The sequence below is a fragment of the Dendropsophus ebraccatus genome, chromosome 9 (genome assembly GCF_027789765.1).
Source record: "Dendropsophus ebraccatus isolate aDenEbr1 chromosome 9, aDenEbr1.pat, whole genome shotgun sequence".
NCBI classification, from domain to species: Eukaryota; Metazoa; Chordata; class Amphibia; order Anura; family Hylidae; genus Dendropsophus; species Dendropsophus ebraccatus.
In genome coordinates, this window is record NC_091462.1 from 100,608,150 (window position 1) to 100,752,328 (window position 144,179).

Below are 144,179 nucleotides of genomic sequence, written 5' to 3' on the forward strand. Positions count from 1 at the left end.
CGCACTGCCCCCCCTCCTATTCCCTCTTGTGACCACAAGCAGTGTTTTGCTTGCAATCACAAGAGGGAGGCTAGGACGGCTCCCGGCTCTATCCCGGCCCCGGCCTTTATTACACCAAAGGGTTACTGGCCGTACTCTGCCGATAATCGTTTGGTGTAATAGGACATGTTAAAAGAGCATGATCAGCCGACATGCAGGATTTGGGCAGCGAGGGTCTATTTCTCGTCGCTCCTTGCAACCTCAATGGGCAACCTGAGCAACCTAAGGATCGTCCGGGCAGCCCCTCCCGCTCGCTGTCTGTGTAATAGAACAAGTAGTGAGCAGAGAACGAAGGGGAAGTGAACGCTGACTTGACAGGTTGGTGCTCGCTTCTCTGACAGGCCATGTATCTCCACAGAGATCTGCACCCATCTGATCGGCCATGTATCTCCACAGAGATCTATATTCATCTGACCGGCCATGTTTCTCCACAGAGATCTGGACCCATCTGATCGGCCATGTATCTCCACAGAGATCTGGACCCATCTGACCGGCCATGTATCTCCACAGAGATCTATATTCATCTGACCAGCCATGTATCTCCACAGAGATCTGGACCCATCTGACCGGCCATGTATCTTCACAGAGATCTATATTCATCTGACCGGCCATGTTTCTCCACAGAGATCTGGATCCATCTGCCGGCCATGTTTCTCCACAGAGATCTGGACCCATCTGCCGGCCATGTATCTTCACAGAGATCTGGATCCATCTGACCGGTCATGTATCTCCACAGAGATCTGGATCCATCTGCCGGCCATGTATCTCCACAGAGATCTATATTCATCTGACCGGCCATGTATCTCCACAGAGATCTATATTCATCTGACCGGCCATGTATCTTCACAGAGATCTGGATCCATCTGACCGGTCATGTATCTCCACAGAGATCTGGATCCATCTGCCGGCCATGTATCTCCACAGAGATCTATATTCATCTGACCGGCCATGTATCTCCACAGAGATCTATATTCATCTGACCGGCCATGTATCTTCACAGAGATCTGGATCCATCTGACCGGTCATGTATCTCCACAGAGATCTGGATCCATCTGCCGGCCATGTATCTTCACAGAGATCTATATTCATCTGATCGGCCATGTATCTCCACAGAGATCTGGATCCATCTGACCGGTCATGTATCTCCACAGAGCTCTGGATCCATCTGACCGGCCATGTTTCTCCACAGAGATCTGGATCAATCTGACCGGCCATGTATCTCCACAGAGATCTGGATCCATCTAGGATTGTATCCAACATCCCATGATTTTGTATAGGATCTATATAAGGATTCTTCACGTTATACCAAAAACTTGACCACTCACTAGAATGTTCCTGTGGGATGACCTACGGGTCCAGACTAACTGAGGTATCCAATGAATAACAGGTCCAGCATTAGAAAATGTAGAGAACAAAAAAACAGAATGCAAGACATGAGAGTACAGAACATAGTAACAGAAAAGATACAAGAACACATAGAGGTCAAGGACCATGACGGGGAGCACGGGAAACCTGCTTCTGGATAATGAGATTGGAGACATTGATCCTCTAGGGGTTCAACTAAGCACAAAGCATCATAGTCTTCTGATCATCACTTTACATCTGTATATACAGCAATGTTATCTCATACCAGGAGTAATAATATGTGCACACACACTATATATATTGTTCTATTGTGTAATTAGTTATAGGATTATTACTATGTAAGTGATCCCACCAGCAGAATAGTGAGTGCAGCTCTGGAGTATAATACAGGATGTAACTCAGGATCAGTACAGGATCAGTAATGTAATGTATGTACACAGTGACCCCACCAGCAGAATAGTGAGTGCAGCTCTGGAGTATAATACATAATATAACGCAGGGTCGGTACAGGATAAGTAATGTATATACATAGAGACTCTATAACTATATAATACCAGTATTTCAATGACTTTCAGTGTTTCAAATCAAGCTAATGTACAGCAACTATCATAGTCTGACACCTAGTGGTAAAATACTGGTAGTACCGGCCATAAAGAGTCATTTTAAATCATGTTTCTACTTTTAAAGAAATTTCCACAAATTTATTATGAAGTAAAATAACATTATTGTGCAGATGACTGATGAGATGTGGGGGTAGACTGGACAGTCCTTCCTCTAGCGCCATCTCCTGGATGAGGCAGCAGAGTCTGGTCATGGTTCTAGTTGCTGTATCAGGGCCCCCACATCACTGCGGCTCTGCCTTTATATTTCTCATTGTGGATGGATTTGTGTTTCTTCATGAAGATGGGGATTTTCCAGTGATCTCTGTGTCCTCCAGCTACAGGCGAGACGATGAGCTCTGGAAATCATACATTACATTATACATTATAAAAAGTGAGATCTGCTGGTATATGATGAATGGAGATTGGTCGGTCATTGGCGGTCGTGGTGTACAGATAGTTTTACACCAGTGCCAGGTAGTCAGGCCATAGTATGTATACAGGAATGCTATATATCACGCTGGGGTAAGACTAGCCAAGAAGCAGACTCCAGAAGGATTACATGAAGCATTACCAAAGGAGTTATCCAGGATTACAAGAACATGGCTGCTCTCCTACAGAAACAGCGCCACTATTGTCCTCAGGTAAAAACAGGAAAGGTTAGAAACTGCTGCTTAGCATACAGTATCACACAGGATAACCTTAGATACAGTGGCTACAGTGACAGTATCACACAGGATAACCTTAGATACAGTGGCTACAGTGACAGTATCACACAGGATAACCTTAGATACAGTGGCTAAACTGACAGTATCGCACAGGGTAAGCTTAGACACGGTGAATCAGACAGTATCAACCATGATAGGCTTTGTTACAGCAACTTAGTGTATAACAGGTGATACGCTTAGATACACTGCAGTATCACACGCGATAGGCTTAGGTACACTGCACAACAACACAGTTTTCTTGAAAAAGACTGTATAGCATTGTCATTCATGTCAACGTCCCAGGGGGAACGTCCATAGTCGATATCCTCATCTGATGCTTCCCAGTCACACATTGTGAGAAGAAGGACACGGCGGCCACACAACATGTCACTGTGATGTGTAATTTATTGCAGGACGTACATTCACAATGTGATTACACAGTGTCATCGTCTTCAGAACACAACCACAATGAACGCGCACCACAGATTAACTCTTATTATGCTGGATGTAAATAAAGTGTCATGACATCGAGCAGCTGACAGACTTCTTACCGCGAACGCGAACAAGTCCTCTAACTAAACTTTGTTTCGACATGACAGGGATCATAGAAAGTTGACCTAGTCTTACATGTCTTTAGATAGGAGACCCTTATATCCCCCCCCAAAGGGATTTTTATTGCAATTAATTGTTTTAATAAAGTTGTATTACTTTGTAATATAACATCATTGAAATAAATGTCTATATATATATATATATATATATATATATATATATATATATATATATATATATATATATACACATACAATATATACACACATCTATCTATCTATATAGACATTTGTTGAGTGTCAGCAGTAAGAGACGACACAGGCCCTGCAGAGCGAGTGGTGACAGCAATCGCTGTAGAGAGGCTGCCGTAAGGGGCTGTAGTGACGGGCAGCCTCACCCTTCGTACTGCATATAAGAATATACACTACACAGGTTACCCTCCTCTGTATAGTGCTGTGTGGAAGCGCTTGATCAGAGCAGGGGGCCCTGCAGTTCCTGACACAAACATTGTTGGCAGCAGAGGGGGCCATGTCGCCACTTACTGCTGCAATTCAATAAAAATATATATAAAGTACAATACAATGTAATAAAACTTTATTAGAGCAACGGATTAGGCAACAAAAAAAGAAAAATCAAGGGTTCGGAATATCCCATGAACCAACTCAACTTTTTAATGGTCCTTAAATAGGACCCAACAGCAATAAAAAAAAATAAAAATGAAAGGGTTAAAAGTCTTAATAAAACTACTCTAACTCTTGATCAGCTGTGATTGTCAGGACAAGCTCTGTGCATCCCTTGATAGCGCTCCCTGCGGGTGAACTACAGTATTTCATTGTGTCCATTCAGATGGGCACAGGACAAGCTCTCCCCAGTTGAGGGTGGGCGGTCCCTGTAATACCCATGTGTCCTAATGTATAGACAGGGTATATAGACAGGGTTTGTTATCATGAAACAACCCCTTTGAAACTGGGACAGTTTCTAGCTGTATTGGCTACTTTTCAATTGTCAAGACTGACGACAATAGTGAAAAGGAAGCACGTCTGCCATTCATGTAGCCCCCTTTATAGACTAATGATTACTGTAGTAGGGACCTGAGGGTGGGCGTGGGGGGTGTCACTCAAAGATAGTTGGACTAACATTTCATAATTCTAATCTATGTAAACCATAAAGTGATTTTGTAGATTATTTCCTTCATGTCTCCTGTCCTGGTGTCCAGCTATAAATTGAGGAGAAAATGAATGATGTTTGTTACAAGGAAACACTACCTCTTTAGAGTAGAGATTGCGGCGGCCCAGAGACGGGTGCAACTGATAAATCATCACCGGATGCTTGACCATAACATCTCTGTGATGGTAGATAGAGGCATCGCTATACGGGGTGTAGATGATGCAGTTGCACCAGGGCTTGGTACCTAAAGACTTTACTGCCACATCAGAAGACAGCTGTCCTAAATGCCCTGGTGGACATAATGCATTGGAGACCCCCGGAGATTTGAGCTACACCCCTAGTGGTATAATTGTTAGTTTACTAGTGGCTTGTAGTGTGTGGTGCATCCTAAATTTAAAAAAAGCCACTTTGCAAATAATATTGATTAAGTCTTTGTGAGTTCAATGCATACCTATGTGTTTCCGTGGTAACAGACTACAAACAAACCCTGTGTAGTCTGATCTGGTAGCCATGTGTTATAGCCCTGACTTCTGATAAGCTGCAGCCTGTAGAAAATAAATTAACACGTGGCTGCAGGAACAGACTACACAGAGTTTGTAGTCTGTTACCACGGAGACAAATAGATCTGCTTAAGATCTGTAAACAAAAAAAAAAGAGTAGGCATTGCAAAAATCTTTTTTTTTTTTTATGTGCACCGTAGTAATAAAAAATGGTTTCAAAAGTGTACATACCCTTACTATTACCTATGAGCCCTATAGAGGTTGTCCTGGGTGCTAAGAACTGTTACCTTTCTTGTTCCCTGGTGCTGCACTTCCCAGTGTGTGCTGATGCTGTCCGACAGCTTTTGAAGAAGACGGGCAGTGTCGGCAGAGCCTGTAAGTTGACTGTTGCATGTATGTAAAACCTCTAACAACTTACATGCTCTGCCGACATGATGGGGATTGAAACCTTGCTCAAATCCATGTTCATGCCTAAGTGACGCAGCCTGACCCCTTTAAAGGGGAAGGGGGGAACTATCGGACAGTGTCAGTATACTCCTGAGAGTGAGGAATATAATAGCAGGGCAACCCCTTTAAGTATTTTTTATGGAATATGAGCCATTTTAGCCTGTAATGCCACACTTCCCTGAATCCCTCGCTGGTGCAGGCTGGCACACAGACAGCGATAAATATATATATAATTCTGTCTATAATGTTATATACATAAGTCATTATTATTATTGCAACAATTAGAAACTTTAGGAAAACATTCTGCATTTGGGAAGCGCACACGATCCATAGAGAGGGCTAAGAGTGATTATCCAGGCTGGGTGGTGGGGATGTGGTTTGTAGCCACCTTCCTCGGGGGCCGTTGTATATTCAAGTAAAGAAAATCAGACGCTAAAGCCCCGGTGTGAGCCGCTGCTGGTGAGTGTGGGGGACCAAAAATAAGGGAAAGTCAGGAGTCAGGAACAAGGCTACAAAAACCATTTGGCAAGTCATAGAGACATGTCAAAATATTTGATCGGTCTGGGTCTGAGTGTTCAGGCCTATACTGATCGGGAGAACGAGCGGGAGAAGACGACACTGCAGCGCATCCTCTCTCCGCTCTGTGTTAGACTCATAATAAAAGTCTATGGAGCTTGATTCTATTTTCTTACAGAGAGCGGAAGAGGATGCGCTGCAATGTGGTCTTCTCCCGATCGGTACAGATCTGAATAATCAGACCAGGACTGATCAAAAGTTTTTTCAAATGACAGATAAAACAGCAAAGTGTTGCCAAATATGTGGCTCTCCAGCAGTTGGTTAAACATATCTAAATTTCCTGACTGAACATGTATGACCAAAACAAAAGTTCAGTAGTGTCCTGGGACCAGTAACCCAAGGCCCCCAGGAGATGGATCGTTGAACGTTGTACAAATTAGCGCCTCCCAGCCCCTCCTCTCAGATCTAAATGGCGGTTCTAGCGTCCAATCAGGAGACCACTAGAGCTATCACAAAGGTGAGAGGAGGGGAAGGTGTTTAGTGGGCACGTATTATGAAGGGACATAACGGTAATTTAGGTATGTGCTCCCCATTCTGTATATGGTATTGGTGACAAGTTGGAGGGCTCACAACTGCTGTCACTTTAATAAACTTTTGGCATGTGAAAAGTTTTAGATCAGTAATGTTCAATCCCCCACCGATCACTAGAGAAATGGGGGAGAGAAGTATGCGGCTGAGTGCTTCTCTCCCTCCTCTCTGTGGCTGTGACTGAAACAGTCCCATTAACTTACATTGGGATTACTGGTACTGTCTCGTGGCACAGAGCAGGGCGAGAACGTTCTTAGTCATGTGCTTGTCCCAGCTAGGTTTTTAAACATTTTTAAAGTGACAGTGCCCCTTTAAGGGAGTACACAAATGTATATGTATATGAGGCCATGCTATGTTCCTGACTTTTTACGTATTTTGTAGTTCACCTTCTGCTGTTGCAAAACTACAACTCTCATCATGCCCTGATCGTGGGAGTTGGAGTTTTGCAACTGCTGGAAGGCCACAGGAAACACTGTACATCATACAACCCTAGAGATAACCTTTGACCCTCCTCCCGTATGTACACAGCACATAATATATATTAATAATTAAATAAAACATGCCTTTTCTTGTAATAGACTCTGATCACATTGGCGGCATAAATAACGCCGCACCCAACAATGACCATTTATAAAGCCAATTGCATTGGTCCGCAGGTCAATGCGTCATGGCGTCTGTTGTGAGCCCAGTGTGAACAGAGTCTTATTATTTGCAGAAAGAAATCTAACATTAGAACTGACAGACACACTCGCTGACTTTTTTTTTTCTGCACTCTTACATACTTTTGCACATACTTTTGCACATTCGCGTTATCTCTTACACTCAAAAAGTTCATTTTTGGAGAAAGCCGAAACGTGGGAGACGGATGAACAGGAAAAGGTGAAGCGATTGGGTCTCCCTCCCGTGAGAATCAAACGTAACAATCATCTGGAAGCAAAGATTGGGCTGGAGAGGAGGATTCAGTCTTTCGGCACCTTAAAATTGTCTTTCTCTTTGCGGATTGCAGCCATTGTAGAGATGGGGTTGTCTTCTCCTGCGTGCTGCTGCACAGACTTCTCTCTGCGAGGGCAAAAAGAACTGTGTAAAGGATATGGCAAAAACATTGCAGGTGTAATGAGCGAGAAGACAACAAGCTCCAACATTGTCACTGGCGGCGCAAGTGTGCCGAGTCATAGCAGACGCTGCTTGAAGTGCCCCCCATGTACTATGTAGGAAATATCGCTAGGACTTGCAGAGCCCTGGCTGTCAATCATAGGAGGAGAGGATGGAGAGCAAAGAGAAGGTGGAGGAAACAATCAGGTAGAGGCCATGCCGTTTTTTAATAGAATGCTGATACGCAAACGATACATAGAGGAACCAATACTCTTATTACTTACAAAGCTATACTACCCTGTCAGCCATTACATATGGTATTTCTAAGGACTCTTTACACAGGCTGATGGCTGCGGCAAGCTAGCGCCAAACTTACTAGACATGATTAATTGTAAACCACACAAAACAATTTGTGCGGCCCATTCAAGGCATCATTCTGCCTGCACATCGCCTGTTTACCTAGGCCAATGTGCGGCCGACAACCATGCACTTAAGAAGTTAAAGAGTCCCTGTCGTATATGTATATATATATATATATATATATATATATATATATATATATATATATATATATATTTTTTTTTTTTTTTTTATTTATATATATTTTTTTTTTTTGCAGAAATCAATAGTCCAGGCGATTTTAAGAAACTTTGTAATTGGGTTTATTAGCCAAATATGCCATTATCTGCATTTAAAAAGCCTTTTCCCAGGTCCTCCCTCCTCTTTTCCATCCACTGCAAAAAATCAGGAAATTGTGACTTGTTGCATCAGACACAACCCAGTCTGTTCTAGGGAGAGGGGAGGGGGGAGGAGGGAGTTAGCCGACAGCAGAAAGCAGATAACAGAGGATTACAGGCACAGAGCTGGGTGACAGCTGTAATCAGAGCTCAGAGAGGTCAGTGGTGACTGTCAGAGGAGATAAACGGTGAGCGGGTTTGTAGATTAACTCTTTGTTGTCCTGTTTTGGTCTTTTATTTAGCTCTCTCCATAGGAGAACAATGAAGACAGGGGGGAGAGCTTCAAACTGCTTTTTCATGATAAAAATGTATTTTTCGGCTAATAAACCCAATTACAACGTTTCTTAAAATCGCCTGGACTATTGATTTCTGCAAAAAAAAACGACATTGACACTAAGTCCAATCCGCTGCCAATAAGCATTTGCTTATTGATGGCAATAAGTGTTCCTAACAATCATTTGCCCAATGATCGGTCTGTGTAAGAGCCCTAGGTGACAGCTTCCCTTTACAATAACTCTGCTGGGCCTAAAGGGGGTGAAGCAGGACACAGGGATTACAGAACCCCAATGCTAAATCCCCAATTAACAGGATTTAATAGCTATGGGTCCAACCAGCTGAGGATCTCCCCCCCCCCCCCCCCCCCCCCCCACAAGATCCCTTCTCTGGTCTGGCTGCGGGAAGTGGTCAGAAAAACCAAAACACCCGAACTTACAAAGTTGTGTATGGGAGTAAACGGCATAGCATTGGGAATGTAATGTAAATGCGAAATATGTAACGTAACCTTGGCTCTTTTTGGCTTTTCAGCCACATCCAGCAGCAGAAACCAAGCAGGAGGGGACCAGGTGGGTGACCCAGGGGCGGGACCTTCATCTACTAGACATTTATAGCATATCCACTAAATGGGAATAACCCATTAGTACAGTGTATCAGCTCTTTAGTTCAGGATTATTCACGTACCTGACTCTCATAAAAGGATTAAAAGTAAATTCTTCAGCCAATGTGGAGGGGATGGTGGGTTCTCCGTTATTGTATGTTTCCTGAAGGGTAAAAAAATATAGACCAAATAAGATATGGCTGACTACGACTACATACCTGATGGCCAGTAACAGAATAGTGCTTAGATGCAGAACAGAAAAAAACATATTACTAAAGCTCTGAACTGAGACCTGTCTGACACTGGTTACTAGGAAGCACTGGCTAACAACCGCTGATATTTATATGAGGTTTTCACGAACTGTCTCTACAGCAACCAGTCCGTCAAGCTATCACAGAACAAAAAGTTATAGCAGAGCTTAGACCGAACTTTTCGCTATCTTTCTTCCTGCCACATGGACAGGTACTGGACAACCCCTTTAATTCTAGTACTACATGTGAGAAACGCAATGCCGTATTGTCTCAGTAGAAGTTTAGGATGGAATAGCAAGAAGTCTCAGTCCTTACTTTAGCCCAGGCCAGCTTCTGTTTGATGGCCTCATTGCTGGGCTCCACGTGACGGGCAAACTTCAGGTTGTTGATTGTATATTCGTGTCCACAGAAGACTCTCTATAAGAGAGAGGTAGAATATAGAGTGGAGTCAAGATACAATAATATACAACCACTACCATAAAGATAATATAATAGCGAGGTATTACTGTCTCTGGGGGAAGTTTCCCCAATATCTCGATCAGAGCCTGGTACATTTCCTCTGCTGTCCCTTCAAAGAATTTGCCACAACCAGCCACAAAGAGGGTGTCACCTACGAGAGAGTAATGAAGACGTCACCACCCGGCAGTTTAGTTGTAGAGAAGTCGGATATAACAAGCAGATACACAAAATACCATGGATACGTTTGTTGTATAGGCCAAGGGCTTAAAGGGGTTATCCAATGTTTGAAAAACTTGTCTCCAGTTTAGGTGCCATTTGCAATTAAGCTCCATTCACTTTTATGGAACTGAGTTGTAAAACCTGCACCCAAACTGGAGACAAGAGTGGTGCTGTCTCTGGAAGAAAGTGGCCATGTTTTTCCTAATGCTGGATAATCCCTTTAAACACCGGATATAAACCATTAAGGCAATGTAAACATGGTGTGAACATGAACTATGATGGCTGCCGTCTCACCTGTAAACACGGCCGGAGGCTCGGAGCTGTTGGGCTTTGTCACATAGTAGCAGATATGACCAGAGGTGTGACACGGGGTGAAGAGACACTTGACATGAAGGGACCCCACCTGATAACATGCAACAAGGACACAACTCAAAATGGGACATAAAGAATAGAGGTATATTTCCACTAAAGCAGTAAAGATCTGCAGAGAATTCACTAACACTGTCCTGATGAATGGGACAATAAGAGGCTGACCTGAAATGTCGTCAGATGGGAGACCCTCTGGGTTAACGCTCCAACCCTGCTGTCTCCTCCATAGACTTTTAAACCAGAAACCATTTTAACGAGTTTCTCGTTGCCTCCTGCGTGATCCCTGTAGATAAATAATAATGATGTATGTGAATTAGAATCTGCTGGTACTACAACCTTTACTATATATTCAGGCCGTTCCCTCCTAACCCCTGTACACCCACCCTTATCTTTATATACACACACTGGTCCATATATATACGGTCATTGCTCCCCTCTATATCCATACCAGTCTTCTTTGATCACATTGGGCTATATATATCCAAATTACACCCTAAATTTTTACAGTATCCCTCTATATCCTTGCTGGTCCCTGTACATATGTATATCTAGACTGGCTCCTACATATACTGCTCCCTGTATATCCAGACTGGCATTTGATGTCCTCACTGGACACTATAGATCCAAACTAGACCTTATATAACCACACTGCTCTCTCTATACCCATTCTGGTTTCTGTATATACTCATTGTTCCCTGTATATCCACAATGGCTATTCATGACCACATTGGGCCCTGTATATCTTCACTACTCCTCTAGCTATACTGGTCCATATACTGTATATACATTCTAGGTACTGTATATCCACATTAGACCCTATACATACACTTGTTGCTCCCTGTATATCTAAACTGGACCTCTATGACCACATTGGATACTATGATGTTACTGGGCTCCAATGTAAAACATGTAATAGGGTCCATACCCATTATATGCTATTTATAATACTGTGCGTTTTATGCAGCACAGGTGTTATTTGGTCCCATGAGACATCAGGGTCAGGGTGCTACCCCTCTAAAACCCATAGCTACGTCCTGTGCTGATACAACCCAACCAGTACACTGAATCACACTCTACCAGTGATGGTGTGTGGTGAGGACAGACGTGAGGTTCACTCCATGTTTCTTCACCGCGTCAACAACCTATAAATAAACATAGATATCTGTATTATACTTTTTATTTCTTTGACTTAGAAGTTGATCCCATGTATATATATCAGAGAACCACATGGTAAATTCATAACTACAGACTATAGAAGAGCAAGAAACACATAACTACCAGACTACATAGGGTATCGACTGTAGTCTGTTACCATGGAGACTAACAGATCTGTATAGGAACTGTATAAAGACACACACACCAGTAGAAGTCTGTTAACCCTGACTATATGCAGACATTCACACTTCACACATAAGTTTTGTTTAAGTGTTCCATAATTGTTATCAACACATACATGTCTATAGTAAAACAAGGGTTCCATACTGCCTAAAAGAAAAAAATGTGTTACCCTTAGCAACCAATTACAGCCCTGCTTTCACTTTTCAAAAGCAGAATAAAAAAGGAAAGCCAACCCCCCCTCAAATTATGTAAACCCCTTCCACTAAAAGCGACACGCCTGTTCTGTCAGGTTGTGTGTGGTATTAGCTTACTTCCATTGGAGTGAATCGAGCTAAATAGTAATACCACATACAAACTAAGGGCAGTTGTGGCGCTGTTTTTGCATGTGTGGTGCCGTTTTGGATGTTTTGTGAGGTAGATAATAAAACTTTGCTCGGCAGAAATCCTATGGCTTTCCTTTCTTTTCATGGCCTAAGTTCTAGTTATATTTACTACGTTAAAGAAGTTGGCTACTTCTTTTCTCCCTTCGTTGCAGGCTACAGGTGCCCATACAGCTTAAGCTGGGTTCACATTACGTTTTTGCAATCCGTTTTCTCATCCTTTCTTGCAAAAAACTGATGCATTTGTGTGCATCCGTTTTGATCCGTTTTCCAATTGACTTCCATTATAAAGAAAAACAGATCAAAAGGCATCAGTTTTTTTTTAACGTACACAAAAAATTAGCTGACCTTACTTTTGTGTACATTAAAAAAAAAAAAAACAGATGTGTTTTTATCCTTTTTTTATAGTGGAAGTCAATGGAAAAATAGGTCAAAACAGATGCACACAAATGCATCCGTTTTTTCCATCCGTTTGAAAAAAAAAAAAAAAAAACGGATTGCAAAAACAGTGTGAACCCAGCCTTATGCTCTCGGCTGCTACCGCTGCCGCCCTTGGTATAAGGTGTATGAAAGATTTCCAAGGCCAAGAGGAAGGTCAGTTGGCAAAAATGTGGCACACCCAACCCCCCTATCCATCATTGGAGGGATAAGCCAGTGCTAGAGATGTCTGGTTGCGACTTACCACTCCTCACCCTATAGGAAAGACATGTTCACCAGACTGTTCACATGTTTACCATGAAGAATGTTCATGTGTATAGGAGGCCAGGAGACATGACTGTCAGTGAATGTAGGTGTACGGCCACCTCAGGCTGGTAAACCTATAACCTTACAATCAACAGAAGACATACCTTTTGCGGCTGTACCGGGTCCACAATGGCGGCCTCCTTGGTCTCCTCATCGATCAGGAGATACATGTAGTTGTCTGTGAGGGCAGGAAGCAGCTCGATCTTCATGTTGCGCTGAACAACCAGCTTGGCCTTTCGGAAATCAGACTCTAGCTCCTTTTTGATGGCGCTGGTCCCTAAATGAGAGAAGCCTGGATATAAAAAGAAAAAAAAAAAAAAGAATTAAATCTGATACTGATCCAATTCATGGGGAATAGCCAGAGACCTAATAGAATAATCCAGAGTGTGACCCTATGTGTGCCCCCTCCGCAGGGATCTGGATGGGACGGCGGCTTTCTTCTCCTATGCTGTCAGCACATTTTTCCTTTTCTGTCACTTGGCTGAAAGCAAATACAGGGGTCGGTAATATCCAACACAGACATTGGCCACAATACAGACGTGGCAGTAATATATACTTCTATATACCTATACCTTCTATGGATCCATGCAAAGCTGATCCCAGCCGAAGGGTACGGCACTCAGCTATGTACTTCTGCCCACAGTGAGGCCTGGCTACCCAATGAAAACCTCCAACATATCACTATGACGTATCAACATTTGTTTCCGAAAGATATTTACCTTTCTTATCATCACAAACTTAGCTCTGCTCCATCCATACATTTGTATGTGTGGGTAAGGGCAGGGATATAGTAAAGCTGAGCCGTCATCATGACGTGCCATTTTTTCTTACAAACAGCATAGCATTGGGCCCTGTCTTTCCTGTTGTTTCTTTTACATTGTGACTGGTTTTATATCATTAAAATTTTCATTGTGTAACAAAAAATTCTGCAATGTAAACATGTGTTTGCCTCCTCACCAACCTTTAAGGGGTACTCCAGTGTTTTTTTTCCACTTGGAAATCAACTGGTGTCAGAAATATACGTGTATATAGATTTGTCATTTACTTTTCCAGTACTTATCAGCTGCTGCATGTTCTGCAGGAAGTGGAGGATTCTTTCCAGTCTGACACAGTGCTCTCTGCTGCCACCTCTCTCCATATCAGAAACTGTCCAGAGCAGGAGAGGTTTTCGACTGAGGATTTGCTACTGCTGGACAGTTCCTGATATGGACAGAGGCGGCAGCAGAGAGCACTGTGTCAGACTGGAAAGAATACACCACTTCCTGCAGGACATACAGCAGCTGGTAAGTACTGGAAGTAAACAAAAGTAAATTATAAATTTATATAACTTGCTGACACCAGTTGATTTGAAAGAAAAACGTTTCACCGGCGTCCCCCTTTAAGATTTCCTCTAGCATGTTCTTAAATAAATCCCCGCACTTTTCATTATACAGTAAAGCGTGACTTATATAAAACCAGTCATGATCTACAGGAAGCCTTTATACAGCGAGTTACATGGGTATCAGGGTTGCTATGTTGTTTGTACCAAATATGCCATGTCATGATGACGACTGAGCCTCACCATATCCCTGCCCATACCCTGCTGCATGACCAAGCACATAGCTGTATAGTGATAATCCTGTCATCCAGAACCTGATTTCAACCCAAATTGCTTGATGGTCTGGCGTCAATTTTCAAGGATAGAATTTTTTTTATTTTTAATACTTTTGCATGACTATCTGATAATCCAGATGCCGGATTAAAGGAAGGCTACTATGTTAGATATGACTATATCTGGTGCTTGTTTACCCTGGACTGCAGGTTAGTCTATTACACTGTCAGCTACAGGTTTATGATTAATAGCAGGACACTGACACTGAGGTCATCAGTCGCATCATGCAGCCGCATGTAGGTTCTCAGGAGACATCATCATCATCATCATCATCATCAACAAATATGGCGGACAGATGCTTTGGAAAGTTTCTGGGATTTCTTGTGCTCCATGGAGGTCAAACTCCTTTGGCATTGCTCGGGGATTTCTGACAATTATATGACTATATTGTATTGTCCATCCTGTGGCACTCCAGCTGTTGGGAAACTACAACCCCCAGCATGCCAACAGCTGGAGTGCAACAGGTTAGAGACTCAAAACTACAATTCCCATCATGCCTGGACAGCTTTAGCTTTGGCTGTCCAGGCATGATGGGAAGTGTAGTTTTGCAGCAGCTTGAAGGCGGGATGTTCCCCATCCCTGACTTAGAATATATCAGAAATCTCTAAGCAGTGCCAAAGGGGCTTCTCATACAATACAGACAGTGATCTCATGAGAGCCCCAGACGACATCCTGACGCTACAGGACTCACCCACACACCAGTATTACTGGTGCCACCAGTTTGGTTTCTTCACTGTAAATGAGTATTTTGCAGTAATTACCAGCAATTCCATTAATCAGCAGTGAGAAATGACATCGCTGTTACTGGAAACAGTCAGCAAGCTTGTTCCCTAATAGCTGAGCCTCTATAGTGCAAAAGAGCAATCTGCTTCTCCTACCAGACTATTATACAGAACCAATTGTAATGATAATAATCTCCAGAATGTGAGGGTCCTTTCACACACACAGATTATCTGACAGGAACAGACTATAAACAGGGAACAGGTCATTAAGGAAATACTGAGATTTCACCTCTTTTCAAATCCACTCCTGGCTTTGTCTTCAAAAATCTGTCAGATAAATCTCTCACTTTAAAAAGACCCTTAAATTTTTATATGGGGGATTTCTGCTCTTGATCCTGTAGAACTGTGAAAGCAGCTCTGGAATGTATGTACACAGTGACCCCACCAGCAGAATAGTGAGTGCAGCTCTGGAGTATAATACAGGATGTAACTCAGGATCAGTACAGGATAAGTAATGTAATGTATGTACACAGTGACCCCACCAGCAGAATAGTGAGTGCAGCTCTGGAGTATAATACAGGATCAGTAATGTATGTATACAGTGACCTCACCAGCAGAATAGTGAGTACAGCTCTGGAGTATAATACAGGATGTAACTCAGGATCAGTACAGGATACGTAATGTAATGTATGTACACAGTGACCCCACCAGCAGAATAGTGAGTGCAGCTCTGGAGTATAATACAGGGTGTAACTCAGGATCAGTACAGGATAAGTAATGTAATGTATGTACACAGTGACCTCACCAGCAGAATGGTGAGTGCAGCCCTTGAGTATAATATAGGATGTAACTCAGGATCAGTAATGTATGTACACAGTGACCCCACCTGCAGAATAGTGAGTGCAGCTCTGGAGTATAATACAGGACCAGTAATTCAGACATCTATGCATATTCTGTGGGAATACACCTTCAATAACTATAATAAAAAAGTTCTGCAACATGGCACCTCCCCCCTCTATTATTAATCTATGGGAAGATTCCTATTTACATCTAGGGGCAGAAACCACCCAAAAACTTCTCACAGCTAAGGATTTGCTATAATGTGTCCAGTCTAAACAGTTCTCTGCAAACTAAACAGTCTAGACAACCAACCTGACTTGTTTGTTACAATGTGACAGTGCAATAAGACTGGAAAAAATATACATAATAGTAATAGTAATATGATGCATCTTTCTTATATGTTTGCCATGTATTTTTAGATTTGTCATCCCTTTTTGAACTATATTATTGTTTTTTTCCTTCCTCCACATTTCTGTTGTTTGCAACACTATGGAGTAAGAGACTTGTTTTCCTTTACACAGCACAGTAAAAATCAGTGGCTATATATATATATATATATATATATATATATATATATATATATATATATATATATATATATACGCATTTTACACACTTCTGATGCCCCTTGGAAAACACAGTGTGAACCCACCCCACCTGTGCATCAGCCAGCAGGGCATCACCTTTCACTGACAGCAAGCAGAGATCTTAGAGTTATGGAAACAACAAGTAGATGAGAAAGTTGCAGAAGTTTTCCTCTGTCTGCTGTGGGACCTGGATTGTATGACACAGCTGCCATGTCTCCCCAATCCCATCACCAGGCCCTGGACAGGAGCACAGCCCTGGGATAGAGCCAGACCTGGGTGATACCTGCCGCCCTGGCCGACTACTATGCACCTCTCCACACAGTGCCAGCTCAGCACGGATCTCCTGCCCCCTGTGCACACATACCCACTCTGCAGCCAGCCGCAGCTCCCAGGAAGGACAGTGCGCACCACAGCCTCCTGCTGCACCCAAACATCATCCTGCTGAGGGGGCTGGCTGCACAGTGCACTCACTGCAGGGGAGGGCCCCGCACACACAGCCTGCTTTACCTGCTGACAGCCAGCCAATCAGCGGCCGATATACCGCTACGCCAACCAGCCAACCAACGTCTGACGTCAACGCGTCCTACACAGAGCAGCCAATCCTGAAAGGAATCCGTCAGATGAGTGACCAATCGGAGAGCGTCAAACGCGTCCATTGGTGATGAGGGAAAAATACCCTCAAAGGAAGTTAAGTCGCTTTGTTTAAAATAGAAGCGCTGATAGTATTATAGAATATCGGACTCGTACGTAAGTTATGCCTATATCATTATAATGAAAAATCCGCTCAGGGTTTATAATAAGAGGGGAGAAAAGGGGGATTGCCCTTATTAAAGATGGCGGATAAGGAATTAATCAACGCCGAGAGGGCGTTTACTCATCAGCCAATCAGCTTTCTCCTGTCTAGAGCTGTCAAAGTGACGATATCCCTGGATGTAGCGCAGGGTAAAGCGTTCAAAGTCCAGGAGCTCCGCTTCCAGGAAAGGAAAAAGGGAGGAGAGACCAGCGGCCGCTTCCATCTACATAGTAACCGGTATATTAGGCGTCCAGTGACTGGGCGGGGGCGGGGCGGGTCACTGGTGACGTCACGGGGTGGCTGCAGACTGACAGGCACAGGGGCTCCATGGATAACTCACTGCAGGGTATCTCTACGCAGTGCAGACTATCACTCCCAGTATCCCGGCCGTCAGGGTATGCCGGGAGTGGTTGTTCTCCAACTGTAGATCCACAAGTTGCTGGGAGTTGTAGTTGTGCACCAGCTGCAGAGTCACCTGTTGTCAGGGCATGCTGGGAGTTGTAGTTGTGCACCAGTTGCAGAGTCACAGGCTGCCAGGGAATGATGGGAGTTGTAGTTGTGCACCAGCTGCAGAGTCACAGGCTGTCAGGGCATGCTGGGAGTTGTAGTTGTGCACCAGCTGCAGAGTCACAGGCTGTTAGGGCATGCTGGGAGTTGTAGTTGTGCACCAGTTGCAGAGTCACCTGTTGTCAGGGCATGCTGGGAGTTGTAGTTGTGCACCAGCTGCAGAGTCACCTGTTGTAAGTGCATGCTGGGAATTGAAGTTGTGCACCAGCTGCAGAGTCACCTGTTGTCAGGGCATGCTGGGAGTTGTAGTTGTGCACCAGTTGCAGAGTCACCTGTTGTCAGGGCATGCTGGGAGTTGTAGTTGTGCACCAGCTGCAGAGTCACCTGTTGTCAGTGCATGCTGGGAGTTGTAGTTGTGCACCAGTTGCAGAGTCACCTGTTGTCAGTGCATGCTGGGAATTGTAGTTGTGCACCAGCTGCAGAGTCACCTGTTGTCAGTGCATGCTGGGAGTTGTAGTTGTGCACCAGCTGTAGAGTCACAGGCTGTCAGGGCATGCTGGGAGTTGTAGTTGTGCACCAGTTGCAGAGTCACTGATAGATGCTGGGAGTTGTAGTTACCACAGTTGGAGGATGGGGATCGCTGTCTATGTGATGTTAAATTGTGGTTTATAGACTATACACAGGATAAGCTCCACCGACCTCCCAGCATGAATGTGATAACACAATGGAACTGACCCATCAGGTAACATCTCACTTTCAGGCTGAGATATGATATGTGCAGTGAGGCTGCACTACTGAGACCCCCCCCCCCCCCCCCCCCTCCTGATCTCTGCTCTGCTAATGGCAATGTTGCTCTGGGGACCTTGTATGAGGATGCATAGTAGCTCCCTGTGATAATACTGCCCTGTATGTGCTCCATATAATGTGATATGTTTTCTACTCCAGCTGGATGGACCATGAAGGTGAAGGTTATATCCGTCTTGGACGATAACTACATGTACCTGGTTATAGAGGAGCGCACGAGGGACGCTATTGCTGTCGACGCATCTGTGGCTAAAAAAGTAAGGAAAGTCTCATCTCTCCATGGTCACATGATCTTTACTGTATGCTGTCTGCTATATATGGTTGTATGCTGTCTGCTATATACAGTTGTATCCTGTTTGCTATATACAGTTGTATGCTGTCTGCGATATACAGTTGTATTCTGTTTGCTATATACGGTTGTATGCTGTCTGCGATATACAGTTGTATCCTGTTTGCTATATACGGTTGTATGCTGTCTGCTATGTACCGTTGTATCCTGTTTGCTATATACCGTTGTATCATGTTTGCTATATATGGTTGTATGCTGTCTGCTATGTACCGTTGTATCCTGTTTGCTATATACGGTTGTATGCTGTCTGCTATGTAACGTTGTATTCTGGTTTCTATATACGGTTGTATGCTGTCTGCTATGTAACGTTGTATCCTGTTTGCTATATACGGTTGTATGCTGTCTGCTATATATCGTTGTATCCTGTGTGCTATATACGGTTGTATGCTGTCTGCTATATATCGTTGTATCCTGTTTGCAATGTAGGGTCAGAAGGGTTTCCACCTCTATGTGAATTCATTATTGGATAATGTAAATGTTCAGTTCTTTATTATTGAAGGGGTATTCCACACAAACATAACTTTTGCTATGTTGCTGCCCATGGTGAAACATTTCCTTCCATACTTGTTATTATCTATTCAGTCTCCTTCCCCCTGTTCTCAGCTGCTGCTTTCTGTTGAAGACACAAAAATCTCCCCCCTCCCTTCTGAGACGGATGTAAACAAGTCCCTGGCAGGCTTTATCTGCAACGCTGTATCTTCTTTGTAATGCTAGGAGGATTAATCACAGTGAGTTCATCAACAACATGACCTCATAATAACCCTCCCAGCATTACAAAGAAGCTACAATGTTGCAGATAAAGCCTGCCAGGGACTTATTTACATTAGGGAGGGGGAGACAGAGAGAAATGCTCACACACAGATTTGTGTGTCTTCAGCAGAAAGGGGGAAGGAAACTGGATAATAACAAGTATGGAAGGAATTGTTGGTCTCACCATGGGCAGCAACATATGAAATGTTATGTTTGAGTGGAATACTCCTTTAACAAGATCTCTGCTTGCTGTCATTGAAAGGGAACCTTTTTAATACTTTGCATTTCGGGGCTTAAAGTGATACTGACACCACCTTACTCTATGTGCCGTTATGTAGGGTGGACAGTGTCACCTAGGCGAGGCTTCATGGCAATTGGGCCCCATGTCTCCTGGGAACTTGGGGCGTCACTGCTGTGAAGCTGCATCTAGGTAACACTGCCCACCGATGAAATGAAGAAAGAAGACCCAGACACGTTGTATACAGGTATATATCTAATGCAGCATCTAAGCTTGTGGATGGGGCGGAGAACGGCACATAAAGTAAGGAGGGGGGGGGGCAATATCACTTTAAAACCTGTATAGACCTGATACTTTAAGGGTGCGTTCACATGTACAGGATCTGCAGCAGATTTCATGGTCCAGATTGGATTTGTCTTGAATCTGCAACTTCAAATCTGCTGCAGATCCTGTACGTGTGAACGCACCAACCTCAGTGGTTGCTTATTGGAGGTAAAAGTCTGAAAGCAATGATCCCCAACTTGGGGCATTCCTGCTGTTGTAGAACTTCAAATCCCAGCATGCCCTGACAGCCCCCTGGGGATCATTAAATTGGAGACTAATGGTTTAGATAAGTGCTTCCCAACTGCTGCAGAACTACAAATCCCAGCATGGCTTAACATCCATCTGGTGACTTATGACTCTTGCTGTAGATCAGTGCTTTCCAGCTGCTGCAAAATGACAAATCCTGACATGTCCCGAAAGCCCTCTAAGGAGCTAAGAGACGTACCTTCCTCCTCAGCGCCCCATGCGTAATAGGGGGCTATCAGCAAGTTCAATTCAGCTAACCTGCTGATTGCCCCTTTAAGACTTATATAAACTTGTAGATTGTAGGATTGTGTGTGATGTTCATCTGTCTATAGGGAAGCATAAGGGATTTCCCGGATACTGATACCTTCTCGCTTTATCTGCAGCTACTGGACATTGTGCGGAAGGAGAATGTGAACCTGAAAGCCATACTAACCACACACCACCATCTGTAAGTATGAGCATATGCCATCACTTTATTATGGTGGGAGTCCGACCTCTAGAAGGGGCCGCGGGGCTATTTTAAGGGGCCTGACCACCCTCTGTGCAGGGAGCTGGAGCCGCCCCATAGAGCTCCACTCTACATACAGCAATACCATCTTGCTCTTCTTTATAGGGACCATTCCAGGGGAAACGCAGAGCTTGTACAGCAGTTCCCCGAGCTGCCGGTGTACGGCACCGATGAGCGCGTCGGAGGATTGACCCATAGAGTTGTTCACAACCAAATCTTAAAGGTAAGTCCAGTCCTGATACACTGTAACAAACTGCAGCCGTGTGAAAGAAGGACAAGATGAAGGGAGTTTCTGTCTTCTACAGTTCGGTGATATCAATGTCCGATGCCTTTTCACTCCATGTCACACGTCCGGTCACGTCTGCTTCTTCATGTGGGAGGATGGGTGTCCGGACGCCCCGGCGCTCTTCTCAGGTGATTTGGTGATGTCATCGGTATGGTTATTACCTATTATAAATCCCAGAGGTCTTATCTGCAGTCATGCCCCTATACTAGAGAGCACTGTGCTCCAGCTGATGCAGAACTACAATTCTCAGCATGCTCTGACAGCAACAAGGAACCCAGCCAGAGTGGCACAGTTATTGTTGTAAAGCTTGTTACATTGAGTCCTTTTCCTTCCTCCAGGTGACACCTTGTTTGTTGGAGGCTGTGGACAGTTCTTTGAAGGGACAGCAGAGCAGATGTACAAAAATCTAATAGAAATTCTGGGTTCACTGCCCCCCGAGACGGTACGTCACATAGGGTCGATGTATGTCTACCAGAGCTGAACTCTTCCAGCATTCCCCCTCGTTCTGTGTCTAAAGCCCTGATGTAAATTACAGGATATAACTCAGGATAAGTAATGTAATGTATGTACACAGTGACCCCACCAGCAGAATAGTGAGTGCAGCTCTGGAGTATAGTACAGGATGTAACTCAGGATCAGTACAGGATAAGTAATGTATGTACACAGTGACCCCACCAGCAGAATAGTGAGTGCAGCTCTGGAGTATAATACAGGATGTAACTCAGGATAAGTAATGTAATGTATGTACACAGTGACCCCACCAGCAGAATAGTGATTACAGCTCTGGAGTATAATACAGGATGTAACTCAGGATAAGTAATGTAATGTAAAGACTATACAAATAGGCCTCTTCTCAGGAGGCAGTGTTCCTTGTAAAGACGCGTCCCAGAGTGTCCATAGATTTTTCCTTTTTTCTCCATAGAAAGTGTTTTGTGGACACGAATACACAGTTAGGAACCTGAAATTTGCCTTGAAGGTGGAACCAGACAATGAACATGTAAAGGAGAAACTGGCCTGGGCCAAGGTGGGTAAATTACTGGGATGGGTACCTAATCTAACGTATAGTATATAACTAGGGCAGACGGGTGTTGGAGCCATTACAGTTAACCCCTATGGCCACTCATATCAGATACGTAGCTGATTATCCCAGGGAAGCTGCAGCCAGACGTTACTCTAGCTTTGGTTGCAGTACCTGGATTGCTCTTCACTTTGGATTGTTGATGGGGTCTTCCATCTATGATACCTATATTCCTTACCAGGTCATATAGGCAGGACTGTTGCTCATGATACAACCCCTTTAATGACTAATTACAGGGGAAACTCCGGTTCTGTTGAAGCTTCTCACTGCCAGACTATGACCACAATCTTTGACATGTTTATGGGACACTTTAACTAGGCACTTTATATCCATCTGTTGTTTTCCAGGCCCGAGATGATGATGACATTCCCACCGTCCCCTCCAGCCTGGAGGAAGAATTTCTCTATAACCCCTTCATGAGAGTAAGGTGAATAACTAGAAAAATTACCCTGCGCTGCCCGAATATATAAAATTCTGTTTATTTGTGTGTTTATTGGATTTGTTGCAAGGGTGGCCAGAAGGACAATCCGTAGCCTTGTTGTTTAAGGGAAAAATCGCTATTAACCCTCTATACCCCGGCACTTTCACACTGTTCATTCCATTGGAAACCTTATTAATACCTAATGGCCTAGCTGGTAGGAGGTGGAGTCCCGGGGGTGGTAGGAGGTGGAGTCCCGGGGGTGGTAGGAGGTGGAGTCCCGGGGGTGGTAGGAGGTGGAGTCCCGGGGGTGGTAGGAGGTGGAGTCCCGGGAGTGGTAGGAGGTGGAGTCACCTCACTCTATGGCAGAGCATGTTGTAAAATTGCCAGGTGTGCCTGAAACAGAAACATAAAGATTTTTACCTGATCCAGCTCTGGAGCAGGCAACATACAATCACCCTTATAATGGAAAAGAGCAGCAAATGAGTGAGTCCTGTATATGTCTAGTAAGGTTAGGATTTTTATGAAGACATTCCGAGACACATGATGTATTTATGTGTCATATTTGGGATTGTTTATGTTTTTGGATGACCATAGAGGACAGGCTAAGATAACAGAATAAAGCGGAGAACAACAGCTAGTGAGTGCTGTTTACCTCCAGCAAGGTCTGGACCCTTATGGAAACCATTCTGGACACCCAATGTACATAAGTGCCAAATATGGGATCAAACTCATGGTGTCCAGATAGTTGGATAGTAGTGAATCTGTCACTACTAGGGTTATGCTGCCTTAAATGGGGGCAGCATAAAATAGTGACAGAAATGCTAGTGAAATGCCAGATCAGTGTATTATTTCCATCATCTTGTTCACCCGTTCTCCTAATATGCAATATAATAAGATTCTTGCCACACCCCTCCCCCCACCCTCCAGCTGCTGATTGACAGGTGACTGCCTATACACAGCATGGATAGATAACTGCCAATCAGCAGCTGGTGGGCGGAGTTTTCTGCTTCTCATGAATATCCAGGATTACTAGGCTCATGCACATCTCAGCATCAGCTGCACAGAACAATGTAAGTGATACATCATTCTGTTCAGCTTCTCGGTCACTAGTTTATGCTACTGTGAGATAGTACAGCATAAATCTCTTACAGAGTCTGGATGTGACCTTCCATCTATGTGATGTTACCATGTACAGCTCCCATAGGGGCTGTCACTCAGCTTTCTTACAATCCTGAACGGTAAATCCGCATAGTAATGCATTCTCTTCTTTAAAAAGTTTTGATATTCAGGACCCTTGAAAAGATGGATGAAGTTGTACCTTTAAGCTATGAGCATAGTCCAGCGATTTGTGGGGTCTGACCAATGCTATATTCTGACATGTGTAGAAACTTTACAGGGAAGAATCTGTTCAGAAGTTCACAGGGAAAACAGACCCGGTTGAAGTCACAAGAGTTTTACGAAAAGAAAAAGATGAATTTAAGAAGCCAAAAGACCGGCTGCCAATCCCAGCGATCCTGGCCTATCAGTGGGGTCTCCTGAATCAGTCAGCGGCCAATCAGAAATAGACATTGCTTAGGAACCGAGCATCCTGGATGGGGGTACACCTCCAATATTATAAACGTCATAACTGGGATAGCACAAGTCGAGCATGTATGAGTCCGGTTGTTCGCTATCCACCAGTAATCAAATACCAAACGATCGGACTCAAGCATGCTTGAGTTGCGCTCATCTGTAGTCATGACCTTATATCATGTATATTTAAAGGGGAAATGCTGGATTAGAAAAACACAACTTCTTTCTTTCATAAACAGCACCACAATTTTTCTCATGGTTGTGTGTGGTATTACAACTCTGCTTCATTCGCTTCAATGGAACAGAGATGCAATATCACATAGCAACTGAAGGCAAGAGTGGCGCTGTTTCTGGGAACAAAACAGCTGTTTTTCTAATCCTACTACATTATCTTATTGTGATATATAAATGATGGTACCCCATCTATGATGAGACTCCTGCAGTAGGTTTTACCTGTAGTGCTAAAAGTGTAAATAGTAAACTCAACTATAAACATGCTGAAGCACTTAAAGGGAATGTCTTGTTTAGAAAAGATTTTCTTACGCACTGTGTGTTGATAGAGTAGAGACAATTACGTAGAGCGTGTCACACTCTGGAGGACCTGCCCTGTCCTGCATCGCACAGACAACACATTGATGTGAATGGAAACTGTGTAATGATCAGTTTCACCTGTGGCGGCGCTGTAGGGATATTGAACACTTACTTCCAGGCTTTGTCAACAGATGAAACACTATGGGGGAGTCTTAAAGGACAACTCTGGGCAGGGCAATTTAATTTTTTTTTTTGTAAAAGTGGTGAAGAGGGGGAGGCTAAAAGAAATAACGTGTTTTCAACTCCATGGCTTCAGTGCTGATGACATGTACCATCACTCCGGTTTCCTGGACAGTTCCTGGCTAGAGAGGGGACCTGGGTCCTGGCGGGTCCACTGACTGGCTGAGCGGCTTTGACACGACCCAGGTCCCCTCTCTAACCAGGAACCGTCCAGGGGACTGGAGGGGTGGTACGCAGCATCAGTGCTGGAACCGGGAGGTGAGGGCACGTTATCACTTTCAGCCTTCCCCTTTCCTCCACTTTTACAAAAAATCGTTGTCCTTTAAAGGAAAAATGACCTCCGTTGCGCATAACAACCAATCACAGGGCAGCTTTTAAATATTGATGAGCCCTGGTAAAATGAAAGCTGAGCTGTGATTGGTTTCTATGGGCAACAAAGGACATCATAACTGTAAGACAGCTGGAGAAATCCTCCTCTTAATTGGCTTCTTCCCAAGGGACTCTCTAAATTGTAGGGATTGTAGAAAATAGAGAGCCCCTTTAAGGAGAAACATGGATAATAGCTATTCCAATGGCATTTCTTTTCATAGATCTGAAAACCAACAGATAGTAACCAACTAAAATTGGTGCTTACTCTAAAAAAATTACCTCCCCCTCCTCAAAATGACTACGAGGGCAACATGGTGCAATTGTTAAAGTCACTGAATATACCATAAATGCCTGATGATGGAGGAAAGGTGTCTGGAGACATTCTGGATAAAGCAGGGCCCTATCCTGTGGCCCTCCAGTATAAAATTCTCACCTTCGGAGTTGTATTTTGCAGTAGCTGGAGAGCCCAAAAAACCTGCCGTAAAGGAACTCTAAGTAGCACTAGTGTACTTTATATGTTCTTGTAAATGGAGATTATACCAGTGATATGTAATGAATGTCCATACAGGAAGCACTTTATTCATAGGTAGATATATGTTTTAAGGGTAAATGACAGTAAGGCTGGGGCTACATGGCAACTTAGACAGCCAAAGATCTCTGTGCCACAGTTAAAGGGGTACTCCTAAGAAAATAAATAAAAAAATCTGTATAACTTTTTGACAACACTTCCCCCCCCCCCCGGAGTTCACCTTTAAAGTAAGTAAATGGGGTTACACTGCAACCCAAAAAGTGTCAGCAACCACAACTTTACTACAAGAAATCCACTTTCAGCTGTCACTCATAGCCACAATGTGACGCAGTGTGATCCCACCCGGTGTGACACAGCAATCTCTGGTTACATGACCTGTCACCATGTAGCCTTTTTTTTTTTTTTTTTTAAAGAAAAATCTGATTAATAAAGCTGAAGAGCTGAGTGGTGCCTGACATGCTATGGATGGATATACCACAAGGCTACAGGCTAAGGCTGGGTTCACACACAGTATATTTCAGTCAGTATTTTGCAACCTCAACCAGGAGTGGATTGAAAACACAGAAAGGATCTGTTCACATAATGTTGTAATTGAGTGGATGGCCGCCATATAACAGTAAATAACGGCCATTATTTCAATATAACAGCCGTTGTTTTAAAATAACAGCAAATATTTGCTATTAAATGGCGGCCATCCACTCAATTACAACAGTGTGTGAACAGAGCCTTTCTGTGTTTTCAATCCACTCCTGGTTTTGGTTGCAATATGAGGACCACAATACTGACTGAAATATACGTAGTGTTAACGCAGCCTTAAGGCTGCATGCACACTGTCCCTAGATTACAGATGCTACATAGCAGGAAGCTGTGAGCCGGCATGGGGAACTCCCACCTGCATGTATTATTATGGGGTCGGCAGCTCCAAACCCATTCAAATCTCCCCACTAATGTACTGACACAGTCGCAGGAAGATTTAAATAGGTTTGGCGCCAGGAGTTCCCGGTACTGGCCCGCACCTTCCCGCTTTAGCATCCAAGATCTATGGAGCAACCAAATGGTGCGTTTACATAGACAGATTTATCTGACAGATTTTTGAAGCCAAAGCCAGGAACAGGTCATAAAGGAAAGGACTGAGATTTCTCCTCTTTTCAAACCCATTCCTGGCTTTGGATTCAAAAATCTGTCAGATAAATCTGTCCCACTCTGTCTCAAACAACTCAGGTCTTTTGATGGCAGGACTAAAACTACAGCGGTGTGTGTGTTTGGGATTATGTACTAGTGATTTGTAGTGGGCGGGTGTCTGGTGAACAGGTGATTGTCCAGGTTGCATTGCCAATTGCATGACTTTTTAGCTGTGATCACACATTGCCCTTTTCGTTGCGGTTTTAGAAAATTGCACAAAAAAAACACATTACTGCAACACAACAGGAACGTGTGAACAGGGCCTTCATTGTACAATGATTAAGCTTTGTTTACATCAGGCATGGGGAACCTTTACATAAACCTTCCCCCCAGTATGTAACATGCATGTATAGTTAGTGTATGTATCCGTTCCTCTTCAGGGAGGATTTTACCGTTACAGGTGTGTAACCTGAGAACAATAATGTAAATAATGTTCATTTTCACAATAAAAGCCTTTAATTTTCCATCATTGCTTCATGTATTAATTCCTCCACTATAGGAACCATACTGTATGTATATTGTCGGGGAAAATGCCATATTTAGGGAAGTTATAAAGAGGAGGGGTCCTCCGCAATTAGCCAGAATAAAACGGGGCTACTAGCAGCATCTCTTGCCTTGGAGGACCCAACACTTCCATACTTTATATAGAAAGCCCAGTGTAATACTTCATTTTCCCCCTAGAGGCGCTGTGAGGAGAATTTACGCTCCTCAGAATACAAAGTGATCAGCTTACTATCAGGGACTCCTTCAGGCTCCTGTTCACACCATATTCAGGCTTTACATCTGACTCTTCTGTGGGGAAAAAAAACCCCCATTATTTACATGAGAATGGACGACCATTAAGGTGTTAGCCAGCGATCTTACATGTGTTGGAAAACATGGACACTGCCTGAAAGAATAAGATATGGAGGGGAATATACCATCACATGGACAACCAATAGATCTGTGTGTGGATTTGTAAATTATTGCTTAAACCGGTTTATGGGCTTGTTGATCCAGAAAAAGACGAAAACCCCCTGTGGGCCAATTGTCTCATCAGGGGGGAAAATTCCTTCTTAATCCTAAATATGGTGATCATAATAAATCCCTGGAAATCTAATGTCCCTATACTAAGGCATGGGCGCACACACACTAACACCTAGTGTTATGTGGATGCAGTGTGTATGTACAATATGCCGCTATTGTTTTTGAAGTCACCGGATGGAAATGACAACTCTTCAAGCCTTTGCATGCACAGGCTGGATCCTTCATTAGGGTATGTCCACACTACGGAATCCCAGTAGATCCCCTGCCGCACGCATCTCTGCTGGTCCCATAGGCTTCATCCTATGGTTTGGCAGAGTCCGCTCAAAGAATGAACCCGCTCGTTCATCGGGCAGACAGTGGAATCTGCCAAACCATAGAATGAAGCCTACGGGACCACCGGAGATGTGTGTGGCTGCGAGCTGCGAAATCTGCACATTGATGTCTATTGGGCTATTCACACGATCAGAAGATCACAAGGACGCAAACCAATCCTAAAGAAAACCCACATTTTTTTGGCACATTCTCTCGTAGAAATCGGATTGTAACCTTCTGGCATCCGTATTTCCGTAAAAAAAATAAGGACAAGTCATTAGCCACATGTTGAAAGGTTAGGTTTCTAAAAGAAACGGATTTATGGAAATACTGATTCCCAATCCGTAGCTTTTAGTGGATTGTATGGGTGGATAGCGGGAGGAATCTACGGACATGAAAAAACTACTGGACTTGTGCATAAGGCCTCAGACTACTAAAGGGTGCTGATAAAGTTGTGTTTTGGAGGTCGTTCTAACTGGTCTCAGGATGTGTGTGCAGCATTTGTGTACTGTGTCAGTATCTATCCGACGTATGGGTTGTGCTGGTCCGATATGTCGTACAGGACACAGTAATGTTCTATAGATGGAACAGTTGCACAAGGAAAGAAATTCAAATATTTTATTGTTTACAAACAACTCAGAAACAATAACAACAGACACGAGAAACAGATCGTTACACAATCGGAGGTAGTCAGGGAGCTGAAGAGCACTTGTTACACACACTATAGACATCCACCTGAAAACTATGATTTGGAAGGTTGGAGGTGTTGACTCCCAAAGTGCAATGATTGATAAAGAAAGGAGGCAGGAACAACATCTTGTATTAGCCAATAAGGGGTTAATTTCATTGTTATATAAGTACATTACTATAGTCGTGTTTAAAATAGAAGTAAAGCCAGAACAGACAAGTGATTAAAGTTTTAGATGGATTTGTAGAACTTCATAATAAAGGGCCCTATTACACGGGACGATTATCGTGCGAAAAATCGCTATATCGTTCAAATTTAAATGATAATCTTTCTGCGTAATTGCAGGCAACGATAAAAAATTGTTCGTATATTTCGTCGATTTACATCTTAACCTAAAATTATCGTTAATCGTTCGCTGTAATTCCACATTCGTTCAGTGTAATTGCACATTGTTCATTGCTTTGCTGGGATCAGAAGGAATAAACGATCATAGTAACGATCATATCTAACGACCATCATTCTGTGTGATATGGTGGATTTCAGGTTAACGATAAACAATCTCTATTGACAGACAGCCTTAGGGCTACATCCCATTTTTTCAGCCGCCGGTAATCCAATGCTGAGCGTTCGGGTTCAGACAAACCAGTGCGTGCTTGAGGTTCGCTCATCTCTAGTTAGAAACTTATTAGCTTAAAGGGAACCTGTCACCCCCCGTGCCGGGGTGACAGGCTCCCGACCCCCCGTTAATGCCCCCTATACTCACCTAATCCCGCTTCTGGAGGTGGTCGGGTGATGAGGATCTCAGCCGCTGCAGCCAGGCGCGCACGCTGAGAGATGAGTCCAACACCCATAGAGAATGACAGGAGAGTCCAGCGCTCCGTCATTCTCTATGAGCGTTAGACTCATCTCTCAGTGCGAGCGCCGGGCTGCAGCGGCTGAGATCTTCATCACCTGACCACCTCCAGAAGCGGGACCCAGCGGGATTAGGTAAGTATAGGGGGCTCTAACGGGGGTCGGGAGCCTGTCACCCCGGCACGGGGGGTGACAGGTTCCCTTTAAAAAAGTGAAATGAAGTTCAAGGTTACATTTACAATTAAAACCACATTTTGGACACAAAGTATTAGTAGAAAAGAAAAGAAAAAAAAATAATACAAACACAAATCACTCTATGCATTAAACAAGAACCAACTGCTGCCTAGAGGAGAAGCTGCTGGAACCAACTAAAAGGATAATCCAGGACTAAAAAAGTATAACTTTCTTCCAGAAACAGCACCACTTGTGTCTTCAGTTTGTGTGTGAGATATTGCATCTCAGTTCCAGTGAAGTGAATGGAGTCAGGCTGTAGTACCACACACTAAGGACAGGACAAGTTATTTTTTCACTTTATGTTGATAGCTGTCTGATACCCATTTCTTTTAAATACTTTATCAGGATTCAGGTGAGTAAAACCAGCAATAAGGGGCAGGCTGGCCAGGACAGACCAGCCCCCAGTGGACTAAACCACCTCATACATATCTAGTAAACTACAAAGGTCCCGCAAACTGCCGCAAGGATCAAGGTAAGAAACGTACCCTCATCCACAGCGCCCTGTGTGCTATAGGGACATATCAGCTTGTTAGATGCTTCTAACCTGCCGATAGTACGACTATTAGAGGCTTAAAGGGAAACTATGAAAGGAGACCAGTAGGCCTTCTTTAAGACCTTGAGTGCCATGTCAACCCATAATCACCCTGCAATCTTATCACAGGGTGTAAATGGGGTGACTGAGTAACCACTTAGAAACTGCAGCCACTACTGACAATGACATCTAAGTGGCTGCAAGCAGAGTTACCTCTGCTCCCAGCTGTTAAAAGAGAGTATCAGCTGTAATATACTGTGTATGGAGCAGAAACACCTCCTGAACCTATTTCACACACTTTATTGAGTCACTGCTGTAAATGTACAGCAGAGGGATTATGGAGTTGTATAAGATTAGACAAATATGGCTGATTCTTGCAGAATCTGGTACTGTAGTACTGACATGAATAACGATGAGCTGCAATGTTAGATACAAACCTAGGACAATGGTTGTATGGATTAGAGAAGAAAGCAGCTATGTTTTTCTATCCTGGTACAACTCCTTTAAAAATGGTTGTCCCAGATTAAAAAAACAAAAACAAAGCCAGTATCTTCAAAAAATAAAAACAGTGCCACCCTGTCTTATGGCTGTTTGTGGTATTACAACTTCGTTCCATTCACTGATTGGCAATACCACACAGAATCAGTGGACAATTGTGGTGCTATTTCTGAAGAAAGCAGCCATTATTCTAATCTTGGACAACAACCCCTTTAAGCATGAATACATTACCACGTAATACCTTCTTCCATCTACATGTGTCACTGTGGTCTACATCCAGTCTGTAAACACTAATGACTCGTTCGTAGTCGAGGAATTAGGTATATTAAGTATATAAATGTATACATTCTTGTTGCTATATCTAAGCCACCTTCACGACTTAAGCAGTTCCTACAATTGCTGCTTCTATTGTTTTAGAGAGAAAAGCCACAGCCAGAGGTGTCTGACAGCGGCTTACCCCTCCTCTCACCATGCAGAACACATGAACATATCTAACAGGATTGGGTGAGATAGAAGTCCACCGAATGAACATTTGGCCGACAGCTATTGAACATGTATGTGCTTCTTTAAAGAATAATACAGGTCTCTTCCCATCCTAAAATTAGTGATAATAGAGAACAATAGAATAAATAATCTACAATAGTAGGAACCAATGGGTATAGAATTCTTCATGGGTCCATCAGAAAATATACTGATTCTATCTGGATTTTCAAGGTAAAAAGTTTAATAAAATGCTGCCAGTACTGGGTCTAGTATCCCCCGGACACTGGAGACTGTAATATTCTTACATTTATGTGAGGAGAAAAAGAAAGGCTGTGGTTACAAGAGCATTGTGGTGGGATGAGGCGGCTGTACATACTCAACCACCTCCGACAATTCATTCCATTAAGGCAGTCCTGTCCCATGCGGTTACACGGGATAAATATGAATTCTAATATCATCCTGATTTTTAACTTGAAATGTCATTGATGTCTGTAAATCACCATTTTATACTGAGGCCAGAGGTGATCTTCTCTACGGCGTGGTACTGTGTGTGCAGCGCCCCCCTCACCCCGGGGCCGTCCTGCCCTCCCAGCCACCGCTCATACAGCTCCTTCACTATGGCATTCTGCTCCGGTGATTCCGTCCTGACAGACGTGTAGAGCTGCTCCACCCTTTGTAGTAAGTCCTTGCCGGCTTCTCCTTCTGCTCGGATTTGGCCTCCTCCATTCAGACAGCCTGAAATAGAAATAACCTCAGTTATCTGGAGGCAAATGTCTGTACCGCTCCTGCCAAGAACTGTGCCCTAGGTGCATATCCTTGCTGCAAAATAGCTGGATCATCCCAAAGAGTGAGGTATTACCAAGAAGCCAGGTGTGCCATACAGTGAAATGGCAGCTACCCCCCCCCCCCCCAAATGGCATAAAGCGAGGTAACAACTAGAACCCATCCATGTCATAAAGCGAAGTAGCAGCTAGAACCTGACACCTGCTATGAAGATTTAGTGGTGTCCAACCTGTGGTTCTCCAGCTGTTGCAACTCTACAATTCCCATCTTGCTTGGCCAGACAAAGATTTGATTTTTCAAGCAGGATTAGAATTTGCCACAGGCACAGGTTGGACAGCCATGATTTTGCGCCTATTATCTATAATAAACATTGCTTTGAGGCTGGTGGCCCTCTGAGATGGAGACGATACCTGAAGGACAGGCCATCACCTCCACATAGTGATAGGCACACCGTCCTCTTTTTAGCTTCTGCATCAGATTCTGAATATTCCGGAAGCCATAAGCCAGTGCGAACTGCAGCAGCACCTCCCCGTCTCTCTCCAGCGTCACCTCTTGAAAGTCTTTGTTCCTAGAAGGAGTAAAGCATCTCTATGGGTAAAAGTATTCAACAGCAACAACAGGGGTGGTCACCACTACCTGCCCCCACCAATAACACTTATAGACAGATGATACTAGAGGCTCTTACTTTAGAGGTTTGTACTTTATCTCATCCACATGGAGGCCAAAGAGTTCTTGTGCCGCGTATCTGAATATATGTTCTAGGTATCCACCAGATCCTCCACCTTCATGCCCCAATGGTTCATTGTCCACCGCACTGCTGAACCTGCAAGGATGTAATCCTTAATATCCAAGAAAATGGCTTATTCTTATCTCACCTATCTTGTCTATATACAATACATATACCATAATGTAACTGTGGTGGTAGAATACATAGCCCAAGGGATTCTGCTGGTGGGGTAACTATGTGTATACATTACTTATCCTGTACTGATCCTGAGTTACATCCTGTATTATACCAAAAAGCTGCACTCACTATTCTGCTGGTGGGGTCACTGTGTACATACATTACATTACTGATCCTGAGTTACATCCTGTATTATACTTCAGAGCTGCACTCACTATTCTGCTGGTGAGGTCACTGTGTACATACATTACATTACTTATCCTGTACTGATCCTGAGTTACATCCTGTATTATCCTCTAGAGCTGCACTCACTATTCTGCTGGTGAGGTCACCGTGTACATACATTACATTACTTATCCTGTACTGATCCTGAGTTACATCCTGTATTATACCAAAAAGCTGCACTCACTATTCTGCTGGTGGGGTCACTGTGTACATACATTACATTACTTATCCTGTACTCATCCTGAGTTACATCCTGTATTATACTCTAGAGCTGTACTCACTATTCTGCTGGTGGGGTCACTGTGTACATACATTACATTACTGATCCTGAGTTACATGCTGTAATTCTTTTTATTAGAAAAATATAAAACTTAACAAGTATAACTACATAAACATAAACGCGGCTCCATCAGCCATAACAAAAACAAACACAAAGCTTTCTGCTTATAACAAAAACAACAAATCAATAAATTCTGAAATAATAATATTTTCTATAAGGAAATCATCCCTCACACCTGCCTCACCCGGCCAGTCCAGCTTCATAATAAAACACTAACCCCCCCCCCCCCAACTTACCCATAGTAGTAGTATTACTACCCCACCACCGCTACTACCTACCCCACACTCACACCTCAGAGAAATAATATAATAAAGACACTCTGTCTAGACCAAAACCAAAAATCTATAACATGCTCTTCTGAGCCATTCTCGGCTGTAACCTAACACAGTCCTAATCTGGACTTTTTTTTATTTTATTTTTTCTATATATTTTTTATTTATTTATTTTAAATTATAAACACGGACACACACACACACACCTTACCCTGCAAACCCAACACACAAAGCCCCCTCCCACACACACACACACCAGCGTAATTCACCCACCAAGCTCCACAAGCCCCCCCCCTTTTTTCAGATACATAACTCCCGTCCAACCACCACACACACACTATACAACTTTAACAGTTGTAAAAAGATCCCAGTACCAACTTAAGAATATGAGGTCCGGCTGCCTTATAAGACACAAATAAATAAATAATAATAATAATAGTAATGCAAAAATAATATATAATAATAATAATAATAATAATAATAATACTACAATAAAAATAATAATACAAATCATAAAATTACAGCAACCATATTCTAAATATAAGCCCCACTTCCCACACCTCAAATCTGGACATGAGTCTGGGTCCTTGAGTTCAGTTCTTGTCTCTCAGTGACCCATGCCAGAACTCCAAGTACCCATCCAGGGAAAAAGCACACAACCCCCACCTCCCCCCATCACCCCACCCAACCTATCCTATACCCCAGAACTTATACAATAACTATAATTGTCCATAAGGCTTATCCAGCCCTCAACTTACCAAACTACCTAAAAATAAAATATGCACCATAACAATATCCCGTAACACCAACACATTATGACATAACAGCAAGGCTCAAGTTTGGTAGCCTGTAAGCCCTTTACAGTTTATTACTTGATAGAAAACAAAAAGCTAACGTGTCATGCTTAGCCCCCCACCGGGATCGGAGTATGGCAGACCGGGTACCATAATTTATAACCTTTCCCGATCCCGACCTGGGCAATCCCTGAGAGCCAGAGGCTTCTGGAAATGGGTCAACAGAACCCTTTGGTCAAGGAACTTCCTTGACTGAGTCCTGATCTCCCACATTCCCAGACCCCACCGACGTATCATCTTCAGAGTCGGGGTAGCGTAAGCCGGAAGATATCCATGGGGCGTACAAAGGTCCTTCACTCGCCCTCCTGTCTCCCATTCCTGGAAGAAAGGCCGAAACCATTCCCTACAGGAGAATACCCACGGAGGAGCCCTCTCCTTCGAGAGGTTTGCGATGTTAGCTTTCAAGAAGGTGTTCACTAACACCACCACTGGGTTCACCATAGACAAACCCCCAAGTCTCCTTGTGCGGTACGTAACCTCTCTCTTGACCAGGTTCGGCCTATTCCCCCATAACAGCTGGAAGAACAGGCTGTAGATCCTAGTATAGGAAGCCTCTGGCAAGATACATACACTGCCCAGGTAGATAAACAAAGAGAGCAGGCACGATTTGATCAGGTGTACCCTTTCCCTGAGAGTCAAAGACCAACCCTTCCACTGGTCCACCCTCTGAGTGGCATTCTGGAGCCTACCATCCCAGTTTTTAGTGGGGTAATCACCCTGGCCGAATGTAATGCCTAGGATTTTTGCCGAGTCTTGGGGCTCTGGAAGGGTGTCCAGGAGATCAAACTCGGGATCTCCCCCTCCCAGCCAGAGACTTTCGCACTTATCCTGGTTGATGCTGGACCCAGATTCCTCTGAGTAGCGGTCCACCTTCGACATCACCATATCGACCTCCTCTCTCGAGGACACGAAGATAGTGACATCATCAGCGTACGCTACCACTCTCAGGGTGGCTTCCGGCTCCTCCAGGCTCATCCCAACCCCTGCCAACGGTCCACAACCAACCCTCCTAAGGAAAGGGTCGATCGCGAACACATACAACAGTGGGCTCAAAGGACAGCCCTGGCGAACACCAGACCCAACCTCAAAAGAGCGGCCAGACCAACCGTTCACCAGCGGGAAAATCTTTGCCCCTGCATACAAGATCTTAAGCCAATTAACAAAGGTATCTGGCAGGCCATATCTCAGGACAGACCAGAGGTACTCGTGGTTCACCCGATCAAATGCTTTGGCCTGATCCAGGGACAGCAAGTACCCCTTCCAAAGACCCGCACTACTCCGCTCCACTGCCTCCCTGACACTAAGGACAGCACTTAAGGTGCTTCGGCCTGGAACAGAGCAGTGCTGAGCCTCCGAAAAGAGCCGGGGTGCAAACTTCACCAGCCGATTAAACAGTATCTTGGCCAGAATCTTCCTGTCCGCATTGAGAAGAGCTATGGGCCTCCAATTCTCAATGCGGCTCGAATCTTTACCCTTTGACAGAAGAATCAGGGCTGACCTCCTCATTGACCTCGGCAGAGTGCCCGAGGAAAGACACTCATTGAAGACCTCGGCCAAGAGGGGAACCAAGAGGTCCCTGAAGGTCTTATACCACTCAGATGTTAAGCCATCTGGACCTGGTGACTTCATCAGGGCAAGCCCTTCAATCGCCAGTCCAACTTTCTCTTCCCTGATCTCTTCTGCCAAAACATCAAGAGAGGGGTCTACCCCTGGCTCAGGAATGGTTTCAGCCAGGAAACCCGATATTACATCCCGATCTAGATCCTTCCTCCCCAAGAGGTGTGAGTAAAAGGATCTGACGACCTCCAGGATCCCTGATCTGGACCTGTTCAGGGATCCCGTACTATCAACCAGTCCAGTCACGATCTTACTATTCACTGACATCTTACAGTTTCTGTAGGGGTCGGGTGAGCGGTACCTCCCGAAATCCCTCTCAAAAACCAAAGATGCGTGCCTATCATACTGACACCTCATGAGCAAGGCTTTCACTCTGGAGATCTCCTCTCTACTACCTCCAGTCAAGACGAGATGCTCGAGTTTCCTCCTCAGGCCCTGATACACACGATACCTATTCAGGGACCTGAGGCTTGAGAGCTGGCGGAAGAACCTCGCAACCCGCTTCTTGAATATCTCCCACCACTCTGACTTACTACTACATAGGCCCAGTAGAGGTACCTGACTCTGAAGAAAATCCTCAAAGGACTGTCTTACCTCTGCTTCTTCCAGGAGGGACGAATTCAGCCTCCAGTAGCCTCTACCCATCCGGGGGGTCTCTGAAACATTCAGGGAAAACAAAATCAGACAGTGGTCGGAGAACTCCACCTCAACCACGGACACTGCGGAAGAGACGGCTTCCTCCTTTAAATAAAACCTGTCTAATCTAGACCTGCAGCTACCTCGATGATAGGTGAAACCTGTCTGGCCCGAGGGGGTCCGGATGTGGGCATCCTCTAGGCGAGCTTCCCTAATTATACTAATCAGGGCCATGCTATCATAAGCCAGCTTGTCTTTGGCGCCTCTCCTGTCCTGAGACCTCGTGATAGTATTGAAGTCTCCACCAAAGACCACCTGCCGACTCGTAAAAAGAAAGGGCTTAATCCTCATAACAAGGCTTTTACGGTCCCACTTAGTCTGTGGGGCATAGATGTTAATGAGCCTGAGCTCTTGCCCCTTCATGAGGACATTCAAGATCAGGCACCTCCCCATTTCTAACTCAATAACCCGTCTGCATTCTACAGGAGCGATAAAAAGGACCGCCACCCCACTATACGGCTCAGCCGCAAGAGACCAGTGTGAAGGCCCATGCCTCCACTCTCGCTTGGCTTTTACTAGCAAGGCTTGATTTGTCAACATGGTCTCCTGCAAAAACAAAATGTCGGCGTTAATACGACCGAGAAAATCAAAGGCTGCAAATCTAGCCGTATCCGACTTAATGCTGGCACAGTTAATGGATGCCAGAGTCAATGGGGTGAGTGCCGCCATCCTGAGTGATTGAGTTAAACAGCCTTACTTATTTACTTTTTCCCTTTCTTCTTACCCCCCTCCCCATCAGAGGATGACCCTTTAGACTTTTCTTTAATCCTTTTTAAGGATGTAGACAAATCCATCCCTGGATCCTCATCTCCAGACCCTGGGGCCACCTGACCTCCTGAGGAAACTGCCTCTAGAGGAGCAGGCTCGGCGCTCCCTGGAAGCTCCTCCAACTCCATACCCCCTTCTCCAAGGGTCTGGTACCTATTGGATAGAACGATCAGAGGGGGGTTAGTCGGGTCTTCCTTAGACACATGGCCCGTAACACCAGAGGAGGATTTAGAGGAAGCACCAGACTTCCCTTTACCCTGCCTCCTTTTGCCACACTAAGGTCTTTCATCTTGCCATTTCCCACCATCCTCATCCAAACTTTCATATTGGGAGGAACTTGAGGAAACGGCCCTCTTGGCTTCTTCCTTACGAAGTCTCCTCATCTTTTCGCCTAACTCGGTATCCCCCAGAGCCTCAGCTGTTCTCTCTGATCCAGCGCCAGGAGCAGGACCACTGACTACTCCTGCTACCAGTGAACTTCCAAGGTCCCTGCTCCTTCTGCGCTTCTCCTTTTGCCTGAGCTTAGAGGGGCTCTTGTTTTTCACCTTCTTCACTGGCCCTGGTGCCCCTTCTCCTCTGCTGGTTCCCTCCCCAGGTGAGGCAATCTCGAGGCTCTCCCCATCCTGAGCGGCCACAGCATTGGAAAATGAGCGGGGACACCGGCTAAACGGGTGACCAAGGTCACCACACAGGTTACAGCGAATCCGGCCACAGCTGGCAGCCAGATGACCCTCCGCACCGCATAGTGCGCAAATCAGCTTAGTACAATTTGCGCTAAAGTGGGTGGGATCACCACACTTGTGGCACAGCTTCGGCTGTCCCTGGTAAAAGACTTGGACTGTCGCGACCCAAGAAAGCAGCCGATGGTATGTGTGTGACAGTGTTTCCTGAACGTCGGAGACGGACGGAAAGCGTCCAGGCCCCAGACCATATGCCATGCTCATCCAGATTTTTCTTGGGGACATCCGTCACTTCCCCAAACCTGCCTAGCCAGGTCATGATGTCATAGCAAGAAAGTGACTCGTTACGCGTCAGAACGGTCACTTTCTTGACAGAACTCTGACGGGATTTCGCTGTAAAGGCGGTATCCCGCCACATGGGCTCATCCTTCACCAGCTCGTGGTTGGACCAGAAGAGCTCAAGTCCCTCTGGCTTCACAAAGCTGATGTCGAATTCAGAGGTACCGTAGGGATGGATCAGGCCAAAGATGTCATTTGCCCTTAATCTCATCTGGAAGAGAAGCTCCACCACCTTTGCCCTGGATGGGCACGCATCACTGCCTCTCCATACCAGACGGACCACGTTCCTGCGGCCTACCTCCTGCCCATTTGTAGGGAGGGACCAGGTTACCTCCCCATTTTGCTCTCGGAAAGCCCCAAGCCCATGTCTTTCTATATAGAAGGACAGGTCGACCTCCCGCCCCTCTACTTGAAACGTTCTATCCCCTTTACGCAAAGCCTCCAGGAGGCGTCGTTGTAAGTTACCTTCCCCAGGGTTTAGAGATGAGGATCCCCTAGGACCCCCAGCAGTGACATTTGCATAGCTCCTAGAAGGAGCGGACACCACTGGGGGGGCAGCCGGACCACTCCCACCCGACAGAAACATTAGCAGAAATAACATTTACATTTGCAGAATAGGAACCATCAGTGGACACAACACTGGAAGTAATCTCCTCCTGCCTAGCTGTACTGGACTGACCCGGGTGTAATCTGGCTGGTTTTAATATATTTCTGCTGCTGCTGGCTGTCACGCTGGCATCCTTGGGCTCATAGGACTTTGCAGCAGTCCTCCCTTTGAGAATTTGGGAGGAAGCTACATTGTCACTGTGTTTGCCCTCAGCCTCAGCCAATACCCCTGCTTCAATTTCTTTAACAGCCAGCAGCATTGCTAGGTTTGTATAATCCGCACTATTGTCATGTCCATGTTCCTGTTGTACCAGCCCGGTAGCTGCCAAGGTGTTTTCTTGTGAAACGCCAACAGTTTTTACTTTGTCTTTAGCTCCGCCCCCAACAGCCCCACCGCAGCGCTGCCACTGAGCAGGGACAGGCACCGCGAATGAAGCAGCCGAGAGCGTCGCACCAGACGCCTGGACACTCCCCCCTCCGCCTGCAGAGGAGCATCTCTCAGCGCCAGACCCGCTATGGGAGCCGCCTGCTCCCTTGTCTCCACTGCTGCCTGGCCGCCCGAGCTCCACATCTGCCCTTGGTGCCCGGGCACTCCCCCCCTCACCTGCAGAGGGTTGCCATCCACCACCAAAGCCCCCTGGTTGGAGGCATGCCACCTTGTCCGGCCCCTCGGCCGCCCCTACACTTGCACCAGCCTCACTACCTTGACAAGTGGGGCTGGTGCTCTCCGCCATCTTTACTGTTTTCTTCTCAGTGTTCTGGCCCCGCTCCACATTTGTAGAAGCAGAGACTGGCAGATTGCCGGGGGCTGCTTCCTGAACTGACTTTGCAGTCGGCTCAGAGGGCACAAAAGGAACATAAACAAGATTTACTTGCTGTGATGGTTTTTTTGGTCTTTTCTTCTTAGCAACTTTATCTTCACCCAAGTCCTCTCCAAAACTGAAATTATCCAGGTGCATCGGGGACTCCATGCTGACAATTTGGGCCATAAGCGCACCTCCGCCATCCTCCTCCTCACCAGCACTTTCATCGGATGATGGTAGCGCCACCTGTGCTGCAGGAATGCTGGCTTAGGATGTGTTCACACTCTGCACACTCTGTACTGGCTGTGATTCAGCTTCCCCGCTTGCTGCCACAGAGACCTCAGCTGATTCAGCTTCCATGTCTTGCTGGTCATCATCATCATAATCATCATCATCACCACTGCTCTCTTCATCTGCTGAGCAATCACTCTCATCCTCCTCTTTTTTGGGGGACTTCATTTTGGCAAATCTGTCCTCATTCAGCAGCTTTTCCCTGAAGACATCGCTGCCCTCCAGGATAACCATCCTCTGCAGCTCCAGCTCTCTCATCTCCTGTTGCAGAGACTTCACCTTGGCTGTGAGTCCAGGCTTCTGTTTCTTTGGGGCTGAGCTGGCTCTGTGTTTTGCAAACTTCAGGTCTTCTTTTAACCCCGTCAGCCTTTTTCCCAGCTGCTCATATTCTGCAAGCTTTGCAGCTATCCTAGAGCCATAGGTGGCTACAGACTCCCTGGGCCCCCTGAGACCCCACTGCTCCACCACCTGACTCTCCTGGGAGCCCCTCCATGCAGCTGCACCAGTACCCCATCTTCTGCTCACCTTGCTTGCAGGCTTTCCTTGCATACTTGGAACCCTGCAGCTCCCACCCGTCGCTGGAAGGGCTGGGTCCACATTGCTGCGAACCCTAATCTTCTTACCCCTCCAGCCGGAGCGCTGGCCGGTAGCTTACTCTCTACACCCCCCGCCGGCCTTGACCGGGAGGTGGAGGTCAGGGATCCATGCTGAAAACTCTCCCAGGAAGCTGCCACCTTCCTGGGGAAGCAGGTGGTAAATCAGCCTCTCTACTCCTCGAAGTCTGGATGTGTGGAGCTCAGGAGCAAACACAGACACACACAGTAACCACACCCTCCAGAGCTGCACTCACTATTCTGCTGGTGGGGTCACTGTGTACATACATTACATTACTGATCCTGTACTGATCCTGAGTTACATCCTGTATTAAACTCCAGAGCTGCACTCACTGTTCTGCTGGTGGGGTCACTGTGCACATACATTACATTACTGATCCTGTACTGATCCTGAGTTACATCCTGTATTAAACTCCAGAGCTGCACTCACTGTTCTGCTGGTGGGGTCACTGTGTACATAAATTATTTATCCCGAGTTATATCCTGAGCTGCAGTCACAATTCTGCAGGTATTAGAGCTGATAGACAAGAAAATATAAATCAGCTCACCAAATTTTGTTCAGATGGTGCGTATGGCTCTCCTGATTCCGAGCACGAGATACTTTAAATATTGCGGGCCGTATCCCGTATAGTCCAACATGAAAGAAGAAAATTCGTCTCCAGCTCTTCAGTAAAATCCAAAGCTTTATTTCAAGGCATCATTAAAAGTACAGGAATTTTTAAAAACACGCCAACGTGGCGTGTTTTTAAAAATTCCTGTACTTTTAATGATGCCTTGAAATAAAGCTTTGGATTTTACTGAAGAGCTGGAGACGAATTTTCTTCTTTCATATTAGAGCTGATACCCCAACTTGCAATACTCTGCAGCTCTTGGCTGGAGATTCTCTCTCTGAATAGTTCTGAATCAAGGGCCACAGAGTTTAGCAGAGGACAGCGTAGGTTTAGTATAGTTTCAAGGAGAATCTATTCTTAGAAAAAAAAAAAAGACTTACTGTGTGTCAAGGGGACAGGGATTCACATCCGGCAAAGACATTCCTTCCTGCTCCAGCATCCGCACCACCTCTCCTGTAATAAACATTAGCAGACGTCTTCATAGACCACAACACTGTAACCGTAGACAACGATGCCTGATGAGGACCGTGCACAGATCTTACCGGTGGTGATGACACAATCCACATCCCGGGTCTCATACTCCTGATTGAAGAAGTCCGGCCTTGATGCCTCCAGCTTCTTATCGTAACACGGCATCACAGTGACATGGTAGATCTGGTTTGGCTTTAGGTTCTGTGCCCATTAAAAATATGTGAGTGAGAGGAATTATAAGAGATAGATAGATAGATAGATAGATAGATAGGAGATAGATAGATAGATAGATAGATAGAAAAAAATCTGTATCTTTGAGCAGCACAACCAGCTGGTTCGATGTGGGTGACAGCGAGTAGCCGAGACCACGACTCCACCTTGATTATTTGTAGAAATTCCCACAGCACTCCAAGTTTGGCAAAAGCAAACGTGATTTATTGCATGGTGAAAACAGCACAACAATGACATTGTCTAGAGAGATAGATAGGAGAGAGAGAGAGAGAGAGAGAGAGAGAGAGAGGGGATAGATAGATAGATAGATAGATAGATAGATAGATAGATATCAAAACACAAATACCGCAGCACTCAGTGAAGATTTCTGGCCCGGTGCCGTAGCTCACACCCCGATCCACGGGTGTCTATATAAATATTCAAAAAGTAACCGCAGCACACAGGACTTTGGTGAAAAATAAATCTGTATTGGTGATTAATCCATACAAACACACGGAAAAAGTAAGCGACGTTTCGACGTCTCAATGACGTCTTTCTCAAGCCAGTGAATACATTTCCAAGCAAACATGTGATTTATATATCCTGTGCAAAGCAATTAATGACGTGTTCATTTCACACACATGATATTCAAATTAGCTAGCGTGAATAAATATATATAAATAATAAGGGAACAACAAGTTCCAAAGTGACAAAGTGAATATATCTTATATAAGAATTCATAATGGTCAACACAATTATATACAAATATACAAAATGAAAAACATATCGGAGCAGTTGTGATTCCCTCATACGTCGTGATCAGCAGCATCAACCTGGAAATGGATACTTGAACCGCACGCCGTAGGTGGAACGCACGGCCATCTTAGATTGCACCACCAGAGATGTAGCGTCCTGTTGCTAGAGTAACCAGTGACGTCAGGGGTAAACATGATTGGAGTGTATAGTAGCTTATAATGTACCGTGAGACCGACCTATTAACACATTCATCCGTTCTCCCGTGTTGTACGGTGGACAGCGCCCACTAAGACAGTATCCACCGTCTCTGATGATCCATTCGTGGGATGTCCGCGGATGTCTGTGGGGGCTCAACGGTATAGGTGATTGTTCAGACCATAGATATCTCGTAAGTACTAGCCAGGATCCATAATGTCTCGGGGTGTTAATAGATGTTGATGCTGCCGTTTCACTACTTCTGAGTTGTCACTTATTCTGCTCCGAGTGATAGGCTTTCCAATAGTTCAATCTGAAGTAATGAAATAATGAAAATTTGTATTAGTATCATTATAACTCATAACAAATATATCAAAATTAATATTATTGTTCTCTGTTAAAATGTATTCATCATACTAAGATGTGTCAGCAACTGCGCTAATGGACAGAACTGCATAGTTCAAGTAGCATTTCAGGCATGATATTATATGGCATAATTTATTTAATGTAACAATATTTAGGTAGGATTTTAAACTCCACATTCAATCCATGGGGTTTTAAAGAATTAAGCCGGAATATCCATTCCAATTCTCTACGTTTTAACATAGATATGCGATCACCCCCCCTCCATGGTTGGGGGATGTGATCAATGTACATCAATTTTAAATCGCTCTCTCTATGTCGTGCCTCTATAAAATGTTTGGAGACTGGGAGATCAAGTTTTCCTTTTCGTATGGTGTATCTGTGTTGTGTTATTCTGGTTTTGGCATCATAAGTGGTTTCCCCCACATATATCAGATTACAAGGGCACCATAGGACATAGATAATGTATTCAGTATTGCAATTAATGAATTTGTTGATTCTGTATGTCTTTCCAGTGCCCGGATGTACGAACACCTGTCCTCTCTGGACATATCTGCAGTTGACGCAACTACCACACGGGAAACTGCCCACGGTGCGAGGACCTAAAAAGGTAAGTACAGTGCTGTTTATCTTTACATCGGTCTTAACCACTATATCTCTAATATTCCTAGCTCTCTTATAGGACATCAACGGTCTGTTACTCAGAGTGGAAATATGAGGGTAGCTTTGTTCTATGATGTGCCAATGTTTATTGATGATTTGAGAGATTTGTGGGCTAAGTGAATTGTATGTAGATACATAAGGAATCCGTTGTTCACTATGCCTCCGTGTTTGTGTAGTTAATAGTGTGTTTCTATCCATGGGTTTAACTGTCTCAATGTGCTGCTGTATCAAGTTTCTAGGGTATCCCCTTGTTTGAAAATTATGAGCCAGTAACTCCACTGATTGGTCCAATTTGGTATCCTCTGATACAATGCGCTTTGCTCTCAGAAACTGGCTTTTGGGTAGACCACGAATCATCCTAGGAGGATGATTCGACTCATACCTCAACAGTGTATTCTTATCTGTATTCTTCACAAATAAATCAGTTCCTAGTTTGTTCCCTATTTTGTACACTCGTGTGTCCAAAAAGGAAACCTCAGATGATGAATGTGACATGGTGAATTGTATGTCTCTGTCAATGGTGTTAAGGTATTCCCAAAAATCCATCAGTTGTGATTCAGTGCCATTCCAGATGATGAAGACGTCATCTATGAATCTGAACCATCCCAGCAAATACTGGGCATGGTCAGATCCATAGATGTACGTCTCCTCTAACTGCGCTACAAACAGATTTGCGTAAGTAGGTGCCACCGGACTACCCATCGCGGTACCTCTTTGTTGTAAATAGTACTGTTTGTTAAAGAGAAAAAAATTATTAGTCAGAATCAAATGTAAAAGCTCTAATAAAAAATTTTTTGACAAGGAGGTGTGAAAGTAGTGTTGTTTTTGGACACACGAGTGTACAAAATAGGGAACAAACTAGGAACTGATTTATTTGTGAAGAATACAGATAAGAATACACTGTTGAGGTATGAGTCGAATCATCCTCCTAGGATGATTCGTGGTCTACCCAAAAGCCAGTTTCTGAGAGCAAAGCGCATTGTATCAGAGGATACCAAATTGGACCAATCAGTGGAGTTACTGGCTCATAATTTTCAAACAAGGGGATACCCTAGAAACTTGATACAGCAGCACATTGAGACAGTTAAACCCATGGATAGAAACACACTATTAACTACACAAACACGGAGGCATAGTGAACAACGGATTCCTTATGTATCTACATACAATTCACTTAGCCCACAAATCTCTCAAATCATCAATAAACATTGGCACATCATAGAACAAAGCTACCCTCATATTTCCACTCTGAGTAACAGACCGTTGATGTCCTATAAGAGAGCTAGGAATATTAGAGATATAGTGGTTAAGACCGATGTAAAGATAAACAGCACTGTACTTACCTTTTTAGGTCCTCGCACCGTGGGCAGTTTCCCGTGTGGTAGTTGCGTCAACTGCAGATATGTCCAGAGAGGACAGGTGTTCGTACATCCGGGCACTGGAAAGACATACAGAATCAACAAATTCATTAATTGCAATACTGAATACATTATCTATGTCCTATGGTGCCCTTGTAATCTGATAGATGTGGGGGAAACCACTTATGATGCCAAAACCAGAATAACACAACACAGATACACCATACGAAAAGGAAAACTTGATCTCCCAGTCTCCAAACATTTTATAGAGGCACGACATAGAGAGAGCGATTTAAAATTGATGTACATTGATCACATCCCCCAACCATGGAGGGGGGGTGATCGCATATCTATGTTAAAACGTAGAGAATTGGAATGGATATTCCGGCTTAATTCTTTAAAACCCCATGGATTGAATGTGGAGTTTAAAATCCTACCTAAATATTGTTACATTAAATAAATTATGCCATATAATATCATGCCTGAAATGCTACTTGAACTATGCAGTTCTGTCCATTAGCGCAGTTGCTGACACATCTTAGTATGATGAATACATTTTAACAGAGAACAATAATATTAATTTTGATATATTTGTTATGAGTTATAATGATACTAATACAAATTTTCATTATTTCATTACTTCAGATTGAACTATTGGAAAGCCTATCACTCGGAGCAGAATAAGTGACAACTCAGAAGTAGTGAAACGGCAGCATCAACATCTATTAACACCCCGAGACATTATGGATCCTGGCTAGTACTTACGAGATATCTATGGTCTGAACAATCACCTATACCGTTGAGCCCCCACAGACATCCGCGGACATCCCACGAATGGATCATCAGAGACGGTGGATACTGTCTTAGTGGGCGCTGTCCACCGTACAACACGGGAGAACGGATGAATGTGTTAATAGGTCGGTCTCACGGTACATTATAAGCTACTATACACTCCAATCATGTTTACCCCTGACGTCACTGGTTACTCTAGCAACAGGACGCTACATCTCTGGTGGTGCAATCTAAGATGGCCGTGCGTTCCACCTACGGCGTGCGGTTCAAGTATCCATTTCCAGGTTGATGCTGCTGATCACGACGTATGAGGGAATCACAACTGCTCCGATATGTTTTTCATTTTGTATATTTGTATATAATTGTGTTGACCATTATGAATTCTTATATAAGATATATTCACTTTGTCACTTTGGAACTTGTTGTTCCCTTATTATTTATATATATTTATTCACGCTAGCTAATTTGAATATCATGTGTGTGAAATGAACACGTCATTAATTGCTTTGCACAGGATATATAAATCACATGTTTGCTTGGAAATGTATTCACTGGCTTGAGAAAGACGTCATTGAGACGTCGAAACGTCGCTTACTTTTTCCGTGTGTTTGTATGGATTAATCACCAATACAGATTTATTTTTCACCAAAGTCCTGTGTGCTGCGGTTACTTTTTGAATATTTAGATAGATAGATAGATAGATAGATAGATAGAAGGGGGGGAGAGAGAGAGATAGATAGATAAAGATAGTAGAGATAGATAGATAATAGATATGAGAGATAGATAGGAGATAGATAAATAGTTATAGATAGATAATAGATAGATATATGAGAGAGAGAGAGAGAGAGAGAGAGAGAGAGAGAGAGAGAGAGAGAGAGAGAGAGAGAGAGGGGGGGGGGGGAATAGATAGATTTTCACTTTTTACCTTTTCCTTTGTGAAGTAGTTCTTCACCAGCGATCCCATCACTTGTTGCGGAGACTTGATGACACTGATATATGGGATAATAAAGGAGCCATGAGTTTTCTCGGCATAACAAATCCAACCTAGAAGAAGTAGAAGTCAGTGACAGCTCCTCTGATCTTTGCATACTGGGGGCAGGTTTACTAAGGGTTCTTTTAAACAGCCCCTGCAAGGACGCAAATGAGCGCTGATCAGCCACATCGGTGCTTGTTCGTAATGCCTTTACATGGCACAACAAATTGAGCAGCCAGGCTGCGGCCATGGAACCTGACAACACAGATATGTATATATCCATGCTGTCAGTTTCCAGATCCCACAACACTGCATACTTAACATCCGCAGTGCTGTGTCATCCGGCATCCCACTCTTTGGCTCTTCTGTCCTGCTCTCTGGCCCCACCTCCTGCTGTCCTGCTCTCCAGCCCCGCCTCCTATGGCTGTCAATCATTATGCAGGAGGCAGTGTCCTAAAAAGGGAGCAGAATGCCAGATCACACAGCAGTGCACTAGGTATGCAATTACTGCTTATTTGATCTGTAAACTGATTTCCCTTTGCTATCAGCCGCACATACCCTGTTGACACAGGAAGATATGAGGCTTATAGTGATAAATTTTTACCACAATCCAAAAAATGTGATCAGCCGGGGATGAGCATTCTCCTTGTCCTCAGCTGATCGCAGTCACTTTTAGACAGGCCAATTATCGTCCTAAGGGTCAGCAACACTCCTGGCTGATAATTATCCGGTGTATAAAGCCCTTAACACTGTTTCATCCTTTGTGAAATCTGGGGCATCTTTAGACACGTCAGTCCAGTTACACCACCCCCTGGCTGATAATCCTCCTGCGTGAAAGGCCTTTAACACTGTGAAATTCTCAGTGTTTCATCTTAAGACGCGACAGTCTAGTTACACCACCTCCAGGCTGGTTTCCATATGCAGCAAATTTTTAAAGGAGAAGTCTGGCAAAAAATTTTATTAAAGTGTTGTATCGCCCCCCAAAAGTTAAACAAATCACCAATATACACTTATTACGGGAAATGCTTACTTATGCACTTACTTACTACACTTACTACTGCATCGAGGCTTCACTGCCTGGATAACATGGTGATGTCACTTCCTGGATAACATGGTGATGTCACTTTCTGTATAACAACGTGATGTCACTTCCTGGATAACAGCGTGATGTCACTTCCTGGATAAAAACGTGATGTCACTTCCTGGATAAAAACGTGATGTCACGACCCGACTGTGGCTGTGTGGGCTGTGGCTGCTGGAGAGGATGATGGCAGGGGGATGCTCAGTGTCCCTCCAGTGCCCTGTGTCCCTCAGTGTCCCCCTGCCATCATCCTCTCCAGCAGCCACAGCCCGCACAGCTCTGGGAGTCGGGTTGTGACATCACCATGTTATCCAGGAAGTGACATCACCATGTTATCCAGGAAGTGACATCACCATGTTATCCAGGAAGTGAAGCCTTGATGCAGCAGTAAGTGCCGAGAAAAAAGCACTTTATAAGCATTTCCCATAATAAGTGTATATTGGTGATTTATATAACTTTTGGGGGACAATACAATACTTTAATAAAAATTTTCACCAGACTTTTCCTTTAAGGGAAGCCATGCCGCTTTTAGACGAGTTGCACTTAGTGTCTACAACGTATAATATGTGGGGTGCACAGTATGTCAGTTTTTAGCTCATCCACAGTAAATCTGCTGTATTGTCTGATTATAATACACCGCCAATGTACATGGACTTAAGCCGAACCTGAGCTACAGCAGGTGGCGCTATGGGGTGGGGTTGGGGGGGGTACTTTCTTCCTCATCATACAGGTATAATTGAGGGAATTGTATGGTCAGACTTGATCTTCTATATTAGTTTGTAGGGTCCAGTAGTGTAATGCAGATACGGGCAGACTGTAGAACAACCTTGTTGCAGGGTCCTTACTGCAGTAAAAGGGGACATGGAGCCCCTAACAGAAGGAAATTCCGGGCATCACCAATGTCAGCTGCATCAGGAATAAAACAATGGAGGATATTTCCTTTTTGTCTCCTGGATTCTCCAGTCACAGTATATAATAAATCCATCTCCACGTACCTGGGCAGGCTGAGGCCAGCATGGGCAGGGCCTTCTTATCCTCCTGCTGTCTCTTGTAGCGCTCTATAAACTCTCGCTGACTTTCCAACAGGCTAAAGTTCCTGGAGAAACTGGTGTCAAAGACATAATGGACCCCTGCAGAGTGAAGGAGACATAGATAGATGCCATGCAGGATGGTGGGAAGCTCAATGACAGGCGCTGCTGTAGCAGGGGCCACAATGGCTGCCACTCCAGGTCATAGTACTTTATAGGTAACGGTCTACAAACCCCTGTGAGGACTTATCTGGCTTCTTACCCAATTGTTTGAAGAACGCAGTCATCTTCTGTGCGGCTTCCTGGATATTGAGGTTAAACTTAGTGGCCAACGAGGCTCGTGACTGTGGAGAGATGGAAACCACCACCAGCTTGTGCTGCATGGGATCCCCAACCTGAGGAAGAGACAGAATATGGTCACTGAATGTGCCACAATACCAGGACTGAATATCCTGCAGACAACTATATACAATATACTATAATGCTTTCAGAAACAGCGCCACTTCTGTTCTCAGTTTGGATGTGGTATTGCAGCTCAGTTCCACTGAAGTGAATGGAGCTGAATTGTAATGCCACAAACACCTGAGGACAAGGGTGTTGCTGTTTTTCCAAGAAAGTAGCTGTGTTATTTGTAAACCTAGATAATGCCTTTAAAACGGCTATTCCCATCTGACAAAGTTACCCCTATCTATGGTATATACTATAGGAGATCATCATGGGGGATCCAACCACTGAGCTCTGACTCCTCTATTCTAATTTCACATTCACAGAGGTCCTGGAAGCTGAGATATAAAGTGGACATCTTAGAAGATGTAAGATCTTTACTGCAGTGCTGCTATAGTTACCCAAGACTTGGACCCTGTCAAACAGCTCCTCATATCTCAGCTTCCTATAAACACTACCTTATTTTGCTCCAGTATCTTGTAGAGCTCCTCGTGGCTCTGCTGGGTGATGAGGACGGTCTCTGCGGAGGTCACACATCCACTGCAGGCCAGACAGTCGTTCAGCGTGATCTTTGCCTTCTCCAGCTTCTGGGAAGCTCCATCCTGTAGGTTAAACATCTCCATCAATGGAAAACTTGCACTGAATAATCCTAGAAAGGTGTCAGCCCAGGCACGGGGAACCTTCGGCCCTCCAGCTGTTGCAAAACTACAATCCCCATCATGCATGATGGGGATTGTAGTTTTGCAACAGCTGGAGGGCCGAAGGTTCCCCATGCCTGGGATAGCCTATAGACCCACCAGTTATTGTAACACAATTCCCATCAAGCTCAGACATTTAAAACTTTGGCTGTCCAGGCATGATGGGAATTGTAGTTTTCCAACAGCTGCAGGGGTGCAGGTTCCCCCTCCCTCCATTACACATACAGCCCATTGATTTTAGTGGCCGCTGTGTAAAGGTTCATGAGCGGCTTCCCTGAACAAATAGCTCTATTATGGACATTCTGGACAGCCCCTTTAATAGACACTGACTCCATATACATGGTCCAGGCAGCAGTGTTCATGGAATCATTGGTGGTCTCCCCACACACAGACCCGGCTGATATGCCATAAACTTTCAAAACTGGGAAATCAATCCAATCTTATCATCCTCACCTGGTTGATTTGAAAATAACTCCCATCATCCTCGATACGGATCTTGGCAGCTCCTTTTCCAGGTTTCTTTTCTACCTTAACTGGTTTGATGCAATCCTATAGAAGATGATACAATACATTTACTGTGTGTTCTTTCCTCAGCAGAGTTACCTGTGTATAGCTTCCATGTACAGTGGACGGTATCACCAGGAGGGGTAGTCCTGTCACAGACCACAGGATATACCATACACTTCCTGAAGTAGGCTCCATATGATACATATACTACACAAGTAGACAGCCATCTGCTGTCTGCAGACCTGCCATCCTCGAGTAACGTCCTCATGTTGTAGAAGCATGGATGCAGAAAGTATACACCTTTTTGTGTGGCAAAAATGTATGATCTATCCTCAGGGTAGGTCATCAATACCAGATCAATGTGGTGCCAACATCTGACACCCTGCTGATCAGCAGCTTAGCAGAACAGTCATACACAGTGAGCGGTGATGGCAGCACAGCGCCATACATTGTGTAGTGGCTATGCTGGGTTACTGCAGTCACTTCAGTGGTAGCTGAGCTGCAATAACCCAACATGGCCACTACACAATGCATGGCGCTGTCTTCTTTTACTTCTACTCTCTTTATATGGGAGCAATGCAAGTGTCTGGCATTTTGCTGATCGTCGGATGCTGGGTGTTAGGGTCCTTTTACACAAAGATTATCTGACAGATTATCTGCCAAAGATTTGAAGCCAAAGCCAGGAACAGACTATAAACAGAGATCAGGTCATAAAGGAAAGACTTAGATTTCTCCTCTTTTGACATTCATTCCTGGCCTTGGCTTCAAATCTTTGGTAGATAATCTTTCTGTGTAAATGGACCCTAAGCAGCCTACTGATCTGATCCTGAGGATAGGTAATCAATCATTTTTTCCCATTAAAAGAACTTTACTTTTAGGGATTTTTTTTGTTAATGTGCAGGGATCTCGGCGCCACACAGATTTTTACTAAACTTCACTGTGTACCCCTCATATTATATGGATATACAAAAATATGCTCAAGACTAGAATATCCCCTTAGGATGGGCTGTCCTAATGTGATAACTCTTCTTAGGCTATGGTTACATGGCAACTTAGGGCCCTATTCCACGGGCCAATCAATAATGCAAATGAGCGCCTATCTGCTAGATCGCCGCTCGTTTCCTGGGCCTATTCCATGGCACGATGATCGTTTAGCGAGGGCTGCAGGGACATCGGTACCGATGTCCTTGCAGCCCTTTTACCATACATTACCTAGCAGGGCTTCTCCTCCGCTCAGTCTTCATCCCGGTCCCACTCGCAGCATCAACTCCAGAGCGGCCTGACTGAGCTGTCAGGCAGCTCAGTCAATCACTGGCGGCGGCAGTCCTGGCCTGTGATTGGCTGAGCGGTCTGACAGCTCAGTCAGGCCGCTCCGGAGTTGATGCTGCGAGTGGGACCCGGGGAGGAAGACTGAGCGGAGGAGAAGCCCTGATAGGTAATGTATGATGCTTGAATCGTCATTCGCCCGCCGTGCATCGCTATTCCACGCAGCAATGCGCGGTGGGTGACCAATGATTTTTGGTTTGGGCCTAAATAAACAATCAGCCGATGACACGATGATCGGCTGATCGTTTTCTCTATTCCACCGATTCGCCCGATTATCGCTCCCTGGAATAGGCCCCTTAGTCCAGGACCATGGTCATGCAGCCAAAGATGGTTGTGTTATGTTCCAGGATCATGCTGCATAATAGTTAAAGGGGTACTCCAGCAAATAAAAATTCTTTCAAATCAACGGGTGTCAGACTTAAATAGATCTGTAATTTACTTCTATTTAAAAATCTCCAGTCTTCCAGTACTTATCAGCAGCTGCATGTCCTGCAGGAAATGTTGTTTTCTTTCCAGTCTGACACAGCGCTCTCTGCTGCCACCTCTGTCCATGTCAGGAACTGTCCAGAGCAGGAGAGGTTTTCTATGGGGATTTGCTACTGTCAGGAGCGAACTAACAACTGTAACAAAGCCTCAGCTGTGAGAAGGCTTAGGGCTGTAGGTCTTCAGCCTCTTGATGGCAATGGCAGTGCTTCCATTCACTGACAGCAAGCAGAAATCTCATCAAGAACTACAAGTCCCAGCATGCCCTGACCTTCAGCAGCAGTGAGGGATGCTGGGAGTTGTAGTTTCACCTCACTGAAGACCAATACATTATAGAAAGGAGGAGGCATGTATTCTAGGGATACAGGAAATCTTACCCCCCTATTAAGTTGTAAAATGGACTATTCCAGTATTAATATATACCTGTTTGGATTAGTTCTTCTCCAGCTGTAGCAAAACTACAACTCCCATCATGCCCTGACAGCCGGGCATGATGGGAGTTGTAGTTTTGCTACAGCTTGGTAAAGGACACAGTGACCATGTGATAGGGATACAATGTCACGATATGACGCCCCCTGTATCTGTCACACGTCTCTGACTGTTGTCACTCCATACCACATATAGTCAGTAAAGGACCCCCCCCCCCCAGCTCTATATACCTGCGAGGGTCCTATATAGTCATCCAAATCAGTCAGCTGCAGCACCCCACTGAAATGAGACGCCATTTCTGCCACACCGCCGTAAAGCGACCGTCGCGACGCTCGTGGTCGCAAAACCAAAGGCTGCCACACTGCCGTAAAGCAGCTCCGCCCAGCAGCGCGCGCAAGAGCAATAGGTCTGTGAGGGGAGCGAGCGAGCGCGGCGCGGGAGAAGAGCCCGGTGCATTCTGGGAGCTCCTGCCTTTGCGCCTATAATGAAAGAATAAGAATTACCTCACAGAATTAAAGGCTAAAGTAGTCTATACCCACAAGGTGTAAAAGTATGTACCCCCCTTACCTAAAGTGATGCCATGGTGGAATTTATGTGAATTTGCATTGGCAGGATTAGAAAAACCTGTTTTTCTCCCACACCCCCAAGAAATAGCGCCCCCCTCAGTTTGTATGTGGTATTGCGGCTCCATGAAAGCTGTATTTGTAGGACATTTGTTTCTAAACCTGGAAAACCCCTTTAAGCTTTAGGCTTGAGCTATAATTTTTACAGGTAATCTGATGGCCTGTAAAAAATTCAAACCATTGTTAACAAATATATGTTCCTTAAAATCGCTCCATTCCCAGGCTTATAGCGCTTTTATCCTTTGGTCTATGGGGCTGTGTGAGGTGTCATTCTTTGCGCCATGATGTGTTCTTTCTATCGGTACCTTGATTGTGCATATACGACTTTTTGATCACTTTTTATTACAATTATTCTGGATTTGATGCGACCAAAAATGCGCAATTTTGCACTTTAGGATTTTTTGGCGCTTACGCCGATTACCGTGCGAGATCAGGAATGTGATTAATTAATAGTTCGGGCAATTACACACGCGGCGACAGCGAACATGTTTATTTATTTATTTACTTTTATTTAAAACCTGGGAAAAGGGGGGTGATTCAGACTTTTATTAGGGGAGGTTTTTTTTTTTTACTAATAACAATACTTTTTTTTAACACCTATACTAGAAGCCCCCCTGGGGTTAGGGTTATTCCCCCTGGGGGACTTCTAGTATATACACTTTGATTTCTCATTGAGATCTTTTCTGTATAGTAATACAGCAAAGATCAATGAGATCGGCACTCGTTTGCTTTCGGCTGCCGCAGCCGAAAACAAACGAGTGCCGAGCCGGGGGTCGGCACCACACACGTTTTTCAAAAAAACAGATGAAAAAAATGGATGAAAAAAACGCAATGTGAACCCAGCCTTACAGAGACAGAAGCAGCAGTGATGGATCACTTGCAGCACCCAGAACCCAAATGGCTCTTCGTGTCCTGCAAATGGCCTCCTCCAACACTCCTGATTAGAGATGAGCGCAGCGGGTTCAGGTCCATCCGAACCCGAACGTTCGGTATTTGATTAGCGGTGGCTGCTTAAGTTGGATAAAGCTCTAAGGTTGTCTGGAAAACATGGATACAGCCAATGACTATATCCATGTTTTCCACATAGCCTTAGGGCTTTATCCAACTTCAGCAGCCACCACTAATCAAATGCCGAAAGTTCGTATCGGCTTGAGCGTGCTCCAGGTTCGCTCAACTCTACTCCTGAGTGACAGCTCTCAGTTAAATGTGGGGCTCTGGTTGGCAGGACGAGGAGCCATTGGCTCTCCACCTTGCCAACCACTCTTGTGGCCAGAGGCAGCATTCTGCCTACTTAAGAGGCCGCTCCCTCCCCCAGTGCTTTGGCATGAGTAACATCAATCATGTGCTCAGAGAAGAGAGGGAGAGTTAGGAGACAATGGATAGCTAAGTAACTTGATTTTTCGTGTCTTTTTTTTTTTTTTAAATACACAGGGAGGCCTACATGGGGGGGGGGGGGGTAATTTACAGTGAGATGTGTGCATGGGGAGAGGCAGTTAATTTACAGAGGGATACCTATATAGGGGAGGGGGTTAATTTATAGGGTGATACTACATGGAGGGGAGGTGCAGTGGCCTGGGTGTCCTGAGATGACATCACTTGCAGTACCTGGTGGCCAAATGGGCTTCCCAACCGCCCCGGATCCGGCCCTGTAACCATAAGCGCTCTTGATGAGCGCTAACCCAGGGCTCTGAATAACAGGGCGAGGAGCTATTGGCTCCCCGGTCTGCCAGTAACTATTGTGGCCACTATCTCCAGCCACAAGAGGTCGCTCCCCCCCCCCCCAGCCCTTCAGCGCACAAACGATGTAACTTGTGTGTGTAGTGCAGGTAGAGAAAGAAAATGTTGAAGGTCTGCTGCACTGCAGATAGACGGGTAGTGATTTCTGTTGTTTTTGGGGGATGCCTACATGAGGGAGCGGGGGTTAATTTACCGGAGGAGTGCCTACATAGGGGGTTAACTTACAGGGGGGGTGCTTACATTGGGATAAGGGGTTAACTTACAGTGCAGTTCCAGCATGGGGGAGGGGGCTAATGGGGATGCCTACATGGGGGGAATTAACTACTAGGGGAGATGTCTACATAGGTGGGGGGTGGGAACCAACCATCAGAGGAGATTCCTACATTAGAGGAAGGGAAGCTAACTACCAGGGGAGATGACTATATGAGGGGACGGGGCTAACTACCAGGGGAGATGACTATATGAGGGGACGGGGCTAACTACCAGGGGAGATGACTATATGAGGGGACAGGGGGCTAACTACCAGGGAAGATGACTATATGAGGGGACGGGGCTAACTACCAGGGGAGATGACTATATGAGGGGACGGGGCTAACTACCAGGGGAGATGACTATATGAGGGGACGGGACTAACTACCAGGGGAGATGACTATATGAGGGGACGGGGCTAACTACCAGGGGAGATGACTATATGAGGGGACAGGGCTAACTACCAGGGGAGATGACTATATGAGGGGACAGGGGGCTAACTACCAGGGAAGATGACTATATGAGGGGACGGGGCTAACTACCAGGGGAGATGACTATATGAGGGGACGGGGCTAACTACCAGGGGAGATGACTATATGAGGGGACAGGGCTAACTACCAGGGGAGATGACTATATGAGGGGGAAGGGGGGTAACTACCAGAGGAGATTACCTACAGTGGGACGCCTAGGGTGGGTGGAAGTTCAAACTATCCGAGGGCATTACCTACGGGTGGGGGGGGGGGGGGGTGAATACTACACACTGGTGGGCTTTCTACTTGGGTCGTTACTTACAGAAAAATGCCTACCTACCAGGAAGACTACCTATGGGGGAATTAGCTACATGGGTTAGGCTGGGTTCACACTGGTTTTTTGCAGTCTGTTTTTTCCATCTGCTTTAGCAAAAAATGGATGGAACAACTGTGTGCATCCGTTTTGATCCGTTTTTCCATTGACTTTCATAATAAGAAAAAAACGGATCAAAACGCATCCTTTTTTTAACATAAAAATAAGGTCAGCTTTGTTTTTGTGTATGTTAAAAAAAAGGTGCATTTTGATCCATTTTTCTTAAATGGAAGTCAATGGAAAAATGTATCAAAACGGATGCATCGGTTTTTCCATCTGTTTTTTTAATCATTTCAGATTGCAGAAATGTAGTGTGAACCCAGCCTTATACTATCTACTTGTGGGGGGACTACTTTCACAGGGAGGCCTAACTTCTTTATACATGTACAGAGTGGGGCCTGACTACTATATAGGGAGCACAAAGGGCCCTAACTATTATATGGGGGGCACAGAAGTGTCTAATTGCTATATGCAAATAGATAAACAAAACCAGCACAAAAATGAGAGGTAAGGATTTACATTAAACCAAAACAATAAACCCACAAAGCGCCATGAGCCCATCAAAAAATCCCTTATGCTGACCCTCTCAGCTTAGATAGATGAAGTCAAATATAATGGGTAGCAAAAAGTTAAAAATACGCCCACTAGGTGGTGCTATGTCACACAAGAAAATAACTGGTATCTCATATAGAGGCTAAATGCAACCAGGACACTAACTTGTATTTGGGGTTTAGGCATTGCTAGCACTCTGTTAGAGTTGGAGATAGCTGCAGACTATCGTCCATTGAATATGTAGTCAGTAGGTATGCAAAGCCAGTGGGCAGATTTAAAAGCAAGGACGTGACATCTAGCTTTTTTGAAGAGGTTAATGTCCTTCACTCACATGAAGGTATCGCTCCTCAGCGTGGGGATTAAGGACAAACCTCTTTTAAAGCCCCTATTCCACGGGCCCACATAGAGGAGCAAACGAGCGCTCCTCGTTCCCTGCAGCCCATAGGATAGAGCAATGGCAGCAGGTCGCTGCTATATCAGTCGCTTGTTTTTCAACATGTTGGAAAACAAGCGACTGCAACGATCAGCCGACATGAACCATGTCGGCTGATCGTTGCCCTCTATTCCACAGGGACGATTATCGGCCGTAACGGCCGATAATTGTTCCGTGAAATAGGGCCTTTACAGGACCTGCTCCCTGGGGCATTGGTGGGACTGTCAATCCTAAAAACGGAGGAGGGGTTGTAAAAGGGAAGATCACTGGTGGTGTGGATTGGGTTAACATAGTGTTGTTTGTGCTTGAGGCTTGGGACCTTGGAGGTCCATGGGTTTGAACCGCCTGTGTCCCCAAGGCAGTGGGTTGCAACCCATAATGTTGCCCAGAAGAAAAACCTGTTGATGCCACTTGATTTTAGGTGACTGCACTTATTGTGGTGTTGGGCCTGTGCACACATATTGGAACTGACAGCTAGATGTCACGTCCTTGCTTTTAAAGGGGTAATGCGCCGCTAAACAATTATTCACAAAATAACACACATTACAAAGTTATACAACTTTGTAATGTGTGTTATGTATGTGAATGGCCCCCTTCCCCGTGTCCCCCCACCCACGCCAGACCCGGAAGTGTGATGCACTATACTCACCTGATTCGTGTCGACCCCCGTCCGCCATCTTGGGACAATGATGTAATCTTCAGGCGGCCGTCCGAACCGCTCCATCCGTCCCTCGTGCCGGCCCCCTTCTGCCGCGTCATAACTGTGCTCAGCCGCGATTGGCTGAGCACAGTTATGCTCAACCAATCGCGGCTGAGCAGCTGATGACGCGGAAGAGGGGAGCCAGCACGAGGGACGGATGGAGCGGTTCGGCCGAAGGTGTGCATACCTACTGACTGACCTATTTAAGGGACGATAGTCTGCAGCTATCTCCTCCCTTGCCTATCTATTTAATATAGAGTGCTAGCAATGCCTGATGCCGTATACAAGTTAGCGTCCTGGTTGAATGCATGTAGCCTCTATATGTGATATGAGTTATTTTCTCTTGTGGCACAGCGCCACCTTGTGGGTGTATTTTTAACTTTTTTGGTGTTATGATACCACTTTTTTGTTACTTTTTTGCTACTTTTTAATGTAAAAGCTATATTTTACTTCATCTATCTAAGCTGAGATGGTCAGCATAAGGGATTTTTTGATGGTTTTATGGCCCTTAGTGGGTTTATTGTCTTAATTTATGGAATCAGAGGGGACTAACCACTCTATGGGCACCGAGGGGGCAATGTACATGTAGAGAATGATGATGGTGCATGAGTGTGGAGTCTAAAATGTTTTTCTGGTAGATTCTAAGTGCAAGTGGAGAAGATGCCCCCTGTGAGTCATTGGCTGTAACTGCACTTTAATCACTTATGGTGTGTAGGGCCTGTGTACAGCTTATGTCTACTGCAGAAAGGTTACTGTATGATACGTGGTATTAGTCTTTTTACAGTGGATTTTAGGTAGTGTCAGTGGTGGCATTAGTCAGAATGTGGTGGTATTAGTAAATGTAGTAATATTTGTCCCTTGTAAATTGGTACTGTTGGTATAATTGGTACTGTTGAGTAGACCCGTCAAACTGTTTGGATTCGGCAATGGTTCCGAACCTAAATGCTTGGTATTTGATTCCTGGTGCCTGGAAAAGTTGGATGCAGCCCTAGGGCTGCCAGGAGAACATTGGTACAGCCTATGGAGCCCAATTAAGTTATGCTACAGGGCCCAGCTTTTTCTAGTTACATCCCTGGCTGTATGTTTGCCTTGGCATGTTCTGGCATGAGCTACGCCTCCCCATGCCAAACTGCAGAGTGCATGGGACTACAACACTGTAAGTACGCTAAGTAGTCAGTCTAAATTTAGATTATACAGTCTAAGCTGGGTTCACACTACGTATATTTCAGTCAATATAATATTTCAGTCAGTATTGCAACCAAAACCAGGAGTGGATTAAAAACACAGAAAGGATCTGTTCACACAATGTTGAAATTGAGTGGATGGCCGCCATTTAATAGCAAATATTTGCTGTTATTTTAAAACAACGGCTGTTATATTGAAATAATGGCCGTTATTTACTGTTATATGGCGGCCATCCACTCAGTTTCAACATTGTGTGAACAGATCCTTTCTGTGTTTTTAATCCACTCCTGGTTTTGGTTGCAATATGAGGACCACAATACTGACTGAAATATACTGCCTGAAATATATGTAGTGTGAACCCAGCTTAGTGGTACAAACACACAGGGCAAAATCCCGCAGCAAGTATGTAAGGAGACCGCCCTGTTAAGCCCCATACTGTATCTGCTCCTGGCTCCGGCTTGCTTTGGGGGCTCCCAGTGTCTGGACGTCCCACTCAGCCAATCAGAGGAGAACCAACCGACACAGAAACAACTGAACCTCGAACTAGTATAAACATGAAAAAACGTTATTATTTAAAAATATACATATAACCACAAGGAGCAGGAAAGAAGCAATGAATCACTTCTGGAAAAGAGGTTAAAAGAAACAACGATAATGAACATACAAGCAGGGGGTGATGCTGGTGGATCACAAAAGGTGTAGTATAAATAAAAGTAACTAATACCCTGACTACTAAATCTGAAAAACATACACCTCTGTGTTTTAAATCACAAAAATAATGAATGTACACAGTGACAAAGGTATATTACCAGAAATACAAGTGAGGTAAAATGTCCACCAGCAGCCCCCCATACACTATACCTATTTCCCCATTCAGATGTGAGACAGTAATAGTGACTGATTGAGGGAATACTGCTTAACTAAATTTCGGTGTACAATCAGAGGAGAAACCCGCTGCAGATCCACCCAGTGTATTTGTACCCTAAGGGTATGTTCACACGTTATGTATATGCTGCTGATTTTTTGCTGCGTAAGTCATAAAATAGATGAACATCCAAAGTTTAAAGTCTTCAGCGTGTACAGTATGTGTGAACATACTAACAACCTGACACAGCGTGATGTACACAATGGTGCACAGCGTGTCAGTACAGTAGCTTAAAGGGAACCAATCAGCCCAATTGGGCTGATATGGTTCCCTGGAACGCTGTATAAAGCTCCTGCAGCAGCCGCAGCACGTACCGGCCATGGCTGCTGCAGGAGCTTTATACCGGAGAAAAACAAGTTTAATTACCTGGGCAGGAAGGTAGACATCTGGGCGGCTCCCCGCCCGTCATTAGTCACCGCTCTCTGCCTGTTAACGTGCTCGACGGGATGATTGACAGGCAGAGAGTAACGGACCTCTTTGCCTGTCAATCATCCTTTCCAAGCATGCTGACAGGCAGACAACGGTGGCTATTGACGGACGGGGAGACGCCCAGTTGACTACCTCCCCGCCTCTGCCTGCCACACGCTTGGGTTATTAAACTGGTTTTTCTCCGGTATAAAGCTCCTGCAGCAGCCGCTTTATACATTGCTCCAGGGAACCATATCAGCCCAATTGGGCTGATTGGTCCCCTTTAAATAGTTTTGTAGCCCCCGGCATCAAAATGAATCATGATGCTGGGAGCTCTGCATTCCGGTCTGGAGCATATTGTCCGTGCAGAGACTGTAATCACGGAACATGTGAATGCCTCCTTAGACAACTGTTAGGTCAAGGGGACACATGATGCTTTTCATATATCTCTCACAGCCGGAAGAAGCGTCATGTGACGCGAAAACGGTCGCTCACTGTGTGAACGCCAACCAGCACTCCCTCCCCTGTGTACCCGTGGATTACTATTTGTAATAAAGGATCGCATCTACAGCCTTTTTGCGGTGAGTGCACTTCACTGTTTCTTTTGATGTACATAACTAATGTAATACTGCTCCTATATACAAGAATATAACTACTATAGTACTGCCCCTATATACAAGAATATAACTACTATAATGACAGTCAAGAAACAGAATCTCGCACTCACCAAACTTGAAAGATCCAGGTGGTTTATTGCAGGTACATCAGAGCCAGTGCTGCGGGGAGAGGGAGGGTGGAGGAGCAGGTGTGTTCACAGGAGCAACAATGTATCAAGCCTACTACGGCGCTTCACCTGCATCTTTCAAGTTTGGTGAGTGCGAGATTCTGTTTCTTGACTGTCATTGCATATTCCCCTTCATTAGTCTCTGCACCGCCACTTAGTGGTTCAGGTACAGCCGTGTTTGCCTCAGACTCAAGAGCCTGATATCCTCATTTACGGTGTACCTTGCGGCTGGTGCCGGTCGATTCCCCCTCAACCTCTCCATAACTACTATAATACTGCTTCTATATACAAGAATATAACTACTATAATGGAGACAAGGAGAGAAAGGAGCGCTGCACTTCGCACCTGTGGCTGACACTAATGCCTCTCGGCTACATTTAAAAACTAACGCCAGGATGTTGGTATATAATTTAATCAAACCATATTGCCCCATGTACCACGTGCAGGTCCCCTGGTTCACATGAGTCCCTACACTGACTCACCACTGTGTCAGTCAGTGACTGCTAACCCCGCAAAGCGAGCACAAACAGGGAAGGGAGGCCATAGAACGGCCCTGCAACCCCAATGTCACAGGACCAATCCCCAAGGCCCCCCCAAAACCCAGCAGGCACCGCCGGCGGAGAAAGCTGCCACCAAGCGACACAAGTGTGAACATGGTCTATCACTCACTAAAATAGGAAAAATAAGAGGTACTAGTCATGTGTGCACAGGTGCCTCCTGCTGATTGCGGTCATGTGGGTCTTACTAGGAGGAGTGCAAACACTTAGAAAAGATAACTACTATAATACTGCTCTTATATACAAGAATATAACTACTATAATACTGCTCCTATATACAAGGATATAACTACTATAATACTGCTCCTATGTACAAGGATATAACTACTATAATACTGCTCCTATATACAAGGATATAACTACTATAATACTACCCCCTATGAACAAGGATATAACTACTATAATACTGCTCCAATCTACAAGGATATAACTACTATAATACTACCCGCTATGAACAAGAATACACAGTTCAGTAACATTATGAGTAACGATATTGGCAGCATGTAGCTCGTGAAAGTCATGTGCGGTAAACGACTTGGTGAGTATATAAGGTGTTTCAGGTTAATGCTTGCAAACATAGGGGGACATTAATGAATGATACGCCCAATGTGTACGTCAGGGAGAAGGTGCAGATTCCCCCTTCACCTTGGCGTATGCCCCGCTCACCCGATGGGTGGGCTGGAGGAGCTTGCTCGCAGGCATAAATCATGATCCAAATCTACACCTGCTTGGAAGCAGGTGTAGATTTAGTACGCCGGGCGCAGATTCGGGCGCCCGTCCGTATTCACTAAGAAGAGTGTGCCTCTTAGTGAATCCTGCTGGAGAAAAAGGAGCGGGTCATAATATAACACCGGCGTACTTGTATGCCAGTCTTCATAAATTCCCCCCATATTCTTTGTTGCTGTCATGGGTAAAAGAGAAGATTTATCAGAGTTGCAAAAAAAGGATCGTTATTGGCTTTCAGGCTAAGAAACTGCAGAACACCCTATAGCATTAATACCAGAGGTAAATGTCGGCTATGAAAGTGACGCAGGGGTGGGCCAACATGCCATAGTGAAGCAGTTCACCACCAAAATAAACCAGTGGGCTACCAGATGTGTGCGTAAAACACACCAGTTCAGCAAACCCTGCTGGGTATGCGGCTTCGAAGGAGACAGGTGGTCACTGCGCCTCTGATAAGAAAGTTGTAGAATTTAAAGCAAATGTACTATCAGGTACATTGCTTTAAGTTTTGTACATGAATAGACCGATAGCGGGGTCATGGCCCTTTTTTGAACTGCTGCTTAGTTCCCTACATGGATTCGGTCTACTCCCAGGCTCAGGCTGGGCCGGTCTATTTATGTAAAAACTTAAAGCGATTTTAAGAAAGTCTGTAATAGGTTTTATTAGGCAAAATATCCTCTTTCTGTACTCAAATTGCTGTTTTGCTACCTACACCCCTTCACACACACACTTGCTTATTATCAGGCAGAGTTGTCTTCATTACAGAGGAGCAAAGTGAAGATGGGTTTTGCTGAGTCCATTTTAACCTATGGAGGGAGGAGGGGCCGAGGGGGATGAGTGAGCAGGAAGAGGAGACAAGCAGCTGTACAGTTTGGAGACTGACTTGGCAAATAAGAAGCTGGATTCACAGGTCAGAAAGTTAATTGCTGGTCTGGGAACTTAGTGAGAGAAGATTGCAGGATTATGTGTTGTACAGGGCTGCCTTTTCTCCTCTCTGAGCTCATTGATCCCCCCAAGACCCCTCCCCCCTCCATAGACCATAATGGGCGCACAAATCCTGCTTCTTCTGCAATGAGGGGCCAAGCTGAAAAACAGCATTTTGAGTACAGAAGGAAACTGTTTTGCTTACTGAAACCTGTTAGGCTATGTTCACACCACATCAAAAATAGAGAAAAGGCGGACGATTTTGCCGTTATTGCCGCAAGGCAATGCATTGAAGTCAATAGAAAGTCCAATCAACACAATGTATTGAATAATCAACGTTTTTACTGCGGACGTCAAACTAACATGATCATTCTTTTCGGATGTCTTTTGCAAACAGGGGACGTTTTTTTTATTAGTAGTTCACACATAATTTTTGTTTTGTCACCGTTCTTGTGGTGCGTTTACACAGACAGATTTATCTGTCACATTTTGGATGCCAAACCCAGGAATGGATTTTAAAAGAGGAGAAATATCAGTCTTTCCTTTATGACCTGTTCTCTGTTTATAGTCTGTTCCTGGCTTTGGCTTCACAAATTTGTCAGATAAATCTCTCTGTGTAAATGCACCATCACTATTAAATTCAATGGACTTTTCAATTAAGCCACACCCAAAGTCCAATTAGTAACCCAGACTAGAATAATGTACCAACAGCCGTCATTGCACTTAGGGAAGCCAGGCTTCTTAATGACGTCCATTATTTTAGACTCAAAATTTTAAACAGAGCTGAAAAAACGTTGTGTGAACATAGCCTTAGGGTAAATTCACATGAACGTATCCGCAGTGGATTTTACGATGCGAGTTTGCAGCAAAATCCGCTGCGGATACCTCCCCTGTCACTTCCAATGTGATTACATACTCACAGCGGGATTGTCATACCGCTGCCAGTATGTAAGTCCCGGACCCATTAACCCCTGCCGCCCGGGATGATAACATTACCTGTACCACGATCTGCACGCATCTGAGGCTTCCATAGGTCCCGCGCAGCCAATCAGTGCCCGGGCCCGCCACAGTCACTGATTGGCTGTGTGGACCTACGGGGATCAGGAGCTTCAGATGCAGCCAGATCGTGGTTCAGGTAATTTATCATCCTGGGCAGCTGGGGTTAATGGGGCCGAGACTTACATACTTACATCCTGCTGCGGGTATGTAATCACATTGGAAGTGAGAGGGGAGGTATCCACAGCGGATTTTGCTGCAAACTCGCAACGTGAAATCTGCTGCGGATACGTCCGTGTGAATTTACAGTGTTTTTTAAAATCGCCTGTACTATTGATATTTATTGATTTCTGAAAAGTGACATGTAAATGACAGTTACACTTCTCACTTCAGTATAAGGATTGGACCTCCGCTGATTGCCAAAGAGTTGTCTTCTCCAATGAGTCACATTTTCAGCTTTCAAGTTCCTATACTATGTTAGTCCACAAATGAATAAAAAAAGCTGCTCACCGCTGCTGTCTGGGTCTCCACACCCGTGCACAGAACTGCTGTAGGCAACACAGCCAAACCAAATGTGAAGAAAGGGAATGTCCAGCACCAGAGCAGGAGTTTCAATGCAAATCATCCTTTATTGTTTAAAGAGGATGTACCACCTGATACATCCTCTTTAACCTGAACCCACCTATCGAACGGCGCTGTTCTATGCATGGGAACCAGCCGGTGCTCCAGCACTGGAGGCCAGCCCGCCCGTCCCCAGTGGGAGGGAATTCCCTCCCCTGTATGACGCGGCTCCGTTCATTCTAAGGGAGCCGCGTCATACAGGGGAGGGAATTCCCTCCCACTGGGGGCGGGCGGGCCGGCCTCCAGTGCTTGAGCACCGTCCGGTTCCCGTGCAAAGAACGGCGCCGTCCGCGGGAACGGGGCCTCGGTCCGGAAAATGGACCGCGGCACCGGCTTCCCCGTGTCGGCGCCATTCGATAGGTGGGTTCAGGTTAAAGAGGATGTACCAGGTGGTACATCCTCTTTAAGGCTATGTTCACACTGCGTATGTTTCCGGCCGTAGTGCGAACCGCGAATATACGCACGTAGTTTTGAGGTTGATGCCTTCGCTTGAAAGTATATGATATACGGCCGCACAGTGCACACTACTTATGAGCTTACGGCCGGATCGTATACGCCGCCGTGAAAAATGAACAAGACCATTGTTTGAGGACGGAAATGTTGAAACTCACGGCCGTGGATTTCCGGTCCCGTACGAAGTACTTATTTCAGCCAAATTGAACTTGATTTTTCGATCCAAAAAGTTCTGTGTGGTTTACGGGGCTGGGCGAAGATTTCCAAGTAAATGACCTGCCTCAGATCGCTTTGAAACAAGCTAGGGAAGCATAACTGTACTAACCGCACATGTACGGCGGCGTATGAAATGCGGCCGGACCCATACGCAGTGTGAACATAGACTAAAACAGTAACGCTCCATATTCCATGAGCACCATGTTTCGGGCCGCAGCCCCTTAGACGTGGTACGGCCAAGTTGGTAGTACGAAACAAGTTGGTCATGGGCTATGTAGTGTTCGTGTTTTAAACAATAAAGGACGGTTTGCATTGGAACTCCTGCTCTGGTGCTGGACATTCCCTTTCTTTATTCTAGGTTGGTGGGAAAAAAATTATTAGACCTAGCTGGTGAGATTCAGGGGAAGTGGTTAAGGAGACAATACATTTAACTCTAATACTGTGGACTTGATACAGAAATGCTTCTGCTTTGCTTAGTATGCTACCTTCCCCAAATCCCCATTGCATTCAAAGGGAAACATGGTGACATAGGTTAAAATTCTGCTGCAAGTTTTAGTCAGGAAATAATTCCACCCTGTATAAATGAGATTTAACAAATCCTGTCTACTTTGCTGGTGCTGTAATCTGGATTCACCAAATCCTCCTAGCGGGCATTTACTATAATTACTTTCATGTTTGGAGAATCCAGCTTTTCCTCCAATATTCATCTTCCATTTGGTGGCAGCTTCTGGGTCTCGCCCTTTCACTTAGAATTTGGCATTTGGATCAGCACCTTCTTCCGTGAACTCTAGTTCAATGATCGCATCAATAAACACCAGTTTAGATGAAAATATGCTTTTATTAATTTAAGAATATATTAGAGACAATATATATATATATTCCAATTGCATTGATTTCAGGAGGTTTTTATGTTGCAGCATATATAAGGATAACACATGATAAATACACATAGACACATTATTGCAGCTCAAGCATATCCCTGAGAATGGGGGAGAGGTACTGTTTGTAGAGTGTAAACTAGCTGGGTACTGTGGTGGTAACTGGTTGGGGAGGATGGACAAGCTTCTTTAAGATGCAAATATAGGACATGGGGGCAGATGGCCCAGGACTCTCACTGTTTTATCTTATAAGATTGGAAGGTGGGAAGACAAAACTGCCCAGGGTCTCCTGTCTTGGGTTCAGGGGGCTTTGTAAAGCCTACATGTGTATGATCATTTAGGAGCAATGGTCTGTGTGGAGGAGTGGGGACTTATAAGCTAATACTGACTGATCATTGTACTAATAAGCCCCTTTGGCCTAGATCTAGTCTATTATAGTAGATAAAGTTGAGAGTCAATAACATGGGCTGCTAGCGCTGTGAGTTGACGTTATCTCCAGTGGTCTCCACACCTTCTATCATTTAGACCCTGGTCTATTATGGAATGGTCACCTTTCTGTAGCGGTTCAAGATCCAATGGGGAATCAGTCATGTTTGATCGGGACAATTTTGGCAGTGCTTCTAGTAAACTGGTTATTCAGTCTTATTGCTTCTGATCTTTAGGGATGTTGAGTGATGCAAGTAGTCCATACCCAGCATTGGTGACCTCATAGACTTTAGTTGTCTCGGTCACAATAGGGAACTGTAATTCATGGACTGTGTCAATAGAGTGTGCAAACATTAACATATCAGGGGGAAATTAAACACAGCGTTTGCTTGAGCAAGTAAGAATACTGCTAATCCAACATACCCCACTTACCCCATACCCCACCTAAGCAAGTCTACCAGAGGTGGGTGTAAAACATGGGGCATGTAGGCTGGTTACAGAATGGGACTATTTATGTAATATATTACTGCAAATGTGCAAGCGTAAAAGAGGTAGACGAAGGTGTGAGATGACGCTCCAGACGTCTCTATGACTGCAAAAGAAAAGAATATATTAGGTTAGTGAACGATTTTCTTCTCCAATCAAAAATGCATGTATTACACTAGTGGGAACATAGCATAAGAGTGATTGACAGAAATGCAATGGTCAGAGACAATGGTTTTCACCTGATATGTTTTTTATTTTAACTTAAAGAGGTCCACGGGGGAAATCTCAAACTCTACAAATCCAGCAAAGAGAACAAGTAGACAAGCTGCACTCACCGGGCAGTTTCTCTTCATACTTTATTGTAGCAACAAAATAGAGGGTCAAGCCAGGTTCAGGTGCGGCTAAACCTAGCTGGACCCGCTGTTTTGTTGCTACAATAAAGTATGAAGAGAAACTGCCCGGTGAGTGCAGCTTGTCTACTTGTTCTCTTTGCTGGATCGGTATCTCACTAACTTCCCATCATTCCTCTGACTAATTATAGAGCGCTCCCACATGAACTGAAGTTGCTGGTGGTGCTGGGTATATGATAGTCTGTGTGGCTTTGAAATCTCAAATTCCCCTCCCCACCCCCAGCTTCGCTGGTGTTCCCACTGTGTGACCTATCAGCCCTGGCTTTGCTCCCGTTCTACCTAACATCCTGTTCCCTGCTGTCTAGGGCTCCAGGGCTCCAACCTGGACAACTTCTTTAAAAGGAAACTACCAGCAGGTTAGACAAATCTAACCTGCTGAAAGCTCCCTATTGAGGATGAAGCTAAGTTTCTTCCCTACATCCTTGGTGCCATTTCCATGCTGGCGCATGGATCCAGAGCACCGATGCACCCCTGGCCTGCCCGTTCTAATGAATATCAGTGCAGTGGGGTGGTCCGGATCGGTCCTCTGCGGCTAGTAACATCGTCCCTAGTGCTCTAAACAGCCTTACTAGATGCTGGATTTATCTACAAACAGCATGGAAACTACCCTGAGGATAAAGGTAAGAGACAGACCTTCCTCCTCGGCGCCCCGTGCACAATAGGGAGATATCAGCAGGTTGAATTCGTCTAACCTGCTGATAGCTTCGCCTTAGAGCCTTGCTGACCGCTGCAGTGGTACAATTATTTTCTGGTTCCTTCAATTCATGGATCTCTAGTATGGAGTGGAGAGCCAGGGATCACAACATGTCATCTGCTTTTTTTCCACACAGTGACCAATAAAATGTTGAAGACAGATTGTATCCGCCTGTACCATTACTTTGCCCGGCCATCATTACTATGCATTGATCAACCATCAGTGACCAGAATGCACCCAAAATACTATCAACCAAAAGGTAATTGTGTCCCTTTGTTTTCACATGCTTTAGTATTCAGAAATTGTGTAACATACATATTGCTGCCTCCCTGATCCTAATGCTGTAGGGTAGGTACACTTTTGCAAGTAATGTTGTAATTTTTGCCCCAGTTCATCGGCTGTAAACATAGGGGGAGATTTATGAAGCTTGCGTCCTGGGCGAATTTGCGCCTTCTCCCTGGCATAAAGGCTGCTGTATCGCCCTCTCGGCCAGTCCCAGAGCCGAGTACGCTGGAAGAGTGCGGTACTTGTCTCCTTCCATCAGCTCCCTAGGAATGAATAGAGCTGCAGGACCCAATACAGATATCAGCAGGGGGTACAGAGGTCGCACCCACTGCAATCTCCTACTTTTACGCTATCCTGTGGATAGGGGAAAAGCACATTTTTCTTGGAGTACCCCTTTAATATAGGGAGCCACTTAATACGATAATTTCTAAACTAAGTAATTTACCTGGACTTATGTCGATGAAACCATCCGGCATTGTTTCCTGTATGCCACCTGTTGCATTAAGTCCCAGTTTGTTTATCTCGGTTTGTGGATTTACTGACACCCAGGCTTGGAGTGCACTACTGTTGATTATCGAGTTAATGTCGAAAGAATTAATTCCAAGGAGATCCTTAATATTTCCCGCTGTTAATTTCTGTCAGTGACAAGGAAGTAGCATAAAAAATTAAGCATTAAACTTTTTTTGTATCATAACAAAACAACACTATGGGCTTCTGGTACTATTGAAATAGCCTTCGCTTTGAGCAGCGCCACTCTTGTACATAGGTTGTTTTGCTTTGTAAAATTTACTTATAGGGCACTGTGCTGCACTACTGGTAACAGCTTTAGGGACACTGTTTCTTGATATAAAGCAGATAAAAAATTTTTCTCATGCAACTTCTTTAAAGTGAACCAATCAGCATGATTGTGCTGATATGGTTCCCAGTATCATAGTATAGAACTCTTGCGGAGCTCGCAGCAGGTTCCATCTGCGGCTGCAGCTGTAGCTTTAGTAAGGAGAAAAATTACTTTTATTCTGCTGCACAGGACGGGGAAAGGGACGGCAACCAGTCATCTGGGCGGTGAGCTACCTGTGAATAGTCACCGCTCTTTCCCTTTCGACACTCCGTGCGGGGATGATTGACAGGCAGAGAGGCCCCCATTTTTGTGCAAGTTGGGGCATATACTTCAAAACCATATGTGGCTTCATTGTGAAAAGCACATGATATTTGTAGATCTGGGCCACTATCAGACACTTTCAGTAAATCTGGGTCTTTATTTAGGTGTTCTTCATTCTGTACAATTACACCTTTTAGGCATTTACCTTAACTTCATTCGGATTCAGTTCTGTAAATGTGTTGAGGTCCATTTCTGGCAAACCTTTGGCAAATAAGATGAGATCTGAAGATTTGGAACCCCCTGCAGGAGAAATAGTAAAAATATTTTTTTTTAGATGATATAATAGTTCCGCACTTCCACGTGTCAGTAACCCCTATCCAACAGAGATCGCTGCAAGATGCGGAGGGAAATGTGCTACCGCGTGCATCTCCTGATCATCAAAACTGTGGACATATTCCTGCTACATGTCAGATATATATATATATATATATATATATATATATATATATATATATATTTATGACAGTTTATTAGTAATATTTAAATAGTAATATTAGAAAAACATGTGATAACTGGATAAAGACTTGTGAGCTTCCACAACACCACAGTTTACCTATCACTGTCTTCATAATCTGGAAATAAGAATTGGAAGAGTTGTCGGAGGATGAATAAGCTGCTGCCATCTTGCTGTACAGAAGGTCCTTCTGATTTTGAGTGCAAGTGGATGTATCTAGGGGTTGACTAGAAATTCTGAAATCAAAAAAGGTGATTTTATTTGCAACAAATTTTAAAGTTTCCATTTGATAATATGTAGTTTTACCAAAATCACTATCCATCATAGGACTTGGTGGTCATATACTGACAAATGCTGATATATGGAAGCCAACAGTGATGAATAGTCACTTATGTGATGATAGATTGATATTGCTGAGGACTAGGGCACCCACAGAAAATTAGAATGGACTCCCTTCCTTCTGTTGTTTGCCGTTTAGTGCCCAAACACTAATATCCTCCCCAGAAAAGCTAAATACAGTAAACAAGGTGCAATATTACTGCAGTTCTTCAATGACCCTCATCAAATGAGCCAATTTCTAACTCAAAGAGGTCCAGTATCTTTTCTATGGTCCTCCAATCTCTGAGGCTCCATAATATTCGTATTTTCTGCATTTGTATTGTGTACACAGGAGGAAGTTACATCCCTTTCATCAAGTAAGTTAATAGAAAAGCAGATACTTACCTAAGCACACTGGCAGGAATTATTTGGATTAAGGTTTCATTTAGGCCACAGATATAAGGAGCCACAACAGTGAGCGTTGTTCCGTCTAAAGTCGCATTTGGAGAATTTAGATATTGTTTCACCAAGGCATTAATCTGTACGGACCATAGCCGCAGAATAAGAAAACAACACACTGAAGGTTAGTTTATAGCTCACAGCTACAGTATATACATACCATTTTAATCTGGAAATTTCCTTCATAGACGAATAATGGTAATGGAAGATAATAGTAAGCAACAATGACGTAGCGTGGGGGTCAAGGGGGTGGTTGTCCTGGATGCAGACATCACAGGGGCTTACATTTTGACAGATTTTGTGTCCATAGGAGTGTTAACTACACTGACATGTTTTTTTATTTTGATACAATTTCCACAAAATTGATCTGCACAAGACTTTGTACAGATCAAGGCAAAAGTCATCAGAATCTAGAAACTCAAGGACCTGTGATGATGTCATAAAAGATACTTGAGCTTTACCTAGAGTACAAGGGAGCCCATCTGCCCAAGCTAGAAGCATATTGTAAAGGGTAGCTATCAATCTGTCTTAAATTACAGTACACTTGCAATGCATTCAAGAGGGGGATGAGGAAGGGTTGCATGGAGAGAAGTCTGGGAGGGGTGGGGCTGAGCAGCAGTCTGAAAAAGAGGGGTCAAACTATAGTCTGTATGAGAAATGGGGGCATCATGAGCAGGAGTCTAAAGCGCCTATTACACAGGGCGATTGGAGGGACCTGTCAGGTCAGCACTCGCTTGCTCCTTGTTCCCTGCTCGACAGCAGCAGATGGTTGCTATCGTTGTCTTTTGTCTTTCAACGATCAGGAGACATCGTGCATGTTGGCTGATCATTGCCTTTTATTACACAAAGTGATTATCGGTCGTAATGGCCGATAATCAGCCAGATACAGCTTATAATTGCTTAGTGTAATAGGGCCTTAATTTTTTTTTCCTTCGGAGTACCCCTTTTAATGGCCAGCAACATTTTTATATTTTCTATGGGTTTTGAGCACAAATTAATGCCATGTTTCAGGCACTGGAAACCCACACTGCACCAATAATGAGTAATTCATGTAATTGATGACTTGACAATGCCCAAAACAATGATTGGCTGATTTGTATATACTATAATTTTGTTTGTCAAGTGTATCAGTCTATAATGAACTAATATTAAAGTAGGAAAGCAGTGACATCCCTAGCATTTGGTGCCTCTTCATTCCTGCTGATGATGCTTACCTTCATATTATTAGTTTCCCAGGATGCACCATGTAGCACAACTGATAAAGTGTCCACTGATGTGATGCTCCATCGACTGATTTCTTCTGTGCTATACATCATGGCAATATTCCCTATCTGGAGGAGGTACTGCTCTGGCACAGTAGTAGGGAAGATCTGTGGGGAAAAAAAACAATGACTGCATGAATGGATCTCTTAGTTCGGCCTCTAGGGGTGTGATAGAATAAAAGAGTTAAAGAATTAGTCCGGCCACAACTCCTTTTTTTCAGAATGTCTGGGGAAGGGGTGTGTGAAAAAAACAACAACATCCACTTACCCCCCTCGCTTCTTCACTGCCGCCTGTATTCCGCCACTCTGGTCCCTGATGTGCGGCTGCTTCCTAATATTTAGACGTAACTTGAGACTGGAGGTGGTAGGCCCATCCAGCCATCCAGCGGCTATAGTGGTGTCCTGCTACTGCTGCTGAATGGCTGAGCAGGCCTGCCACGTCATGTCTTAAGTCCTGTCTCAGTACCAGAAAACGGCCGCACATCAGAGACTGGATCAGTGTAATGCAGCCGGCAGCCGGGAGATAAGTTGATGTTATTTTTCTCACCCACCCCTTTCCGGGGCAAGGGTTACTGGCCAGAGTACCCCTTTAAAACATAAAATTCTGGGTTTGTATCACCATTAGGAAGAGCCTGAGGTTTACTGAAGACTGATTCTTCCAATAGGAGCTTCCAACCTGTCCTTAGGGTATAAGCTTACAGTAATGGTGATTGCAGGCAGCCACAATTTTAGCCAAAGTAGATGGATTGGATAGAGCTGTATATAAAGCTAAAGGTCTTCATGTATGGACATGATTAAAATGCTTTCTAATGCATTAGGTATATCTTTAAACATCTTACCGTATCCAGTTTATTTTTGAGCACAGTGAGTTGGTCATTATCAAAGGCTAGGCTTCCAAGGATTTCCAGGTTATCTTTTAAGGTTGTATTACTGAGATATTGGTCCAGCTCTGCAGCAGTGTAGCTGATAACCAGATAGTCCTTCTGTTTGTTAATCATATCTGTGGTAATCACGTTACCATCAGCTGTACAGAGAAATAATACAATATGAGAGTCTTTACCAACATAGTCATGTGTAGAACACCAAACACTTTATTGTACTGTTGATATTTGTGCCTGGAGAATGGTTTCCCATATAAATGTTAGGATTATATCTCAAAAAATTTAGATGTTAAATGTTAAAAGTTTTGATCAGTTGGGGTCTGGATGTTTAGACTAATTATAGATTGCTGGAATGAGTGAGTAGAAGTTCTTTCTTTCCCCATCTCTCTCCTCCCTGTAGGAGATCATCTATGGCACTTGTCTCCTGCAGCAAACGCAGAGATGGTGAAAAAAGTTAAAGAGGACCTGTCACCCCAGTTGCCGGGGCAGAGCGCACCCAACCCCCGGTGGAGCCCTGGATACTTACCCCTTCCTGGAAGTCCTGCTCCTGGACCCGGTCCCGGTGTGGAGAAATCACTAAGCTGTGCACACATGTTGTGCAAATCACTAGAGAAAAGTCTGACGTCCATAGAAAATGAGCAGGTTAGGGGGTTGGGCAAGCTCGGCCCTGGCAGCCGGGGTGACAGGTTCCCTTTAAGCACTTCTTTCTGCTTCTTTCAGTCATTGTCGGGGGTCTGAACACCCAGACACCAACCAATCAAAACTTTTGATGTCTCTATAACATAAATTTTTCTCGAAATGATAGTAGTGCTTTAAAGTGATTCTGGCACATTATATTAGGTACCTTTCTTCTATTTGTCCTATTACTATTGAAATAGTGGGTGCATTTGTGCTTGATTACTGGACCACAAAAGATGCCACATAATAGACTAAGGTAGGTTTGCAGGCTTTTTTTCTCTGATTGCTTTTTGATTTGTAAGGTCTCCTTAGTAGCCCTCCCTCCAGGTTTAGAGGGAGAAATTCTGAGCTTGGGAAGATAAAGTTTTGATTCAATATTTTCTTGTGAAAGTTATTAACGCCTTCCACATACTTTTAAGGCCTGCTTGCCCTATCCAGACAGAATGTTTGACAGATTTTTTTCTTATGTTTGTATACGGGGTAATTTACCAGTCAAGTTAGCAAAAACAGTGGAGGGCTTCAAAACCGGCCTAGACAAGTTCTTAGACCATATATTAATTGCTCCTCTAAAACTTACGTGCTGCTCGAGCGGTGAGTCTTGAGGACACCTTGAGTTGCTTTATCACAGAAATAAAGACCAGCTTATATTGAACCTTGATTTGTGTCAGGAATCCTGAGAAGTAATTCACCCTTACAGTCTGCAATATAAAAACAGTGTTCAGTATGCTATAGAGATAGATGTGTCATAGGCATGGTAGGGTATTTGACACAAGTATTACCTTGGGAATCCTTTGAAGGGTGCTGGTGTCAATAGTGCTGGTAAGGTTTCCAATTTGTCCCATAGTTGAGATTGTCCAGGTTGAAGGATCTCTGAAGAAAAGAAACTTAAACTGTAAAATAGCTTTAGAGTTTCCAGTCTTTAAGTGCATTAATTTAGGACCATAAAGTGGTTTATACCTTATGGTTCCCATGCACAGCTATGAGGCCAGTCTTAAAGGGGTATTCCAGCACCTAATAAAATCCTATATTAACAGGTTACAGCGATTGGCTATTGCCGATGGTGCCATAGAGAATAAATGGGGTGCCACTGGAATGCCGCTTTAATGATAAACTATGATATATTAGATGTGCTTTGCTATGGACATCTCTAAGACCTAAGTTAAAGATCCATGGCAATCATTCTTCCCATTGCACCAATGGAGTGGAATAGAGTCTGTCCAATGAATACATAGATTAGATTTTTCGCATACATACCCATATGTAGCCTTCAGCTTCTGCAAAATGGCAGACTTTTGGGAATCAGTAAATGGGGCACAAGATTTAAGTGCCTGTATTATGTAGGATTCTGAATTGGTAATTTCTTGAGCTGTCAGGTCACAGGCAAGGCTGCCCAGCTTCTGTAGAGTACCATTGGTAATCTTGCTCGTACCATAGATGTTCTGTAGTAGACAGAGGAACCAGCATTAATCTTGTGGTGCTAAATTGTATGCTGCTTTTTATGTAAACAATCCCACATTAAAAGCTCCCATTATAACATTGAAAGCCTTACCAGACAGGTTCTTGCACTTTTTAGTAAATTTACTCTTTTTGCAGATCCCCGGTCCAACAGGTTAATATTGGCTTCTCCTACACGTGTGAAATAATCTACACATTCTGATGGACTGGTATAAGGTCTAAAAAGGGACAAACATTTGGTTAAATAAGGGTAGTATTTTATATGTTTTAGTAAAATGTATTAAATATAAATGTAAGCCATTAATATTGTATGCTGAAGTATTTGTGCATACACCTTTGGTTCCCTAAGCTTTACCAATATCTCTTTATATACAACCCAATTTATTGCCATGTTTCGTATTCTTCTAATACAGTGATGTTTTCAAGTTCAATAGGTGATAAATAGAGATGAGTGAACCTCGAGCATGCTTCAGTTCATCCGAACCTGATCGTTCGGCATTTGATTAGCGGTGGCTGCTGGACTTGGATAAAGCCCTAAGGCTATGTGGAAAACATGGATATAGTCATTGGCTGTATCCATGTTTTCCAGACAACCTTAAAGCTTTATCCAAGTTCAGCAGCCACCGCTAATCAAATGCCGAACGCTCAGATTCGGATGAACTCAAGCATGCTCCAGGTTCACTCATCTTTAGTGATAAGGTCCTATTAGACCAATCGATTTTCCATTTTCTCCAAATAACGATAAACAGCGCTTTTGTAAACAGCCTGATATCTTTCACCATAATACATGGATGATGATAGTTGTTAGTTATGATGATACATGATAGTTACGATCGCAATTGTGATAATAACTACAATCGTTTGTATACTCTAGTATACAATCGTAATAACCAATAAACGATGTGTACACCAAAAGATTTGTGAGCGATTAACAATCATTTTATGGTCAGCTGAAAAGATGCCATCGACAACATACAGATGAATTTTCGTTAGTCACTTGATCGTGGCCTGCATACACACAGAAAGATTATTGCTTGAATTCAAACAGTATAAAGTTTTTTTGCACGATAATCTTTCCGTGTAAGAGGGCCCTTAGCCTACAATGAACAGCTACTATGATACTACTATTATAAAGAATTTACCCTAAATACAGAAGAACTTCACTGGAATAGCTTGCAAAGTCTTTTGGCAGTCCATTTGTTGTCAGTCTCATGGCCAAACAGCTCAGCTACAAGAAAACCACAAATATGGAGTTAACACGATGCCATCTTTACTGCATTGGGAACACTACGTTTCAGTGTCCAGAATCCCTTACCTGGCTGCTATCTAAGTTCACTGATTTGCCAGTCATGGATTTAATAAGACTGACAAACTGGGTGTTGTTTAGATTATTGGCAGCTCCACATGTAAAGCCTTGCAAGATGTTAGAAGATAACCTAGGAAAGAAATAAAGTAGTGAAGTGACTTTGTGTTGTTATCCTGATCATCATAGGTCAAGAGGACCTGAACTTCTTTGCCCCTTTTTGTTATTTGTAGTATGGTAGGGCACCATAATCCTAAAGGTGCCCATACACCTTAGGTTAACATTAATGAAAGTATATGATTTCAACCAAAGTGATTGGTCATCAGGGAAAGTTTATCAACTAATAATTATTTTAGTCAACCAATGACAGACTGTTGTTGTCTGAAAGTTCTGAAAAGAGGACATTGATGGTGTATTGGCAGTTTAAAGGAGACCCCCCGTTACAGCCCCCCATACTCACCTGATCCCGCCGGGTCCCGCTTCCTGATCCGGTCGGGTCACGGAGATATGAGCGCCCGAAGCCCGGCGCGCGCTCACAGAAGAGTCCGACGCTCATAGAGAATGAATGGGGGGTCCGATGCTCCGTCATTCTCTATGGGCACCGGACTCTCCTGTGAGCGCGGGTGTCGGGCTTCGGGCGCTCATATCTCCGTGACCCGACCAGATCAGGAAGCGGGACCCGGCGGGATCAGGTGAGTATAGGGGGCTGTAACGGGGGGTCGGGAGCCTGTCACCCCGGCACGGGGGGTGACAGGTCCTCTTTAAACAACTTTAAAGGCCAATAAAACGTGTATGTCTGTATCTATGAAAGCATCGTTTATCAAATTTTGTTTGTTTGTGTAACCAGTGAACTACCTTTATCTAATATGTATGGCCACCCTAAGAGCCCTATTCCACTGGAGAATTATCTTTCGCATAATCGTTAATGATAAACGATCTCAAACGACCGCTTTTGTGAACGACCTGAAGTCGTTCACCCATTTACACGGAGCGATGATCGTTACTTATGTTCATTCTGGCGGTCGTCTTGTCGTCGCTATTGCATTCGTCGCTACTGTGAACGACATCTTATACCATGTGAACGATTTGCGAACGAGCAACGATAAAAATGGGTCCAGAACTTGTTAAGCGATCAACGATTTCTCATTTGTCGTTTAATCGTTAACTGCTATTCAACCGAACGATTATCGCTTTGTTCCGAATGATTTAACAATTATCCGAACGAAAATCGTCCTGTGGAATAGGGCCCTAAGGCTTGGTGTTTTTGGCTCCATACTGTTTTTTTTTTTTTGCTGTAAATAGTGACCAAAATACTATGTGTGACCCCAGCCTAAAGGTCACAGGTCATGGACCTGTTGACTACCGAACCTTCATACCTTTTGTGTGCTAAAGTTGCCTAACTTATAGAGTGGCAGCACAGTTTCCATCCATGGTGAGGGGGTACAAACCAATATGACTTAGCCCTCTCCAACTTTAATTTAACTGTCTCCCCCTTAAAGAGACTCTGTCAGTAGGTTTCTGCTGTCCTATCTCAGGGTAGCATAAACTAGTGACAGAGAAGCTGAACAGAATGATGTATAACTTACATTGTTCTGTGCAGCTGATCCAGAGATATCCTCCTGAATAACATGGACAATAAGTAGTCCTCTCCATTATGTGCATGAGCCCAGTAGTCCTGGATATTCATGAGACGCAGAAAACTCCACCCACCAGCTGCTGATTGGCAGTTATCTATCCCTGCTGTGTATAGGCAGCAACTGTCAGTCAGCAGCTGGAGGGCGGGGGAGGAGTGTGGCAAGAATCCTATTCTCCTGCATAGAATAATGTAAGTAATACACCGATCTGTTCAGTATTTTTGTCCCTACTTTTTGCTGCCCTCATTTAAGGTGGAATAAACCTAGTGACAGATTCCCTTTAAGTCTTCTGGCTTCAAATGTTGAAAAACTACAACATATGGGGTCAACAGTTGACATTAAGGCTGCGTTCACACTACGTATATTTCAGTCAGTATTGCAACCAAAACCAGGAGTGGATTAAAAACACAGAAAGGATCTGTTCACACAATGTTGAAATTGAGTGGATGGCCGCCATATAACGGTAAATAACGGCCATTATTTCAATATAACAGCCGTTGTTCTAAAATAACAGCAAATATTTGCCATTAAATGACGGCCATCCACTCAATTTCAACAGATCCTTTCTGTGTTTTTAAACCACTCCTGGTTTTGGTTGCAATACTGACTGAAATATACTGACTGAAATATACATATACTGACTGAAATATACGTAGTGTGAACGCAAGCCCAAGAGTAGAAAAGTAGAAACTCTGGTGTTTTTTTATTTTATTGGGTTGTTCATGTCACTCATATATACAGTATATCCAGTTATTGTCCCAGGAAAGTTCAGTATGATCAAAATGAAAGTTATTATTTGTGGGTTTTATTGCAGCTATTATATCTACCAACCCGACATAAGGAATGATGACATCCCTATGTAAAAAAAAAAGTTCTCAAATTTTTTTTTTTTATTGAAAATATTATCTAGGTTTCATTACAATCATTCTTAAAGCTTTGCTATTACTTCTTGACTTATCGAAAGTTTTAATTGGTCAGGGTCTTGGTGTTCAGATTCTCACTGATTGTTACAACAAGCTGGGAAATGCATGTGGCTAAGGCTGGGTTTACTCTACGTTTTTTGCAAAGAACGGATGAAAAAAACGGATTGCAAAAACGTAGTGTGAACCCAACCTAAGCACTTCTCTCCTTGGCTTGCTGCTCTACAGGCCTTGTTACAGAAGTAAAGTTCCATAAATTTTTTATAGCAATAACACTGAGAGAGCAACAAGCCATAGAGCAAAGCGATCAGCTGTGTGCTTCTCTCAGCTCTTTCTAGTGATCTGTGGGGGCTTGACCAGGGTCAGAGAAGTTAGAAATGATATGTTATTTAAGAGAGTTACCTTCATTGATTTAAGAGAGTTACCTACATTGATTTAAGAGAGTTACTTACATTGAATAGTTCGTAATTTGGACAAGCACAATCCGGAAAAATACTTGAGCCTTAATAAAAAAAGAAAAAAATTATTTTTACTGTAAGTTTTTTTAAAGTAAAAAAAAAAAATTCAATAAAAAAGCAGTTGACGTCAGTTATACAGTAGGTAAATGATGTACCTGGCTGGTTGTCCATTTCATTTGGTTTATTTCACTGACATTAAGGGTGGATGTCAGTAGTTTGGATGCAGGGATCTCACTGGCTAGATTCGGTGGTACAGACTGGAAGATACTCTTATTTGAACTGGCCTGAATAACCTGCAGAAGACATTGAGATGATATATATTCTGTAAAGAATATTAAAAAAATGTACCTCGAGATGTAAAAATCCATTTATGGGCCACACCACACCAGCTTCTAGTTTGTCATGACTTTCCTATCCCTTGTAGGAGATAGAGAAAGGTGGCATTGCTTTTGAAGGAGAAGACCTTTGGGTAATCTTATAGTACCCATAAAGAAGCAGAAAGAACCTGAAAAGGGAAAGTCTTCTCAACAATTCATAAGGGCAACCACTGAGCTGCACCAAGGAAACGACAACTGGATTGGCCATGATGCTGTTCATACAAAGTCACTATCACACACCTACACCTTATCCTGACATAGCAACTTGCAATTATCACCAGGACAAATGAAAACACTTACTTCCTGGACAAATTTTTGTCTCAGTGCAGCAGGGGCTTGCTCCATAAAGGTGCTAAATGTTGAGTTAGAAGCCAAGGCTAGGATGTCTGTGGGAGTCAAGCTGGTTATTTTAGAAGATGGTACTCCAATGGCTAGGCTGCCAAGAGTCTGCAAAGTCTGAACATTGATCTACAAGTATAAAACATAGATCACTTGTTAATCCAGACATATTTCACATAGGTTTCCTTTACCCATTGTAATATCTAAAAGCATAGATGGCCATCTTACCTGATAATTATTTTCGATAACTTTGGTAACTATAGCAGATGCCTGGGTGACACTCCATCCACTAATAGTAGACAGGGTGTTCATGCTTTCCAGTAAGGTGCTGGCATTTGTGTTGTCCACTATTGTGGATGTGGACAGTCCAACAGCTCCAGAGCCAATGGAAGTAAGAAGCTGTGGTGTGATCTCTGGTGCAGAAGCCAGGAGACTAGACAATGCCTGCAAAGGATACATTATATATGACGAGAAAGTAAAAGTCACCAAGACCTACAGAAACCTATAGGTGGACACCAATAACCCTTCATAGTAGTGTGTGAGTTATTGTGAGATGATAAATAAGATCAGTGTGACTGAGGCACTTACGTCTGCATTCGTCACGGTATTGGTGCTATAGTTGCATGGCTTCAGAAGATTCAGTATATATGTGGCTTTGTCACCAGAGATGTCTCCAAGGTTTAGATTAGCAATTGCATAGCAAAGAATATTTGGAGGAATTCTGCAAAAAATTAAATCATTTATATATATATATATTTTTTTTTACTTAAAGTTTTTTTGGGGAGTTGTGAGCATAGAACATATTACATTTTTTCTCTGTTCTGATGACTGATGGAAGTGACATGTACACAAAAAGGCCACCACCACACAGTCTTTTTTCAACCGTTTAACAGCTCTTCTTTTTTATGAGCATCATTTTGACCCCAAACAATGGCTGTTATTTCAAAACAGCATCTGTTATTCCACCAATAAAGGTCGTTATATGGGCTTTAAATGCCGTCTATCCAAAAAAGCCACTGTCAAATGGCCAAATAAAGATATTGGGGGAAATTTATCAAGGGTTTTGCGCCTAATTTTTGGTGAATAATTGGATTTATTAACCATTTTTGGTTTAAGTTCTAGTTATGAACCAGTATTCAACAGGTGAATATTTTTTAGATGCAACTTTTTTTTTAATCTGCCTGTTTTGAGTATTCACCCAAAACCTCCCATAATTCAGGATTAGCGCTCAATTTATCATTTGCGACTTTTTTAAACAGTCGCACAAACAGGTGCAGGCTTATGCCGGGTCAGTACCAGGTGAACATGATATAGCAATTTTCACAACTTTTTTTTGCGACTTTTTACTTAGGTACATTCACTATGGCAGTGCTACATTTTAATGAATGTCATAAGCTTTTGGAACAAAATACACACCAATCCCCATTAGAATAGTTGCACACATTAGACTCCTTAATAAATGTCCCCCACTGTGTGTTCATGGCCAAAAGCTGCTTAAAAACATAAGCATGTTAAAGCAGACAGCTAGACTACTGGAGTAATGTATTAAAGAATGTCACATGTAGATAGGAATAGGAACATAGCTATGCAGAATCTTCAAAATCACTGACTATTGTTGCTACTTCCAGTCACTTTATGGCTATGTTCTAACAACGTTTTTTTAGGTCCGTTTAAAAAGACATCCGTTATTTTGAGTCTAATATAACGGACGTTATTTAGCTGTCTGGCCTCCCCTGGTGTTTGCACATTATTCTAGTTTAGGATTACTAATTGGCCTTTGGGTGTGGCTGAATTGAAAAGTCCATTGAGTTTAATAGTAAAAACGGAGAAAGAACGGTGCAAAACGAAAAAAAGTGTGTGAACTACTAATAAAAAACGTCCGCTGTTTGCAACAAAACGTCCGAAAATAATGATCATGTTCATAATTTCGACGTCCGTGGCAAAAACTGAAGTTTTTTAATACACTGTGTGCATTGGACGTCCGTCTTCCCATTGACTTCAGTGCATTGCCATTGCAGTCAGTTAAATCGCGGGAAAAATGGACGTTTTTTTAAATATGAAAATCGTCCACCTTTGCAATATTTTTGACGTTGTGTGAACATAGCCTATAGCACATTGAGCATATTATTTTTTACAAGTTGCAGTTTAACATTATCTTCAAGGAAAGGAAAACAAAAGTCAAAGAAAATATGCATACTTTTCTAATGGAAATTCTGGATTCTCTGTGGCCAATAACAGCCCATAGTACTCCTTTAGGTCTTCCTTAAGTGTTAATGTTCCAACAAAATTTAATGTATCATTCTCCACTGAAAACTGCTGTAGCTGTTAAAGACAAAATAAAAGGACTAGTCAATGCACCTTCAGTAATATGTCATTTACAGGATGTAATAACTTGTGATATGTCTTCCATCTTAACCCTTTGAGGACCAGGCCCAAAATGACCCAGTGGACCGCGCAAATTTTTATTTTTGTGTTTTCGTTTTTTCCTCCTCCCCTTCTAAGAGCTCTGGCACTTTCATTTTTCTATCTACAGGGCCATGTGAGGGCTTGTTTTTTTACAGGAGTAGTTGTACTTTGTAATGGCGTCTTTCATTCTACTATAACATGTATGATGGAACCCCAAAATTATTATTTATGAAGATATAAATTGGTGAAATCAATATGGTAACTTTTGGGGGGCTCCTGTGTCTACGTAATGCACTATACGGTAAAAGCGACATAATACCATTATTCTATAGGTCAGCCCGAACACAACCACATGCAGGTTTACACATATTTTCTATTGTTATGTGTTTACTTTTTCACCTACGGGTGTCATTTTTTCCACCATGATCTCTAGTTTTTGTTACTACCATATTTGTGAAGATCACTTTTTATTATTTTTTTATTTATTATATACTGTATATATAATGTAAAAAAAATCGGTAATCCTGGCACTTTTTTCCCTCTTTTTGTTTACGCTGTTCGCTGTTAGTGATGACGATTGTTATATTTTTATAGATCTGACAATTACGCACGCTACGGTATATTATATGTTTATTTATTTATTGTTATATGTTTTATCTATATAATGGGAAAGGGGGTGATTTAAACTTTTATTGGAGGAGGGGCTTTAGGGTATTTATTATGGAAATTTTTACTCTTTTTTTTTTTTTTTTTTACACATCTTAAGTCCCCCTGGGGGACTTTTACATACAATTATTTGATTATACACACTGATCATTGCTATGCCATTTGCAGTGAAATCCGCTGCAGATCCTGTAGTGTGAAGCCTAATGGGTCCTAACGGATCCGCTGCGTGTATGAGACCTGGCCCCTTAACTCTCCCGCCGCCGGCCCCTCCAGCGGTCTGTTAAAACAATCGGGACTTCTGCAGTCAAACTGTGGGGGTCCCGGTCAGTGGCGGATTAAATGTACCCTGGGCCCCGGGCTGTCCACCCAACCTGCCCCCCCCCCCCAGTTAATCCGCCCTCATTAAAATCCACTACTGCCCCCCCCCAAAGCTGTCCCCAATAAACACTGCCTGCCTCCCCTCCCTGCTGTCCCCAATAAACATAATGTTTGGTCCCTTGCTGCACAGAGGATGTCAGGAGAGGAGGGTGCTGATCTTATAGGGGAGGTCACAGCAGCACAGAGGATGTCAGGAGAGGAGGGCGCTGATCTTATAGGGGAGGTTGCAGGGTCACAGCAGCACAGAGGATGTCAGGAAAGGAGGGGGTGGATCTTATAGGGGAGGTCACAGAGTCCCAGCAGCACAGAGGATGTCAGGAGAGGAGGGTGCTGATCTTATAGGGGAGGTCACAGCAGCACAGAGGATGTCAGGAGAGGAGGGTGCTAATCCTATAGGAGATGGTCCCCCTCTTCCCCCCTTATAGATGGTCCCCCTCTTCCCCAACCTTATAGATGGTCACCCTCTCCCCCCCCCCTTATAGATGGTCCATCTCTTCCCTCTCCCCCCCTTATAGATGGTCCCCCTCTTCCCTCCTCTATAGATGGTCCCCCTCTTCCCCCCTTATAGATGGTCCCCCTCTTCCCTCCTCTATAGATGGTCCCCCTCTTCCCTCCTCTATAGATGGTCCCCCTCTTCCCCCCTTATAGATGGTCCCCCTCTTCCCCCTTATAGCTGGTCCCCCTCCCCCCCCTTTATAGCTGGTCCCCTTCCCCTTATAGCTGGTCCCCCTTCCCCCCCTTATAGATGGTCCCCCCTTTCCCCCTCTTATAGCTGGGTCCCCCTTTCCCCCCTTATAGCTGGTCCCTCTTCACCCCCCCTTATAGCTGGTCCTCCTTCACACACACCCTTATAGATGGTCCCCCTTTCCCCCTTATAGCTGGTCCCCTTCACCCCCCCTTATAGCTGGTCCCCCCTTTCCCCCCCTTATAGCTGGTCCCCCTTTCCCCCTCTTATAGCTGGTCCCCCTCCCCCCCCCCTTATAGATGGTCACCCTCCCCCCCATAGCTGGTCCCCCTTCCCCCCCTTATAGCTGGTCCCCCTTTCCCCCTCTTATAGCTGGTCCCCCTTCCCCCCCCATAGCTGGTCCCCCTCCCCCCCTTATAGCTGGTCCCCCTCCCCTCCCCCTTATAGCTGGTCCCCCTCCCCCCCGCTTATAGATGGTCCCCCTTTTCCCCCCTTTATAGCTGGTCCCCCTTTCCCCCCTTATAGCTGGTCCCCCTTCACACACACCCTTATAGATGGTCCCTCTTTCCCCCCCTTATAGCTGGTCCCCCTTTCCCCCTCTTATAGCTGGTCCCCCTCCCCCCCCTTTATAGTTGGTCCCCTCTTCCCCCCCATAGCTGGTCCCCCTTTCCCTCCCTTATAGCTGGTCCCCCTTTCCCCCTCTTATAGCTGGTCCCCCTTCCCCCCCCCTTATAGATGGTCCCCCCCCATAGCTGGTCCCCCTTTCCCCCTCTTATAGCTGGACCCCCTGCCCCCCCTTATAGATGGTCCCCCTTTCCCCCTCTTATAGCTGGTCCCCTCCCCCCCCCTTATAGCTAGTCCCCCTCCCCCCCCTTATAGATGGTCCCCCTCTCTCCCCCCCTTTCCCCCCCCCCCCCCGTGCAGATAACACACAAAAACAAACAAACAACACAACTCACCTGCCGTCCGTTCCCCCGCCGAGCCTCTCTCCTTCTGCAGCCTCCGGCTGATGCGCAACTGCTGGGGGTCTCCCGTCCTATCCCCAGCAGCGCGTGCATCACAGAGCCCCCCGTGCGCCGGAAGTCACAGCCACAGGCGCACGGAGAGCTCTCTGATGCGCGCGCTGCCGGGGATAGGATGGGAGACCCCCGGCAGCCGTGCATAAGCCGTGGCGGATTATAATATGGGCGGCGTGGCGTGGGCCCCCCCGGAGCCTCGGGCCCCGGGCGGCCGCCCAAACCGTCCATATTATAATCCGCCACTGGTCCCGGTAGGTAAGTGACAGGGGACTGCCCCTGTCACTTACACGTAATCGCTTCAGCCTGTCATTAATGGTGAGGGCTGGGCTGCTCACTGCAGCCGGCCCCCACCTTCTATGAAGCGCACTCCGCTCTGGAGCATGCTTCATAGCTCAGGATGTATTGGTACACCCAGGGTCGTCTGGGGACAGTGACCCATGGCGTACTGGTACATCCTGGGTCGTCTAGGGGTTAAAGAGTATCTGCCATGAAAATTAACTTCACATCAGACATGTCAAATGTTATTGCTCACAGTGGGGGAGAAAGTGCAGCTGCAGTGCCATCCTATCTCTGGGCATGAGACCCACTGTGATCAATAACTTTCGACGTGCCTGGAGACAAAAAAAAAAATGTTCATGACAGGTACTCTTTAAAAGAGTTCTGATTACAATGAATAGCGGCCCAGAAAACCCTGTCAGTTCACACAATGGAGCGTGCGACTCCGGACGCTTGCTCTATAGTGTGCAGTGGAGAGTTCTGATGCGGGTGCGCATGATCGGCCATTCTGAGACCGGCCGTTCCATGACCCGGCTGGATCACGGAACGGCCGCTATCATACAGCATGTGAACATAGCCACTGGTATTCAAATGGCAAATGATCGGACTCAAGCATGTTTGAGCTGCACTCATTTCTACTAATGTACATTGGTTGAGGCATTGGTAGATCCCAATGACGTTATCCTCCAATGAAGATCTAATTTCTATAGGCATCCATCCATAGTTACCAATGTTTCATTGATGCAGAAGGAACGGAGGTCGTCAGCACTGCAGAAGGTCAGATAATTTTGCAAGTTGTCAACTATCCAGGAAATGTCACCATCTTTATAGCATCTTGGAGAAGGATCTGAGAAAAAAATTGTATAAATTAGTTTTGCCAAAATGGCAGTTATTACATCATTATATCCCAGGCATTATGGGAACTGTAAGTTTGCAACAACTGGAGGAATACATTGAGTGTATGGCCGCCATATAACAGTAAATAACTGCCATTATTTCAATATAACAGCCGTTGTTTTAAAGGGAACCTGTCACCCCCCGTGCCGGGGTGACAGGCTCCCGATGCCCCGTTAGAGCCCCCTATACTTACCTAATCCCGCCGGGTCCCGCTTCTGGAGGTGGTCGGGTGATGAAGATCTCAACCGCTGCAGCCCGGCGCGCACGCTGAGAGATGAGTCCGACGCTCATAGAGAATGATGGAGCGCTGGACTCATCTTAGGAGCGCGCGCGCCGGTCTGCAGCGGCTGAGATCTTCATCACCCAACCATCTCCAGAAGCGGGACCCGGCGGGATTAGGTAAGTGTAGGGGGCTCTAACGGGGGGTCCGGAGCCTGTCACCCCGACACATGGGGTTACAGGTTCCCTTTAAAATAACAGCAAATATTTGCCATTAAATGGCGGCCATCCACTCAATTTCAACATTGTGTGGACAGATCCTTTCTGTGTTTTTAATCCACTCCTGGTTTTGGTTGCAATATGAGGAACACAATACTGACTGAAATATACGTAGTGTGAACCCAGCCTTAAGCTGTGCACGCTGCACCAAATGCAGTCAACCTGCCAAGTTAAACTTGGTATGCAATGTGCCAAAAATATGCACTATAAAAGAAAGGGCACCATATCAAAAATACCTTGGAGAGGTATTTTTTTGTTGATGAGCCTTGCTTTCAGAATAATGGGCCAGGAGAAAAGTGGAGTAAATTGTAGTGCAATGTGTACAGAATATTCCATGCACCACCAACAGAACCAAGCAAAACAGTATAGGACAGAGTTTCATTTATTCCCTGCCATATGTTTATTGAGGATTTGTCCTGAAAATACTCTTTGAAGTGTGATAAGAAGATTTAATCTGTATTTTCAGTATATATACACACCAGTTTCGAGGTACTCCTTGAAGACATTGTAGATATCTTGACGAGTACTGGCACTGTAATCTTCATAATGTATGGATAGAGTTTTCACTCTGATGTTAACATAAAAGAGACAATCACCAAAATGCAACCTGTAGATCATGCGAGAAACTGCTTCTAATTTCAATAAGCACCTATTCACTACTGCAGGATTTAGATTAGACTCTCCCCGCTAAATAAAGCGGTGGGGTGGCACACGCTTCATTTATTCATAAGAAGCCACCAGAGAGAGCTGTGTATAGCTATCCATAGAGAATGAATGCAGTGGCTGGAACCATGGCCGTATCATTACTCCACTCAGAAGGGAGATTCAGCTCCCTGTGCCTCACAATTGTGGGGGGTCCCAAAGTCCATATTTTTTCGCGCCCCTATGATCAGACACCTAACTTTTATTGTGTGAATTGCTGATATATCTCATAAGCTTAATAAACTTATAAAACCATAAGCTTAAATATTCAAAACTTAACCCTATACTGCTTTATCCTAGGGCTACATGGTGACTTTTGACATGACACAGGCCCGTGGCCAAAAACCATGCATGGTAGCTAGTAAAAGTAAATGTGGACATATTGCAACCTGTAAGTTGCCGCAACCCAGCAGCCATCATAAATCCATTCAAAACAGAGGTCTGGTTGTGGTCATTTGTGTGCAGTCCCATGACTCCATTCACGTTTATAAGCTGCAGTGTAGCCCTACCCTAAAGGCGCCTCACATTTCATATGCCACAGCTGTTTCCAAGACATACTCCTTTGTGGGGTGTGAAAATTGTGATAACCCTGTCTGTGTCAGATAGTTATTAGGTTAAAGGTCATTTTATATCAGTATTGGTCTATATGGTATACTGTGAGAAAGTTTCTATGCCTAGATTAGTATATACTTACAGGTTGTGGTAGAAGAGACACTTTGCGTTGAATACTTCGCTGATGTTCAGCTGCTCCAGTGTTATCAGCTTGATAGTATTGCTGAATCGAACATTAAACCATTTATCCAGTTCATAGTCATTTAAGGGGCCAGAATTTGATACAAAGGTTGGCCACACGGTTCTGAAGATAGTTGCAGTGATATCCACCTACACAAGAGAAAGCCTACTATAAGAATCCCTCTGGTATTGATGAATATTGGTCACAATCGGACACCCTTCTGGGGTAGCATCATATCATATTACATCCTCAACCTTTCACAAAAGGGTCAAACTCTCATTGCCAGGTCTTTGTAGAATTGAATGATGGCTTTACCTTTTTTGCCCCTCCCCCATTCTCCAGTGCTGTTGTGATATTGTGGAATAAGTATTCTTATAGATTGGTAAATTGATTAAGCACTTTCTATCTCATGACACACTTCTATTACAAGGTATGTTTTTAGAATAGGAGGTGAGATTCAGCCTGACCACATTACCCTCTTTGAGCCTCATTGCCACTAACGCTTTGGGTGTGTGGAGACCTTTCAGTGTTGAAAACATCACTAAACTGTTTTTAACAGCGATTGATTGACCATGTAAGTTTTGGCCAATCTATCTAAATACATGGGGTTTTAAGAACTCTGATAGATATGATGGTTAGGCTATTCATGTGAATTTTTCATTTTGGATATGAGTTGGAGACCCTCTGCTGAAAGTTTATCTTATAGCTTTTATTCTAAGTTAATCCCGTGGACAGGGATTGGGATCCTTTCTTTCCCTCCTCAGCCCTCTAAAGCTTTGGTTGTCCAGGTATGATGGGAATCGTAGTTTTGCAACAGCTAGAGGGCTGAAGGTTCCCCATCCTGGCTCAAGAGAATATTTCTTTGAATCATTCATGATTCTTTATATATTCCAAGGTTTATATATTTACCGTTGTAACATTAAGGAGATCCATGACTTGGCCCAACTGGCTGATGATCGTGTAATGTGACAGTATTGTTGACCAAAGAGTGCTGTTCATATTAGTATTAGGCCGTAGATAGAAAACCAGGTCCTGTGGCGTAAGTGAGTTTAGTTTCTGCAAGTAAAGATAGAACAGGTTTTAAATGTGGAAGCGTGGTCCCTCTTAGTAGACTTCCTTTTGTCTGTTTCTTCGTTTTCTGCGGTAGTCAGCAAAAGTGTTCAGACACTGACCGATCAGTAGAACGAGTCGGCAGAAGTCCATGTGCAGCGCATTCACTTCCGTCTCCGTGTCATGTGACCTAGACCAACTTTCAACACAAGTTTATGGGGTCTGTCTAGGTCGCAGACAGAGCAGAGAGAGGAGCGTGGGTTTTAAGTACTTTTAAGAACATTCAGACTCTTACCGATAAAACCTTTTGACATGTCTCTGTGTGATGTCAGAAGTTTTGTGGATAAGGCAATGTAGAGCACCAAAATGGCAAAAAAAAAGACATGAAGACCATCATGGCGATCATTTGTTTTAGACTTCTGTAGGGACCCATAGTTACTTGTTATTTCCATCATGCCTGAGAATATCTCAGTGTTATATCTGTCCATATGTTTTTTTAATGTTGATTAGACCATTCTATTTAACATACTTACTGTGGAAAGTTGATCACTAGGAATAAGAGACACTAGATCCCCAGGACTTAGCAGAGCTGAGGATGCTTGGAAGTAGGTGGTAATAAATAGTTGAAGGTTCCCTGATTTGCCACACGCCAATTCAGACACTATTAGAAGAATTCAAATATAAAAGAGTTATTCCTATGAAGTAGAATTTGGTTTCTCATACAGAAACTACTACTGTTTACCTCCATTTTGTAAATTTGTTGAGTAAATCAACATACCTTTGTGGTAATCCAACAGGTATTGATACACTGCTGTTTGGATATTAGACTTCAACAGACCATAGGAGGAATTTATGGATGCAATTCTAAGGGAAAGAAGTCAAGATGAGACATTGTAGATTTTGTGTAGGTTTTGTGTTTGACTTTTTGAATTCCCCGTCTTATTCATTCCTGTCCTCACCAGTAACATAATTGAACAGATCAATGCCTCCCATAAGATCAGCATACTCTTCCTCCTCTAGCTTCATCATTTCCTTTATCTGATTGGCTACAGGTATTCTGTCCCAACTCAGTAGTAGTTTTATTCTTCTTATTATAGTCACATTAGTGTCGCCTATCAATAATTCAACACACTCTTTTTGCTGTGACTTTTATCATAACCTTATTAGTTACAAAGAAGGGAACTTATCAAATGTTTGGTGGTTACAGACTTTTCAAAAAGTTGAGAAGTTTTGCATAGTATTGTCAGTAACAAAGCTCTATATCTATATTGGTCAATGTCTCTCTTAAGGTTACAGTAGAAGTCCCACCAAAGTTAAAAAAACATAATAAAGAAAGCCCCCACAGCGTAAACGTACTGATTCCTACCAGACACCGGTGTCATGTAGTTCCGCCAGCTGCAACGTCATGTACCCTGCTGATGGACTGCCCGATCAGCCAATCAGTGACTGGGATGGGATGGGGGCAGAGGGCGGGATAAGTATACTTTCTTTATTATGTTCCTGCACCTCTCTGTTTGCCTATTTTTCACTTTAGTGGAAGTTATTCCTTAATGCACTCCTGTTGCCAGAACTATGATCTTATTTTCTTTAGTCATCTAATGATCTGTCTTTGATCTGATTGTGTTCACACATGCAGTAACGCAATGAAAATGCAATGTGAAAGCATCTTTTATTTGCAGTAATTGATCATTTCACTTCATTGTATTAATAAACCATTAAATTGCCGTCTGACTATCCTTCATTACGGTAACGCAATTAAACTCCAACGTGTGTGAACATACCCTTAAGGTGGCCATACACATTACAAAGAAGTAGGTTGATGGTTGGACAAATGATTGCCTGATGAGTGTTCGTCCTATTCATGGCCATAAATGTTTTAGTCCTTATTGGCCTTTACAGTTGTTCATACTGGCCATATATGATCAGTGATAAAGTATGAATAATCGCTCTAAGAATAGTTTGAAAAAAATCTTTTCACAAATATTGTGTCAGGTAGGATTCTGGGAAAACAGCAGACAAGTGCAGCCCTGCAACTGACACCTGTCCCAGCTCACCCTACCTACTTGCCTCAGCAGTCCTAGGTAACTGTGGACAACTTGTCGATGTTCCCTATACTGAATAGGGTGCAACACGGAACAAGACAAACAAACACAATAAAGAATGGAGAGAAGCAAAGTCAGCAACAACCGGGCAACTAAGGTACAAAATCGAAATCAGTAAGCAAAGTCAGGGTACAGAATCCAAGGTCAGAATATAACCAGCAAACAAACAGAGAAACACTAGATCCAGGCACAAGGGCTCTTTCACAGGCACTGGACTGAGGCCTAGGGCTGGTCTATATAGTGGACAAGAACCTAGGTGCTGACAGCTGATTCTGTCATCCCTGATCCCAGCACCTAGCTCAGCTGGACAGACCTTAGGAAGGAGTAACCCCTGCACTGCCAGAGAGAAACAGGCAATGCGGGTGTGGCTGGAAAACTAAGACAGCATTCAGACAGGCGGCTCGGTTCTTGACATATTGTTTGTGAACTAAAGATCTTTCCTGACCAAAAGATATTTCATCTGCCTAAGGGCCCTTTTACACAGTCCGACACCACGGTAATAATCAGCACTGAACAACGAGATTGGTACTCATTCGGAGACAATCATCCTTTTCCATCAAATTTAATGTGTATGGTGGCCTTTACTAATTTATTGTTACTGACCTTACCAAATCCTAATCCTCACTAACATCGATCAGTATATTCTCCTCTTGATTTTTAGATCCAGTCTCTGTTTTAGCTAAGGAGGCCTAATGCTGCCATCCATCCTAATGCTGCTCCCATGACTATTAGCATAGTATTTTCTTGCCCTACCCTAAGTATAAAAAAGTCACCCACAACCCAAAGTACCCTAACACCAGTAACAAGAGCACATGAATGCACAGGTTATTGTCTCCCTAGTGATGGGGGAATGACCCTTCAGCCTCTGTTATTATTTCCATCAGTACCAACAGGATTTTCTATCAAAAATAGAGACGAGCAAATTTACAGTACTAGCTTGGCTCACTAGGCTCAGCCGTCGGCTTGTCAGCCTGCTGCTACTCCTGGAAAAGCTGAAGCCAGTCCTGGGAAACTGGGAGAAGTTTCCCAGGACTGGATCCAGCTTTTCCAGGCACCCGGAGCGGAACAAAGTTTAAGGGCAGCAGGCTGACAAGCCATTGGCCGAGTAAAGCGAATCGCTTCGCTAGTACTGTAAATTCGCTCATACCTAATCAAAACTCAATTTATATATTCAAACTATATTATAATAATAGAGGATGAATGGTAACCAAGCTCATTTTGTAATTAATGGTGCGTTCACACCTACAGGATTTGCAGCTGATTTTCTGCAGCAGATTTCATTTAAATAACTGAACACAGCATCAAATCTGCTGCAGATCTGCTGCAGATCCTGTAGGTGTGAACGCACCCTCAAGGTTTCTAAAAACATACCATTGTTGTAAACTTTTCTAACTTAAACTGCAACTTACATTCCTTGAGCAGTTGGACATCCAATGCCTTTAGGGAGATGAGATATGGTTGATTCTGTGATCTCCAGGATGAACATGTTTGCAATTATTCTGAAATTCTCAAGCCACTGTGCTTCACTGCTGCTACTCCAGTATTTAAGAAGAACATCTGACACAGCTGAGGAAATGGTCACCTTGGTGCTCTCGCGAAGAACTGTCGAAGTTGCACACAAGGAGGTGCCAGAAGATGATGCAGAGTTCTGCTTAGAAGAAGAAGGTTAAAAAAAGACTGTTTTTCATTCTCTCCTATATATGGTGTTTGGTGTTACACACATACTGTAGTGTATAGTAATACTTACTGCGCACACATAGATTTGTAATTGAACAGTGTATTCTTTTAACTCTGTTAGTGACTTGAACTGCTGGATGCCAGTTGTGATCATTCCACTCAGAGTTGTGTTTTGTGTGAAATCTGCTGTTATTGTCAAGTCTGCGAGATTTGTGGGTGTAATGGTTGTAGCAGTTTCCAGCTATAGAAGGCAATATAAATCATAATTTACCTATTTAGGAAATCATTACCATCAGCCTATATAATGTACTTAGCCAAGGTTCAGTTGCATCAATATATATTTAAATAGGTTATCCCAAGACTAAAACCTATCACCTATCTATAGTATTTGATTGTAGAAGTCAAACCACTGTAGCCCCAAAATAGATCATGAGAATAGGGGTCCTTTGTCTCAACCTGGGACCACCCCTGGGAGTGGTGGTTGATCATTCTCTCTACAACCTTATTAAAGTATTATTTAAGTACCTAAGATATCCAAGAATTGTACTTGGCTATCTCTGTCAGTCCCAGAAAGTGTGAATGGAATAGTGGTTTTCATGTTCTTTTTATTCTGTTCTCACAGAATCTGGATATCACACTCATTCTTTTGATATATGGGAGTCGTAGCTGTCAATCCCCTCTGATCAGATATGTGTCACCTATCCTTTGGGTAGGAGATAAGTTTACATGTGGGATATATCCTTAAAGACCCTTTTCATTGCTATCAGTGGGACTTGATTTATGTTAGCTTATAGGTAGACTACACACCAGACTGGACAGACTCAGATTGGAACACACCAGACCTTTCTGACACTGACTCAGGACACCTTTTCATTTTTCCCATGGATTTGTATATTAAATCTTACCAAGGAAATTTTAAAGTATTTAAGATAAGTATCCTATATTGAGTCACGTTTTTAATGGTCACAACCACAGGGAGCAGATAAATCAGCTCCAATAAACAACTTTGCATATCTTGAGTTCTTTGTAGAGTTCTGTAGTACAGTGGTGCCATGGATTACGAGCATAATTCGTTCCGGGACTGTGCTTGTAATCCAAATCCACTCTTAAACCAAAGCAAATTTTCCCATACAAAATCACTTAAATGCAGACAGTTGGTTCCACACCCCAAAAATTATAATTTTCTATTCTGAACAACATGTAGAACAGATGAAACAAACAATGATAAACAGCTGAATATGTGATATAAGTTACTGTACAGTACAGCAATCAGCATGTGGAGTAAATGTATACTATGTGCATAAACCTGAAAAAACATCAGCAGTTTGTAGATACAGGATGGAGCTGCAGATCCCCATATTGCAGTAGTGTAGTACAACAGGCTAGAATAGAGAAGCAGGGCTGCTGTCAGAGGTCTGTGTGGTCACATGACAGCAATGGGGAAGGGGTGTGTGTTCAGCATGGACCATTAAGGAAGTGAGAATGTGCAGAGCTGTGCAGGAGGACAGAGACTAAAACTTTATATACAGCAGTTTGAATGGTTGAGTGTAAGTGCTGGCACATTATAGCAGCAGTGTGTATAGCTGAGTGTAAGTGCAGGCACATTATAGCAACAGTGTGTATAGCAGAGTGTGAGTGCAGGCACATTTTAGCAGGAATGGAGAGAATGGGCTGACAGAGACTGCAAGGAGCAACGAGCAGTGCATACTGTATGTGGGCACATAAATGCAGCGCTCTCTGTCCGGGGAGAGAGGAGTTACAACTATGAAGAGATTACCCCCACAGTCTTGTCCCCTGATGCAAGTCCCAGCCTGAAGTGGATCTGCTATGATTTGGAAAGTGAGGGAGACTTCCTGGGTCAGAGTACAGGGCTGTAGACCCCACTATGCAGACCATCCCCTTTCCGCACTCCCCTCCCACCCAGTACAGGGAGCTCCTAAACCAAAGCAGTGCCCTTAAACCAAGTTACAATTTTGAAAAACTGTGAGCTCTTGCAAAATGCTCTTAATCAAAGTTACTCTTAAAACAAGGTACCACTGTAATAGGAATATGTCTATTGCATAATGCCCTCACCTTTGTAAGGTTTGCATTAAAAGTACTTAGTTCCACATATGTTGCTTCCCCAATAAACTTTCCAAAGTTCAGTGTAAGCCAAGTGTCATAACTTCCAGTATCACAGACAACACCTGCAAAAGGAAATTTTGAAATTATTAACTTTTTTTTTTTTGGAAATAAATTATTTATATATTGAAAATAAATTATTTAATTATAGTCCTTGCTTGGTGTGTAATTGTTATCACATGCAGTTCAAACTAAATACAATAAATAAAAAACTTCAACAAATAGTTCAGGTTTAATTTTCCTCTTTAATGCAGTGGGGGAGAAAAGGCTTCCCCAGAATCTTGGTTAGATTGGTGGGAGCAGTGCCTTATGAGACAGTATTATGATGGAAGTGACATAAAGTATACTCCGATCTGTCAGTATACTGCCCGTTACAGTTTTGCAGGGGGTTTCAGCACCTAGACCCCCAACCGATTCAAATTTGTGAGAAGTAACTATGGGGTACTCTGGAGAAAAAATGTTTTTAAATAAACTGGTGTCAAAAAACCTATACAGATTTGTAAATTACTTCTATTAAAAAATCTCAAGTCTTCCAGTACTTATCAGCTGCTCTAGGTCCTGCAGGAAGTGGTGTATTCTTCCCAGTCTGACACAGCGCTCTCTGCTGCCACCTCTGTCTATGCCAGGAACTGTCCAGAGCAGGAGCGATTCCCCATACAAAACCTCTACTGCTCTGGACAATATAACAGCACATAACGCAGCATGCCAATGAAACTTACCCGCAGTGGAGGACTGAAGACTCATGTAATTCTTAATGAAAGAATCATAAATTTCCTTTCTAGTCTGATTCGTCAGGGCTGTGAAAGCGACACTGAACTCTTGCACTCTGCATTTAACAAAAAATATTAAAAATATAGTTGTGTATTAGGAGTTTGTTTCTTTTCAGATTTCTTCTTTTAAATTACTTTTGTAATCTGCCTTGTCCCACTAACATCTACTTACATGGTTTGGAAGGAAGAGCAGGGCATACTTATAGGTAGGATCTGAAGAGTTGTTTGGTTAAAGTATGGAATCAAGACGACCAAGTACACCTTAAACAAGTCTTCCCATTGTTGTTTGCTGTATGAAGTGAACTTGGACTGAAGATGCTGAAGCTGAACGGTCAAAAGGGTTCTACTTATAGTTGCCACCTTATCCACGGTTAGATTTGCCTAATTAAATACACAAATGTTTGACCAAGTTTTATTGAAATCAGTAGTAAAATGGTGATGCATTTTGGAATATGTAAAACTTTTTTGACACATACCTTTCCTGCTGACGATGTCAAGGCTTTTACAAAGACTGTAACATTTTCTGGTGCTATCTGGCTCAGGTATGAAATTAGTAGTGTTTCATTAGTCAGGACCTGAGGTTTAGTTACCGAGTCAGCCATGGATGTCAAAAATACACCACCCTACAATTAATACATTTGATTTTCATGATTAATAGGATTCTATCTCACATAAGTATGAAATACAATTCCAATAAAGATGAATAATCTTTGTTTTATTAGTATCAGGTTCTTTTTAGCATCCTAGCAAATGGGAACTGTCATTTCAAACTGTCTTTAATTCCTGATATATTTACATTATGAGGGTATGTTCACACTATGTAAAACTACAGCCGTTGTTGCAGTGCAGCGGAACACAGCCTATTAAGCTATGGGATCCCGGCGGGAGCGTACACACATCGTACACGCTCCGGCCATACGCCGCTGCTAACAACTGACATGTCAGTTTTCTGTGGCCGGTATTCAGTGAATTCAAGTACCGGGATGATCCAGGCAGAGACCGGCCGTTCCGTGACCAGCCGGGTCACGGAACGGCCGGTCTCTATACGTAGTGGGAACATAGCCTGAATCATTTAATTTACCAAAATTAACAAAACAAAGAAAGGTTTCGTTGAGGTTTACCATCTGTTATGTGCAGAGAGTGAGAGAGAGAGTGAGAGAGAGAGAGCTTAAGAAAGCCTGGGCTGACTGCCAGCAAGTCTGTCTGTCTGCCTGCTGAAAATGACTCTCACAGGTAAATCAAAGCTTCCCTGTCCTTTTTGTAAATAGCAGTGTACCTTCTGCTGTATGTCCATTTTTCTTTAAAACCTTGAGTAACTTAAACCTTCACCTACCTGTGTAAGCACTTTATTAAAAGCAATCGAGTCTTCTGATGTGGCATATTTGCTAAAATAACCTAAATTAAGGTGCACCCATGTTTGGTAGTCAGAAGCACCACAAGCAATATCTGTAAGTAAAGAAAAGAGATGAAACATATCTTGTTAGCAGTTAATAAATACACTGTTTAAAAAACTAAAGGGAACAGTAAAATACCACATCCTAGATCTCAGAAAATGAAATATTCCCACACCATTACTGACCAAAACTGCCAAACTGGTCATTCTGGAGGATGTTGTAGGCAGCAGAACGTTCTCCAAGACGTCCTTAGGCTCTGTCAGTGCTCAGTGTGCTCAGTGTGACCCTGCTCTCATCCAATCTGCCATCTTGGGGTTCTCTGGCAAATGTCAGTTGCCCTGCACAGTGTTGGGTCTACAACACCAACCTGTGGGCGTCGGGCCCTCATACCACCAAAATAGAGTTTCTTTCTTACAGTTTGAGCAGACACATAAATATTAGTCATGGGGGGCGCCCGGCGGCCAACACTCATTGCATCATTGGCGCCCTCACAGATCTGAATGGGTGATCTGTGCTGTGCTGAGGAGGGAGGGTGGCTCAGACATGTTTTGTTTTTTGGGGGCAAGGGGGCACATTATTACTATATGGGGGACAATGCAGGGGGCCATTATAAGTATATGGGGAAATCCATGGGGACATTATTATAAGTATATGGGGCAATGCAGGGGGACATTATTATAAATATATGGGGGCAATGCAGGGGGACATTATTAGTATATGTGGGACATTATTATAAGTATATGGGGTAATGCAGGGGGACATTCTAAGTATATGGGAACAATGCAGGGGGACATTATTATTACTATCCCCCCCCCCCCCCCCCCCCCGGCAGAGGACGAAGTAACGGACCATGGACCCTGGAGCTTTCTAACTGACATGTCTGTGCCACCTTTCCTCCTTGGCGCCGGATGGATCACCCATGCAGATGTCTGAGGGATCCTCCAGCAGGCACAGTGATGACGTCATTGCGCCTGCTGGGGGATCCCTCTGGCGACTGACAGACTGAAGAGGAGAGAAGAGGCCAGAAGAGAGGAAGACCGGCTCCATGACAGTTATAGGTGAATATTATTATTATTAGTATATGGGGACAATGCAGGGGGACATTATTAGTATATGGGGGACAATGCAGGGGGACATTGTTATAAGTATATGGGGGCAATGCAGGGGGACATTATTATTAGTATATGGGGCAATGCAGGGGAACATTATTATTACTGTATGTGGGGCAATTCAAGGGGGACATTAATGGTATATAGGGGCAATGCAGGTGACATAATTATAAGTATATGGGGGCAATGCAGGGGGACATTATTAAGATTTACCCAATTGCCAAAATGCCCTAGAAACTGCCCTGATATTAGTGGCCTGCTGTCGGTCATTTTGCATTTTGGCACTGCTCCTCCTGTTCCTCCTTGCAAAAAGGAGGGGGGTACTGTGGCTCTCCTGCTGCTGGGTTATTCCCCCCTATGGCTCCCTCCATGACTCCTGGTGTAGTGTTGTGTGTCCTGGTTTCTGTTCCATTACCTGGACACTATGCTGACAGACACACTTAATCCTCTTGCCACACCTTGTATTGATGTGCCATCCTGGATAAGCTGCACTTCCTGAGCAATTTCTATGGGGTGTAAACATAGCCTCATGCTACCTCTAAGGGTGAGAGCAATAACAAGATGCAAAAGTGACCAAAATAACAGCCAAAGAGCATGAAAAAAGAAAAATAGTCTGTGGTCTTCACCTGCAGAACATTTCCTTTATATGGATTGTCTTGTTTATTGACTATCATTGCTACCTTCACAATCATTGTTGCTGCATTACTTGACAAGTTGATTTTACAGATACATTATGTTGTTTAAAGGGGAACTCCGGTTTATTGCTGCTCAATATCCACCCATTATCTAAGCTTGTTTGAATCTGGGGCTAGGAGCAGCATAGACAAGTGGGAAACATTTCAAAACCATCATTGGGGGATCGATAATAGCACCTATAGGCTTTTTGTGAAATTATTTTTTATGCAATCGCTGGAATTCCACTTTGAGTGCCCCCTTAATTTTTTTTTGAACAGTGTATATGACCTACTAAGAGAACTGTATATTTGCATTTGATAATATACCTAGCTCCTCAGTAACTATTACCTGTAAAAGTTTACAGGTCATACTTTAGCTAGCTGTAAAAGATTCATACCTGTAGTAGTTGACTGTTGGGTTATGTATTTCTTGATGAAAAAGATGTAGATATCTTTCCCAGTGGAATCATCTAGTGTGGAAGAAGCAAGGCTGAATCCATTTACTCTATGGAACATATGAAATATAAAAATGATATGGATTTCATGGTTATACAGACATCTTGAAAGTTTTCCTTAGATTTATTAGTTAAGAAATTGAACACAATGGGGGACATTTATTTAGTCTGAAGTTTTTTGCGCTGGGCTTAAAAATAGCCTCGCAGCGCCGGAGCTCCTATGGAAAAATTATAAATATAGCCCCCTCAGCGTTCTGCTGCACACCCCATTACGCAACCTGCCCGACTCTCTGGTGCAAGAGGCACAAATGGGCGCGATGCGAACAACATATTTCAAAAAACACTATTTGCGAAAATTTTTAGATCAATCGGACCCATCTGTGCCTAACCTTTTAGTAAATGTCCCCCAATGTACTTCCTACTTACATGGTTTGATAGGAATCGCAGGGAATGGTTATTGGCAGAAGCTCAAGAAGGGTTTCATTAAAATACTCAATCAAGACAGTGAGCTCAGTGGTAAACAGCACCCTCCATTGATTGGCGGTATAAGTAGAGAAGCTAGATTGCAGTTGATAAAGCTCCACAGCCAGAAGAGTTTTCTTTATTGTGTCTACCTGAACCTGAGACACATTTGCCTATAAGAAGAACATTAGATTTCATGTAAGGTTTCATGAAAAGTGATCTAAGCAATGACGGAATCGTGTTTTGTGCGCTTGTAAAATTGTTCTTGAATGATGATTTGTCATCATCTTAACGTGCATAAACATCGATTTAGGGATCAGAATTGCCTACCTTCTGTGCTGCAGATTCCAGTGCAGTCAAAAAGGCGGTGATATTTCCTAATTCCACCTTACTTAGATATGACGTGAGCAAGGTTACATTTTGGAGAACGTCTGTCTTGGTCACAAGGTCAGCCGTAATAGTTGGCGAGAGAGCATTCTAGAAATGACAAAGTCATGGTCAGAAGTCAGCTAAAGCATTCTGCAACGAAAGAGCATGAACATTTTAGATAATCTAATTCAGAGGAGCAGTACAATTTTTTTTCCGTTGGAGACCGTTAAATACGATAGTTTCTAATCACCTGTGAACGTTATAGTGTACTTTGTCTTAGCACTGTGAGATGCTTTGAAAAGTAGTGCCTCGCTTGAAACATGTATTATTGTACTTCTTTGCATGCATTTCATGATATCCACGTAAAGATACATATACTCAGATGGAATAAAAACCTACCCAGGTCCCTAAATGTTGACAGTATGTCCAAGTTTGGTTACCCTTCCATCTTTGGGATCGATGGAACCCAGGAATCGGCTAAATACGCTAAAATTTTTATTTAAAAAAATAAAAACTTGAAGATATAAAGATGCAATGTCCCTATAAAATTTCAGGTGTTTGGATTTTCACCTACCTGGGTAAGGTTTTTGTTGAAAATGTTCAAGTCTTCTGATGTGGAATATTTGATGAAATAGCCTAAATTCAACTGCACCCATATGTCATAGTTAGAAGCGGTGCAAACAATGTCTGTAAGTAATGAAAGGGGACAAAGCATGACATATTACAAACTAGTTAAGCCCTGGCATAAAAAGAGAAAATCCATCATTTACAAATGATTGCATATCTTGGTAGTCATACTTTACCTTGCTGTGAAAAATTCATACCTGTAGTAGTTGACTGTTGGGCCATGTATCTCTTGATGAAAAAAGTGTAGATATCTCTGGCGGTGGAATCATCCAGTGAGGAAGAAACGTGGGTGAACCCATTAACTCTGTGTCACAATTGAAATATAGAAATGGTAGATCAGGCATCTCGAAAGTTTTCCGTATGTTATTTCAATAAGCAAGGCATTGTACCCGCTCTCGCTACATAAAGTATGCTTGCTACTCACATTGCTTGATAGGAATCGCAGGGAATGGTTATTGGCAGAAGCTCAAGAAGGGTTTCATTAAAATACTCAATCAAGACAGTGAGCTCAGTGGTAAACAGCACCCTCCATTGATTGGCGGTATAAGTAGAGAAGCTGGATTGCAGTTGATAAAGCTCTACAGCCAGAAGAGTTTCCTTTACTTTGTCTACCTGAGCCTGAGACACATTTGCCTATAGGAAGAACATTAGATTTCATGTAATGTTTCATGAAAAGTGATCGAAGCAAAGTTGGCATCTTACTAGATGTGTTTTGTACACTTGTAAAATTGTTCTTGAACGATGACTTGTCATCATCTTTACGTTCATAAATATGGATTTAGTGATCAGAATTGCCTACCTTCTGTGCTGCAGATTCCAATGCAGTCAAAAAGGCGGTGATATTTCCTAATTCCACCTTACTTAGATATGACGTGAGCAAGGTTACATTTTGGAGAACGTCTGTCTTGGTCACAAGGTCAGCCGTAATAGTTGGCGGGAGAGCATTCTAGAAATGACAAAGTCATGGTCAGAAGTCAGCTAAAGCATTCTGCAACGAAATAGCATGAACATTTTAGATAATCTAATTCAGAGGAGCAGTACAATTTTTTTTCCGTTGGAGACCGTTAAATACGATAGTTTCTAATCACCTGTGGAACTTTATAGTGTACTTTGTCTTAGCACTGTGAGATGCTTTGAAAAGTAGTACCTCGCTTGAAACATGTATTATTGTACTTCTTTGCATGCATTTCATGATATCCACGTAAAGATAAATATACTCAGAAGGAATGAAAACCTACCCAGGTCCCTAAATGTTGACAGTATGTCCAAGTTTGGTTACCCTTCCATCTTTGGGATCTATGGAACCCAGGAATCGGCTAAAAACGCTAAAATTCTTATTTAAAAAAATAAAAACTTGAAGATATAAAGATGCAATGTCCCTATAAAATTTCAGGTGTTTGGATTTTTACCTACCCGGGTAAGGTTTTTGTTGAAAATGTTCAAGTCTTCTGATGTGGAATATTTGATGAAATAGCCTAAATTCAACTGCACCCATATGTCATAGTTAGAAGCGGTGCAAACAATGTCTGTAAGTAATGAAAGGGGACAAAGCATGACTTATTACAAGTTGGTTAAGCCCTGGCATAAAAAGAGTAAATCCATCATTTACAAATGATTGCATATCTTGGTAGTCATACTTTACCATGCTGTGAAAAATTCATACCTGTAGTAGTTGACTGTTGGGCCATGTATCTCTTGATGAAAAAAGTGTAGATATCTCGCGCGGTGGAATCATCCAGTGAGGAAGAAACGAGGGTGAACCCGTTAACTCTGTGTCACAATTGAAATATAGAAATGGTAGATCAGGCATCTCGAAAGTTTTCCTTATGTCATTTCAATAGGCAAGGCATTGTACTCGCACTTGCTACATAAAGTATGCTTGCTACTCACATTGCTTGATAGGAATCGCAGGGAATGGTTATTGGCAGAAGCTCAAGAAGGGTTTCATTAAAATACTCAATCAAGACAGTGAGCTCAGTGGTAAACAGCACGCTCCATTGATTGGCGGTATAAGTAGAGAAGCTGGATTGCAGTTGATAAAGCTCCACAGCCAGAAGAGTTTCCTTTACTTTGTCTACCTGAGCCTGAGACACATTTGCCTATAGGAAGAACATTAGATTTCATGTAATGTTTTATGAAAATTGATCGAAGCAAAGTTGGCATCTTACTAGATGTGTTTTCTACACTTGTAAAATTGTTCTTGAACGATGACTTGTCATCATCTTTACGTTCATAAATATGGATTTAGTGATCAAAATTGCCTACCTTCTGTGCTGCAGATTCCAGTGCAGTCAAAAAGGCGGTGATATTTCCTAATTCCACCTTACTTAGATATGACGTGAGCAAGGTTACATTTTGGAGAACGTCTGTCTTGGTCACAAGGTCAGCCGTAATAGTTGGTGAGAGAGCATTCTAGAAATGACAAAGTCATGGTCAGAAGTCAGCTAAAGCATTCTGCAACGAAAGAGCATGAACATTTTAGATAATCTAATTCAGAGGAGCAGTACAATTTTTTTTCCGTTGGAGAACTTTAAATACGATAGTTTCTAATCACCAGTGGAACGTTATAGTGTACTTTGTCTTGGCACTGTGAGATGCTTTGAAAAGTAGTGCCTCGCTTGAAACATGTATTATTGTACTTCTTTGCATGCATTTCATGATATCCACGTAAAGATACATATACTCAGATGGAATAAAAACCTACCCAGGTCCCTAAATGTTGACAGTATGTCCAAGTTTGGTTACCCTTTCCATCTTTGGGATCGATGGAACCCAGGAATCGGCTAAATACGCTAAAATTCTTATTTAAAAAAATAAAAACTTGAAGATATAAAGATGCAATGTCCCTATAAAATTTCAGGTGTTTGGATTTTTACCTACCTGGGTAAGGTTTTTGTTGAAAATGTTCAAGTCTTCTGATGTGGAATATTTGATGAAATAGCCTAAATTCAACTGCACCCATATGTCATAGTTAGAAGCGGTGCAAACAATGTCTGTAAGTAATGAAAGGGGACAAAGCATGACTTATTACAAGTTGGTTAAGCCCTGGCATAAAAAGAGTAAATCCATCATTTACAAAAGATTGCATATCTTGGTAGTCATACTTTACCTTGCTGTGAAAAATTCATACCTGTAGTAGTTGACTGTTGGGCCATGTATCTCTTGATGAAAAAAGTGTAGATATCTCGCGCGGTGGAATCATCCAGTGAGGAAGAAACGAGGGTGAACCCATTAACTCTGTGTCACAATTGAAATATAGAAATGGTAGATCAGGCATCTCGAAAGTTTTCCGTATTTCATTTCAATAAGCAAGGCATTGTACCCGCTCTCGCTACATACAGTATGCTTGCTACTCACATTGCTTGATAGGAATCGCAGGGAATGGTTATTGGCAGAAGCTCAAGAAGGGTTTCATTAAAATACTCAATCAAGACAGTGAGCTCAGTGGTAAACAGCACGCTCCATTGTTTGGCGGTATAAGTAGAGAAGCTGGATTGCAGTTGATAAAGCTCCACAGCCAGAAGAGTTTCCTTTACTTTGTCTACCTGAGCCTGAGACACATTTGCCTATAGGAAGAACATTAGATTTCATGTAATGTTTCATGAAAAGTGATCGAAGCAAAGTTGGCATCTTACTCGATGTGTTTTGTACACTTGTAAAATTGTTCTTGAACGATGACTTGTCATCATCTTTACGTTCATAAATATGGATTTAGTGATCAGAATTGCCTACCTTCTGTGCTGCAGATTCCAATGCAGTCAAAAAGGCGGTGATATTTCCTAATTCCACCTTACTTAGATATGACGTGAGCAAGGTTACATTTTGGAGAACGTCTGTCTTGGTCACAAGGTCAGCCGTAATAGTTGGCGAGAGAGCATTCTAGAAATGACAAAGTCATGGTCAGAAGTCAGCTAAAGCATTCTGCAATGAAAGAGCATGAACATTTTAGATAATCTAATTCAGAGGAGCAGTACAATTTTTTTCCCGTTGGAGACCGTTAAATACGATAGTTTCTAATCACCTGTGGAACTTTATAGTGTACTTTGTCTTGGCACTGTGAGATGCTTTGAAAAGTAGTGCCTCGCTTGAAACATGTATTATTGTACTTCTTTGCATGCATTTCATGATATCCACGTAAAGATACATATACTCAGATGGAATAAAAACCTACCCAGATCCCTAAATGTTGACAGTATGTCCAAGTTTGGTTACCCTTCCATCTTTTAGATCGATGGAACCCAGGAATCGGCTAAATACGCTAAAATTCTTATTTAAAAAAATAAAAACTTGAAGATATAAAGATGCAATGTCCCTATAAAATTTTAGGTGTTTGGATTTTTACCTACCCGGGTAAGGTTTTTGTTGAAAATGTTCAAGTCTTCTGATGTGGAATATTTGATGAAATAGCCTAAATTCAACTGCACCCATATGTCATAGTTAAAAGCGGTGCAAACAATGTCTGTAAGTAATGAAAGGGGACAAAGCATGACTTATTACAAGTTGGTTAAGCCTTGGCATAAAAAGAGTAAATCCATCATTTACAAAAGATTGCATATCTTGGTAGTCATACTTTACCTTGCTATGAAAAATTCATACCTGTAGTAGTTGACTGTTGGGCCATGTATCTCTTGATGAAAAAAGTGTAGATATCTCTGGCGGTGGAATCATCCAGTGAGGAAGAAACGAGGGTGAACCCGTTAACTCTGTGTCACAATTGAAATATAGAAATGGTAGATCAGGCATCTCGAAAGTTTTCCGTATGTTATTTCAATAAGCAAGGCATTGTACCCGCTCTCGCTACATACAGTATGCTTGCTACTCACATTGCTTGATAGGAATCGCAGGGAATGGTTATTGGCAGAAGCTCAAGAAGGGTTTCATTAAAATACTCAATCAAGACAGTGAGCTCAGTGGTAAACAGCACGCTCCATTGATTGGCGGTATAAGTAGAGAAGCTGGATTGCAGTTGATAAAGCTCCACAGCCAGAAGAGTTTCCTTTACTTTGTCTACCTGAGCCTGAGACACATTTGCCTATAGGAAGAACATTAGATTTCATGTAATGTTTCATGAAAAGTGATCGAAGCAAAGTTGGCATCTTACTCGATGTGTTTTGTACACTTGTAAAATTGTTCTTGAACGATGACTTGTCATCATCTTTACGTTCATAAATATGCATTTAGTGATCAGAATTGCCTACCTTCTGTGCTGCAGATTCCAATGCAGTCAAAAAGGCGGTGATATTTCCTAATTCCACCTTACTTAGATATGATGTGAGCAAGGTTATATTTTGGAGAACGTCTGTCTTGGTCACAAGGTCAGCCGTAATAGTTGGTGAGAGAGCATTCTAGAAATGACAAAGTCATGGTCAGAAGTCAGCTAAAGCATTCTGCAACGAAATAGCATGAACATTTTAGATAATCTAATTCAGAGGAGCAGTACAATTTTTTTTCCGTTGGAGACCGTTAAATACGATAGTTTCTAATCACCTGTGGAACTTTATAGTGTACTTTGTCTTAGCACTGTGAGATGCTTTGAAAAGTAGTGCCTCGCTTGAAACATGTATTATTGTACTTCTTTGCATGCATTTCATGATATCCACGTAAAGATAAATATACTCAGAAGGAATGAAAACCTACCCAGGTCCCTAAATGTTGACAGTATGTCCAAGTTTGGTTACCCTTCCATCTTTGGGATCTATGGAACCCAGGAATCGGCTAAAAACGCTAAAATTCTTATTTAAAAAAATAAAAACTTGAAGATATAAAGATGCAATGTCCCTATAAAATTTCAGGTGTTTGGATTTTTACCTACCCGGGTAAGGTTTTTGTTGAAAATGTTCAAGTCTTCTGATGTGGAATATTTGATGAAATAGCCTAAATTCAACTGCACCCATATGTCATAGTTAGAAGCGGTGCAAACAATGTCTGTAAGTAATGAAAGGGGACAAAGCATGACTTATTACAAGTTGGTTAAGCCCTGGCATAAAAAGAGTAAATCCATCATTTACAAATGATTGCATATCTTGGTAGTCATACTTTACCATGCTGTGAAAAATTCATACCTGTAGTAGTTGACTGTTGGGCCATGTATCTCTTGATGAAAAAAGTGTAGATATCTCGCGCGGTGGAATCATCCAGTGAGGAAGAAACGAGGGTGAACCCGTTAACTCTGTGTCACAATTGAAATATAGAAATGGTAGATCAGGCATCTCGAAAGTTTTCCTTATGTCATTTCAATAGGCAAGGCATTGTACTCGCACTTGCTACATAAAGTATGCTTGCTACTCACATTGCTTGATAGGAATCGCAGGGAATGGTTATTGGCAGAAGCTCAAGAAGGGTTTCATTAAAATACTCAATCAAGACAGTGAGCTCAGTGGTAAACAGCACGCTCCATTGATTGGCGGTATAAGTAGAGAAGCTGGATTGCAGTTGATAAAGCTCCACAGCCAGAAGAGTTTCCTTTACTTTGTCTACCTGAGCCTGAGACACATTTGCCTATAGGAAGAACATTAGATTTCATGTAATGTTTTATGAAAATTGATCGAAGCAAAGTTGGCATCTTACTAGATGTGTTTTCTACACTTGTAAAATTGTTCTTGAACGATGACTTGTCATCATCTTTACGTTCATAAATATGGATTTAGTGATCAAAATTGCCTACCTTCTGTGCTGCAGATTCCAGTGCAGTCAAAAAGGCGGTGATATTTCCTAATTCCACCTTACTTAGATATGACGTGAGCAAGGTTACATTTTGGAGAACGTCTGTCTTGGTCACAAGGTCAGCCGTAATAGTTGGTGAGAGAGCATTCTAGAAATGACAAAGTCATGGTCAGAAGTCAGCTAAAGCATTCTGCAACGAAAGAGCATGAACATTTTAGATAATCTAATTCAGAGGAGCAGTACAATTTTTTTTCCGTTGGAGAACTTTAAATACGATAGTTTCTAATCACCAGTGGAACGTTATAGTGTACTTTGTCTTGGCACTGTGAGATGCTTTGAAAAGTAGTGCCTCGCTTGAAACATGTATTATTGTACTTCTTTGCATGCATTTCATGATATCCACGTAAAGATACATATACTCAGATGGAATAAAAACCTACCCAGGTCCCTAAATGTTGACAGTATGTCCAAGTTTGGTTACCCTTTCCATCTTTGGGATCGATGGAACCCAGGAATCGGCTAAATACGCTAAAATTCTTATTTAAAAAAAATAAAAACTTGAAGATATAAAGATGCAATGTCCCTATAAAATTTCAGGTGTTTGGATTTTTACCTACCTGGGTAAGGTTTTTGTTGAAAATGTTCAAGTCTTCTGATGTGGAATATTTGATGAAATAGCCTAAATTCAACTGCACCCATATGTCATAGTTAGAAGCGGTGCAAACAATGTCTGTAAGTAATGAAAGGGGACAAAGCATGACTTATTACAAGTTGGTTAAGCCCTGGCATAAAAAGAGTAAATCCATCATTTACAAAAGATTGCATATCTTGGTAGTCATACTTTACCTTGCTGTGAAAAATTCATACCTGTAGTAGTTGACTGTTGGGCCATGTATCTCTTGATGAAAAAAGTGTAGATATCTCGCGCGGTGGAATCATCCAGTGAGGAAGAAACGAGGGTGAACCCATTAACTCTGTGTCACAATTGAAATATAGAAATGGTAGATCAGGCATCTCGAAAGTTTTCCGTATTTCATTTCAATAAGCAAGGCATTGTACCCGCTCTCGCTACATACAGTATGCTTGCTACTCACATTGCTTGATAGGAATCGCAGGGAATGGTTATTGGCAGAAGCTCAAGAAGGGTTTCATTAAAATACTCAATCAAGACAGTGAGCTCAGTGGTAAACAGCACGCTCCATTGATTGGCGGTATAAGTAGAGAAGCTGGATTGCAGTTGATAAAGCTCCACAGCCAGAAGAGTTTCCTTTACTTTGTCTACCTGAGCCTGAGACACATTTGCCTATAGGAAGAACATTAGATTTCATGTAATGTTTCATGAAAAGTGATCGAAGCAAAGTTGGCATCTTACTAGATGTGTTTTGTACACTTGTAAAATTGTTCTTGAACGATGACTTGTCATCATCTTTACGTTCATAAATATGGATTTAGTGATCAGAATTGCCTACCTTCTGTGCTGCAGATTCCAATGCAGTCAAAAAGGCGGTGATATTTCCTAATTCCACCTTACTTAGATATGACGTGAGCAAGGTTACATTTTGGAGAACGTCTGTCTTGGTCACAAGGTCAGCCGTAATAGTTGGCGAGAGAGCATTCTAGAAATGACAAAGTCATGGTCAGAAGTCAGCTAAAGCATTCTGCAATGAAAGAGCATGAACATTTTAGATAATCTAATTCAGAGGAGCAGTACAATTTTTTTTTCCGTTGGAGACCGTTAAATACGATAGTTTCTAATCACCTGTGGAACTTTATAGTGTACTTTGTCTTGGCACTGTGAGATGCTTTGAAAAGTAGTGCCTCGCTTGAAACATGTATTATTGTACTTCTTTGCATGCATTTCATGATATCCACGTAAAGATACATATACTCAGATGGAATAAAAACCTACCCAGATCCCTAAATGTTGACAGTATGTCCAAGTTTGGTTACCCTTCCATCTTTTAGATCGATGGAACCCAGGAATCGGCTAAATACGCTAAAATTCTTATTTAAAAAAATAAAAACTTGAAGATATAAAGATGCAATGTCCCTATAAAATTTTAGGTGTTTGGATTTTTACCTACCCGGGTAAGGTTTTTGTTGAAAATGTTCAAGTCTTCTGATGTGGAATATTTGATGAAATAGCCTAAATTCAACTGCACCCATATGTCATAGTTAGAAGCGGTGCAAACAATGTCTGTAAGTAATGAAAGGGGACAAAGCATGACTTATTACAAGTTGGTTAAGCCTTGGCATAAAAAGAGTAAATCCATCATTTACAAAAGATTGCATATCTTGGTAGTCATACTTTACCTTGCTATGAAAAATTCATACCTGTAGTAGTTGACTGTTGGGCCATGTATCTCTTGATGAAAAAAGTGTAGATATCTCTGGCGGTGGAATCATCCAGTGAGGAAGAAACGAGGGTGAACCCGTTAACTCTGTGTCACAATTGAAATATAGAAATGGTAGATCAGGCATCTCGAAAGTTTTCCGTATGTTATTTCAATAAGCAAGGCATTGTACCCGCTCTCGCTACATACAGTATGCTTGCTACTCACATTGCTTGATAGGAATCGCAGGGAATGGTTATTGGCAGAAGCTCAAGAAGGGTTTCATTAAAATACTCAATCAAGACAGTGAGCTCAGTGGTAAACAGCACGCTCCATTGATTGGCGGTATAAGTAGAGAAGCTGGATTGCAGTTGATAAAGCTCCACAGCCAGAAGAGTTTCCTTTACTTTGTCTACCTGAGCCTGAGACACATTTGCCTATAGGAAGAACATTAGATTTCATGTAATGTTTCATGAAAAGTGATCGAAGCAAAGTTGGCATCTTACTCGATGTGTTTTGTACACTTGTAAAATTGTTCTTGAACGATGACTTGTCATCATCTTTACGTTCATAAATATGCATTTAGTGATCAGAATTGCCTACCTTCTGTGCTGCAGATTCCAATGCAGTCAAAAAGGCGGTGATATTTCCTAATTCCACCTTACTTAGATATGATGTGAGCAAGGTTATATTTTGGAGAACGTCTGTCTTGGTCACAAGGTCAGCCGTAATAGTTGGTGAGAGAGCATTCTAGAAATGACAAAGTCATGGTCAGAAGTCAGCTAAAGCATTCTGCAACGAAATAGCATGAACATTTTAGATAATCTAATTCAGAGGAGCAGTACAATTTTTTTTCCGTTGGAGACCGTTAAATACGATAGTTTCTAATCACCTGTGGAACTTTATAGTGTACTTTGTCTTAGCACTGTGAGATGCTTTGAAAAGTAGTGCCTCGCTTGAAACATGTATTATTGTACTTCTTTGCATGCATTTCATGATATCCACGTAAAGATAAATATACTCAGAAGGAATGAAAACCTACCCAGGTCCCTAAATGTTGACAGTATGTCCAAGTTTGGTTACCCTTCCATCTTTGGGATCTATGGAACCCAGGAATCGGCTAAAAACGCTAAAATTCTTATTTAAAAAAATAAAAACTTGAAGATATAAAGATGCAATGTCCCTATAAAATTTCAGGTGTTTGGATTTTTACCTACCCGGGTAAGGTTTTTGTTGAAAATGTTCAAGTCTTCTGATGTGGAATATTTGATGAAATAGCCTAAATTCAACTGCACCCATATGTCATAGTTAGAAGCGGTGCAAACAATGTCTGTAAGTAATGAAAGGGGACAAAGCATGACTTATTACAAGTTGGTTAAGCCCTGGCATAAAAAGAGTAAATCCATCATTTACAAATGATTGCATATCTTGGTAGTCATACTTTACCATGCTGTGAAAAATTCATACCTGTAGTAGTTGACTGTTGGGCCATGTATCTCTTGATGAAAAAAGTGTAGATATCTCGCGCGGTGGAATCATCCAGTGAGGAAGAAACGAGGGTGAACCCGTTAACTCTGTGTCACAATTGAAATATAGAAATGGTAGATCAGGCATCTCGAAAGTTTTCCTTATGTCATTTCAATAGGCAAGGCATTGTACTCGCACTTGCTACATAAAGTATGCTTGCTACTCACATTGCTTGATAGGAATCGCAGGGAATGGTTATTGGCAGAAGCTCAAGAAGGGTTTCATTAAAATACTCAATCAAGACAGTGAGCTCAGTGGTAAACAGCACCCTCCATTGATTGGCGGTATAAGTAGAGAAGCTGGATTGCAGTTGATAAAGCTCCACAGCCAGAAGAGTTTCCTTTACTTTGTCTACCTGAGCCTGAGACACATTTGCCTATAGGAAGAACATTAGATTTCATGTAATGTTTTATGAAAATTGATCGAAGCAAAGTTGGCATCTTACTAGATGTGTTTTCTACACTTGTAAAATTGTTCTTGAACGATGACTTGTCATCATCTTTACGTTCATAAATATGGATTTAGTGATCAAAATTGCCTACCTTCTGTGCTGCAGATTCCAGTGCAGTCAAAAAGGCGGTGATATTTCCTAATTCCACCTTACTTAGATATGACGTGAGCAAGGTTACATTTTGGAGAACGTCTGTCTTGGTCACAAGGTCAGCCGTAATAGTTGGTGAGAGAGCATTCTAGAAATGACAAAGTCATGGTCAGAAGTCAGCTAAAGCATTCTGCAACGAAAGAGCATGAACATTTTAGATAATCTAATTCAGAGGAGCAGTACAATTTTTTTTCCGTTGGAGAACTTTAAATACGATAGTTTCTAATCACCAGTGGAACGTTATAGTGTACTTTGTCTTGGCACTGTGAGATGCTTTGAAAAGTAGTGCCTCGCTTGAAACATGTATTATTGTACTTCTTTGCATGCATTTCATGATATCCACGTAAAGATACATATACTCAGATGGAATAAAAACCTACCCAGGTCCCTAAATGTTGACAGTATGTCCAAGTTTGGTTACCCTTTCCATCTTTGGGATCGATGGAACCCAGGAATCGGCTAAATACGCTAAAATTCTTATTTAAAAAAATAAAAACTTGAAGATATAAAGATGCAATGTCCCTATAAAATTTCAGGTGTTTGGATTTTTACCTACCTGGGTAAGGTTTTTGTTGAAAATGTTCAAGTCTTCTGATGTGGAATATTTGATGAAATAGCCTAAATTCAACTGCACCCATATGTCATAGTTAGAAGCGGTGCAAACAATGTCTGTAAGTAATGAAAGGGGACAAAGCATGACTTATTACAAGTTGGTTAAGCCCTGGCATAAAAAGAGTAAATCCATCATTTACAAAAGATTGCATATCTTGGTAGTCATACTTTACCTTGCTGTGAAAAATTCATACCTGTAGTAGTTGACTGTTGGGCCATGTATCTCTTGATGAAAAAAGTGTAGATATCTCGCGCGGTGGAATCATCCAGTGAGGAAGAAACGAGGGTGAACCCATTAACTCTGTGTCACAATTGAAATATAGAAATGGTAGATCAGGCATCTCGAAAGTTTTCCGTATTTCATTTCAATAAGCAAGGCATTGTACCCGCTCTCGCTACATACAGTATGCTTGCTACTCACATTGCTTGATAGGAATCGCAGGGAATGGTTATTGGCAGAAGCTCAAGAAGGGTTTCATTAAAATACTCAATCAAGACAGTGAGCTCAGTGGTAAACAGCACGCTCCATTGTTTGGCGGTATAAGTAGAGAAGCTGGATTGCAGTTGATAAAGCTCCACAGCCAGAAGAGTTTCCTTTACTTTGTCTACCTGAGCCTGACACATTTGCCTATAGGAAGAACATTAGATTTCATGTAATGTTTCATGAAAAGTGATCGAAGCAAAGTTGGCATCTTACTAGATGTGTTTTGTACACTTGTAAAATTGTTCTTGAACGATGACTTGTCATCATCTTTACGTTCATAAATATGGATTTAGTGATCAGAATTGCCTACCTTCTGTGCTGCAGATTCCAATGCAGTCAAAAAGGCGGTGATATTTCCTAATTCCACCTTACTTAGATATGACGTGAGCAAGGTTACATTTTGGAGAACGTCTGTCTTGGTCACAAGGTCAGCCGTAATAGTTGGCGAGAGAGCATTCTAGAAATGACAAAGTCATGGTCAGAAGTCAGCTAAAGCATTCTGCAATGAAAGAGCATGAACATTTTAGATAATCTAATTCAGAGGAGCAGTACAATTTTTTTCCCGTTGGAGACCGTTAAATACGATAGTTTCTAATCACCTGTGGAACTTTATAGTGTACTTTGTCTTGGCACTGTGAGATGCTTTGAAAAGTAGTGCCTCGCTTGAAACATGTATTATTGTACTTCTTTGCATGCATTTCATGATATCCACGTAAAGATACATATACTCAGATGGAATAAAAACCTACCCAGATCCCTAAATGTTGACAGTATGTCCAAGTTTGGTTACCCTTCCATCTTTTAGATCGATGGAACCCAGGAATCGGCTAAATACGCTAAAATTCTTATTTAAAAAAATAAAAACTTGAAGATATAAAGATGCAATGTCCCTATAAAATTTTAGGTGTTTGGATTTTTACCTACCCGGGTAAGGTTTTTGTTGAAAATGTTCAAGTCTTCTGATGTGGAATATTTGATGAAATAGCCTAAATTCAACTGCACCCATATGTCATAGTTAAAAGCGGTGCAAACAATGTCTGTAAGTAATGAAAGGGGACAAAGCATGACTTATTACAAGTTGGTTAAGCCTTGGCATAAAAAGAGTAAATCCATCATTTACAAAAGATTGCATATCTTGGTAGTCATACTTTACCTTGCTATGAAAAATTCATACCTGTAGTAGTTGACTGTTGGGCCATGTATCTCTTGATGAAAAAAGTGTAGATATCTCTGGCGGTGGAATCATCCAGTGAGGAAGAAACGAGGGTGAACCCGTTAACTCTGTGTCACAATTGAAATATAGAAATGGTAGATCAGGCATCTCGAAAGTTTTCCGTATGTTATTTCAATAAGCAAGGCATTGTACCCGCTCTCGCTACATACAGTATGCTTGCTACTCACATTGCTTGATAGGAATCGCAGGGAATGGTTATTGGCAGAAGCTCAAGAAGGGTTTCATTAAAATACTCAATCAAGACAGTGAGCTCAGTGGTAAACAGCACGCTCCATTGATTGGCGGTATAAGTAGAGAAGCTGGATTGCAGTTGATAAAGCTCCACAGCCAGAAGAGTTTCCTTTACTTTGTCTACCTGAGCCTGAGACACATTTGCCTATAGGAAGAACATTAGATTTCATGTAATGTTTCATGAAAAGTGATCGAAGCAAAGTTGGCATCTTACTCGATGTGTTTTGTACACTTGTAAAATTGTTCTTGAACGATGACTTGTCATCATCTTTACGTTCATAAATATGCATTTAGTGATCAGAATTGCCTACCTTCTGTGCTGCAGATTCCAATGCAGTCAAAAAGGCGGTGATATTTCCTAATTCCACCTTACTTAGATATGATGTGAGCAAGGTTATATTTTGGAGAACGTCTGTCTTGGTCACAAGGTCAGCCGTAATAGTTGGTGAGAGAGCATTCTAGAAATGACAAAGTCATGGTCAGAAGTCAGCTAAAGCATTCTGCAACGAAAGAGCATGAACATTTTAGATAATCTAATTCAGAGGAGCAGTACAATTTTTTTCCCGTTGGAGACCGTTAAATACGATAGTTTCTAATCACCTGTGGAACGTTATAGTGTACTTTGTCTTGGCACTGTGAGATGCTTTGAAAAGTAGTGCCTCGCTTGAAACATGTATTATTGTACTTCTTTGCATGCATTTCATGATATCCACGTAAAGATACATATACTCAGATGGAATAAAAACCTACCCAGGTCCCTAAATGTTGACAGTATGTCCAAGTTTGGTTACCCTTCCATCTTTGGGATCGATGGAACCCAGGAATTGGCTAAATACGCTAAAATTCTTATTTAAAAAAATAAAAACTTGAAGATATAAAGATGCAATGTCCCTATAAAATTTCAGGTGTTTGGATTTTTACCTACCTGGGTAAGGTTTTTGTTGAAAATGTTCAAGTCTTCTGATGTGGAATATTTGATGAAATAGCCTAAATTCAACTGCACCCATATATCATAGTTAGAAGCGGTGCAAACAATGTCTGTAAGTAATGAAAGGGGACAAAGCATGACTTATTACAAGTTGGTTAAGCCCTGGCATAAAAAGAGAAAATCCATCATTTACAAATGATTGCATATCTTGGTAGTCATACTTTACCTTGCTGTGAAAAATTCATACCTGTAGTAGTTGACTGTTGGGCCATGTATCTCTTGATGAAAAAAGTGTAGATATCTCTGGCGGTGGAATCATCCAGTGAGGAAGAAACGTGGGTGAACCCATTAACTCTGTGTCACAATTGAAATATAGAAATGGTAGATCAGGCATCTCGAAAGTTTTCCTTATGTCATTTCAATAGGCAAGGCATTGTACTCGCACTTGCTACATAAAGTATGCTTGCTACTCACATTGCTTGATAGGAATCGCAGGGAATGGTTATTGGCAGAAGCTCAAGAAGGGTTTCATTAAAATACTCAATCAAGACAGTGAGCTCAGTGGTAAACAGCACCCTCCATTGATTGGCGGTATAAGTAGAGAAGCTGGATTGCAGTTGATAAAGCTCCACAGCCAGAAGAGTTTCCTTTACTTTGTCTACCTGAGCCTGAGACACATTTGCCTATAGGAAGAACATTAGATTTCATGTAATGTTTTATGAAAATTGATCGAAGCAAAGTTGGCATCTTACTAGATGTGTTTTGTACACTTGTAAAATTGTTCTTGAACGATGACTTGTCATCATCTTTACGTTCATAAATATGCATTTAGTGATCAGAATTGCCTACCTTCTGTGCTGCAGATTCCAGTGCAGTCAAAAAGGCGGTGATATTTCCTAATTCCACCTTACTTAGATATGACGTGAGCAAGGTTACATTTTGGAGAACGTCTGTCTTGGTCACAAGGTCAGCCGCAATAGTTGGCGAGAGAGCATTCTAGAAATGACAAAGTCATGGTCAGAAGTCAGCTAAAGCATTCTGCAACGAAAGAGCATGAACATTTTAGATAATCTAATTCAGAGGAGCAGTACAATTTTTTCCCGTTGGAGACCGTTAAATACGATAGTTTCTAATCACCTGTGGAACTTTATAGTGTACTTTGTCTTGGCACTGTGAGATGCTTTGAAAAGTAGTGCCTCGCTTGAAACATGTATTATTGTACTTCTTTGCATGCATTTCATGATATCCACGTAAAGATACATATACTCAGATGGAATAAAAACCTACCCAGGTCCCTAAATGTTGACAGTATGTCCAAGTTTGGTTACCCTTCCATCTTTGGGATCGATGGAACCCAGGAATCGGCTAAATACGCTAAAATTCTTATTTAAAAAAATAAAAACTTGAAGATATAAAGATGCAATGTCCCTATAAAATTTTAGGTGTTTGGATTTTTACCTACCTGGGTAAGGTTTTTGTTGAAAATGTTCAAGTCTTCTGATGTGGAATATTTGATGAAATAGCCTAAATTCAACTGCACCCATATGTCATAGTTAAAAGCGGTGCAAACAATGTCTGTAAGTAATGAAAGGGGACAAAGCATGACTTATTACAAGTTGGTTAAGCCCTGGCATAAAAAGAGTAAATCCATAATTTACAAATGATTGCATATCTTGGTAGTCATACTTTACCTTGCTATGAAAAATTCATACCTGTAGTAGTTGACTGTTGGGCCATGTATCTCTTGATGAAAAAAGTGTAGATATCTCTGGCGGTGGAATCATCCAGTGAGGAAGAAACGAGGGTGAACCCGTTAACTCTGTGTCACAATTGAAATATAGAAATGGTAGATCAGGCATTTCGAAAGTTTTCCGTATGTTATTTCAATAAGCAAGGCATTGTACCCGCTCTCGCTACATACAGTATGCTTGCTACTCACATTGCTTGATAGGAATCGCAGGGAATGGTTATTGGCAGAAGCTCAAGAAGGGTTTCATTAAAATACTCAATCAAGACAGTGAGCTCAGTGGTAAACAGCACCCTCCATTGATTGGCGGTATAAGTAGAGAAGCTGGATTGCAGTTGATAAAGCTCTACAGCCAGAAGAGTTTCCTTTACTTTGTCTACCTGAGCCTGAGACACATTTGCCTATAGGAAGAACATTAGATTTCATGTAATGTTTCATGAAAAGTGATCGAAGCAAAGTTGGCATCTTACTAGATGTGTTTTGTACACTTGTAAAATTGTTCTTGAACGATGACTTGTCATCATCTTTACGTTCATAAATATTGATTTAGTGATCAGAATTGCCTACCTTCTGTGCTGCAGATTCCAATGCAGTCAAAAAGGCGGTGATATTTCCTAATTCCACCTTACTTAGATATGACGTGAGCAAGGTTACATTTTGGAGAACGTCTGTCTTGGTCACAAGGTCAGCCGTAATAGTTGGTGAGAGAGCATTCTAGAAATGACAAAGTCATGGTCAGAAGTCAGCTAAAGCATTCTGCAACGAAAGAGCATGAACATTTTAGATAATCTAATTCAGAGGAGCAGTACAATTTTTTTTCCGTTGGAGACCGTTAAATACGATAGTTTCTAATCACCTGTGGAACTTTATAGTGTACTTTGTCTTAGCACTGTGAGATGCTTTGAAAAGTAGTGCCTCGCTTGAAACATGTATTATTGTACTTCTTTGCATGCATTTCATGATATCCACGTAAAGATACATATACTCAGATGGAATAAAAACCTACCCAGGTCCCTAAATGTTGACAGTATGTCCAAGTTTGGTTACCCTTCCATCTTTGGGATCTATGGAACCCAGGAATCGGCTAAATACGCTAAAATTCTTATTTAAAAAAATAAAAACTTGAAGATATAAAGATGCAATGTCCCTATAAAATTTCAGGTGTTTGGATTTTTACCTACCCGGGTAAGGTTTTTGTTGAAAATGTTCAAGTCTTCTGATGTGGAATATTTGATGAAATAGCCTAAATTCAACTGCACCCATATGTCATAGTTAGAAGCGGTGCAAACAATGTCTGTAAGTAATGAAAGGGGACAAAGCATGACTTATTACAAGTTGGTTAAGCCCTGGCATAAAAAGAGTAAATCCATAATTTACAAATGATTGCATATCTTGGTAGTCATACTTTACCTTGCTATGAAAAATTCATACCTGTAGTAGTTGACTGTTGGGCCATGTATCTCTTGATGAAAAAAGTGTAGATATCTCTGGCGGTGGAATCATCCAGTGAGGAAGAAACGAGGGTGAACCCGTTAACTCTGTGTCACAATTGAAATATAGAAATGGTAGATCAGGCATCTCGAAAGTTTTCCTTATGTCATTTCAATAGGCAAGGCATTGTACTCGCACTTGCTACATAAAGTATGCTTGCTACTCACATTGCTTGATAGGAATCGCAGGGAATGGTTATTGGCAGAAGCTCAAGAAGGGTTTCATTAAAATACTCAATCAAGACAGTGAGCTCAGTGGTAAACAGCACGCTCCATTGATTGGCGGTATAAGTAGAGAAGCTGGATTGCAGTTGATAAAGCTCCACAGCCAGAAGAGTTTCCTTTACTTTGTCTACCTGAGCCTGAGACACATTTGCCTATAGGAAGAACATTAGATTTCATGTAATGTTTTATGAAAATTGATCGAAGCAAAGTTGGCATCTTACTAGATGTGTTTTCTACACTTGTAAAATTGTTCTTGAACGATGACTTGTCATCATCTTTACGTTCATAAATATGGATTTAGTGATCAAAATTGCCTACCTTCTGTGCTGCAGATTCAAGTGCAGTCAAAAAGGCGGTGATATTTCCTAATTCCACCTTACTTAGATATGACGTGAGCAAGGTTACATTTTGGAGGACGTCTGTCTTGGTCACAAGGTCAGCCGTAATAGTTGGTGAGAGAGCATTCTAGAAATGACAAAGTCATGGTCAGAAGTCAGCTAAAGCATTCTGCAACGAAAGAGCATGAACATTTTAGATAATCTAATTCAGAGGAGCAGTACAATTTTTTTTCCGTTGGAGAACGTTAAATACGATAGTTTCTAATCACCTGTGGAACTTTATAGTGTACTTTGTCTTGGCACTGTGAGATGCTTTGAAAAGTAGTGCCTCGCTTGAAACATGTATTATTGTACCTCTTTGCATGCATTTCATGATATCCACGTAAAGATACATATACTCAGATGGAATAAAAACCTACCCAGGTCCCTAAATGTTGACAGTATGTCCAAGTTTGGTTACCCTTCCATCTTTGGGATCGATGGAACCCAGGAATCGGCTAAATACGCTAAAATTCTTATTTAAAAAAATTAAAACTTGAAGATATAAAGATGCAATGTCCCTATAAAATTTCAGGTGTTTGGATTTTTACCTACCTGGGTAAGGTTTTTGTTGAAAATGTTCAAGTCTTCTGATGTGGAATATTTGATGAAATAGCCTAAATTCAACTGCACCCATATGTCATAGTTAGAAGCGGTGCAAACAATGTCTGTAAGTAATGAAAGGGGACAAAGCATGACTTATTACAAGTTGGTTAAGCCCTGGCATAAAAAGAGTAAATCCATCATTTACAAATGATTGCATATCTTGGTAGTCATACTTTACCTTGCTATGAAAAATTCATACCTGTAGTAGTTGACTGTTGGGCCATGTATCTCTTGATGAAAAAAGTGTAGATATCTCTGGCGGTGGAATCATCCAGTGAGGAAGAAACGAGGGTGAACCCATTAACTCTGTGTCACAATTGAAATATAGAAATGGTAGATCAGGCATCTCGAAAGTTTTCCGTATGTCATTTCAATAAGCAAGGCATTGTACCCGCTCTCGCTACATACAGTATGCTTGCTACTCACATTGCTTGATAGGAATCGCAGGGAATGGTTATTGGCAGAAGCTCAAGAAGGGTTTCATTAAAATACTCAATCAAGACAGTGAGCTCAGTGGTAAACAGCACGCTCCATTGATCAGCGGTATAAGTAGAGAAGCTGGATTGCAGTTGATAAAGCTCCACAGCCAGAAGAGTTTCCTTTACTTTGTCTACCTGAGCCTGAGACACATTTGCCTATAGGAAGAACATTAGATTTCATGTAATGTTTCATGAAAAGTGATCGAAGCAAAGTTGGCATCTTACTAAATGTGCTTTGTACACTTGTACAATTGTTCTTGAACGATGACTTGTCATCATCTTTACGTTCATAAATATGCATTTAGTGATCAGAATTGCCTACCTTCTGTGCTGCAGATTCCAATGCAGTCAAAAAGGCGGTGATATTTCCTAATTCCACCTTACTTAGATATGACGTGAGCAAGGTTACATTTTGGAGAACGTCTGTCTTGGTCACAAGGTCAGCCGTAATAGTTGGTGAGAGAGCATTCTAGAAATGACAAAGTCATGGTCAGAAGTCAGCTAAAGCATTCTGCAACGAAAGAGCATGAACATTTTAGATAATCTAATTCAGACGAGCAGTACAATTTTTTTCCCGTTGGAGACCGTTAAATACGATAGTTTCTAATCACCTGTAGAATGTTTTAGTGTACTTTGTCCTTTATCTTGGCACTGTGAGATGCTTTAAAAAAGTAGTGCCTCGCTTGAAACATGTATTATTGTACTTCTTTGCATGCATTTTATGATATCCACGTAAAGATAAATATACTCAGAAGGAATGAAAACCTACCCAGGTCCCTAAATGTTGACAGTATGTCCAAGTTTGGTTACCCTTCCATCTTTGGGATCGATGGAACCCAGGAATCGGCTAAATACACTAAAATTCTTATTTAAAAAAATAAAAACTTGAAGATATAAAGATGCAATGTCCCTATAAAATTTTAGGTGTTTGGATTTTTACCTACCTGGGTAAGGTTTTTGTTGAAAATGTTCAAGTCTTCTGATGTGGAATATTTGATGAAATAGCCTAAATTCAACTGCACCCATATGTCATAGTTAGAAGCGGTGCAAACAATGTCTGTAAGTAATGAAAGGGGACAAAGCATGACTTATTACAAGTTGGTTAAGCCCTGGCATAAAAAGAGTAAATCCATCATTTACAAAAGATTGCATATCTTGGTAGTCATACTTTACCTTGCTGTGAAAAATTCATACCTGTAGTAGTTGACTGTTGGGCCATGTATCTCTTGATGAAAAAAGTGTAGACATCTCGCGCGGTGGAATCATCCAGTGAGGAAGAAACGAGGGTGAACCCATTAACTCTGTGTCACAATTGAAATATAGAAATGGTAGATCAGGCATCTCGAAAGTTTTCCGTATTTCATTTCAATAAGCAAGGCATTGTACCCGCTCTCGCTACATACAGTATGCTTGCTACTCACATTGCTTGATAGGAATCGCAGGGAATGGTTATTGGCAGAAGCTCAAGAAGGGTTTCATTAAAATACTCAATCAAGACAGTGAGCTCAGTGGTAAACAGCACCCTCCATTGATTGGCGGTATAAGTAGAGAAGCTGGATTGCAGTTGATAAAGCTCCACAGCCAGAAGAGTTTCCTTTACTTTGTCTACCTGAGCCTGAGACACATTTGCCTATAGGAAGAACATTAGATTTCATGTAATGTTTCATGAAAATTGATCGAAGCAAAGTTGGCATCTTACTAGATGTGTTTTGTACACTTGTAAAATTGTTCTTGAACGATGACTTGTCATCATCTTTACGTTCATAAATATGGATTTAGTGATCAGAATTGCCTACCTTCTGTGCTGCAGATTCCAATGCAGTCAAAAAGGCGGTGATATTTCCTAATTCCACCTTACTTAGATATGACGTGAGCAAGGTTACATTTTGGAGAACGTCTGTCTTGGTCACAAGGTCAGCCGTAATAGTTGGCGAGAGAGCATTCTAGAAATGACAAAGTCATGGTCAGAAGTCAGCTAAAGCATTCTGCAACGAAAGAGCATGAACATTTTAGATAATCTAATTCAGAGGAGCAGTACAATTTTTTTCCCGTTGGAGACCGTTAAATACGATAGTTTCTAATCACCTGTGGAACTTTATAGTGTACTTTGTCTTGGCACTGTGAGATGCTTTGAAAAGTAGTGCCTCGCTTGAAACATGTATTATTGTACTTCTTTGCATGCATTTCATGATATCCACGTAAAGATACATATACTCAGATGGAATAAAAACCTACCCAGGTCCCTAAATGTTGACAGTATGTCCAAGTTTGGTTACCCTTCCATCTTTTAGATCGATGGAACCCAGGAATCGGCTAAATACGCTAAAATTCTTATTTAAAAAAATAAAAACTTGAAGATATAAAGATGCAATGTCCCTATAAAATTTTAGGTGTTTGGATTTTTACCTACCCGGGTAAGGTTTTTGTTGAAAATGTTCAAGTCTTCTGATGTGGAATATTTGATGAAATAGCCTAAATTCAACTGCACCCATATGTCATAGTTAAAAGCGGTGCAAACAATGTCTGTAAGTAATGAAAGGGGACAAAGCATGACTTATTACAAGTTGGTTAAGCCCTGGCATAAAAAGAGTAAATCCATAATTTACAAATGATTGCATATCTTGGTAGTCATACTTTACCTTGCTATGAAAAATTCATACCTGTAGTAGTTGACTGTTGGGCCATGTATCTCTTGATGAAAAAAGTGTAGATATCTCTGGCGGTGGAATCATCCAGTGAGGAAGAAACGAGGGTGAACCCGTTAACTCTGTGTCACAATTGAAATATAGAAATGGTAGATCAGGCATCTCGAAAGTTTTCCGTATGTTATTTCAATAAGCAAGGCATTGTACCCGCTCTCGCTACATACAGTATGCTTGCTACTCACATTGCTTGATAGGAATCGCAGGGAATGGTTATTGGCAGAAGCTCAAGAAGGGTTTCATTAAAATACTCAATCAAGACAGTGAGCTCAGTGGTAAACAGCACGCTCCATTGATTGGCGGTATAAGTAGAGAAGCTGGATTGCAGTTGATAAAGCTCCACAGCCAGAAGAGTTTCCTTTACTTTGTCTACCTGAGCCTGAGACACATTTGCCTATAGGAAGAACATTAGATTTCATGTAATGTTTCATGAAAATTGATCGAAGCAAAGTTGGCATCTTACTCGATGTGTTTTGTACACTTGTAAAATTGTTCTTGAACGATGACTTGTCATCATCTTTACGTTCATAAATATGCATTTAGTGATCAGAATTGCCTACCTTCTGTGCTGCAGATTCCAATGCAGTCAAAAAGGCGGTGATATTTCCTAATTCCACCTTACTTAGATATGATGTGAGCAAGGTTATATTTTGGAGAACGTCTGTCTTGGTCACAAGGTCAGCCGTAATAGTTGGTGAGAGAGCATTCTAGAAATGACAAAGTCATGGTCAGAAGTCAGCTAAAGCATTCTGCAACGAAAGAGCATGAACATTTTAGATAATCTAATTCAGAGGAGCAGTACAATTTTTTTCCCGTTGGAGAACGTTAAATACGATAGTTTCTAATCACCTGTGGAACTTTATAGTGTACTTTGTCTTGGCACTGTGAGATGCTTTGAAAAGTAGTGCCTCGCTTGAAACATGTATTATTGTACTTCTTTGCATGCATTTCATGATATCCACGTAAAGATACATATACTCAGATGGAATAAAAACCTACCCAGGTCCCTAAATGTTGACAGTATGTCCAAGTTTGGTTACCCTTCCATCTTTTAGATCGATGGAACCCAGGAATCGGCTAAATACGCTAAAATTCTTATTTAAAAAAATAAAAACTTGAAGATATAAAGATGCAATGTCCCTATAAAATTTTAGGTGTTTGGATTTTTACCTACCTGGGTAAGGTTTTTGTTGAAAATGTTCAAGTCTTCTGATGTGGAATATTTGATGAAATAGCCTAAATTCAACTGCACCCATATGTCATAGTTAAAAGCGGTGCAAACAATGTCTGTAAGTAATGAAAGGGGACAAAGCATGACTTATTACAAGTTGGTTAAGCCCTGGCATAAAAAGAGTAAATCCATCATTTACAAAAGATTGCATATCTTGGTAGTCATACTTTACCATGCTGTGAAAAATTCATACCTGTAGTAGTTGACTGTTGGGCCATGTATCTCTTGATAAAAAAAGTGTAGATATCTCTGGCGGTGGAATCATCCAGTGAGGAAGAAACGAGGGTGAACCCATTAACTCTGTGTCACAATTGAAATATAGAAATGGTAGATCAGGCATCTCGAAAGTTTTCCTTATGTCAATTCAATAAGCAAGGCATTGTACCCGCTCTCGCTACATACAGTATGCTTGCTACTCACATTGCTTGATAGGAATCGCAGGGAATGGTTATTGGCAGAAGCTCAAGAAGGGTTTCATTAAAATACTCAATCAAGACAGTGAGCTCAGTGGTAAACAGCACCCTCCATTGATTGGCGGTATAAGTAGAGAAACTGGATTGCAGTTGATAAAGCTCCACAGCCAGAAGAGTTTCCTTTACTTTGTCTACCTGAGCCTGAGACACATTTGCCTATAGGAAGAACATTAGATTTCATGTAATGTTTCATGAAAAGTAATCGAAGCAAAGTTGGCATCTTACTAGATGTGTTTTGTACACTTGTAAAATTGTTCTTGAACGATGACTTGTCATCATCTTTACGTTCATAAATACGGATTTAGTGATCAGAATTGCCTACCTTCTGTGCTGCAGATTCCAATGCAGTCAAAAAGGCGGTGATATTTCCTAATTCCACCTTACTTAGATATGATGTGAGCAAGGTTACATTTTGGAGAACGTCTGTCTTGGTCACAAGGTCAGCCGTAATAGTTGGCGAGAGAGCATTCTAGAAATGACAAAGTCATGGTCAGAAGTCAGCTAAAGCATTCTGCAACGAAAGAGCTTGAACATTTTAGATAATCTAATTCAGAGGAGCAGTACAATTTTTTTTCCGTTGGAGACCGTTAAATACGATAGTTTCTAATCACCTGTGGAACTTTATAGTGTACTTTGTCTTGGCACTGTGAGATGCTTTGAAAAGTAGTACCTCGCTTGAAACATGTATTATTGTACTTCTTTGCATGCATTTCATGATATCCACGTAAAGATACATATACTCAGATGGAATAAAAACCTACCCAGGTCCCTAAATGTTGACAGTATGTCCAAGTTTTGTTACCCTTCCATCTTTGGGATCGATGGAACCCAGGAATTGGCTAAATACGCTAAAATTCTTATTTAAAAAAATAAAAACTTGAAGATATAAAGATGCAATGTCCCTATAAAATTTCAGGTGTTTGGATTTTTACCTACCTGGGTAAGGTTTTTGTTGAAAATGTTCAAGTCTTCTGATGTGGAATATTTGATGAAATAGCCTAAATTCAACTGCACCCATATATCATAGTTAGAAGTGGTGCAAACAATGTCTGTAAGTAATGAAAAGGGTCAAAGCATGACTTATTACAAGTTGGTTAAGCCCTGGCATAAAAAGAGTAAATCCATAATTGACAAATGATTGCATATCTTGGTAGTCATACTTTACCTTGCTGTGAAAAATTCATACCTGTAGTAGTTGACTGTTGGGCCATGTATCTCTTGATGAAAAAAGTGTAGATATCTCTGGCGGTGGAATCATCCAGTGAGGAAGAAACGAGGGTGAACCCATTAACTCTGTGTCACAATTGAAATATAGAAATGGTAGATCAGGCATCTCGAAAGTTTTCCTTATGTCATTTCAATAAGCAAGGCATTGTACCCGCTCTCGCTACATACAGTATGCTTGCTACTCACATTGCTTGATAGGAATCGCAGGGAATGGTTATTGGCAGAAGCTCAAGAAGGGTTTCATTAAAATACTCAATCAAGACAGTGAGCTCAGTGGTAAACAGCACCCTCCATTGATTGGCGGTATAAGTAGAGAAACTGGATTGCAGTTGATAAAGCTCCACAGCCAGAAGAGTTTCCTTTACTTTGTCTACCTGAGCCTGAGACACATTTGCCTATAGGAAGAACATTAGATTTCATGTAATGTTTCATGAAAAGTAATCGAAGCAAAGTTGGCATCTTACTAGATGTGTTTTGTACACTTGTAAAATTGTTCTTGAACGATGACTTGTCATCATCTTTACGTTCATAAATACGGATTTAGTGATCAGAATTGCCTACCTTCTGTGCTGCAGATTCCAATGCAGTCAAAAAGGCAGTGATATTTCCTAATTCCACCTTACTTAGATATGACGTGAGCAAGGTTACATTTTGGAGAACGTCTGTCTTGGTCACAAGGTCAGCCGTAATAGTTGGCGAGAGAGCATTCTAGAAATGACAAAGTCATGGTCAGAAGTCAGCTAAAGCATTCTGCAACGAAAGAGCTTGAACATTTTAGATAATCTAATTCAGAGGAGCAGTACAATTTTTTTTCCGTTGGAGACCGTTAAATACGATAGTTTCTAATCACCTGTGGAACTTTATAGTGTACTTTGTCTTGGCACTGTGAGATGCTTTGAAAAGTAGTACCTCGCTTGAAACATGTATTATTGTACTTCTTTGCATGCATTTCATGATATCCACATAAAGATACATATACTCAGATGGAATAAAAATCTACCCAGGTCCCTAAATGTTGACAGTATGTCCAAGTTTTGTTATCCTTCCATCTTTGGGATCAATGGAACTTAGGAATCGGCTAAATACGCTAAAATTCTTATTTAAAAAAATAAAAACTTGAAGATATAAAGATGCAATGACCCTATAAAATTTCAGGTGTTTGGATTTTTACCTACCTGGGTAAGGTTTTTGTTGAAAATGTTCAAGTCTTGTGATGTGGAATATTTGATGAAATAGCCTAAATTCAACTGCACCCATATGTCATAGTTAGAAGCGGTGCAAACAATGTCTGTAAGTAATGAAAGGGGACAAAGCATGACTTATTACAAGCTGGTTAAGCCCTGGCATAAAAAGAGAAAATCCATCATTTACAAATGATTGCATATCTTGGTAGTCATACTTTACCTTGCTGTGAAAAATTCATACCTGTAGTAGTTGACTGTTGGGCCATGTATCTCTTGATGAAAAAAGTGTAGATATCTCTGGCGGTGGAATCATCCAGTGAGGAAGAAACGTGGGTGAACCCATTAACTCTGTGTCACAATTGAAATATAGAAATGGTAGATCAGGCATCTCGAAAGTTTTCCTTATGTCATTTCAATAGGCAAGGCATTGTACCCTCTCTCGCTACATACAGTATGCTTGCTACTCACATTGTTTGATAGGAATCGCAGGGAATGGTTATTGGCAGAAGCTCAAGAAGGGTTTCATTAAAATACTTAATCAAGACAGTGAGCTTAGTGGTAAACAGCACCCTCCATTGATCAATGGTATAAGTAGAGAAGCTGGATTGCAGTTGATAAAGCTCCACAGCCAGAAGAGTTTCCTTTACTTTGTCTACCTGAGCCTGAGACACATTTGCCTATAGGAAGAACATTAGATTTTATGTAATGTTTCATGAAAAGTGATCAAAGCAAAGATGGCACCTTACTAGACGTGTCTTGTACACTTGTTCTTGTTCTTGTACAATTGTTCTTGAACGATGACTTGTCATCATCTTTACGTTCATAAATATGGATTTAGTGATCAGAATTGCCTACCTTCTGTGCTGCAGATTCCAATGCAGTCAAAAAGGCGGTGATATTTCCTAATTCCACCTTACTTAGATATGACGTGAGCAAGGTTACATTTTGGAGAACGTCTGTCTTGGTCACAAGGTCAGCCGTCATAGTTGGCGAGAGAGCATTCTAGAAATGACAAAGTCATGGTCAGAAGTCAGCTAAAGCATTCTGCACTGAAAGAGCATGAACATTTTAGATAACCTAATTCAGAGGAGCAGTACAATTTTTTTTCCGTTGGAGTCCGTTAAATACGATAATTTTTAATCACCTGTGGAACGTTATAGTGTACTTTGTCCTGGCACTGTGAGATGCTTTGAAAAGTAGTGCCTCGCTTGAAACATGTATTATTGTACTTCTTTGCATGCATTTCATGATATCCACGTAAAGATACATATACTCAGATGGAATAAAAACCTACTTAGGTCCCTAAATGTTGACAGTATGTCTAAGTTTGGTTACCCTTCCATCTTTGGGATCGATGGAACCCAGGAATCGGCTAAAAACGCTAAAATTCTTATTTAAAAAAATAAAAACTTGAAGATATAAAGATGCAATGTCCCTATAAAATTTCAGGTGTTTGGATTTTTACCTACCTGGGTAAGGTTTTTGTTGAAAATGTTCAAGTCTTGTGATGTGGAATATTTGATGAAATAGCCTAAATTCAACTGCACCCATATGTCATAGTTAGAAGCGGTGCAAACAATGTCTGTAAGTAATGAAAGGGGACAAAGCATGACTTATTACAAACTGGTTAAGCCCTGGCATAAAAAGAGAAAATCCATCATTTACAAATGATTGCATATCTTGGTAGTCATACTTTACCTTGCTGTGAAAAATTCATACCTGTAGTAGTTGACTGTTGGGCCATGTATCTCTTGATGAAAAAAGTGTAGATATTTCTGGCGGTGGAATCATCCAGTGAGGAAGAAACGAGGGTGAACCCATTAACTCTGTGTCACAATTGAAATATAGAAATGGTAGATCAGGCATCTCGAAAGTTTTCCTTATGTCATTGCAATAGGCAAGGCATTGTACTCGCACTTGCTACATAAAGTATGCTTGCTACTCACATTGCTTGATAGGAATCGCAGGGAATGGTTATTGGCAGAAGCTCAAGAAGGGTTTCATTAAAATACTCAATCAAGACAGTGAGCTCAGTGGTAAACAGCAACCTCCATTGATTGGCGGCATAAGTAGAGAAGCTGGATTGCAGTTGATAAAGCTCTACAGCAAGAAGAGTTTCCTTTACTTTGTCTACCTGAGCCTGAGACACATTTGCCTATAGGAAGAACATTAGATTTTATGTAAAGTTTCATGAAAAGTGATCGAAGCACAGTTGGCATCTTACTAGTTGTGTTTTGTAGAGATGAGCGAATCGGTTCGGCCAGTATGGGATCCGATTCGGATTTTTCCAAAAGTCGGATCAGATTTAGATTTTTTTTTTTTTTTTCCTTGCTTTCTTGCATACATTTTATCCTGACAGACAAATATACCGGGTGCATGTGGGTAGCATAAAACCCTAAAAAAACTGCTAAACAGACAGATTTGTCCCATACTTGGAGCCTTTTAATACTGTATATTACATACATGTTATCCTACATGCACAAATATTCATGGTGCATGTGGGTAGCATAAAACTCTAAAACAAATCTGCTATACAGACAGATTTGTCCCATACTTGGAGCCTTGTGATACTGCCTATGTGATACTGAGCGCCATCATACTCATGCTTCATGTACTGGAGCTGATGCTGATGCGACTCAGTGGCGAGAGGGAACAGGTCTTGCTACTGTCGCAGCCTGTGTCGCTGGAGGAAGGCTTGGCGGAAGAGGAGGGAGAGGAAGTTGAGGAGGAGGAGGACCTGAACGCACAGCAACTCTTGGGGGAGACGGGTGGAGAAGGAGATGAGCCTTCCTGCCAGACCAGAGGGGGGCCAGAGGAGGATATACAGGGCTATGAGGAGGATGGAGGAAGTACCTATTGGCAGTATGCTGTGGAGACAGAGGCGGGATCTCCTTCCCACTCCCTGGTGGAAATGGCTAAGCACATGTTGATATGCCTTCAGGCTGACCCACGCTTGCAAAGGATTTGTCAACGGGCCGAGTTCTGGCTGGCCACACTACTGGACCCACGGTATCGCAACAAGCTGTGTGAATTAATTCACCCTTTCCAACGGGAGGAAAAAATTAATTATTATAGAGAGGAGCTGGGTGCACAGTTAGTGGCAGCCTTTGGAACACGGCGCTCTCATTAACGCCATTCCCACCAGGGCCACACCAGCGGCGCTGCCTCCTCCACATCCTCCTCTAGCAGCTTGGGTGGAATGAGCAGCGGCACCAGTCTGAGCCTGATGTCCATGATGCATGCTTTCATGCAGCCACAGGCCAGGGTAACAGGAGCACCCGCACAGCAGCAGGACATGGCGGCACACCTCATACAGCAAGTCCAGGTGTTTTTGGACTCTATGTTGCCACCTAATGTCCCTGAACCCCTGGACACTGGGTGGGAAAATTAGATGTCTGGCCACAACTAGCTGAACTTTCTTTGGACATACTCTCCTGTCTGGCCAGCAGTGTGTCATCCGAGCGAGTTTTCAGCGCAGCAGGTCATATTGTCAGTTCCAGGAGAACCAGATTGTCCTGTGATAGTGTGGAGCGTCTAACTTTCATCAAAATGAACACCACATGGATAGATAAGGACTTTGTGACACCTGCTCCTGATACCACAGAGTATGTAGGATGTAGGATGTAGGACCTTTTCTGCATCTATTATGGCCTATATGTTAACTGGACCTTACTGGTCATTCCACCATTCCTGCTGCTGCTACCCTGCTACCTCTTGCCTGTCCATGGACCTCATTATTCTGCTTCTGCTGCTTATGTCACCCCATTACAACTGGTACTCCTGCCCTGGCCTCTATCTTGGCTACTGCTGTGCCTTCACTGGCCTCCATATTGGCTATTGCTGGGCCTTCACTGGCATCCATGTTGACTACTGCTGTGCCTGCCCTTGTCTTCATGTTGACTACTGCTGCTCCTGCCTTGCCTCCATGTTGGCTACTGTAGCTCCTGCCTGGCCTCCAAAATGACTACTGTTGCTCCTACCCTTGGCTCCATGTTGGCTACTGCTGGGCCTTAACTGGCATCCATGTTGACTACTGGTGTGCTTGCCCTTGCCTCCTTGTTGGCTTCTGCTGGGCCTTAACTGGCATCCTTGTTGTCTACTGGTGTGCCTGCCCTTGCCTCCTTGTTGGCTACTCCTGGGCCTTAACTGGCATCCCTGTTGACTACTGGTGTGCTTGCCCTTCCCTCCATGTTGACTACTGCTGCTCCTGCCTGGCCTCCATGTTGGCTACTGTTGCTCCTGCCTGGCCTCCATGTTGGCTACTGTTGCTTCTGCCCTTGGCTCCATGTTGGCTACTGCTGGGCCTTAACTGGCATCCATGTTGACTACTGCTGTGCCTGCCCTTGCCTCCTTATTGGCTACTGCTGGGTCTTAACTGGCATCCATGTTGACTACTGGTGTGCCTCCCCTTGCCTCCTTGTTGGCTACTGCTGGGCCTTCACTGGCATCCATGTTGACTACTGGTGTGCCTGCCCTTGCCTCCATGTTGGCTACTGCTGGGCCTTAACTGGCATCCATATTGACTACTGGTGTGTCTGCCCTTGCCTCCATGTTGGCTACCGCTGGGCATTAACTGGCATCCATATTGACTACTGGTGTGCCTGCCCTTACCTCCATGTTGGCTACTGCTGCTCCGGCTTGGCCTCCATGTTGGCTACTGCTGCTTCTGCCTGACCTCCATGTTGACTACTGTTGCTCCTGCCTGGCCTCCATGTTGGCTACTGCTGCTCTTGCCTGGCCTCCATGTTGGCTACTGCTGCTCCTGCCTGACCTCCATGTTGACTACTGTTGCTCCTGTCTGGCCTCCATGTTGGCTATTGCTGCTCCTGCCTGGCCTCCATGTTGACTACTGTTGCTCCTGCCTGGCCTCCATGTTGGCTACTGCTGCTCCTGCCTGGCCTCCATGTTGACTATTGCTGCTCCTGCCTGGCATCCATGTTTGCTACTGTTGATGCCTGGCCTCCATGTTGACTACTGCTGCTCCTTTACTGGCCTTCATGTTGGCTACTGCTGCTCCTGCCTGGCCTCCATGTTGACTACTGTTGCTGATGCCTGGCCTCCATGTTGACTACTGCTGCTCCTGTACTGGCCTCCATGTTGGCTACTGCTACTCCTGCCTGGCCTCTATGTTGACTACTGTTGCTGATGCCTGGCCTCCATGTTGACTACTGCTGCTCCTGTACTGGCCTCAAATGACTACTGCTGAACCTCCACTGGCCTCCAATGACTACTGCTGCTCCTTCACTGCATTTCTAAACTTTTTCCTGCATAGACCCTGTAATGGTGAATTTCCTGCATAGACCCTGTAATGGTGAATATTGAAGTCGGAAAAATAAAAAAGGCTTTGAGATATGGAAAAGATATTGATGTTACTGACATGAAGAGCCCTAAATTCAACCAAATACACTACCCCCGTATCATATAGATGCTTTAAACTATGAAATCCGAATAAATCCGAAAATCGGTCGAACCGAACTTTCCGAAAAAATCTGTAAGTCCGGTCGGAACGAACTTTTGAAAAGTTTGCTCATCTCTAGTGTTTTGTGCACTTGTAAAAATGTTCTTGAACAATGACTGTTGTCATCATTTTTACGTTCATAAACATCGATTTTGAAATCAAAATTGCCTACCTTTTGTGTTGCGGATTCCAGTGCAGTCAAAAAGGCGGTGATATTTCCTAATTCCACCTTACTTAGATATGTTTTGAGTAAGGTTATATTTTTGAGAATGTCTGTCTTCGTCACAAGGTCAGCCGTAATAGTTGGTGAGAGAGCGTTCTAGAAATGGCAAGTCAAGTCATTGTCACAAGTCAACTAAGGCATTTTGAAATAAAAAAGGATGAACATTTTAGATAATCTTATTTAAAGAAGCAGTACATTTTTCCCCCCCTTCTGAGAGCGTTAAATGTGACAGTTTCTAACCACCTGTGGAACGTTTAGTATATTTTGTCTTGGCACTTTGAGATTCTTTAAAAAGTAGTGCCTCTCTTGAAACATGTATTGTTGTATTTCTTTGCATGCATGTCATGATATCCACGTTTTGTTACCCTTCCATCTTTGGGATCGATGGAACACAGGAATCGGCTAAATACTCTAAAATTCTTATTTAAAAAATCAAAACTTGAAAATATTAAGATGCAATGTCCTTGTAAAACTTTAGATTGTTTGCTTTTCACCTACCTGTGTAAGGTTCTTGTTGAAAATGATCAAGTCTTCTGATGTGGAATATTTGATGAAATAGCCTAAATTTAACTCCACCCATATATCATAGTTAGAAGCAGTGCAAACAATATCTGTAAGTAATGAAAGGGGACAAAGCATGACTTATTATAAGCTGGTAAAGCCACGGCGTAAAGAGAATAAATCCATCATTTACAAATGATTGCGTATCTTTGTGGTCATACTTTACCTTGCTGTGAAAAATTCATACCTGTAGTAGTTGACAGTTCGGTCATGTATCTCTTGATGAAAAAAGTGTAGATATCTCCGGCGGTGGAATCATCCAGTGAGGAAGAAACAAGGGTGAACCCATTAACTCTGTGTCACAATTGAAATATAGAAATGATAGATCAGGAATCTGGAAAGTTTTCCTTATGTCATTTCAATAGGCAAGGCATTGTACTCGCACTTGCTACATAAAGTATGCTTGCTACTCACATTGCTTGATAGGAATCGCAGGGAATGGTTATTGGCAGAAGCTCAAGAAGGGTTTCATTAAAATACTCAATCAAGACAGTGAGCTCAGTGGTAAACAGCACGCTCCATTGATTGGCGGTATAAGTAGAGAAGCTGGATTGCAGTTGATAAAGCTCCACAGCCAGAAGAGTTTCTTTCACTGTGTCTACCTGAGCCTGAGACACATTTGCCTGTAGGAAGAACATTAGATTTCATGTAAGGTTTCATGAAAAGTGATCGAAGCAAAGTTGGCATCTTAATAGATGTGTTTTGTGCGCTTGTAAAATTGTTCTTGAGCGATGACTGTTGTCATCATCTTTACATCCATAGACATCGATTTGGAGATCAAAATTGCCTACCTTTTGTGCTGCGGATTCCAGTGCAGTCAAAAAGGCGGTGATATTTCCTAATTCCACCTTACTTAGATATGTTGTGAGTAAGGTTATATTTTCGAAAACGTCTATCTTTGTCACAAGGTCAGCCAAAATAGTTGGTGAAAGAGCGTTCTAGAAATGGCAAAGTCATGGGCAGAAGTCAGCTAAGGCATTTTGAAATGAAAAAGCATAAACATTTTAGATAATCTAATTCAGAGAAGCAGTACATTCCCCCCCCCCCCCCCCTTCGGAGAGCGTTAAATGCGATAGTTTCTAACCACCTGTGAAATGTTATAGTATATTTTGTCTTGGCACTTTGAGATTCTTTAAAAAGTAGTGCCTCTCTTGAAACATGTATTCTTGTATTGTTGTATTTCTTTGCATGCATTTCATGATATCCACGTGAAGATAAATATACTCAAATGGAATGAAAACCTACACAGGTCCCTAAATGTTGACAGTATGTCCTAGTTTTGTTACCCTTCCATTGTTGGGATCGATGGAACACAGGAATCGGCTACTCTAAAATTCTTATTTAAAAAATCAAAACTTGAAAATATTAAGATGCAATGTCTTTGTAAAACTTTAGGTTTTTTGCTTTTTACTCACCTGTGTAAGGTTCTTGTTGAAAATGATCAAGTCTTCTGATGTGGAATATTTGATGAAATAGCCGAAATTCAATTCCACCCATATATCATAGTTAGAAGCAGTGCAAACAATGTCTGTAAGTAATGAAAGGGGACAAAGCACGACTTATTACAACCTGGTAAAGCCAAGGCGTAAAAAGAGTAAATCCATCAATTACAAATGATTGCGTATCTTTGTGGTCATACTTTACCTTGCTGTAAAAAATTCATACCTGTACTAGTTGACAGTTCGGTCATGTATTTCTTGATGAAAAAAGTGTAGATATCTCCGGCGGTGGAATCATCCAGTGAGGAAGAAACGAGGGTGAACCCATTAACTCTGTGTCAGAATTGAAATATAGAAATGATAGATCAGGAATCTCAAAAGTTTTCATTATGTCATTTCAATAGGCAAGGCATTGTACCCGCTCTCGCTACATACAGTATGCTTGCTACTCACATTGCTTGATAGGAATCGCAGGGAATAGTTATTGGCAGAAGCTCAAGAAGGGTTTCATTAAAATACTCAATCAAGACAGTGAGCTCAGTGGTAAACAGCAACCTCCATTGATCAGCGGTATAAGTAGAGAAGCTGGATTGCAGTTGATAAAGCTCCACAGCCAGAAGAGTTTCCTTTACTTTGTCTACCTGAGCCTGAGACACATTTGCCTATAGGAAGAACATTAGATTTCATGTAATGTTTCATGAAAAGTGATCGAAGCAAAGTTGGCATCTTACTAGATGTGTTTTGTGCGCTTGTAAAATTGTTCTTGAACGATGACTGTTGTCATCATCTTTACATCCATAAACATCGATTTGGAGATCAGAATTGCCTACCTTTTGTGCTGCGGATTCCAGTGCAGTCAAAAAGGCGGTGATATTTCCTAATTCCACCTTACTTAGATATTTTGTGAGTAAGGTTATATTTTCGAGAACGTCTGTCTTTGTCACAAGGTCAGCCAAAATAGTTGGTGAGAGAGCATTCTAGAAATGACAAAGTCATGGGCAGAAGTCAGCTAAGGCATTTTGAAATGAAAAAGCATGAACATTTTAGATAATCTAATTCAGAGAAGCAGTACATTCCCCCCCCCCCCCCCCTTCGGAGAGCGTTAAATGTGATAGTTTCTAACCTCCTGTGAAATGTTATAGTATATTTTGTCTTGGCACTTTGAGATTCTTTAAAAAGTAGTGCCTCTCTTGAAACATGTATTGTTGTATTTCTTTGCATGCATTTCATGATATCCACGTGAAGATAAATATACTCAAATGGAATGAAAACCTACACAGGTGCCTAAATGTTGACAGTATGTCCTAGTTCTGTTACCCTTCCATTGTTGGGATCGATGGAACAGAGAAATCGGCTACTCTAAAATTCTTATTTAAAAAATCTAAACTTGAAAATATTAAGATGCAAGGTCCTTGTAAAACTTTAGGTTTTTTGCTTTTTACTCACCCGTGTAAGGTTCTTGTTGAAAATGATCAAGTCTTCTGATGTGGAATATTTGATGAAATAGCCAAAATTCAACTCCACCCATATATCATAGTTAGAAGCGGTGCAAACAATGTCTGTAAGTAATGAAAGGGGACAAAGCACGACTTATTACAAGCTGGTAAAGCCACGGCGTAAAAAGAGTAAATCCATCAATTACAAATGATTGCGTATCTTTGTGGTCATACTTTACCTAGCTGTGAAAAATTCATACCTGTAGTAGTTGACAGTTCGGTCATGTATTTCTTGATGAAAAAAGTGTAGATATCTCCGGCGGTGGAATCATCCAGTGAGGAAGAAACAAGGGTGAATCCATATACTCTGTGTCAGAATTGAAATATAGAAATGATAGATCAGGAATCTCGAAAGTTTTTCTTGTGTCATTTCAATAGGCAAGGCATTGTACCCACTCTCGCTAGATACAGTATGCTTGCTACTCACATTGCTTGATAGGAATCGCAGGGAATGGTTATTGGCAGAAGCTCAAGAAGGGTTCCATTAAAATACTCAATCAAGACAGTGAGCTCAGTGGTAAACAGCACGCTCCATTGGTTGGCGGTATAAGTAGAGAAGCTGGATTGCAGTTGATAAAGCTCCACAGCCAGAAAAGTTTCCTTCACTGTGTCTACCTGAGCCTGAGACACATTTGCCTGTAGGAAGAACATTAGATTTCATGTAAGGTTTCATGAAAAGTGATCGAAGCAAAGTTGGCATCTTAATAGATGTGTTTTGTGCGCTTGTAAAATTGTTCTTGAACGATGACTGTTGTCATCATCTTTACATCCATAAATATCGATTTGGAGATCAAAATTGCCTACCTTCTGTGCTGCGGATTCCAGTGCAGTCAAAAAGGCGGTGATATTTCCTAATTCCACCTTACTTAGATATTTTGTGAGTAAGGTAATATTTTCGAGAACGTCTGTCTTTGTCACAAGGTCAGCCAAAATAGTTGGTGAGAGAGCGTTCTAGAAATGGCAAAGTCATGGGCAGAAGTCAGCTAAGGCATTTTGAAATGAAAAAGCATGAACATTTTAGATAATCTAATTCAGAGAAGCGGTATAGTCCCCCCCCCCCCCCCTTCGTAGAGCGTTAAATGCGATAGTTTCTAACCCCCTGTGAAATGTTATAGTATATTTTGTCTGGGCACTTTGAGATTCTTTAAAAAGTAGTGCCTCTCTTGAAACATGTATTCTTGTATTGTTGTATTTCTTTGCATGCATTTCATGATATCCACGTGAAGATAAATATACTCAAATGGAATGAAAACCTACACAGGTCCCTAAATGTTGACAGTATGTCCAAATTTTTTTACACTTCCATCTTTGGGATCGATGAAACACAGGAGTCGGCTAAATACTCTAAAATTCAAATTAAAAAAGTCTAAACTTGAAAATATTAATATGCAATGTCCTTGTAAAACTTTAGTTTTTTTGCTTTTTACTCACCTGTGTAAGGTTTTTGTTGAAAATGATCAGTTCTTCTGATGTGCAATATTTGATAAAATAGCCTAAATTCAACTCCACCCATATATCATAGTTAGAAGCGGTGCAAACAATGTCTGTAAGTAATGAAAGGGGACAAAGCACGACTTATTACAAGCTGGTAAAGCCAAGGCGTAAAAAGAGTAAATCCATCATTTACAAATGATTGCGTATCTTTGTGGTCATACTTTACCTAGCTGTGAAAAATTCATACCTGTACTAGTTGACAGTTCGGTCATGTATTTCTTGATGAAAAAAGTGTAGATATCTCCGGCGGTGGAATCATCCAGTGAGGAAGAAACAAGGGTGAATCCATATACTCTGTGTCAGAATTGAAATATAGAAATGATAGATCAGGAATCTCGAAAGTTTTCATTATGTCATTTCAATAAGCAAGGCATTGTACCCGCTCTCGCTACATACAGTATGCTTGCTACTCACATTGCTTGATAGGAATCGCAGGGAATGGTTATTGGCAGAAGCTCAAGAAGGGTTTCATTAAAATACTCAATCAAGACAGTGAGCTCAGTGGTAAACAGCACCCTCCATTGATCAGCGGTATAAGTAGAGAAGCTGGATTGCAGTTGATAAAGCTCCACAGCCAGAAGAGTTTCCTTCACTGTGTCTACCTGAGCCTGAGACACATTTGCCTGTAGGAAGAACATTAGATTTCATGTAAGGTTTCATGAAAAGTGATCGAAGCAAAGTTGGCATCTTACTAGATGTGTTTTGTGCGCTTGTAAAATTGTTCTTGAACGATGACTGTTGTCATCATCTATACATCCATAAACATCGACTTGGAGATCAAAATTGCCTACCTTCTGTGCTGCGGATTCCAGTGCAGTCAAAAAGGCGGTGATATTTCCTAATTCCACCTTACTTAGATATGTTGTGAGTAAGGTTATATTTTCGAGAACGTCTGTCTTGGTCACAAGGTCAGCCAAAATAGTTGGTGAGAGAGCGTTCTAGAAATGGCAAAGTCATGGGCAGAAGTCAGCTAAGGCATTTTGAAATGAAAAAGCATGAACATTTTAGATAATCTAATTCAGAGAAGCAGTACAGTCCCCCCCCCCCTTCGGAGAGCATTAAATGCGATAGTTTCTAACCCCCTGTGAAATGTTATCGTATATTTTGTCTTGGCACTTTGAGATTCTTTAAAAAGTAGTGCCTCTCTTGAAACATGTATTCTTGTATTGTTGTATTTCTTTGCATGCATTTCATGATATCCACGTGAAGATAAATATACTCAAATGGAATGAAAACCTACACAGGTGCCTAAATGTTGACAGTATGTCCTAGTTTTGTTACCCTTCCATTGTTGGGATCGATGGAACACAGGAATCGGCTACTCTAAAATTCTTATTTAAAAAATCAAAACTTGAAAATATAAAGATGCAATGTCCTTGTAAAACTTTAGGTTTTTTGCTTTTTACTCACCCGTGTAAGGTTCTTGTTGAAAATGATCAAGTCTTCTGATGTGGAATATTTGATGAAATAGCCGAAATTCATCTCCACCCATATATCATAGTTAGAAGCAGTGCAAACAATGTCTGTAAGTAATGAAAGGGAACAAAGCACGACTTATTACAACCTGGTAAAGCCACGGCGTAAAAAGAGTAAATCCATCATTTACAAATGATTGCGTATCTTTGTGGTCATACTTTACCTAGCTGTGAAAAATTCATACCTGTACTAGTTGACAGTTCGGTCATGTATTTCTTGATGAAAAAAGTGTAGATATCTCCGGCGGTGGAATCATCCAGTGAGGAAGAAACAAGGGTGAATCCATATACTCTGTGTCAGAATTGAAATATAGAAATGATAGATCAGGAATCTCGAAAGTTTTCATTATGTCATTTCAATAGGCAAGGCATTGTACCCGCTCTCGCCACATACAGTATGCTTGCTACTCACATTGCTTGATAGGAATCGCAGGGAATGGTTATTGGCAGAAGCTCAAGAAGGGTTTCATTAAAATACTCAATCAAGACAGTGAGCTCAGTGGTAAACAGCAACCTCCATTGATTGGCGGTATAAGTAGAGAAGCTGGATTGCAGTTGATAAAGCTCCACAGCCAGAAGAGTTTCCTTCACTGTGTCTACCTGAACCTGAGACACATTTGCCTGTAGGAAGAACATTAGATTTTATGTAATGTTTCATGAAAAGTGATCGAAGCAAAGTTGGCATCTTACTAGATGTGTTTTGTGCGCTTGTAAAATTGTTCTTGAACGATGACTGTTGTCATCATCTTTACATCCATAAACATCGATTTGGAGATCAGAATTGCCTACCTTCTGTGCTGCGGATTCCAGTGCAGTCAAAAAGGCGGTGATATTTCCTAATTCCACCTTACTTAGATATTTTGTGAGTAAGGTTATATTTTCGAGAACGTCTGTCTTTGTCACAAGGTCAGCCAAAATAGTTGGTGAAAGAGCGTTCTAGAAATGGCAAAGTCATGGGCAGAAGTCAGCTAAGGCATTTTGAAATGAAGAAGCATGAACATTTTAGATAATCTAATTCAGAGAAGCGGTATAGTCCCCCCCCCCTTCGGAGAGCGTTAAATGCAATAGTTTCTAACCTCCTGTGAAATGTTATAGTATATTTTGTCTTGGCACTTTGAGATTCTTTAAAAAGTAGTGCCTCTCTTGAAACATGTATTGTTGTATTTCTTTGCATGCATTTCATGATATCCACGTGAAGATAAATATACTCAAATGGAATGAAAACCTACACAGGTGCCTAAATGTTGACAGTATGTCCTAGTTCTGTTACCCTTCCATTGTTGGGATCGATGGAACAGAGAAATCGGCTACTCTAAAATTCTTATTTAAAAAATCTAAACTTGAAAATATTAAGATGCAAGGTCCTTGTAAAACTTTAGGTTTTTTGCTTTTTACTCACCCGTGTAAGGTTCTTGTTGAAAATTATCAAGTCTTCTGATGTGGAATATTTGATGAAATAGCCAAAATTCAACTCCACCCATATATCATAGTTAGAAGCGGTGCAAACAATGTCTGTAAGTAATGAAAGGGGACAAAGCACGACTTATTACAAGCTGGTAAAGCCACGGCGTAAAAAGAGTAAATCCATCATTTACAAATGATTGCATATTTTTGTGGTCATACTTTACCTAGCTGTGAAAAATTCATACCTGTAGTAGTTGACAGTTCGGTCATGTATTTCTTGATGAAAAAAGTGTAGATATCTCCGGCGGTGGAATCATCCAGTGAGGAAGAAACAAGGGTGAATCCATATACTCTGTGTCAGAATTGAAATATAGAAATGATAGATCAGGAATCTCGAAAGTTTTTCTTGTGTCATTTCAATAGGCAAGGCATTGTACCCACTCTCGCTAGATACAGTATGCTTGCTACTCACATTGCTTGATAGGAATCGCAGGGAATGGTTATTGGCAGAAGCTCAAGAAGGGTTCCATTAAAATACTCAATCAAGACAGTGAGCTCAGTGGTAAACAGCACGCTCCATTGGTTGGCGGTATAAGTAGAGAAGCTGGATTGCAGTTGATAAAGCTCCACAGCCAGAAGAGTTTCCTTCACTGTGTCTACCTGAGCCTGAGAAACATTTGCCTGTAGGAAGAACATTAGATTTCATGTAAGGTTTCATGAAAAGTGATCGAAGCAAAGTTGGCATCTTAATAGATGTGTTTTGTGCGCTTGTAAAATTGTTCTTGAACGATGACTGTTGTCATCATCTATACATCCATAAACATCGACTTGGAGATCAAAATTGCCTACCTTCTGTGCTGCGGATTCCAGTGCAGTCAAAAAGGCGGTGATATTTCCTAATTCCACCTTACTTAGATATTTTGTGAGTAAGGTAATATTTTCGAGAACGTCTGTCTTTGTCACAAGGTCAGCCAAAATAGTTGGTGAGAGAGCGTTCTAGAAATGGCAAAGTCATGGTCAGAAGTCAGCTAAGGCATTTTGAAATGAAAAAGCATGAACATTTTAGATAATCTAATTCAGAGAAGCGGTATAGTCCCCCCCCCCCCTTCGTAGAGCGTTAAATGC

General features: G+C 42.5%; 4 protein-coding genes across 9 annotated transcripts; 1 reads left to right on the top strand and 3 right to left on the bottom strand.

Annotated features, from left to right (window-relative positions):
• Window positions 1-2,083: 2,083 nt before the first annotated feature.
• Window positions 2,084-17,215, bottom strand: LOC138801341 (hydroxyacylglutathione hydrolase, mitochondrial). Of its 2 annotated transcripts, XM_069984062.1 has the most exons (10): window positions 17,108-17,215; window positions 13,048-13,235; window positions 11,559-11,623; window positions 10,647-10,764; window positions 10,407-10,515; window positions 9,941-10,044; window positions 9,750-9,851; window positions 9,267-9,346; window positions 7,455-7,539; window positions 2,084-2,362 (listed from the first exon to the last, which is right to left on the bottom strand). In XM_069984062.1, exons 1-10 carry the CDS (start codon window positions 17,178-17,180, stop codon window positions 2,342-2,344), a joined length of 945 nt encoding a protein of 314 aa, XP_069840163.1. In that variant the 5' UTR covers window positions 17,181-17,215; the 3' UTR covers window positions 2,084-2,341. The 2 variants fall into 2 exon arrangements, with proteins under 2 accessions (XP_069840163.1, XP_069840164.1); XM_069984063.1 differs by lacking the exon at window positions 2,084-2,362 and having other exon boundaries at window positions 3,098-7,539.
• Window positions 14,628-26,837, top strand: LOC138801343 (hydroxyacylglutathione hydrolase-like protein). Of its 5 annotated transcripts, none has more exons than XM_069984065.1 (9): window positions 14,628-14,743; window positions 18,989-19,104; window positions 21,138-21,202; window positions 21,368-21,485; window positions 21,568-21,676; window positions 21,887-21,990; window positions 22,471-22,572; window positions 22,974-23,053; window positions 24,433-26,837. In XM_069984065.1, exons 1-9 carry the CDS (start codon window positions 14,698-14,700, stop codon window positions 24,584-24,586), a joined length of 894 nt encoding a protein of 297 aa, XP_069840166.1. In that variant the 5' UTR covers window positions 14,628-14,697; the 3' UTR covers window positions 24,587-26,837. The 5 variants fall into 5 exon arrangements, with proteins under 5 accessions (XP_069840166.1, XP_069840165.1, XP_069840167.1 ...); XM_069984064.1 differs by having other exon boundaries at window positions 14,632-14,743; window positions 24,444-26,837; XM_069984066.1 differs by lacking the exon at window positions 14,628-14,743 and adding an exon at window positions 17,596-17,773 and having other exon boundaries at window positions 24,444-26,837.
• Window positions 26,838-30,559: 3,722 nt separating this feature from the next.
• On the bottom strand, window positions 30,560-54,606 carry CIAO3 (cytosolic iron-sulfur assembly component 3). Its single transcript, XM_069984070.1, has 11 exons — window positions 54,506-54,606; window positions 51,984-52,079; window positions 51,291-51,434; window positions 50,651-50,783; window positions 50,356-50,490; window positions 48,232-48,350; window positions 43,041-43,170; window positions 42,879-42,951; window positions 33,564-33,701; window positions 33,289-33,446; window positions 30,560-32,830 (listed from the first exon to the last, which is right to left on the bottom strand). The coding sequence occupies exons 1-11, from the start codon at window positions 54,569-54,571 to the stop codon at window positions 32,592-32,594; spliced, it is 1,431 nt and encodes a 476-aa protein (XP_069840171.1). The 5' UTR covers window positions 54,572-54,606; the 3' UTR covers window positions 30,560-32,591.
• Window positions 54,607-68,098: 13,492 nt separating this feature from the next.
• Window positions 68,099-88,650, bottom strand: LOC138800428 (mesothelin-like). Its single transcript, XM_069982094.1, has 21 exons — window positions 88,601-88,650; window positions 88,239-88,357; window positions 84,278-84,402; window positions 82,669-82,801; window positions 82,309-82,524; window positions 82,042-82,209; window positions 81,520-81,657; window positions 81,359-81,408; window positions 78,365-78,485; window positions 78,192-78,277; window positions 77,144-77,267; window positions 76,849-77,033; window positions 76,374-76,464; window positions 76,172-76,292; window positions 74,875-75,059; window positions 73,988-74,143; window positions 72,720-72,853; window positions 72,096-72,232; window positions 71,688-71,782; window positions 70,829-71,018; window positions 68,099-69,100 (listed from the first exon to the last, which is right to left on the bottom strand). Exons 5-21 carry the CDS (start codon window positions 82,390-82,392, stop codon window positions 69,003-69,005), a joined length of 2,163 nt encoding a protein of 720 aa, XP_069838195.1. The 5' UTR covers window positions 82,393-82,524; window positions 82,669-82,801; window positions 84,278-84,402; window positions 88,239-88,357; window positions 88,601-88,650; the 3' UTR covers window positions 68,099-69,002.
• Window positions 88,651-144,179: the final 55,529 nt, after the last annotated feature.

What these genes read in the sequence shown, in the direction of transcription:
- LOC138801343 (XM_069984064.1), top strand. Translation starts at nt 14,698, where the DNA reads ATGTTAGATATGACTATATCTGGTGCTTGTTTACCCTGGACTGCAG. An exon ending in TTGTTTACCCTGGACTGCAG is followed by an intron (nt 14,744 to 18,988) that starts GTTAGTCTATTA and finishes TTTCTACTCCAG; the next exon opens with CTGGATGGACCATGAAGGTG. An exon ending in CGCCCCGGCGCTCTTCTCAG is followed by an intron (nt 21,677 to 21,886) that starts GTGATTTGGTGA and finishes TCCTTCCTCCAG; the next exon opens with GTGACACCTTGTTTGTTGGA.
- LOC138801341 (XM_069984062.1), bottom strand. Translation starts at nt 17,180, where the DNA reads ATGATGTTTGGGTGCAGCAGGAGGCTGTGGTGCGCACTGTCCTTCCTG. An exon ending in CCCATCTGACGACATTTCAG is followed by an intron (nt 10,516 to 10,646) that starts GTCAGCCTCTTA and finishes GCATGTTATCAG; the next exon opens with GTGGGGTCCCTTCATGTCAA. An exon ending in GCCTCCGGCCGTGTTTACAG is followed by an intron (nt 10,045 to 10,406) that starts GTGAGACGGCAG and finishes ACTCTCTCGTAG; the next exon opens with GTGACACCCTCTTTGTGGCT.
- CIAO3 (XM_069984070.1), bottom strand. Translation starts at nt 54,571, where the DNA reads ATGGCGTCTCATTTCAGTGGGGTGCTGCAGCTGACTGATTTGGATGAC. An exon ending in ACTACTTCACAAAGGAAAAG is followed by an intron (nt 43,171 to 48,231) that starts GTAAAAAGTGAA and finishes TAATGGGCACAG; the next exon opens with AACCTAAAGCCAAACCAGAT. An exon ending in CCCTGTCCCCTTGACACACA is followed by an intron (nt 33,702 to 42,878) that starts GTAAGTCTTTTT and finishes ACATCCTTGCAG; the next exon opens with GTTCAGCAGTGCGGTGGACA.
- LOC138800428 (XM_069982094.1), bottom strand. Translation starts at nt 82,392, where the DNA reads ATGAACACCCTGTCTACTATTAGTGGATGGAGTGTCACCCAGGCATCT. An exon ending in AAAGTGCAAGAACCTGTCTG is followed by an intron (nt 77,034 to 77,143) that starts GTAAGGCTTTCA and finishes TGTCTACTACAG; the next exon opens with AACATCTATGGTACGAGCAA. An exon ending in GGGAAACTAATAATATGAAG is followed by an intron (nt 72,854 to 73,987) that starts GTAAGCATCATC and finishes TGGTCCGTACAG; the next exon opens with ATTAATGCCTTGGTGAAACA.